Here is a 121990-nt window from a genome sequence, read left to right on the forward strand (position 1 = left end):
GGTGCCTAATAAAAACACAACAACCCCATGTTAGCTCTTGATGAACAAAAGTGCATAGATTAAGCAAAGGCAAAAAAAGTCAAGTGAATTTAACTCTAATAACTATTAATCACTATGAGTTGAACAAAAATTGAATTTGATTGTCACAATTATATTCTAGGTTTGGCGAACAATAGTTTGAGATTCGGTGAACGATATCGCATAGCCCCCTCTCTCGCACATCCTCTCTCTCACACACAAGAGGATGCACAACTTCACCTACACGATACATATACCATATTACAAATGCCAATAAACAAAAAATAAAGATTATTAGACATAGAAGTCCTAATTCTTTTATATTTGAATGAAATTTGATCAGTTTCGGGTGGGAAATTTGCAAAGGGGTGTCAAGGTTAACCTACATGATGAAAAAATAATTCTTATTAATGGAACAAGACAATGTACAAAAGATATGTCAAAATCCATTGTTGTCAAACAAAACAATGTACAAAAGATATGTCAAAATAACCGAACAACAACCCAAAAATGATTGTGCATATCAAAAATTGAAACTTTACACCCATAGAACCAAAACAACCCACAATGATAAAAAGATTAAAAAATTGAGAACAACTCAAAATAACCCAACAACAATAACAAAGCAAAACCAAAACGAATAGCAAGAATTTACAAAACTCAAGTCAATGGTGATTTGGACTTTCAACTATGCTTTGAAACGACGGATGCAGCGAAATGAACGAGGAACGACGAATGAAGAACGATGTTTGCAGGTTCAGTGAACGACAGTTGGAGGTTCGGTGAACGGCTTCACACAACCCTCTCTCTCGCACAACCCCTCAAAACCCACGTCAATGGTGGTTTGGGCCTTCAAAGATGCTTCAAAATGACAGTTGCAACAAAACGAACGACGAACGACAATTGCAGGTTTGGCGAACAATAGTTCGAGATTCAGTGAACGATATCCCACAGTCTCTTTTGCACAGGAAAATGCACAACTTCACCTACACTTCACTTACACATTACATATACCATATTTCAAGTACCAAAGAACAAACAACAAAAACTACTAAACACAGAAGTCCTAATTCTTCTATGTTGAATGACTTTTGGTTAGCTTTGGGTGGGAAATTTTCAAAGGGTGCCAAGTTTCCTATAACCTACATCATGAAAAAAGAACTCTTATTAGTGGAATATTATCAACATGAAAACAGAAAACATGTAATAATATGAATATACATGTTATAAGAAGTGGAAAGTACATTTGAGTTATCGAGAGCCATAGTCGAGGTAGCAACGAAGAAGATTGAAGCAAATAGTAAGAAAACAATGGCCTTCATGTGAAGAATGTTGTGATGTATTTATAATCTCAATTCAACGAAGTGGGAAATTATATACAGTGTTGCATAAAACATTGTCAGTTCTCACCCACACCACTATAGATAAAAATAATTAGGAATTTTTATAAAAATGTATGTATAATGGTTTAGTAGAAAAATGTTCCCAGTCTCGAAAACAAGGTGGTGGAATGGAATCAAATGAAGTATATGTTGACAACTTGTGGTGGCTAAGTGTAGATGTGATATAGACAATGGTTGAAAATATTTTGAGTTTTCTAGATTTAGTTTCAGCTTAATTCCATAAAAATAATATCTAAAAGTGCCTAATAAAAAGACAACAACCCCATGTTAGCCCTTGTTGAACAAAAATGCACAGATTAAGCCAAGGCAAAGAAAAAAAGTCAAGTGAATTTAACTCTAATAACTATTAATCATGATGAGTTGAACAATAATTGAATTTGATTGTCTTAGTTATATTGTAGGTTCGGCGAACAACAGTTTAAGATTCGGTGAACGATATTGCACAACCCTCTCTCGCATAGGAGGATGCACAACTTCACCTGCACTTCACCTACACGATACATATACCATATTACAAATACCAATAAAAAGACAATAAAGACTACTAAGCACAAAAGTCCTAATTCTTTTATGTTCAATGAATTTTGATCAGCTTCAGTTGGGAAATTTGCAAAGGGTGTCAAGTTTCCTATAACCAACATAATGAAAAAATAACTCTAATTAGAGGAATATTATCAACATGAAAACAGAAAACATGTAATAATATGAATATACATGTTATAAGAACTGGAAAGTACCTTTGAGTTGTCGAGAGCCATCGTCGAAGTAGTAAGGAAGAAGTTTGAAGCAAAGAGTAAGAAAATAGTGGCCTTCATGGTTAGCAAGCGTTCTATATATAATGCTTAACTTTTCTATGCATTCATGTGAAGAGTGTTGTGATGTATTATAATCTCGAATCAGCGAAGTTGGAAATTGTATAAGTACTACATAAAACATTGTCAGTTCTCACCCACACCACTAAAGATAAAAAAAATTAGGAATATTTATAAAAATATTTCTACAATAGTCTAATAGAAAAATGTTACCTATCTTAAGAAAAGGTGGTGGAATGGCATCAAATGAAGTATATGTTGACAGCTTGTGGTGGCTAAGTGTAGATGTGATATAGACAATGGTTCAAAATATTTTGAGTTTTCTAGATTTAGTTCAGCTTAATTCCGTATAAACAATATCTGAAAGTGCCTAATAAAAACACAACAACCCATGTTAGCCCTTGATGAACAAAAATGCACAGATTAAGCCAAGGCAAAAAAAAATCAAGTGAATTTAACTCTAATAACTATTAATCATGATGAGTTGAACAATAATTCAATTTGATTGTCTTAGTTATATTGTAGGTTCCGCGAACAATAGTTTAAGATTCGGTAAACGATATCGCACAACCCTCTCTCTCGCATTGGAGGATGCACAACTTCACCTACATGATACATATACCGTATTATAACTACCAATAAACAGACAATAAAGAATAATAAACACATAAGTCCTAATTCTTTTATGTTGAACGAATTTTGATGAGCTTCGGGTGGGAAATTTTTGAAGGGTGTCAAGTTTCCCGTAACCTACATGATGAAAAAAGAACTCTTATTAGTGTAATATTATAAACATGAAAACGGAAAACATGTAATAATATGAATATACATGTTATAAGAACTGGAAAATACCTTTGAGTTGTTGAGAGCCATAGTCGAAGAAGTAAGGAAGAAGATTGAAGCAAAGAGTAAGAAAACAGTGGCCTTCATGGTTGGCAAGCGTTTTATATATAATGCTTAACTTTTCTATGCATTCATGTGAAGAGTGTTGTGATGTATTTATAATCTCGATTCAGTGAAGTGGGAAATTGTATACAGTACTACATAAAACATTTTTAGTTCTTACCTACACTACTAGAGCTAAAAAAAATTAGCAATTTTTATAAAAATGTGTACAATAGTTTAATAGAAAAATGTTACTTATCTCAAGAAAAGGTGGTGGAATGGAATCAAATGAAGTATATGTTGACAGCTTGTGGTGGCTAAGTGTAGATGTGATATAGACAATGGTTGAAAATATTTTGAGTTTTCTAGATTTAGTTTAGCTTAATTACATAGAAACAATATCTGAAAGTGCTTAATAAAAACACAGCAACCCCATGTTAGCCCTTGATGAACAAAAATGGACAGATTAAGCCAAGGCAAAAAGAAAGTCAAGTGAATTTAACTATAATAACTATTAATCCTAATGAGTTGAACAATAATTGAATTTGATTGTCATAGTTATATTGTAGGTTCGGCGAACAATAGTTTAAGATTCGGTGAACGATATCGCACAATCCTCTCTCACATAGGAGGATGTACAAGTTCACCTACACGATACATATACCATATTACAACTACCAATAAACAGACAATAAAGACTAATAAACACATAAGTCCTAATTCTTTTATGTTGAATGAATTTTGATGAGCTTCGGGTGGGAAATTTTCAAAGGGTGCCAAGTTTCCCGTAACCTACATGAAGAAAAAAGAACTCTTCTTAGTGAAATATTATCAAGATGAAAACAGAAAACATGTAATAATATGAATATACATGTTATAAGAACTGGAAAGTACCTTTGAGTTGTCGAGAGCCATAGTTGAAGTAGTAAGGAAGAAGATTGAAGCAAAGAGTAAGAAAATAGTGGCCTTCATGGTTGGCAAGCGTTTTATATATAATGCTTAACTTTTCTATGCATTCATGTGAAGAGTGTTGTGATGTATTTATAATCTCGATTCAATGAAGTGGGAAATTGTATACAGTACTACATAAAACATTTTTAGTTCTTACCTACACTACTAGAGATAAAAAAAATTAGCAATTTTTATAAAAATATTTGTACAATAGTTTAATAGAAAAATGTTACCTATCTCAAAAAAAGGTGGTGAAATGGAATCAAATGAAGTATATGTTGAGAGCTTGTGGTGGCTAAGTGTAGATGTGCTATAGACAATGGTTGAAAATATTTTGAGTTTTCTAGATTTAGTTTAGCTTAATTACATAGAAACAATATCTAAAAGTGCTTAATAAAAACACAACAACCCCATGTTAGCCCTTGATGAACAAAAATGGACAGATTAAGCCAAGGCAAAAAGAAAGTCAAGTGAATTTAACTATAATAACTATTAATCATAATGAGTTGAACAATAATTGAATTTGATTGTCATAGTTATATTGTAGGTTCGGCGAACAATAGTTTAGGTATCGGTGAACGATATCGCACAACCCTCTCTCGCATAGGAGGATGCACAAATTAACCTACACGATACCTATACCATATTACAACAACCAATAAACAGACAATAAAGACTAATAAACACATAAGTCTTAACTTTTTTATGTTGAATGAATTTTGATCAACTTCGGGTGGGAAATTTTCAAAGGGTGCCAAGTTTCACGTAACCTACATGAAGAAAAAAGAACTCTTATTAGTGGAATATTATCAACATGAAAATAGAAAACATGTAATAATATGAATATACATGTTATAAGAACTGGAAAGTACCTTTGAGTTGTCGAGAGCCATAGTCGAAGTTGTAAGGAAGAAGATTGAAGCAAAGAGTAAGAAAACAGTGGCCTTCATGGTTGGCAAGAGTTTTATATATAATGCTTAATTTTTCTATGCATTCATGTGAATAGTGTTGTGCTGTATTTATAATCTTGATTCAGCGAGATTGGAAATTGTATACAATACTACATAAAACATTGTCAGTTCTCATCCACAGCACTAGAGATAAAAAAAAAATTAGGAATTTTTATATATAATAGTTTAATAGAAAAATTTTACCTATCTCAAAATAAGGCGGTGGAATGGAATCAAATGAAATATATGTTTACAACTTGTGGTGGTTAAGTGTAGATGTGACATAGATAATGGTTGAAAATATTTTATGAATTTTTTAGATTTAGTTTCAGCTTAATTTCATAGAAACAATATCTAAAAGAACCTAGTAAAAACACAACAACCCAGGTTAGCATTTGATGAACAAAAATGCACAGATTAAGTCAAGAAAAAAAAGTCAAAGTAAATTTAACTATAGTAACTATTGATCATGATAAGCTGAACAATAATTGAATATGATTGTCTCAGTTATATTCTTAGATTCATTTTCTACTGTCATTATACAACCTTAATCTTTATAAAAAATTAATTTTTATTTAATCACATAATTTTAAAAATAGTACTTTTATAATTTAATTATATATTTAATCATCTAATTTGTTAAAAAAATAATAAATTAAGTACACTATTAATATATTATAACTATATTAGTTAATTATTAGCTTAAATATTAGTAATAATAGAACTTCACATCTTTTATAATTAAAAGAATATCCAACAGTTCTTCTATAATTAGAAAATATGAGTTAATGCAACCATCCAAGAAATCACACTCTCATATAAATTTCCATATTATAATGACAGTGTTTTGAAATTAACAAGAGATAACTAATTCCGTGTGTGGTAGTGGCAATTGAATGGGGGTTGAAATATCAGTATGAACACTACCATAATTTTGTTATTCCATTTATAAGTTAAATCCAATCTAGTGTCATTATTTTCTAGAAAAAAACAAAGCAATTAACATGGTAACAATTTGGTGCAAAATCACTTAGCTATTATTCTTGAAAGATGACTGATTTTAATAGTTTATTCTAAAGATGACTGTTTTTAATCATCTTACGGCAATTATGTGCATGGTTCACCCTTCTTGAAAGCTCTAAAGCCTTTGAGTCATTAGAATATGTAGAACTTAAATTCAAATTTTTCATGTGTTTGAGTTACAATAACAACAATATAAAACAAAGTTAAAAATTTAAAACAAAATTTACGAAGGTCCTTTATCCAGGCTTTTAATTTGTCATTTCTTTTATCTGCTTTCTTTGTCTTTCAATTTTGTAATTTGTTAAATTAAAACAGAATTTTGTAGGATCCCATCGGAGAATAGTTGATGCTTATATGTCGATATATATATTTTATCGTAGGAAACATTTTATTTTCAAAAAATTAAAATTCCATGTTATATTTGAGTCTCATGCTCAATCTCAATTGTTTACTCATTCTTCCTCTCTCATTACTCACATTTTCGATATGGTTTTGATTTTTAGAGTAATTATTTTTATACCTATGTATGTCTATTTGATCAAGTTTTTTTAGGTTGAGTTCTTTTAGGTCAAGCTTTTTTAGATCAATCACTCCAAACTGAACTTCTCTAGACTAGTCATTTTGGACCAATGGTTATTAATAAGATTAACGATGAGTGGCCGACCACTCTGACCAAATAATGTGGCCGACCGGTTACAACATAATCATATTAACAATAATAATAAAGAATCAACCTCTAATTGAAGATTAAGGTATGATTAGACAAAAACAATGTAAAAGTACATAACAATCATTATATATAAATGATGACTTAAGTCTAAACAATGGACCTATATAGAAGAATAACTCAACAAANCATCCACCAAGCAAATCCATCATCATCCATTAAACTCAAAACCCAACCCAAATTCAACAACAGAAAAAAAAAGAGCTTTTTTCCCTAAACCAGACAGTAAAACCAAAAGGGAAAGAACCTTGATTCTGAAATACTGCTTCCATAGTGCTAGTTGCGCTTAATAAGGATGAGGTGGCGAGACAAAGAAGAGAGAAAGAAGGCGAAAAGGAAATTAAAACTAGAAAAAGCGGATGAACAGGTCTGAGTTGGAGGCTTCTTCATTCTTTCAAGAGGAACCAAACAAAAAGAAAAACACAGTTTAATTTGGTGAGTCTTTCTTCAAACATAACGACTGCGTCTTTCATCATCATTAAAAATAAAACCAAATCATTAATACGTCAATTGATGTTCATAAGAATCAGACGAGATGTTGGAGATATATGAAGAGAGAGAGTATCCGTAGATGTGTAGGGCTGTGATGAAACGCCTAGTCATGTGGCAGAGTGCTAGAGAAAGACGAGATGTTGGGATGCATGAGAGAGAGAGTAAATTTTAATTAGTGTCAAATCTCAATTTATTTAAATTTTTTAATTTTATTAAAAATTAATTAAATAAATATTCATTTATCAGTTTTGAAAAAATATTTATAATTGCTAACATTCTAATTTTGTAATTTCATTCTTTAATAAGTAAAAATTTAACGTTACAAATTTTATGTAAAATGAGCTCCGTTTTTCATTTTATTTGCTTATTTATTTATTTATTATGTTGGTTTTAATCTTAAAAAAGTCCCACTTTTAGTCTATATTAACACTTTCTCTCAGCATATGGTTAATAAAACCATATATTAAATGGTAAGCTATATAAAAAACAAACTCTATAAGTCTACATCCATCGTTATTACTAAATTCCACGGTTAACTTTTTTATTATTTAATTATAATCCATATTTACCTTGATAAAAACTAACATAAAATTATTTGATATTTGTTATATGAATTGTAAAATATTGGTTATATACATTTAAAAAAAATTGAAATTTCACCTTAAAACAATAACTTAAGAGACTAAAGTGGGATTTTTTCAAGATTAATAACGACATAATAAATAAATATTTAAGAAAATAAAATGACAAAAAAGAAAACAAATATTAATTAGAAGATGAATAAAGAAATGATGAACTTCATTCAGTAAAGTACTAGTTTCATAGTATGATAGAAACACAAAAAATAAAATTAATGAAAACATGGTGGTCTTATTATGTACGTATTTTGTATCTTTATTTCTTGTAACATAAAAAACCAGCATGGAATGATCTAATCTTCACCACTACATTTCATGATTCTGTGACATACAAAATCTCTGTGGAATGAGTCATGCACTGAGAAAGCATAGTGAGTTTTCCACAAAAAAGAATGCTTTTGTACACACACTATGTTTACACAAATATTCCCTAATCTACCAAGTGGGAAGAAAAATCCATCAACTATGACTCTTGTTCATGCTTTTAAAATGACTCCTAGCCATGACAATCTCATGAACAGATCTTGAACATAAGTTGATGGCTGTTAAGGAACTCTATACAGGTTGTTCTCATGAACACTAATGACAACACTCCGCAACTCAGGAAAGATGGAAATAAGTAGAAGTTCAAGTATTGCATAAGCAAGTTGCTTCACACATATAGAAGACTACAATGAAATAGGATGCAACAATTGTCAGTTCAGAAGAAACATAAATTGTGACTAGAAAAAATGACACAAACAGAAGAAAGAGTCAACACATCAATGGAAAAGAACTTTAACCTGAGTAAAGTAATATATATCACTGGCACAACGTTTGTACTGCTTCTGACCAATTAAGCCAACTAAAGCTGCTGGAGCTCCATCTGAAAAAATGGAGGCAGCTATTATCAAAGTCTAGGTTAAGGAAAATGTTTACTTCAAATTTAAAGGTTACAAGGACCAGTAATAGAAAATAGAAAATAGAGGCATAGCAAATAAAAGTGTAGAGAATAGATGAAAAGACCAATGTTTATATTATGGTATGGCATCTTTCCTACAACCTTTCCTCCCACAGGTTCATAAAGTATGAATACTGCACTAGATAATGAATTTCAACTAATTAGTAATGCTTCACCATTACCTTATTCCTCTTACATATTTTGATGGTTGGAGAAACGGTACTTCTCATTCATCAGTAGCACTTTCAAATGACAAAAAACTATACTAGTGGCCTGAAAACTCTTTTATTATATAAATAAAATGATATATATATATATATATATATATATATATATATATATATATGTGTGTGTGTGTGTGTGTGTGTGTTTATGTTGTAATTAGAGGAAAATCTTCTTAATTAAGAAAATATCGTTAGAATCTTCTAGTTTATTTTTCAGTATATTATTTTTCTTATTTCCTTATTTTTGAAAGAATAGATTGTTACAAATAGGAGTAAGGAAAATGTAATAGGTATGAATGACAATAATAAAATAATTCTCCTTTTCAAGTGTTTACTTCATAGAAATTCAAAATTTTCATTTAATAAATTGGAAGAAAATATTTTGGTCATACCAAGAAGAACTAACAAACCATAATAGAGAAAGAAAATTAACAAATAAGTAAAAGATTAAAACCAAAAGATAGAAAATAAAAACTAAAAGAAAAGATAAAATAATTTTTTGTTTAGAGAAGAGTTCCTAGAATGCTAATATTAGGATTCCAAGTGTAACTTAGTGTCCTACATTAAAGAATACTTTTAAATTCATTCATTGTCTTAAGGTTTTGGATTAGAAGTAATGTCTTGGTCTCTCTTATATGTAACGCTGTTGACGGAATTTTTTTGTTCAAAGACACAGTAAAGTTAATCTCAAATTAACAAAAATGGAATCATAATTTTTGGAAGTTGGTATCTTTTGAGTACTACATAATCAAAGCTTCTAAATTCCTTTAGGATAAAGATATAAAAGAGAGAAATTTAAATAAAGTTCAAAAGAGAAAGAATATTCACCAATCCATTTATATGAACTACTTTACGATGCCAAAGAAAATACAACTAACCAAAGAGAAGTTTCTTCAAATCACTTGCTCTACGAATAGCCTCAAGCTGTAGCTCAAAAGATCCTGACTGTGATTTGGTCATCTTGCTTCCGCCAGATTCACTTATGCTTGGTAAAGGCTTTTGATCATATGCACTGCCACCAATGAACACCTGAGGGGTCTGTATTCTTAAAAAAAATGTACCACCAGGCCAGAGGATCTGCAAACATTTTGCAGACAACAAGAAACATTAGCACAACCTATTGACTACTACTTTATAATTTTTCCTTTTGGTCTGTAAACAAAATAATGGGCCTAGGATACTAAGCTAATAGGTTAGACAGATTTACAGAATTTTCCCCCCTTCTGTTTTTTTTATTTTACTTTTATATCAGAAATTATTGAAATAAAACTATAAAAGGAGGATAAGATTACACAAAAAGTCAAAATTAAAAGAGCACAAAACAAAAACTGCAAAAACAAGAGCAAACAATGACTTTAATCCAAAAAAAGCTTTCCAATCTTGCATGTCTACTAGAAACCACCTATATTCGAAGTAGAAATTGTTTGATGAATATTTGGTTTGCTCTCAACTTGAAGCAGTTTCATTTGATTAGTTTTTAGAACTTTAGAGGGAGTAAATAAAGTATAGCTAGCGTTACGTATCTTATGCACTGCTCTGATTTCTTTAGCTAGGTCCAAATTTCAGAATTTTAAGTGCAACTGTTGTCCTTTTTCTTGTATGGTACAATATTATCTCTATGGCTTCTCGGTCGAGTTGAAGACAAATTTTTGTCAACTATCTATTAACAAACAGCCACTAAAACAATACAGTACTTTAGATGTGCATATCGAATTGAGGATTGCTTGGTTGGGTGTGATCTAGTTATTTTGCATAGAAGCACTCTAGGTAAGCATACAATGTCCCAACAAAGTGTTTAAAAATTTGGATCAATTCTTACATCTTGGACCCACCGAATCCCTTGGGCAATGGTGTCCTCTCTGCGAAGCCAATGAATCTCACTTAGGATCCAATCATCAATAGCATCTTCCATCACCACCTGTAATATCTGTTTTGAAATCCAAAAGACCTGTCTTCTGCATCAACAGAAAGGGCAACTAGAAGTAGTAACCTAGCATCCTGGAAATTAATCAACAGCATCACCGCAGTTCATATATTTCTCAGTAAAATCCAATCAACCAAAATTTGGAATCTAATTACTGGTTATAAGACTTGAAGGAGTACACGTGTTAGGTTTCTTGGTGACAAGGAACCTAAATACTTTTTCAGATTAAGAATCACGACACTGAAATTACACCAGCAAGGTAGTAAATGTTTTATTTGAAATGAAAAACAGAAACATTCAACTACATTCAAGGGAAGAAATTCCCTTATACACAGTACAGAACCTGTCTGAAACAAAATACTCAACACACTCCCTAGACATGTTTTCCCCCCTTAAGAGATAACTCACAGTAGGTGTTATAACTCCCAAAGATCAAGAAGATCTTTGATAGCATCTCAAAATTATAAGAAAATAATTTCTCTCTTATTCAGTTTCATTACATACATATGATATATATGCATAATCGATTGGATAATTTAGGAAACAAGCACAACCTAATCTAGGAAACAAATCCCTAGAGATTGTGGGATTGATATGCTAGTAATAAAATCAAGATATGGTCAATATACAAAGTGAAAACCAATAAGAATAAAATCTAAAACTTCCTAAAATTTCTTGATAGAATGAAGTCTAAAACTCAGTAAACTTTAACTTGAGGGGAGTGTTAGAATATATGAAGATATCCAAAATATCTTGGTCATATGTTAAATTTTTCTTTTGGATTAGTTTCCATATTTTGTTAGATTATTGTTAGTATAAATAAGGATTTGTGCTTGAGGATCATTAAAAGTCTCTATTCTGTCCCTCAATTCTTAAATCTAAGTTCAACATCTCCAAACATGCAAAGTTCCATATCTTAAATAACTCACAAAGTAGAAAAAACACATTAAGCACAAAACCATTCGAAGATTCTACTAATTTCATAAAATTAAAAAAGCTTTTAGGTAATATACAAACAATAACAGTCACCTTGGAAATATAGGAAGACCAGAAAGATTACTATACCTTAACCAGCCTCTTTTCTTAAGCTGAAATACATTGTCAACCAAATTCAAAATAGGGACAGTCACATTAGGTGGGGTCCACTGCAAAAATGGTTAATATTACGAAGGTTAATATTGTCTTCCAAACCAACAAACGGAAAGGTTAAATTGATCCAGTGGCTGTACTTTTTGAAAATATCCAAATGGGTCTCATGAAGTTTGTAATTAGGCCATTATAGTTTCAAAATTTTCTAATTCAGTCCTTATTGCCAGAGCACCCTTATATTGTGTTAGTGAAGGATGAATTCATGAATTCAAATTAAAAGACTGAACTTATGCTAATCTAATAATTTTTCCTCTTTTAACTTATAACAACTATATAAAAACTCTTCATATTCTTCTAATTTCAAAAAACAAATTAATTGGATGCTTCAAGTTGGAAAACTAGTAACCATGGGGCCTTGATTGAAGAATTTTGATATTATAGGGATCAATTAAGCAATCTAAATAATGAGCATTCAAAAACCTTTCAATGTAGGAATGTATCTGCATATTCTCTATAATGAGTATAGGGTCCAATCCGACAAGTTTATTTAACAAAAAGAAAGTAATCATCAAAGAATGGATGTCAAGATCCTGTTTGGCAGAGTCACAAGACTTTTGTCTTGCTTTGTTCTGGTTCACAAAAAACGGTTCCTTCCTTTAGAACAATGTAGGGCTCCCAAATATTTTCTCAGAGCACACAATTGTTTGACCACAGTTATCATCTTTATTTAACAATAAAAAATTATTGGAAATAGCATCCTATATAAAGATTCTATAGGAAAATTGTCTTAATTATGGACATCCCTAACCCACCATATTTACAGCATCTTTAGAGATTACGAAAACTGAAACCTCAATGGTGGGTGGTGGTTTCGTCCCATATCCACTAGGGATGTGGCTTAAACAGAACTTTTAAAGTTTGGGATGTTCTCACTTTAAAAGTTGGTTCGATGGGGTTAAGTTAAATTTTAAAACACTTTCTAAGATGTTATCAAAGTTTATCCTAGGTTCATTGTTGAGTCATTAGCATTTGCCAAATCCACGCTAGGTAACCCTGGTGTCATGAGGAGTGATGGAAAGTTGTTTCAATTGCAAAAACCCCTAACCCACCTTATTTGCAACCTTAAGTTGGCCTAAATAAAGTTTATAAAGCTTGGGAAGTTCTCACCTTAAAAATTGGTTGTGGGATTGAACTAGGCTCCACCACTACTTTCTAAGAGATTCCGTAAAAAAATAGGCTTATTGAAGTTCAAAAACTTGAGAGGGTATGCAAAAACTAAGATGCTAGATAGTGGTTGCTCTTAGGATATAAGGAGAAGGAGAAATTAGTTAAGATAGATGTAATATTAATGGGTTAGTTAGTTAATTAGTTAGTTAGTGGGACAGTTGGTACAAGTAGAGGTAGGAGGATAGGAGAAATTTAAATTGGTTCTCTTTAGAAATTGAGCATTGGCTCTTTGGGTGAAAGGATAAATCCTTAGTGAAGGGGAAACCCTTGGGGGTAAGAATGTTGTACTATTTCTTGTTCTTTTAATTTGTTTCCTTTCTCATTTCAATTATTGGTTCCTAACAAATTGGTATATCCTGCGAATCTTTGGGGAAGAGTCGTTGATACAGATAATTTGGGCAAAGGGGAAGCTGCTAGTGTTTGTGGAGGTAGATCCAATTGGGAGGATTGCTAGGCCAAAAAATTGAGAAACAAGAAATTCATTCATTTCGTAAGTTGTAATATGCATTCCCAAGCATGGAGGATGTGACAATTCGTTGGTTGGTTATTAGTGCCAAGAGAACCCAAATTCCAATCAGGAATCATTTTCCACATATTTGATCAGAAAATCGGGAGATATCTATGGTAGCCACATCTTTGAAAGATTGACTACCTTGAAGCAAGAGCAAGCTGAGATGGAACTTGAATCGAGACTTTGATGGTGTTCTTGAAAGAGAGTACATTTCAAAGCTAAAACACATGTTGCTCAAGACATTGAATGAAGAGGGTGATTAATATTTGACCAAGCAATACAAAAATAGAATGAAGGGAATTGGGTCAAAATGTATTGAAGCAAAGGCTAGTTCTTGGGCAAGAAATGCAGAAGTAACCACCTTTAATAGAAGCATAGAAGGGGGAACTGATTCAAAGATCAGCAGTTTTGAGTATGATGGTGGTTAATTACAATTCTTCAATTCACAAAGTAGAAGTAAAGAAGGTTCAGTAATCAAGAATCACACTCTTGTGGTGGAGAAGAAAGCAAAAACAATGAAGCAAAATTAGCAAGGAAAACAAATATTACGATGAAAGCAAAAACTGATTTTTTTTTCTTCCTCCTGTATTATTGGAAGGAGGAGTCATTCTCCTTCTTTTTCCCTTAAAGGAAGATAAAGACCAACACTAGTACAGTAATGTTGTACAGTTTTCACTATAATCATTAATCTAAAGGTTACCCCCCAACTTTACCATGTAGGCATGACCCCAAAGAGAATAAGCAGCAAATGCATAACTTAAACATGCATCAAAAAGTAACCGCAAACCAAATATCTCAATCAACAAGTGTGATATGCAAAACAAAAAGAAGATCAAATCCAGCTGACTACAGACCTCTGGTGGAACTCCAACTGGATCCTCCATATTATCAGGAATTGGATTGAAAGTTGTAGCTGAAACATCCTTTCCAACCTTAGCTTCCATTGCTACATCATGTTTTCTATCTAGATCCAAGTTAGTACATTCATTACCATGGTTTGTTAGCAGTTGTGAATCTTCCTTTAAGCTAAATTCATTGTCAGAATTCGACTCATTATCTTCTGCTTCTTTATCAATATTTTCATGACCAAAATTAACTTCCTTTTCACCTTCCTCATTATCAGAGCTTAACACGGACTCTGCAGTAGTCTGCCTTGGAACACTTTTATCCATCTCATCCATGCTCCAGGACATGTTTTGATTGGTCGACGTGGAAGAAATTTCAGTAGTAGGGGATGATGAACCAACAACTTTTCGAATTAAACCATCTGAAACACCTTTAAACTGCCGTACAATATCATCCACAGCATCATCTACATTGACTGCCAGTATAAAAAGATTGAGCATTATGGCAGGAACTCATTTACTAATAACAGAAAAAACTGGAATAAAGCTTGTAAGAATATGTAAAATTCCTTAATTAAACAGAAACAGAAAAAAAAGATAGAAACACCAGTAGATCGTTACTGGTTAACTAACCTCCCTTTCCAAAGGGCCAAAAACCTAGAGACATTTTCTTGCTTAATTACTACTAGCTGTTCCTCACATTTACATCACTCCGCAAATCAATTCTTCCCTCTCCTCATTTGCAATTGTAACATAAGCATTCATTTATACAGGACTTGAGTATGTCCCATTTTGTTCTCTTATGTCCTTACCTGCAAGTGCTAATTCTCTATTTCTCATCCTCTAACTAGTAGATAGGGGTGCAATAAATCATGGGGCACAAGAAAAATAAAACAGAACACAGAAGAAAAATCTATACATGGAAAAACCTTTACTAATAACAATTAAGTTCAACAACTTATGCTTAAATGTTGGTGTTAGATATTTCCGATTCAGTTTATTATATTTCTGTTATTAAAGTTATTAGATGTAACTGTCAGAAAATAAGACTTTTTTAGATACTCTAAGATCTTTCTTTTTTCTTGTTTGTTAAGTCTTGTTACCTTGAAATTAATTATGAACCATGTTTTGTGTGAAAGTTGGTTGTTTAGACAGTGGTTAGGAGAGAATGAATGGTAGCATTTATTTCTTGCAAATTTACATCTCTCTTATGAATTAATGAGAAACATTTTGTAACACATAAGCTACTGCACTCAGAATATTGAAAAAGATTCTGTCTCCCTTCTTCCATCGTCTATCTTCACAAGAAAAACTCTTTTCTCTGTTTTCTATCTGGTTTTACAACCTTTATGTTTTTTTTTTCTAATTTCATAACATGGTATCAAGAGCCCATTGATTTTTGATGGGCTGTGCGGGAATGGAAACCCGTGGGAAAGTCGTACACAAACCAGAAAAGAAAAAACACACACGAAAGGATGGCATCAAGCAGCAGTTCTTTACCTCCACATCCTATTTTTGTAGGAGAAAATTATGATTTGAGGGATGCAAAAATGAGAACTTTTTTGAGAGCTCAAACTCACTGGGAAATGGTGGAAAATGGAACTAATCCAGCTCCTTTACCAGACAACCCAACAGTGGCTCAAATAAGATTCCATGGTGAAGTTGCAAATAAGATTCCATGTTTAATTGTGATCCAACTGTGCCTAAGTGACTATAGCTTGTTAAGTTAAATGTACTGAAAAGAAAAAGGATACAGTGAGACCAAGTGTATCTTGGGAGTATACTTAATACTCCCCCACATTATCAGCCATGGTAAGTCTTAGAGTGTATGTGAGAGGAGACCATGCTAATCTATCACTACTTCTACAACTAAAAGAGGTAAAATTAACAATTCTGATTCTTCATTGATAATAGTGGAACGATGCAACATATATATAACAAATGCATACCTTCAAACAGATTCCTAACAAACTTTATTCTACCAAAATGCGATATTACCTATTGAAAGACAGAAGAAAAAGGATATTAATTCTCTCTATTGGGCCTCAAATAGTAGATAATTTGTTACACATTTCAAGGAGAAGAATAAGGATAGACGAAATAAACTTTTCCAAAAACTAAAAGTAACTTATGCAAAAGTTAAAAATGATCTCTTATAAAAGTTAAATCGAGGTAACTTCCATAAATTAACTTATGTAGTGTCAGATTTCATCATAAAACTAATTGACACCAAGCAAGGTTGCTCACTCCAACAAATGAGGTAGCCGATGTGAGATTTCTCAACATGCACAAAATAATTTTAGCCTATAGAGAAACTTATTTCATTTTTCCTTTTTATTTCTCTCCAAGAAGTGTTTATGAAGACCTATTCCAAACAGACCCTTAGTCAAGATATTAGCATATTGGACAAAAGCAGTAGCATGAAATAATATACCTAGCACTTAAACAAATATGTAAAAAGTCCTAAATGTTTTATCGATATATACCTGCCAGGGTCCTCATCATTGAAGAAGATTTCCCAAAGGAGTAGTTCTTCAAGTGAAAAAAAGGAAAGAAAAAGGTGCTTAGATTACCATTTTCCACATCTTTATGGACCATAAGAAAATGATATAATGGTCCTTATCTAATGTTACGATGAGAAATACGAAGCAGATACAAACCTTTGAGGAAACACTCAAAAAGTCCCACACCTCATGTTGTTCAGCAATATTAGCTATTGATAGGAGATCCTGAAGTAAGACAGTATATTTGATGTAAAGATATAGATGTTAAGAAAACACATCAAATAATATTGAGGATTGTAGAAAGTGACTCAAAATACCTGGAGATATTTATCAAACTGAATGCAACGCTGATAGACAAATGCATCGTCTATGCTTGAGGAAAATATCCTTTTAGGAGGCAAATGTAGCAAATAATTGGGAATATCTTTTAGATGTCGATGCAATCGCTCAAAATTCCTGTATCTGAAATCACCTAAAAAATGTTCAGTGATGTTGAAGCACAAATATAAACAAGGAACAAAGCAATTTTGGAACTATCACATGTATTCCCTAATTTAAAAGGTCGGTTTAAACTTCAAAATAGGGAAAGAGATGGTTTAACAAAAAATCATTGAGTGTTCCTAATATACTACTGTATGGTTAAAACATTAAACCCAAACATTACAATTTACAACCAGTATAAACCCAAGTAAATCTGTCTGAAATCATCCAAATTCAAACAAACATAACTTGTGCGCTCCGATAAATGAATGAAAGTAAAACCTCTACCTTCTTCTAACAAACCAAGTTTTCTCTACACCATCAGTCACTGCAATTGAATATACAGCAAAAGAAGTGGATCCTAGTTTCTCAAAATATGCTCCCATAACCTGTAGTGTGCAAGTAGACAACAATCAAACTAAATAAAAGCATCCACAGAAAAATATCCCATCTACCACGGCTTGAATCCCTTCGAATTTGTAAGAGTGAGCGTTATATAGGTTCTGAGTTGACTTACATTTTACATAGCATAAATCAAAAGTTGCAACAATATCGAACAAATGTGCATACCCGGCACCGAAGCTTTGGAAGAAAATGTCCGTCTCTTCTCATAACCATTTCAGAACCACTCTTTCCCCTATATCCCTCACCATGTTTCTCGGATTCAGGGTTGTGGACCTCTGACCTTGGGGAGCTTACCTTAAGAAGAGGTTGATTTCCCAGGAGAGAAGCACTGTTGGATCTCTTTAGATCTTTAAATTTTTTAGAAGGGATATCCCTGATATCCTTCCCCTCATCAACATGATGGTCTACTTCAGAACAGAGTTCCTTGTCAGGATCTGGTGAAGACTCTGACCTATTTGTGCCTACAACATTTAGGTGTGGATCTGAACCCACATAATGCATTGCACACATTCCTTCTGGAATTGCATCAATAGCAGGACACTTCACAGAAGGGTCCTGAGAGCCGGTTTTGGTACTTTTATGCTGTTTTCGTCTATAATTCCTTCCTCTTGCCCACATGTTCTCCAGATTCTCAGGCATAAGAACTTCAGTTCTTCTCTGAGTTGCAGCCTCCAGCATTTGTGCCCAATCAGCAGAGGCTGTCTGATTATCATGTCCACCCCCAGTACCAGAATGGCCATGATTATGAGTTGTATTGGCTGAATGTTCACAGACCCCCATCCAATTTATACCATCATCATTAAGGACAAGTAGAAGGGATTCAATCAGCTCATTGATATACCTGATCATTAAGAGAAATGCATTTTTAATGGAAATTGGAATAAATTAGTTAAATGTCATTGAAATTTCAGTTTTAAATAACCAGTGACAGGTTTTTCTTTTAATCAAAAGAAGTAGTGCTATTGCATCACTATACAGGTTGCAATCCTAGCCAAGATAGCAGTGCAACCTGTACAATCATATGCAGTATTCTTAATACAATAAAAGAAGTGCAAAAGTGAGGAGACAAAACCAAAACCCACTAAGACAATCTGTAATGTGGGAAACCACATCTATCTTTACAAAAATCAGAGACAATACAAAGAGGCACTGTACAATACTTGTGCATTAAAATGTTTTCAATTGATTACACTAGATAGCGCCTAATATCTTTTTTTCTTGGATTAATAGACAATATATTTTAGGCTTTTAATTAGATATTAAACTAGCCAACTTGAGAGTTTAACAAAGGTAACATGTACTTTCATTCACTCTCGGTCTCCCAAACAAACAAAACCACATTTGAAAGGCGGGACATATTTTATTCATCAAAGAGGGCCCTCCAAAATAGTAAATATTAGTTAAAATTTATGTTGTACACAATGGTATTATTAAACATATAAATTTTCCATACATATGATCTGCACATATTATTATCATACTATAGTTGATAATTGATCATAGTTGACTTGTTTTAAGTCAGTTTTTTGTATTCTGTACAGCAGTGTATGCTTTACTATACTTTTCTTTCTTTTATATGTACAGCTGTAAGTTCCTGTTAGTATTAACAGAAACCTGACTTTTATAAATAGCTATCATGTACATATTTCAAACTGTTCAGAAATCAATAAATAGTTTCTTTCATTGCTCATATTCTCTCTTTTCTCTCAGCTCAAGTTATCTAAGGTCACATCCATTTTAATTATGCTATTAGATACTTGCTGTGCTGGTCACTTGTTAAGTTGTATACATGTAAATCCTTGTGTCAACATATCTACATTTGTTAAGTTATTCACATTAATTTAGACATTTCTCTTTGATACAACAATTGTGTAAGATGACTGATAGGACACCCAAATCTATTATTTCAAAAAGGACGCACAATTATTAGATGGGATCATGGGCACAACACATTATATTCTTCTTCTTATGCATACTTAAAGAGCGATTTTTCAACCCAACTCTTACTACCCTATAGTCCATAATATATCCTCTCGGTCATGATCTTCAAATTTTTTGACTAGCTACTGCCAGGACGTACCAATAACACATACTTCGATCTACTCTTTCTTATTTCAACCTTGAAACTTATCAACCGATAGCCAGAACAAAACCATGGTAGGAACTATGAAGGTTTTTCATGTCCCATATATATCAAGTCTGATCAGAAACCTCACCCCTAAAAACAGACAAACTTTAAGAATTTCAGATTAAATATTGGCAAAGGAAACTCTTCAACAGGTTATGAATTGTTAAGGTCCACCTCCCTGACAAGAAAGACTTAAAGGAAGTGAAATTTAAGACAGAATTCAACTTACGCAGGGCTTGCCAAGTTCATGATCGGTTGCAATATCAAACAAGTTAAAAGTTCCCGAGCTATACATCGAATGACAGGACATTGAACTTCTCGTTTTCTCAGTACCGTAGCTAATAATCCACTCGTTAGCCTCTGGAGAACCTAAAGAAAGAAAAATCTCATCAAATGAGGTATGAGATGTAATTTGCGAAAGTAAAAATTAGACAACATCTAGACACTCCACCCACACCTTGTACTCACTCTCTGGAGATATTAGAGCTGGATGAAGCTCCTTAGAATTCAACAGATGAAACTTCAATCTTTCATCCCTCTCCTCAGAAGATAAGGTTAACATGACATCAACACCGATAGCATCTTGATTTCTTCTGAAAAGGTCTATATGATCCCCTACTAAATCAACTATGTCCCTACAATTATAAATGACAAATAACACAACCAGTGATTTTGTTTATTTAAAGAGGGGTAAAGAGGGGACCGAATAATAAAAGAGGGGTAAATCATGTACCTCATGAGCAAGTCAACAAGGTTTATCTCTTTAACCCTCACTGACACTTCAGAAATAGCGTCCATGATTAAGTCTCGTATCAGCTCAGGAAACTCCATATCTGGAGTAAGGTCTGAATACCACATATTTATCACGAAATCCTTCAAAATCAGATCAATGAAATCATTCAAGGCAGCCTCCACAACAGGAGAGTCAATCTTCTTCCATTTGGGAGGGGGAGGTGAAGAAGAGAGTCGTTCATCATTCAGAGGCAGCTGATTTTTCTCCAAATGAGATAAATAAGTTTGTAATCTTGGTGGCTGAACCTTCCAACGGAATTCCACCTTGTTCAAAAGAATGCGCAGAGCAGCAACAAACAGAATGGACATGGGAAGATTCATCCACATAGATTTACTTGTATCTGTGATGAGCAAACAATTACAACAACAAATAAATAAAAACTGGCAGTCTTAAGAACATAACCCCGATAATGAAATAACAAACATAGATAAAACAAGTACCGGATAAGAAAATGACAGGTATCAATCAAAGACTCTAAGTTTGCAGTTTTGAGGTAAAACTTCACTGGAAAAATGACAAAAATTAGATGCAATTCCACGAGTATTTTTAGTGTTGTTCTCTTATCAGAATAGAAGTTTTGCTTAAATAATCCGCATAATAAAAACTTCCCATTGAAGATCAGCATAACTTACCAAGTTCAAACTCAAATTCTGATTGAACTATCACACCAAAAGAACTTAATGGTATGCATGCATCTAAGTTTTTCTCCAAGAAAAATGACAAGTCTGAATCACCGTCTCTACATTTGAAATCTTAAGGCAAAACCCAGATGGGAAATGCCAAGTTTTCAACCGAAGACTCAAAATTTGGGGTCTTGAAGCAAACCATAGATAGAAAAGCAGCAGATACAACATCAAGGAATCATTGTTAATGTAAATAAAAGAACATGATGGAAATAGGAATAACTTACGAGTGAAGAAATAGGAAATGGCGAATATACAAAGAGCCCACCAGAGAAGACGGAGCTTGGCCTCTTCAATGAGATCATTGATGATGTCCATCATGGGTGTGGGCGTTAGAGGACCCATCGTGTTCCTTCTGTAACTAAAAGCGAACACCTTGCCACTTTCAAATATGGCATGGCAATTTCACAGCGACAACCTCGCTATCTTTGTTCGGTTTCAGTTTGTTGGCTATTTCTATATCAGCTTATACTAATAAGCTTGCCATAATAAATTATGGCTTTTTTATTAATTTAAATTTGAATTTAAATTTTGGAATTTATCTAGAGTATAATGAAATTCAATGGATTTCTCATTGTTGTTTTCTACACTATATAAACATCTATATCAGTCCTTTTCATTCCATAAGAAATGTCCTTTAGAAAAAAATCATTGTAATATTTGTTAGTGTAGAAAGAAATTTTAGGGTATACGTATACAAAAAGCAACCAATCTATTATTATCTTCCGTATAAAAAGCTTTCTTATTAATTTTTAATTTAAATCAAAAGTATAGAATTTAACTAAAGTATAATGAAATCGAATGTGTTTCTCATTCTACTTTCTATAAAATTCTATCATTACTCCTTCTTCACTATGAATATTATGAGATGCAAGAAATGCATCACCAAAATCTTTTAAAAAATTTGCAATTGAGGAGGTAAAACCAGGGATTCAGTAGCTGTGATAGTGCATCAGTCTTTTTATTTCATGTTTGTTGGATAAAATATTATATTTTTTTAATGACCTATTATTGGGAATGAACACTAATCTCCCAAACATCTTTTTTAGTTTGAGTTTCTAGTTTTTCTACTCCTTTTAAGTTTGAGTTTATGCTTTTTCTCTTTTTTTTTCCTTTTTCTACTTTTGTTTTCATTTAAATCTGATTCTTTTTCATCAAGGATGATGTGAAAACCTTTTTTCTGGTTGGTGAAAGTTATGTTGTTAATAAGACCGTTATGCATGGATTTCTTATCATGTGATGGTCTTTTGATATGATTTGTTTAGAAAATAGTTAGATTACTTCTAAATTTGAATATCTGAGAATAACGATACGAAACTCAGAAAAAAAAAACTCTAAAAAGAAAGAATTGAATAGAGTTTTTTAAAAAGTTCGTAAATATACGTTAAATACATCAAAGTCTTTAGGAAAATGTATATAAAAAAAATAAAACAAACTTGTTTTTATACGGGTTCACTCAATATGAAATATATCTAATTATTCTCTAAAAATTCTTAATGGATTCCACTAATATTTTCAAAGATTATGAATTTCACCGCTTTTGGTTTATTACTATCAATTTGAATATACGAGTTATTCACTCATGTTTCAACATTAATTAATAAATGTGTTTTGAAAAAACAAGTATAAACCAAAGTTCTCAAGGATAATATGTTTTCAATATAATGAAATATGTAGACTTGTAAAATCTTTTATTAAACAAAGAAAGCGTTAAGATATAAGTTAATGATCAATTCTTCTTCTTATATTCATCTAGTTCTCTTTATATAACCTTCTTTGAGAAAGATTTGTTGCTTAAAGAGAGTTAACTTCGAAGAAAGTATGTATCTTCAAATACGAAGTTAGGTGCTCGATAACATTAGAGCAATAATGTTTTTTACGAAGGTGACGTGTACGACTTCTGCATAGAAAAAAACATTAAAAAAACGTTCTAAGAATGTCTTTCTATCTCTTAACATTTTTTTGATGTTGTATAGACTTTTAAATAAAGTTTGGTGTTGTCATAGTATAAAAAGAGATAAAGTATCCCATATAAACAAGTAGTGTACTAAGTATTTAGGTATAAGTTTGTTATTTTAAGTATAACATAGTTTTTACAAGGTGTATCGTTTAATAAAAGATTAGATATAGGTCAAGCAAAAGTCGTGCCTATTGGGAAGAAGTTTGAAAGATAAAGCAAGTCCAGATGAAAAACAACCAAATGCTACTAAAGCAAATGGAGAGGTGTTCGAAGACCAAGGAAATGTTAAAAATGCTACGGAGAATAGCAACCTTGACAAAGGGAATAACAACATTCAAGCAAATGCAATCAGGGACATTTTTGTCTCCAACCCTGACGTTTACGGCGGCTCAGAAAGGCACAGTGAGACGAAGGCTTGAATAGGAGATACAGTGCTGGCGACGAAGCATGATGGTGAGAGAAACCTTGAAGGAAAAGATTGTGCCGATGTCGTCAACGACACCAATCGTGGCCACTGTTACATGACTATCCGTACCTATTTCGTTTAAAATATATATCCTCTGATTTTGCATTAGTCTTTATATATCTAATAGGGGTTATAGATAAAATGTAAGCTTGATTTTATTGGTAAGTTGGCAAATTTGCAGCGAAAATTAAGAAAGTAGACAAAAAGAGTTTTTTAAAAAAATTACAGCCTATGAGTAAGTTAATAATTAAGAGTAAAAATTAAGTAAACTTTCCTTGAAAGTTTTCATAATTATATTTTATATTTCTCTCTATATGAGTTCGTTAATTACTGTTTCTCTTTTATTTCAACGGTTATGCTACTTTTTAATTGGAATATATTCTTTTTTTCAACTTTGTTGCTAGATACTCTCTGGTTCCCTGAATGAAAATAATTTTAGTCTTCTAACAAAATTTCCAACTGGAAAACATTCTCAAATAAAGTATCATTTTCCCTCTCTAACTTATTCTCAAATTAATTACTTTATTCATAAAGTATTTATAATTTTTTTATAAGTTAATCTATTTATAGAAAAATAAATATGGTATTCTTTAAAACATAAAGTATTTATATTTGTTTATAAACTATATGAATAATAAAAATGTCACTAACAAATATGTTTAGTGAAACCAATACTCCTTGCCAAAGAGTTATACCATATATATACCTACATTTTTCTATAACCCTAATTAGGTATATAAGACAAATGCAACATTAGTATTAGTTTGTTGAAGAAGGACCAATTCAATGAGTTTATTATTATTATCTAAGCATCATCACAACGTACATGCTTTCTAAATATGCATGCAACGTTCAAAATTTGTGGTCATAGTTTAGAGAGAATCCATAGTATTCGGAAATAAAGCTAGAAAGAAGCTATGATTTTTCACAAACCTTGTTTTCTACATCTATATATATAATGCATTCTTCATTGATCTCATCATCAACCTTCAGCCTTGGGCCATCCAAGGGGGTCAGATATGGCTCACCGTTGTTCAAACAAGGCCCTTCTTTTCATTTTTCTTTCTCTTTTTTCAACCTTTTCAAGTGCTCAACTTCTTCCTGAAATCATCCACGTTGAGCCAATTTATTCAACTAATGTTGAAGATGACGCACTACTAGCCCCAGCCCCAGCACCCGAAATAGAATTCCGAAACGATGAACCCCTTACTCCACCACCAACTAGAAAAACAAATGAAAGACTGAAGAAGGCCTATGTTGCTTTTCAGGCATGGAAGAAGGCCATTCACTCCGACCCTTTGAACATCACCGGGAACTGGGTTGGTGAAGATGTTTGCTCTTACAATGGTGTGTATTGTGCTCCTGCCCTTGATGATCCCACCCTGAATGTGGTTGCTGGCATTGATCTGAACAATGCAGACATTGCTGGGAGCCTCCCAGAAGAATTGGGACACTTGGAAGATATTGCACTTTTCCACATTAACTCCAACAGATTCTGCGGTGTTATCCCAGAGAGCTTGCTGAATCTTACACTTGTGCATGAGTATGACATCAGCAACAATCGCTTTGTTGGTCGGTTTCCTTCTGTGGTCCTCACATGGCCGAACTTGAAGTACCTGGACCTCAGATTCAATGACTTTGAAGGACCCTTACCCCCAGAGCTTTTTGAGAAGGATCTTGATGCAATCTTTTTGAACAACAACCGTTTCTCATCCCTCATTCCAGACACCATAGGAAAATCCAACGCCTCGGTCATCACCTTTGCCTACAACAATTTCAAAGGCTGCATTCCGAGCTCTTTCGGAAACATGAAGAACTTGAACGAGATTGTGTTCGTAGGAAACAGCCTCGGAGGATGCTTCCCACAGGATGTTGGAAAGATGGAAAACCTGACGGTTTTGGATTTAAGCGACAATGGGTTTGAAGGGACTCTTCCTAACTTGTCAGGACTGAAGAAGGTCGAGGTGATAGACATTTCGCACAACAAGCTCAGTGGATATGTGTCTAACACTGTGTGCCAACTTCCTTCCTTGAAGAACTTCACATTCTCTCACAACTACTTCAATGGAGAAGCTCAGAGTTGCGTGCCTTCACCCAATTCGTTGGTGGCTATGGATGACTCATACAACTGTTTGTCTGGAAGGAAGGATCAGAAGTCATCCAAGAAGTGCTTGCCAGTGCTAACTCGCCCTGTGGATTGCAACAAGCACTGTGGAGAAGGCAAAGAGAATGGCCATAGCCCTAGCCATAGCCATAGCCATGCACCAAAGCCAACTCCATCTCCTAAACCTGAGACACCAAAGGTTGTACACTCTTCACCACCTGTACATTCACCACCACCACCACCACCAGTTCAATCTCCACCACCTCCAGTACACTCCCCACCACCTCCTCCAGTTCACTCTCCTCCACCTCCCGTTTCCTCACCACCTCCACCGGTACACTCCCCACCACCTCCTCCTGTTTCCTCTCCACCTCCACCGGTTCACTCCCCACCACCTCCTCCCGTCTCCTCTCCACCTCCACCGGTACACTCCCCACCACCTCCTCCTGTCTCCTCTCCACCTCCACCAGTTCACTCCCCACCACCTCCTCCCGTCTCCTCTCCACCTCCACCGGTACACTCCCCACCACCTCCTCCTGTCTCCTCTCCACCTCCACCGGTACACTCCCCACCACCTCCTCTCGTCTCCTCTCCACCTCCACCGGTACATTCCCCTCCACCTCCTCCTGTTCACTCCCCACCACCTCCCGTTTTCTCACCACCTCCTCCTCCCGTCTCCTCTCCACCTCCACCAGTACACTCCCCACCACCACCTCCTGTTTTCTCACCACCTCCTCCAGTTCACTCCCCACCACCACCACCAGTCAACTCTCCACCTCCACCAGTTTATTCCCCACCACCACCAACACCAGTTTCCTCCCCTCCACCACCAGTTGCCTCTCCACCACCACCAGTTCACTCTCCTCCTCCACCAGTTTCCTCCCCACCACCACCAGTGTACTCTCCTCCTCCACCAGTTTTCTCTCCCCCACCACCAGTTTCCTCTCCACCACCACCACCACCAGTGTACTCCCCACCACCACCAGTGTACTCCCCTCCTCCACCAGTTTTCTCTCCCCCACCACCAGTTTCCTCTCCACCCCCACCACCAGTTTCCTCTCCACCACCACCTGTGTACTCTCCACCACCGCCAGTGCACTCTCCTCCTCCACCAGTTTCCTCCCCACCACCACCAACACCAGTGTACTCACCACCACCACCAGTGTACTCCCCACCACCAGTTTACTCTCCTCCTCCTCCAGTCTCCTCACCACCACCACCACCAGTGTATTCCCCACCACCATCAAAATGGGACGATGTTTTCCTTCCACCACACTATGGCTCCTCATACAGTTCACCTCCTCCACCAACAATTGCTGGATACAACTAAAAGAGTTTGCAATGCCATTAACATATTTGTCCTTCTTTTTGCTATGGTTCCCAAGAGTCTTTGGTGAAAAACTGAACTTCTTGTCCTTGGATTCTGTGTAACCACTTAAGGGGTTCATCTCCACGAATTCTAATTCTATGAAATATTATGGGGCTTCATCTAATTCTGATGGCATCTTCTTATTCTTAATCACCTACTATCACAAGATGAATTAGTACTAAAAAAGAAACTTAAGCATTTGTCCCTCATGCAGATATTAAATTTCAAACTTACGTGTTAAAAAATTGGTCGTAAGTTACTTAAAAAGAAGTAAAAGTTAATGAGTAAGGATAGCATTTGAGATTCATTTGACATATTTAAAAAAAAATCTTAAAATAATAAATTTTTATAGTTTCTTTGAAAGAAAAAATAAAAAATTAAGGAAGGATAATATCAAATGTAAAAATTATGTTTGTCAAAAATATCTTTTCTAAACTGAATCGATTATTTATAAACTGTGACTTTCCACCGTAGATTGAAATATTAATAGTTTCTTAACTTTCTAAAAATAGTAATCTATACTATATTAAAATGATAGTTAACTAATATATGTATTTTATTTGATAATTTTACAGTTCTTTTACCTTTTTAGCCAGTTTATCTTTCTGACAAATTTGGTATAATATAATTATAAAAATAGGTAAATTTAAAAAATACAAGAATAGACAAGTGGTGCTGCATAGACAAGTGGTGCTGCTCAGTTTAAATGGAGAAGTTGTGGATCCCCTGACTTTTGTTTTAATCACATTGAAAGTAAAATAAAGTAAAAGTCGTTAAGTCTCTCAACGACTTCAATTTGATGTAATAAATTACAATAAAGTTTTAATCTTAATATAAAGTTATTTCGGAACAAGATGAATTATAATTTTAGCACTGCAGATCAGCCAGACCAGCCCGCCTGACCGAGGTTTGATAAAGTTTGGTGACATAGTTTGACACATGGATAGTAAAGTTCTTGATCAAGTTGTATCTTGATCGAGTTATATTAAACTTTGACTAAGTTGACATTGATTGAGTTGTCTTACATTTTTGCTTGGATCGTCGGACTGTATTAATATGAAGTGTCGCAGCACAAATTTAAATTTTTTTAATGAAACTTTGTTCAAATTCCAAAACTTACGATACTAATCAAAAGGCAACATTCCCATACCACTTGGAAATACAAGGCAACATCCCCCAAACACTCACATATTACAAAAGGAATCATTCAAAACACACATCATTATCCAGATTACACTCATTCCCATCAAACACACATAACCCAACCCTTAACAAAACCCTATTATCATAAGAAACCCCCTAATCATCATCGTCACTAACTCTTCGTCTTGAAACCAACACAACAGTGTGCATCACCTCCTTCCATATTGAGCTTCAAACGGTGTCATCCTGATACTAGAGTGATAATTATTGTTGTAAGCGAACTCAATCAATAGTAGAACCTCATTCCAACTTCCAAGATGATCTAAAACACAAGTCCTTAACAAATCAACCTTCAACCTTTAATTACACATTAAATAATCTAATCTTGCATTAGATGATCTATTCTATATGTAAACATTTTGTCATGCTCTAATTTAATTGTAGAAACAATATCAATCACCAATTGACAAAAGCAAACATATGTCATGATAAAACCTAATTAACAACCGTTAGGATTAGGAGTTGGTAGAGACAAACATGTACTTCTATATAAAAACTTGTGACAAAATCGTAGTCACGTTTAAAAATAGATAATTAAAAAATATATATAAATCTAAAATCTGATATTAAATAAAGAAAAATGGAAGAAAATAAGTGAAAAAAATATAACCTTAAAGATTGTGAATTGGGGTAATATTTTGATCTCTTGTATAATTTTCTTGTGATTCATAATTATTAAATATTATATATTCTTAAAAAATTCTCAACAGAAATTATACGAAGAAGAACACAAAATTGTAATTAACTTTGCAAAAAAAAAAAGAAACTTGCTGTACAGATCCAAAATCTCATTAGTTTGAGTACAATTATATTTAATTATTTTATATAAATTTAAATTAACAAAATAAAATTAAAAAGAAAATTTCCACTAAAAACAATTAGATTGTTCAATATTAGCCATTTTCATGATTATTAAATATTTTACATATTGTAAAAAGTAAAATGAAAAAAGGGATGGGCCAAAAAGTAGAGAACTTTAAAAAAAAAATAGTTAAAATAGATTTCAAATTCATTTTAAAATCATCTTAACTTTTCTGTCAAACATGTTTTGTTTTCTTGAAAATGAAGTTTGAAAAATGAAACTAACATCCTGTCCAAGATAATGAACTTGGTAATTATTCCATTAATTGCGTTTAAATCGGGTCATTATCAAGCTAAAAACATTAAAAAATCCAACGAGTAATTTATAATATTTCTTTATCATGAAACGTGTCCAGAGTTGATCTTTTGTTTCATATTATTTTCACAGCCACAAACATTACTTCATTATTATTTTTTTTCTCTCCGTTGGTTTCGTGCCTAACTTCGCAGTCATTAATCTGCATACCAGATTTTCCTCACTAGCACGACATAACATAAACCATCAAATTATTCGTTAACTATGTTTAATAATAATTGAGCTTATCTTCCAAGGTTTTAAACAGATCATAAATAATCCTTCTAGAATTGGTGATCCGAAGTTTAAACAATTTTAGTTAGATTCAAAATTCATAATTTCTTGTTATTGAAGAAGAAAAAAAATAGTAAAAAAAAGTAGAAGCATATAGCAATTCGAAACCCAATTAACTTTAACTTTAGAATTTAATTTTTTTGTCATTTCTTGCCATTTGGCATTGTACCTTTCCTTATGTTCCCACTAAATGATTCTTTTCATGAACAAACGTTTTATTACTGAAAATACTTAGATTGTAACGAAGTTCGGTCTAATTCATGATAATATAGGATGAAATGTTATATGGAGAAGTTTGTTTATTTTATTCCATAATATATAGAATAAAATATGATAAAATATAAAAAGATTTATCTTAATTTTAATTTTTAAGATTAGAGAATTTTTATCACATGAAAGATATTTTTAAAATGTTTTTTTCTAAAATTTAATTTTAAAAAAATATTAAGTAAATATTTTCAAGTATATTTTATCAAAATATTCTTAGTAATTCACAACTTCTCATCAATTTGTAATGCATAATCCGTGTTTTCTTTTACTGAACTATGATATAAAAGTTAGTTTAAATAAAATATTAAATATGTTTGTTCACAAATTATTTTTATAAATTATCTTCTGTCTCTAAATTAAATATATACTTATTTCCTGTTTACATTTTATAAAAATTTAAGTAAAGTATTATTTTTAAAAAACTACATGTAAGTGATAAGTTTTTATTGTTGAAAAAGTATCTCTCTTTATTAATTAACTCACCGATACAAATATATATTATATAATGTCTAAAAATATGATTATAATTATGTTTATAAATAAATTAAAAATATATCTTCTAATTAATAATATAATAAATATTAAATAATCATGATAATATCATAATATTAATTATATAATAAACTGAGTTTCACAATGAATTATACTTTAACATATTCACTTTAATAAGGGAAATATTTTACGTTACTTTCAATAAGTGCAAACATGATATAGGTATATAAATTAGTTTATGTTAATAAATAATTTATTAATTAGCTAAATAAATTAATAATTAATTTATTGAAATTGCTAAATACTTTAATGGAATAAAAATTGACAAAATATTGTTACTAGGAAGTGACCACTCACATCACCAACCAACTTATCTTGAAAGTGCTACTAATTCCACATGCATTTACAGTGAAATTTCAACTTCCCATGACAACTATGAATCATCTGCAGCAACCCATCAAACGTTGTATTTCGAACCTTTCACACAGTTTCGTCGTCTCTTTCCACCCAACGACCACCAGACCATTGCATAGTCAAAACGTGAAAAATTCAAAACGTTGTATCAACTTTGCCAAACATTTCTGTGCTTTAAATTCATCAAAAGCTTTTTTCAATGATTTCACTAACAAGGAGATCTTGAAGAGTTTTTATTCAAAAGTCGAAATGTGAAAGATTTTGATAGAGATAAAACATCTTGAAATCTTCACTTAACAGCTAAAATTTATTAAATTAATTAATTAGCTTAAAAATGTTTGATAAAAGTTGATAATGTAAAATTAAATGAGTATATTTAATGATAAAAAAAAAGTGGGATAAACATTCTTGAAGAAGATTACCTTATACCTTTGATTTTAAGTTAATTAAATGAAGAAACCTCTAAAATAAAATTTTATTTTATGTTTAAGAAAAACTAGATTATAAAAATATTCAATAATTAATAAACTAGTTTATTAAAATTTCTATTATTTTAGTTTGTTACAATATTTACTTATTAATACTCAAACACAATACTATACATATGTTTCATTCTTATGTTAGAAATATATTTAAGTTTTGTTTTTAATTAATCTGAAGTTATATTTTTAAGAAATTGATAATTAATTAAAGTGGTTCAGAAAAAGACAACCAAGCTAGAAAGTGAAATGAGTGTTTGATTTAATTATATGAACTGACTGGACATGTTTCGTCCACCAAGATCACAACGATTCATGATTACTTAAATAAATTATTTATCTTAATATTTTAATCTAGTGATATTATTATATAAAATGTAAGCACACAAAATAAATTATTCCAATTCTAAAATATTAAATTTAATGTTCATTTTAATTTTAAAGATTCTTCCATTATTTCAGTATTATACATCAAATATTTTCTCCATTAATTAATGTCCCTTTTTATAAATCATTTTAAGTAACATTTGCATAAACATTACATGTAATTGGTAAATTTTATAACATACAACCTAAGAAAACACAACAAAAGTCAAGAGGAAAAAAAACACAGAAATCAAGAAGAGTTTTGGTCACATTCCATATGGTTAAACATTTTTCTTTCTCTCATAAAAATATATCATTTTCTTTAACTTTCCATAAGAAAACACATTCCTCCTTTTTCAATTCCTCTTGTATATATAATCAATCTTCCATCTTCAGTTCAACATGAAGATATCCTTTTTCTCTTTAACCTCACAACCCAATTCATCATCTCTTCTCTCTTAGACATAAACCCTAATTTTCTCTACCTTGGAAACTTTTTTCTTCTCTAGTTTTGGTTAATTTATAATTTCTTGTGATGGGCAATTACATCTCTTGCACTTTGGCTCCTCCATTGATGAAGAACACAGGGTCAACACGTGTGATCTTTCCCACGGGTGAAGTGAAGCAATACAAGGAGCAAGTGAATGTAGCTGAGCTTATGATAGAGTGTCCCACAAACTTCTTAACCAATTCAAAGTCTCTACACATTGGACGAAGGTTTTCACCTCTTGGTGCCGATGAAGAGTTGGAGTTTGGCAACCTCTACATCTTCTACCCTATGAGAAGGCTCAATTCCGTCGTCACCGCCGCCGACGTGGCGGCGCTCTTCAACATGACGGCCAAGCGGATATATGGAATCAAAGATTCAATATCATGTGATCATTCGGTTGATGGAGTTGAAGTTAAAGATTTAGGATCATGTGACTCTACCTATGATGTTGGAGTAAATAATGATATCTCGAGGTTGAGTTTGGAAGGGTTTGAAATTGAATTAGGGTTTCGGAATAGGTTAAGTTATTGTAGGTCAAAGAAGCCTGTCTTGGAAACCATCAATGAGGAACCCATTTGGTTAAGGGTGAAAAAAAGTGAAAGTAAATAATGAGAGGACTAACACAATATGTATAGATTGTACGTAGTTGTTTTTCTCTTTTCTTTTTGTGATATTACACTTGTTGATTTATCAGGAATTAAGCAAAAAATAAGTTAATTTAATTTAATTTTTTTATAATATAATTGAACTAAATATAGGTTTATTAGTTAAGTGGATCGATTCACTTAAACAGGCTATAAAACTCCTTAATATCAAGCTGGTTTATTACAATGAAAGGAATAATTTGTGTGTGTACTAAGAGTTAATTAGATCTGCCTGTATTATATTGAACAACGTATAGGAATTGTAAAAGGTATTTATATTTATAAATGTAGTAGAGTAAAGAAAAAAAAATTATAGAGATAATATAGAAAAGTGAAAAGTTTATGAAAATAATAATAGTAAAAAATGCGAGTATCACGAAATTAAAATCAACATTAATTATAATTAAAACATCACTTAAATATTTACCATCTTTAAAATTTGAAGTCATTGAAGCAGGTATTTAAGAGGTCTAATATACATATAGTGAATAGGTTACCGATACCCTTGATACGAACATCGAAGTTTTTATTTTCAACACTTAATTAACGCATACCCCATATAGCACGTATTAAATTATTAATATTGTGGGTTGAAATTTGCTTTCCGTAATTTCAACGAGAATGTTATTGCCGTGTGAATCGTTGAACCATTTTTTGTGGCTTGAATTAATGGGGGTTTTGGTAGAAAAGTGATGATTCAGTGTAAGTGGGAAAAGAACTAATCACAAGTTGCAACGCACAATAGACCAGCGGAAATGACAAGTTTACCCCTTGAGAATAATCTTCTTGCAATCCTTAAACATGTAAATAAGTGATAATTTAGGTTTTAAAAAGATTAGATTTTCAACTTTTATATAATCCAAAGACATCAAGTATTTGGAACAATGGGTTGAGACATGCCCGTAAGTATGAATAATACATTTTATGAGATATATTAATTATACTTTTGTTAATTACATATTTATTGTTTGTTGACATAAGAGGTTAACTTGAGTATCAAAATTTTTTCTGCATACACACACCTACCAAGTATAAGGAGAACAAGTATTCAAAAGGAGAACAAGTAAAAGTTGAAAGCATTTGGAGAGTTTGTGAAAGTCTTTACAAGGTGCTTACTCAACACTGTAAGAACAATTGGCATCCATCGTGGGGTTGACTTGTATTTTATGAAGAAAAACATTTATGGTTTCCACAAGAAGGATGATAGTTTGAGAAAAGAGAAGCAATCCTCGAAGCCTATGCTAAGATGCAGCCAAATTTTGCTGAGTTTAATAAAAAAAGTGATGAGGAAATGGATGCCCTAATGAAGGAAACTACAAGGCTGAAAAGGAAGGCCGAGAATGAGATAATGGCTAGCATAGGAAAGGAGAAATAAACCCTTGATAACACAGTTTTGGTGTAGAAAACTCCAACTCACACCGACCTTATTCGTGGAAATGAAAAGGAAAGCGAGTACAATCCACCTCCAAGACAAAACCCTCCTCAGTAGTAGGAGGGAACATCCAACATCCCTTCATAAACGATATCACTGATACCTCGTTCATAAGTAGTGGAAGGTTCTTACCTTAAACCGGTATGATGGTAGCACTAATCTAGATGAGCATATTGTCGTCTACACTACCCAGGTTAGTTTGTACTTGACTAACAATGTTGTCATGTACAAAGCTTTTGCCAGCATTTTGAAGGTGACATCCTTGGAATGGTTCACTCGTCTTTTCTCTTATTCCATCGACTATTTCGACACACTAGTGTCATCCTTTACAACATAGTTCACCACAAGTCATCATCATCACCTTACATCTCTTACACTCTTCAATGTTAACCAAGAAAAAAAAGGAGTCTTTACAAACATTAATTAAAAGGTTTAATAAAGTGGCTTTGAAGATTAGAAACCTCAACCCCAAGGTGGTTCTTTACTATATGATCACGACACTTAGGCTAAGTCCTTTTGCGAACGACTTATACATGACATTGCTTACAAGCATGGATGAACTAAGGTAGCGAGCTGCCAAGTTCATGCAATTGAAGAAAGTAAGGAGAATCAAAACAGAATAAGAGCTAAGAAGAAAGGTGTTGAACCTCCACTACACAACACGAATTCATCACATTTTCATTACCTCCATCACCAAAAAACCATCCTAAAGCAAATTAAACACTCCTCCGAACCAATTCACCACGACATCATCCATTACTCTTCACTCATACAACACTCTTCTTACCACTCTTTTCTATTTTCTTTTCACTCTTGCTCATCACTCTTCTTATTCTTTCTTGCTAGAGCATGCTTTCATCCATTTTCTCATATCTCCATCATATTTTTCTCTTTTAAAAGATCTCTTTATATAAGCCTTCTTGAGAGATGATTGTTGAATACAGAGTTGAGTTCTATATAGTCTTCATAGCCTTTTTCGATACCTTGACTAGACTCAAATCTACGTTGTAGAATATTTGTGCTCTTTCACGCAAACAATTTGTGTGGTCCTTCTAAGCTAGTAACTTTGAGAAAAACATTTAAATATTATCTTCTTATCTTTCAACATTTTTTTTTCAAAGCTTTTGGATAAAAATCTTTTTGTGCAAAGATTTTTTTTGAAAATAGGAACGAAAAAATATATTTAAACCAAAAATATTAAAAAATGAAAAAACTACAAATTAACATATAGTGCTTTAAACATCTCAGTAAAATACTAACAGAAAAATCCTAATTAAATATCTTTTAAAAAATTAGACTTAATTAAAAACCTATTTAAAAAATTTCAATTAAAATTGAAACCAAATAACTAAAAGTGGAGATATGATCTTAGTTAAAAATCTTCAACAAATATTTCGAAGTGTCTCATAAGCTTTATATAATATTTATTCTTTTTAATGTCAAATATAATATATATATATATAAAATTAGGGGGCAAGCCACTTCTAAGATTTATCGATAGTATTACTTATACAAATTATTTAAATTTAAAATTAAATATATTTTTAGTCTTGTTTAAATTTGACTTGTCAAAACTTTTGATATATTTTACTTTTTAAACTTTAAAAATAAATTGATATAGTTTTTTAAACTAATTATATTAAGTTTTTTTATGTGTTGGAGTTTCATACTGATGAGACATTTTTGTTTCAATATCAATTTTAAAATGCGTAAAAGGTAAAAAACAAATTAAGGTAATTGATAATTGAGTAAAAAAAATAAATCTGTGAACAAATTCAAGTTCGTTTGACCATATTCTCACCACTACAAACACAACCTTAGTTTCCTGAGTGCTTCTTTCTTGGTGGAGTCAATAATCACTTTTGGACGGAGGTCGCGTTTTTCACGTTGCTTGTACGAAATTGGTAAGGCATTTCCAATCCGCCGACCCACATGTGATGCACAAAAATCATTTTTAAATAAATAAAATTAACTTTAAAAAGGTAAATATAATTTATAAACTTAGTTTCTATTAAAAATCCATTATTTTTTAAATTAAGATACACGATAAATTGATTTAAATTTACTAAAGAATTTAATATATTTTATGTTCTTACTTGAAAAAGAAAATATTTAAGAGAGAATTTTCTAATAATCTTTTAAGATAGAATTTTCTAAGAAAGATAACATTCTTCAAGTCAATTTCTCCCTTCTTTATCCCGCCCGCATTACTGAAACTTTATTGTACTTTCTAGAATTATATAATTGTTATGTGCAATTGTTTCTCAGGCCATTCAGTACCCAACAAACACAAGATAGTACAGTTGGCCAAATATGGAGAAAGCAATTCAAAGACAGAGGGTACTACTTGAGCATCTTCAACCCAGTTCTTCAAGTTTGATTTTTTCGCGCCAAGCCCATCAATCTACGGATCTCTCAGTAAGTGGGTGTTTCGTTTTTTCTTTCAAATTTCCCTGTTTTTCAAGTGGTTACTATTTTGTTTTGTCAGGTGAATTGAAATCATAACTTCTCTTACTTTCTTTTCAAACTCACTAAATTTACCTTATATCTTCAAATGCTAGTGGAAAAGTTGAACTCATCTTCTCTTCTTCCTTTCCCTTCCACTTTACATTAAGCTACCTTATTACTCCATTTGTTAATGTATTGTTACTGCATAAATTTGATCTCTTGCTCGCTGAATGCTGTTCAGTTTGGTTGTGACTTTTGAAGGTTTAACTGAAGATCTTAGGATAATTTTTATATGTGGGACCACCGACAAAAGTTTGTAATATTCGATAAATTCTAACATAAAAGATAGTGTATTAGTGTTAGTATTTTAAGGTTGTGAAAGGAGTAGTTGATGTGGTAGAGAAAATGTAGAGATATAAAGAAATAATCAAGAAAATTCTACATTTCTACATAAGTTGTAGCTAGAATTTTTTAGAATAGTCATGAAATAGAGATGAGGTCTATAAATACACATGTGTACTATCATTTGAGGGAGAAACCAACATCTACTACAACTAAAGACAACTACAACACTTCCTTAAAAAAAAAAAAACTTTTTTTTAAATATTTTTTTTTTTTGAAAGAAGTGTTGTAGTTGTCTTTAGTTGTAGTAGATGTTGGCTTCATCTTACAAATGGTAGAGTTTATGGGTATTTATAGACCCATAGATTATTCTAGAACATTTTAGCCACAACTTACGTGGAATGTTCTAGTTTTTTACCTATGTAGAATATTCTTGATTTTTCTTTCTATCTTAGACTTTTCTACAATATTCTAGAATTTATATTACATTTCAATTCCTCTATCTTAGGAGCTTTCTACATTCTTCTAGAAATTGCATTATACTTTAATAATTAGAAACAAAAATGTTAGAGAGTAGTAGATTTGTGAAGTTTTTTTTATGCTGGATTTGTTGAACCAACTTTTACTCTCTGAAGTATATGTGGAAATGCTTTACATTGTTGAAGTCTCTTTTCCATTTCTTGTTAGGCTTCATCATGTTTTGCTGGGAATTCTTCACATGGGCAAAGGGGTGGATCAGAAGATGATGTGGTGATTGTAGCGTAAGTTTGCCTATATAAATTCTATTTGTGTGATTTCTAATTCTCTATTTTGTGGTAGTAATCCAATTAGTCCTTCAAATGTATGTGTGAATGACTATTCTCGTATTGTTAAATGTTAGAGCTAGTGTTGCTAGTTTTTGGTTAAAGTTGATTTTGAAGTGACTTGTTTTATGTTTGGATGTTTTTATTGTAAAACCAATTTAGCAGTATAACTCAGGATACATTTGTGATTTTCCTACTATCATTCAAAGACTTGGACTAGGTTGATCAATGATATATCGTTGAGGGATAAAATTGAGTATTTACTCTATGATTTTATTGATGAGATTGTTGAACCTTTTAGCTTTAATTTCTCTGCAATAACCAGGGCATATCGAACTGCCATTTGCAAAGCAAAACGTGGAAGCTTTAAGGATACTCTTCCAGATGATCTTCTTGCCTCAGTTCTGAAGGTAATTCTTTGAATAATTCAAGAATTGGAAATAATATTAGTAAGGATAAAAAATGCTTTAGTGAACATTCATAATGGTTTATGATTGGAACATGGCAACCTTGAAATATTTTGAGCTACTTTTGTTGATCATTGGTTTATTTATTTTACTTCACTTTTGTTCTGTGGTTCCTAAACTGAGTTTTCCTATAGGCTGTGATAGAGAAAACAAAAGTAGACCCAGCAGAAGTTGGAGACATTGTTGTGGGTACAGTACTCGCCCCTGGATCAGATAGAGGAATTGAGTGCAGAATGGCTGCCTTTTATGCAGGTTTCCCAGGTACATTTTACAGTCTTCATTGATATGCTGTACGAAATCATTGATTTTCCTGAATGTAGAAGTCCTCTTGAGGTGGCTTCATATGATTATTCTTGTGGCTCGTATTTATTTTAGCACGATTTCTAATATATTATGGATCTCATTCAATTTTCAACCAGATACTGTGCCTCTTCGAACTGTCAATAGGCAATGTTCATCTGGACTGCAGGCAGTTGCCGATGTAGCTGCTTATATAAAAGCTGGTTTCTATGACATTGGTCAGAATGAATTGATCTAAACTTTATATTAAAATTCCATGGCCTGGTTATTTCTTTAGCCTAATCTTCCTAATATATCATGCAGGTATTGCGGCTGGATTGGAGTCTATGTCACATGACACTGTGAATAGGCTTAGAAACATTAACCCGAAGGTATGGAGAAGTTGTATATTTTGAATTCCACTTTTTCCTTTGAGACATGTTTGGCTTGACTTTTCATTATATTAACTTGATTTTTCATTATATTAATTAACAGGTAGAAACCTTTGCACAAGCCCGGGATTGTCTTCTTCCTATGGGAATAACTTCTGAGAATGTAGCACAGCGCTATGGTGTGACAAGGCTAGAGCAAGATCAAGCTGCTGTGAGTATGACACAATTATTTAATATGTTAAGGGTTTGTTATGGAAAATTTTTCTGTAAGCATTTTAAAAGAAGAAAAAGGTAAAATGAGTGTCTGCATAAAAGCTAAAACTAGCTTATGCAAGCATGAGCTGAAAATCTGTTGTAGAAACTAAATGAGTTTCTTTAAATTAGTTTTTTGCATAAGCAGTTTTAGCTTATGGAGCAACTTATTTTATTTTTCTATCTTAAGTGTTTGTAGGGAAGTTTATCCAAACAGATCCTACATATGTATGAAAAGATTATTAGGATGCTTGAACTTTTAGTTTGTATAATTAGGTTGAGTCTCACAAGCGTGCTGCAGCTGCAACAGCATCCGGTAAATTCAAAGAAGAAATCATTCCAGTTTCTACAAAGGTAAGCATCAACGGCCAAAATGATCATTCCTGTAGTATTAAATATATTATACTACTAATGATATTTGTTTTCGAAGTTTGTGGACCCTAAAACTAGAGTGGAGAAGAAAATTACTGTTTCTGTTGATGATGGTATCCGGCCAAACACAAATATAGTGGATTTGGCAAAGTTGAAGCCTGCATTCCAGAAAGATGGATCGACAACAGCTGGTATTCAAGAACTATCTTTTGTTAATTTTGTTACTCTCGGGGAAATCTTCTACCTTGTGAATATATTTGTTTTCAATCTTTCTTTTTATTTCAATTTCAGGGAATGCTAGCCAAATCAGTGATGGTGCAGGAGCTGTGCTCCTCATGAAGAGAAGAGTGGCTGTACAAAAGGGGCTTCCTATTCTTGGAATCTTCAGGTAAACAATAACAATGATCTGCATGTATCCTATAATGTGCACACCACCTGCATTTAGCGGTGAAAAACATGTTTTCTTTTATCCAAACTCGATGTCTCTATGGAAGCTGCACTTTGAACTATTAATTTGATTAATTTAACACCAACTACAATAGAGTCTTGGAAGTCAATTCACTTCCTGAAAAAGTAAACATAAACTATGAAAAAACAAGTATAGGAAATAAGGTTGTGAAAGAAAGTTTATGTAAATTAAAAAAAAAAAAAAAAAAAACTCTACTCGTAGACTCTACATGTAAACTCGTAAAGTTTACTTGGATAAAAAAATTAAATAAATAATATTTTAATTTAAGTATACAAAATTATACAACTCAAAAATACTTAAAATAAATAAATTCAAATTGTAAAGTATAATTACAACTATTCCTAGACATTATGTTCTAATTATATTAGTTTTTCACTACAAAATTAAAATATGTTATAATTTATAAATATGCAAAAATTGCTTTTAAAATTAAAAGCTAACTAACAGGGACTAAAAGGGGGCCGAATAAGTCACTGGTTTAAAAATGGTTATAATATAAAGTAAAACTTATACAGTGTAGAAGGAGGAAAAGAGAGACGAGTGGGAACAATGTGCGAGTCAAGGATGACCCAGCCAACGATGTTCGAGGCGACGGCGACTGAGCGCGACAGCGACGACGACTGAGTGTGACGGCGAAGACGACTGAGTGTGACGGCGATGACGACTTAGGCGACAACGATGGCAACCACGTTGTTGACGGCGAGCGCGAGACACTTCGTGAGAGAGTGTGAATCGAAAGACTCGAACCCTAATCTGATGTGGGAGGAAGATGAGAGAGGGTGATGCACGAGAAAAAGGGGTTTAAACACAAGGGAGCCCTAATCTAGTTCGTCCTCTCTATATGACTTAGTTTTGATTAAAAAAATTCGTCCATCGAACTCGCACAAACGCTTCTAAACTCGCAAGCTCATACGATTCTGTCGATTCTGCAACCGAGTCCACTTATTCCACACTGTGAAGCTTAATTCAGTTCCTGATTGTTTGTTTCGAAATTTCTGAAACTCATCCGGATGCATTCCGTATTATATCGTGCTATTATTGTTGGTGATTCCCGTTGCATATGTTATGCATATAGGCATTTGTGTTCTTCTCTAGGAACTAGATATTTTTCTCATAAAGAACAATGTGAAGAAGAGCTTATCAGGTACCTGGCTATTCTCACTGTGAAACTTGGCAAAGGAAGCAGTGAGGAAGAAGCTCTTCACACCCTCTTGAATGATGAAACTTGTGATGCCATACCCCTCTCCCAAAACCTTGTTCACCTATTGCTCCAGCGATACAGGGATGATTGGCAATCTGCACTGGGTGTATTTAGATGGGCTGGTTCACAGTCGAGCTTTAGACATTCGCCGGAGTCATACGATATGATGGTCGATATATTGGGTAGAATGAAGGTTATGAAAAAGTTGAGGGATTTGTTAGATGAAATGCGTAAGAGTGGTCTGGTCACTATAAATACTGTGGCTAAGGTAATGAGACGGTTTGTTGGGGCAGGGCAGTGGGTAGATGCAGTTAAGATATTTGATGATTTGCAAGCTCTTGGGTTGGAGAAGAACATAGAATCCATGAACTTGTTGCTTGATACCCTGTGCAAAGAGAAATTTGTGGAGCAAGCTCGTGAAATTTTCTTGGAGCTGAAGCAGCACATTGCTCCTAATGCTCACACCTTCAACATATTCATTCATGGATGGTGCAAAATCTGCCGTGTGGACGAGGCACATTGGACAATTGAAGAGATGAAAGGATATGGTTGTCGCCCTTGTGTTATAAGTTATTCCACAATCATTCGGTGTTACTGTCAAGAAGGGAATTTCATCAAGGTGTATGAGCTTCTTGATGAAATGCAGGCTGAAGGGTGCCCTGCTAATGTGATAACTTATACTACTATCATGAGTGCACTGGCAAAGGCTGAAAAGTTTGAGGAAGCTTTGAAAGTACCTGAGAGAATGAGGTCTTCTGGATGTAGGGCTGATACACTTTTCTTCAATTCTTTCTTATATACATTGGGGAGAGCAGGTAGATTAGATGATGCTGCCTATGTATTCAACGTGGAAATGCCCAAGGCTGGTGTTTCTCCAAATACATCCACCTATAATTCATTGATTTCTATGTTTTGTTATCATGCCCAAGAAAAGAGAGCTTTTGAAATACTGAAGGAGATGGAAAATTCAGACTATTGTAAGCCTGATGCTCAGACTTACCACCCATTGATCAAGTCTTGCTTTAGAACTGGAAAAATAGATAGTGTGTTGAATGATATATTAAATGACATGATTAATAAATATCATCTCAGTCTTGATCTTTCAACCTATACGCTGCTAATTCACGGGCTTTGTAGAGGAGATAGATGCAATTGGGCGTTCTCTCTGTTTGAGGAGATGATTGATCAAGATATAATTCCTAGATTCAGAACTTGCCAATTGCTGTTGGATGAAGTCAAGCAGAAAAATATGTTTCAAGCTGCTGAGAAAATTGAGGATCTTATGAAAAAATTGTAAAAGCATGAGCCTCTTATTTGTGTGCGCACACTGCATTGTTACACATTATTTTAACCATTTGATACAAAACCAGGACAAATAAAGAGAGTGGCATGGGATTTTTTTGAATAGTAAATCAATGGCTTGAATGCTCAGACATTTCTTATCTGTTAGCCTTTTAGTTGTTTCCCTGGATTAATGTAAGTTTTTGAGATCCTTGTTCAATAAATACTCTCATTTGGCTTCCTGCAGGCGAAGCTATTGAAAAATATTCATATATATATATATATATATATATATATATACTTATTGGGTAAATTTGTCTGAAAAAGTGACCGTAATATAGGATACTCAAGGGTTGAAGCCATGTGCTTCACATTTTTTATATTAGAATATTATATGCTGAAAGGATATGTGAAATCAGTAACTCAAATTTTACTTGAAACCTATTCAGACATGGACAGATAACTAAATCAGGTTTCTGACAGAACCTAATTCATTTTTTTTTCTATTTAAAATTTGTAAAATTGAAATTTGTCTCACAATTGAATTTAATTTTCAGGAGTTTCGCAGCTGTTGGAGTAGATCCTGCAGTCATGGGTGTTGGCCCAGCAGCTGCCATCCCAGCCGCTGTGAAATCTGCTGGTCTTGAACTTGGCAACATTGACCTATATGAAATCAATGAGGTAAAAGTTTTAAGAGTTGTCATTACAGACATTGTTTTGGACAAACTTTTCTATGAACATTTTAAGAGTTCTACGAGAAGAAATAAGGAAGTAAAATGCATTTAACTCCTTATAAACTGAAGTCAACTTATACATCTTACCTGTGGGAGAAGTTAAATGACAGTTTTTATAAAAGTTCACTACTTGATTTTCACTTATGGAAGAAGGTAAATTTATTTTACTCTCTGATTTTCTTCTTCTAAAAGTGTTCAGAAGAAAAGTTTATTCAAATAGGGTCTTAATTAATAACTACTCTTCTTGTACATGTTTTCATAGCCAAGTCACTTCAATTAATGTTGTACTAAGTATTTATCAATATAATGGCTTTGTAGGCCTTTGCATCACAGTATGTTTATTGCTGCAAGAAATTGGGACTTGATCCCAGAAAGGTCAATGTTAATGGTGGTGCCATTGCTCTTGGACATCCTTTGGGCGCCACAGGTGATGTTGAGATGTTTTCATCAGAAATTTATCTTCCTTTTGCCCCTTATTAAATGGAAGAAGATGCTAAAATCTCCATAAAGAAGATGCTAAAATCTCCATGGAGGCACATCTTTTCATTACTGTAACATGTTTACTCATGTATATTTCATCTTACAATCAAAACAAGCCATCTTACACATACAGTTGAACAGATAAATTCTGTTCATCTATATCATGAACCTAGTGCCGACATTGTTGGTGAATTTTCATGCTGCCATTTTCTGACAGGTGCACGATGTGTTGCAACTTTGTTGAATGAGATGAAACGCCGTGGCAGGGATTGTCGCTATGGTGTAATCTCCATGTGCATAGGTAGGTGATTTCTTCTTTATGGCCTCTCCATCTTATAAATACAAGTCAAAACAATTGTATATTTTGAGAACTTAGTTTTGTGACTGATTCATATCACTCAAAAATTGGGAGATTAATTTTGTAAATCATTTCAAGGTTTGTTGGACACAATGGAAAATTTGTTTCAGATTTTCTTGTAAGTTAATGTTCGTAACCTGGCAAATGTATAGCTAGTTGTGTAGAAGTTTATCTAAACAACACCTGTCTGGTTTAATATTAGTTTTTGGAGAACCTAAATGAAATAGGTTTCTTCCATAATTCAAAAATTAGCTTGAGAGAAAATTATTTCATTTTCTTTCTTATTTGCTTCTATTGTAATGTTATTCCTATCCATGTAACATTATTGAAATGTGCATAATTTCAGGTTCTGGTATGGGAGCTGCTGCTGTATTTGAAAGGGGAGACTATTGAAGATTTGTGCAAGTTTTTATGGTTAGAATAAATAAAGATCTTTGTTGTTGAACACTAGTTAAAATAATGTATTGCGTGTTCACTTTTTTTCTAATAATAAAAAATAATAAAATTATAATTATAATAATAAATATTATTATTTTTATAATTTTATTATAAATTATTTTTGTTTATTTTGTTAGTAATATTTTATTATAAATAGTTATATTAATTTAAAAATAGTTAAATTTTAAAAAAACAGTTAAATTTAAAAAAATCACTTGATAAAGTTGGTACATAGTTATTTATTGAAGAGTAAACAAAAAAAAATTGTGTATACCAAACAATAGATTCTCATAATATGAACTATTTAAAAATCCGTCTAGTTTGAATTCAGTTATGATGGGAATGTCACAAAATAGTGGCGGACAAGATATGTTATTACCATCATTATTAAATAATAAATTGCACTTTCAATTCTCATTAAGATTTAGGTAGATTTTTTAGATTATAGACTAGACACAGTGAATAAATTAGAGAATTTGAACGAATGGAAGAAGAGATTTGAAAATAAACTTCATAAGAACTTGTGAATGATGTGAAGAGTATTATAGATTAAAAATATATTTTAATTAATAAAAATATATGATTATTAATTTGTCTTTGTGTTAAAATTTAATATAAATTTAAATTTAAATAATAGAAATTATATTAAAATAAAATTAAAATTATTAATGATAAAAAAATTAAAATTATATAAATAAAAAGACGTTCTCTAACGGAAGAAGTTGTGTTTGAGATTTGATAGACTTTGTTTTATTGGTCAATAAGAGAAGGTGATCAAGTGTGAGAACAGAGGATAAGATCAACAAATTTGATTTAGCTCGGGCAAAATATAATGCAATTAAACATTTTAAAAGTTTATTAAAACAATTTAATAAAATTATAGTATTTCAAACTTCACCTAAAAATAGTGAGTACGTTTTTATCGATGTCATCTAAGTTCTATTTTCATGAATTTCGGTTTGATACTTTGATATTCTCACGATTATGTCGATACAAATTTGATATTATACATGGAAAAACAAACACGATGATTATCATATTAGTTATGTGTTTGCATTGTTACATTTGTCTATGTTTAAATGAAATCTTAAACATTTTGAAAACTCTTTAATATTTATATTTTTACTAATTTTATATTTAGGTGACATTTTTTAAAATTTATTAGTTTTTCTTTTTAAATTTAATTATTTTAAAAATGAATAAAAATGTCTACAAAATAAATAAAAATGATATATAATCAAATTATAAAAAATATTATATTTATTTTTATAATTATAATTTTTTACTATTTTATTATTATAAAAATAATAACACACACGCATACTATATAAGAAAGTAAATTTTTTATTTAAAAAATAAACAAACCAGTCTATTATATATTCTCTGAACTTGTCCATATCATGTCCACACAGTAATTCTAAAGTTGATTATTATTTAATTAATTATTAATTAATTATACACACCAAAAAACTCACTTAACAAAACAGTGAGCATAACGTAAAAACGACGTGCTCTTGTTTGGTCGTTCACACGCTTAAAAGATCGAAAACGACATCTGGCATTGCTCTGCTAACACAGTCTCATCTTCCACCCAAATCCAAAAAGACAGAACACACAACAGATCGAAATACCATAGCGTAAGGAACAACAATCCCACAACTCAGTTCACATTCTTTCACCAATTCCCGAAAATCTCTCATTGGAATCTCCACCAAAGAAAAAAAATATGGACGACAAAACTCAGTCCGAGAGTAAGCAAAACGACGACAAGGAGGTTGCGCCAGAATCACAACCGCCAAAACCGGCGTCGGGAGGGTGGGGCTTTATGCAGTTCTCGTTTCTCTCCGATCTTCAGAAAGCTGCCGCTGTTGCCGCCGAAGAGATCTCTCGCAATGTGCGTTTTCAAACGCCATAAAAGAGATGTGCCATTTTGTTTAATATTTTTGGTGTCAACCAACGCATTTGTTTCAATCTCTGAATTTGTTGTTGATTTCTGTTATTTAGTGTGGTTTTTCCTTTTTGTTATTGTTTTAATTTATGGAATAAGTTTATTATGCAACTGGGCCTTAATACGTTGCATTTGCTGTTCTTGGTTGACAGTTTTTTTCTTACTAATTTAGGTAGTGATTTTAACAGTGTCGAATTCTCAAGTTCAACATTTGGCTTTCACAGCGTTTAGATTTTATTATATTCGAAGGGGGACAATAAAAGGATTTTTGTTGGTTGGAGTAAAACATGGGTACGTGGAAAAGGGGTTGATGTTATGTTTCCAATAAATTCTGTCTTAATAGATTATATTGAATGAAGAAGTGGATGTATTGATGTCTTGGAAATTATTTATTTGTTGTGGATTATTAGGAAAGAATGATTGAAGAAGACTATGTAAGAGTGATGTTCAATTGGAGCCCATATGGTTGTGCGTGGGAATGATATTAATGCTTTATTCTTCTAATAAATCATATCTTATTTACTTAAAATTGATAATATTGAATGAAAAAGTAGAGGCATTAATATTTTCGAAATTATTTGGATTTGGCAGATTATTAGGAATAATCATTAGAAAGGTATCAAATTATTTGTTATGAATCAATGTGGTTTTGAAATGCAGGCTGCTGTAGTTGCACAGACAGCATCTAAGGGCATTGCAGAGTTGCAAAATGAAGCTGAAGATTCAGAATCTTCCAAAGAGGATGAAGGGACTGAAGATTCTGCAGCTGAGAAGGAAAGTGACAATGAGGATACCAAACTGCGAAAATCTGCTCTGGACAGATTGGAGAAAGCTAGTGAAGATTCACTACTTAGCCAGGCAAGCACATAAAGATAAACTTCCTTGGGGGGTTAGGGTGGGTTAATTTGCAATTTGGATGCTATAATTGTTGGATTTGACCATTTAGGTCTTTTGCATATTATGCTAATTTATTCATATGTCTTTGCCTCGGCAAATATGCAGATTTCCTATTCATTGTTCACTATCCTTTTGCTCATCTTTTACACGGATATTTCTCTGCTGTTTGTTTGTTGAAACTAGTACTATCTAGCTTCTAGAATATGCTTCTATGGGTCTTGCCTATAGGTTTGATTTGGTCTCATTATTGTTATGTGTTTTGAGTAACAGTGAGTAATATTTTTAATGGGGATAGTTGACTACCTAGGAATAATAATTCTGTGCTTTTGGATGCAAATTTTATGCTTTTCGGTTGTCTGTACTCATACATTAAGCACTCATACCCAAGCTACTTAATGAGTATAGGGTTTGAAAGCTTTTGATAGCTCTGTGGAGAATTTTGCATCTGGAGCTTGGAGTGCTTTAGGAAATGCTTGGAGAGGGAGCACTGATTTTGTTCAGCGGTATAATTCATTGCTATATTTGTTTATTTAATTTTTTATTCTAGCATTGACCCACGTAGAGGTTGTTTTGTATGTCTAGTAACTGGTCATCGTTCTGGTGGTGATATGTTGATATTTTGATGGAAATAAGCATGTATGCTACTTGTGAGTATGCGACTAGTGTTGGTATGGTATTATGCAATTTTCTTAAACATGAATTAAGAAGTGAACCAATATATTCTTCACTGTGGACAAAACAACCTGCAAACTGCTACCGTTGTTAATCCTAGTATGCAGTAGTTAATAAAATTGGTTCTGTTCACCTCAATTATACCATCTTTTTCCAATAGATTCCACCTCTACTCTCTCTCTAATATATTTCCTATCTTATGATTACTCATCCATCATGTTACCTTATCTACAATACTGCCTTGTTTGTTGATAAACTCATAATTGTGAATGGTAGTTTTTCCAGTGACCTTTATAGCATTTAGTGGTGCACTGGCCCTTGTGCTTGGCTATTAATTGCTTGAGGCATTTTGATAGCGAGTAGAGATTGCTGCAATCGTTACCATGCCTTGCTGAAATATCTCTGCTGTCATTTCTATGGGGAAAATGACCGTCAAATCTTTACTAAATAAAAAATCTCACCTCATCATCCTTCATTTGCTCTTTCTGTTTTCATTTCTTTGGTCTGGGTTTTGCTGGTAGAGGATTTCTCTGCGTGCTACTTGACCTGCTTGCTATCTTCTCTTCTATGTCATTTTTATCTTCATCTTCTTTGGGTGACTTGGACTGAAATATTTATATATGCCTTGGCTGTATGTTCTTTATGCCATACTTCTTTTTGCATTTTTGTTTTTGGATGTGGGTTCTACTAGTTACCCTTTTTTTTTGAGTGAATAGTCAAGGCTCTAAAAGTGTAATGTTTTTACATTGTCATCTAATCACAAATTGTCATGCATGATAAGTTTATTGACTTCTACTTTGATTATATTAAAAGTTGCATACAAACATTTATTTCTGGTTGGTTGAAAATGTAAATATTTTATACTGATAATGCATATAAATTATTTTTTTTTTGTTTTCTTTGGGCTGGATATTCTTCCATGATGTTTTTGGAATTTAGATATTGGCTGTTATTATATTAAGAGGCACTACACATGTTCATTTTATGCTGGACCCACTTTCTTATTTATGTTTTAAATGCAACCTCCTGTTTGTGTATATATGTTTATTTTTCTTATTGTCATTTTGAATGGAATGATGTATTATGCTTTTAACAATATATAAGCTAATTTTCAAATGGATATTCTACAATATGCTCATTCACACTCTGCTTTGGGAGATTACGTTTTGGTGGATCTTTGCAAGAGCTTAGGCTCTCTCTACTTTCATTAATAATATTTTTATTTTACCACGTCCTATCAATACACTGTTTTGATAATACAGGTTTTCAGCGTTCCTCAAATATCTGGTACAGATATATCTGTATTGTAATTGCATAAAACTACTCCACTACCTTTGCTTGATTCAAATATACTATATTTTTAATTTCTGTTCTTTTCTTCCTGTCTGGTTTATATTTAATTTATGACTGACATTGTTGACTAAGAAAAATGTTTAATTTTTTATTATAATCCTGCAAGTTACCTATCATGGTCTAATTTTAGAATGCTTCACTATTTGCATAAAATATGAGGTGGCTTCTTGTCATATACAGACTTTCTGTTTAAATGTCTTTATGTTCTGTAGGCTCGAAAGTTCTGCTGCAAACCTTTCAGGGTCTTCACAGCATGATGGGCCAGGAGCTGCAGGTTCTAATGCATCTTCTCTGTTAGAGGTTTGGAAAATTTTCTCATCATTTGATATTTGTTATGAATAATTACAGATATACATGCATATTTTTGTTCATTGTGATACAGACAGGAAGAGCTTTTACTGCAAAGGGAATGCAAGTGCTTGAATATGTTAGTAAGGAGACAATGGACCTATTAATCAATGAAACTGGAATTGAGGTTGAGAAGGATAAAAAACCAGGTGAAGAACAAAATGACGATGATCAATTATCAGAGGAAGTGACTTTTGATCGATGCTTTTACATTTATGGAGGTCCAGAGCAATTGGAGGTATTATTGTTAAAAGATATAGAAATTTTCTCATAATATAATTTCTGCGTCTTTAAGAGTATTCTGGAGTTTCAACTCATGAATGAGTGAAATATGTTCTAGGAGAGGTCTTTGCTTTCTTAATTGAGTCCATCCCTTGAATTAGTCAGGGGGCTCAAAGTGGTTTCTGGATGAGAGCTCCTGATTGGAAAAAAATCCCATAGAAGTGGTTTCATATTTCATGATTTGTTTCCTTGTTTTGTTATAGAATTAGAAATCTAATATTAGTATGAAGAGGGTTGGTGGACTGTTTTTGTAACCATATCACTGCATACCATTAATAATTTGTTCTCTTTTTCCCTCCTCCTTCTTAATTCCTATAATTTCAACACTTGATGATGTGTTAAATTGTGTTGTTTTAGATTGTGGTTTAAAAATGTTTTCTTTTGCCTTACTCAGGAACTGGAGGCTTTGTCTAGTCATTATGCCATGCTATTTAACCGAAGAAAAGTTAAGTTGTCAGCTGAACATAAGTCTATATATGATGGGAAGCTTAAAGAGGTCCAACAAATTTTTAATTTGAGTGCTGAAATTGATAGCAATAATAGTGATTCAAACAAAGGCAAGACGATAAAGAGAGGAAATGAAGGAAGCAGTGATGAGATGAAGAACTTACACGATTCAAGTGTTGGCAAGGCTGCTGAAATGGCCGCAGGGTAATTTAACATCCCACATAATTGTTGACATTTTATTCACCTACCACTGTTGCCATAAAATCGAGTTTAAAGTGGTCTATTCATCATATACTAAAATATTACATATCTACGATCCTAAGGAAAATTTGTTAAAGTTCTATCTGCAAGTGTGTCAATGTACGAATTTAGAAAGTCTACGTGATGTGGTTAATTTGGATGTTTGTATGCAGGATAAGACAGATAACATATACATACGGTCATATGTAAAAGCAAACAAAGTTTGAAATTTGTTTGTCTATCACTTTACTACAAGTGTGATGAACCAACTATACCAAAAGCTTAAGCCATTAGATGAAGACCCATGAATGGTTCTACTTACATCCAATTCATCCCCTTATATCCAAGAGCCCCTTGGATGATAATGCACTGCTACACTTCATCTATAATTTTGTTATTGGAATGGAGGGTGGTAAGCAAGGACAGAGTCCAAACCACTTGGCCATAGAAGGCTCTCATGAATAAACTATTCCAAAAGCTTAAATGGTTTTATATAGTATTACATCTCGCAATATCTTAACCCCTTACAGTTTATGATCCTGGTTATTTTCGGCAGTCTGATCATTATGCTTGTTCACCATTGGCATATATAGATTAAGGAAGCCCTCCTTACTTCATTATATTATATGCTATATTTGATGTTTCTTGTTGCAGTTTCACTAATACCTTAACTGGTCTAGCTGCTAATGATGTAGTTCTGAGAACTACTGCAAGATTGGAATCACTTCATTCTGAGGGAGTTCATGTACGGTACATAATATAGAAAAAAATTATTCTTATCACATGAGGTTCTCGTAAAAGTTAATAATATGGGGCTTCTTTTCTTTGCAGAGACTGTCTGAAATGTGCTGTTTTGCTGTGTCCCAACTTCTAGTGTTTGGAAAATCCATCATTTCTCGTGCCAATAAGACTGAGGATGAAGCAGATGATGATAAGGCACACATTGAGTGGCCGGAAGACGTTACTGCAAAAGCGAATATCATAAGAGTAAATGCCCAAACAATGATAGGATATGTGGAAGCAGTTTCTAACAGTTTTATTACAGGTTGGTTGTTTACTGATTCCACCATTATAATCAAACTAAAGTATTCTGCTATATTTGTATGCCTTGAATTTCCATTATTCTCTGCTCATAGCCGTTTATCATTTGACATTTGGCATGCTTGTATCAGGCATATCTGATGTAGCGGAGGCCTATCAAGCTGCCATTAAAGCTGTTACTTCTGAGTCTCAGTCAGTTGTTCCCCACGCATCATCAGTTCAGGAAAAAGCCAATGCCTTCTCTGAGAACCTTCGAGCTGATCAAACCACAGCGGTATGCAAAATCCAGGAAGGAATGCAATTTTTAGCTCACGTTCTCATTTCAACCTCAATGAATGCTGCTTGAACACTTATATACGTTCCTATTTGTAAATAGTCACAGTATAATTATAAAAATGGTACTCCACTCAACTATGCTATAGTTTAAGTCGGTTTTAGACTTAGTGACTGGGGCAAGTTTGTCCTGATAAATTGATTCTTGCAACCGATTTATTCTTTAATTCCTCAATTCAGTCTATCATATATGAAGAGATTTTAGATATGCACTCGTGTTACACATTTTTAATCAATTATTCGTCGTCATTTGCAGTAGTCCAAGTTGGAATGAATTGTTGATGTGTACATGTTTAGTGGTGTGGTAGCCCTTTTGCGTTCTGTTTACAAGAAAAATTGATCACTCTGTTGAAAGTAGATTTTGGATCTCAATTCAAGGAAGTTCAGTGAATTCTTCAATATTAGGTAACTAACTGTCTAAATTATGTTTGGCTGATGCAAAGATTTTGAAAGCTTCGCCTGCCATGGTCTAACCCATTTTACAATCCAAACACTAATTACAGGATTAGGCCTTTTAAATAATAATTTCTAATGACTTGTTCTTCTCAAGACAGCTTTAGTACCTATTCTTGATTACATCTATGCGTGTTAGTAGAACCGGAACAGATACCAATTCACCCGAAATGTTGTAATGATGACTTCAAGGTGTAATAGGGTGATCATTAATTAAATTGTATGAATTGAAATATCTTCTAAAAGAATTTGATCTTGACAAAGAACTCTGACGTCGAAAACAAGGTTTTAAGCCTCAAACAAGAAAATAAAATCAAGAGAAGCAAATGTTTGGTGTATCATGTTTTGTTACAAATAATAGTACAAAAAGTTGTTTTTGGTGATAACGGTGGTATACATCGTATGACTTATGATGGTGAGATCTTTACAAGACTGGGTGAAATTATTATTAGTATACAAATGTCACAATTTCGAAACTAATTTATAATATGCATTTTTTATTTTCATGAAATAAATAAAAACCTTTTCATTGTTTCCTAGCGTTATTTGAAGATAGAAAAGATTTATAAGTTTGAGAAACTTTCAAAGCTCAACTGAAAATCAAATGTTTTACCTTGGATTTCATGAACAAGAATTATGTTGCAGTTCATTACTAGTAAGAGATTAGGACATTCTCATCACTATGTTCAAATATTTATGAAGAAAAACAATCTCGCTAAAAGTTTTTCTCAATTAAAAGAATTCTTTGAATAAGTTACATGCCAATATAAAGCAAATAAGGATATCTTTTCCAAAAAAATTCGACTTGGAGGGTTCCACAAATATAGTTAATATATATGTTGGAGGGTCTACACCAATTTTTAATGTTAGTGTTAGATTGTTTTCATCAATGATCACACAAGAATACGTTGAGTTTATCTTATGAAGTTTAAATCTAAAGTTGTCAACAACTTTTGGAAACCCAAAGCTTGGCCGGAAACTCAAAGAAAGCACAAAATGCAAATGATCAAACGTGACACTAGAACACTGAATAAGTCTTTGCAAATTTTAACATGTTCTTATGAAGAAGCAAATATAAAACACCAATAGCCAGCACCCAACATGCCTCAATTGAATAACATTGTTGAAAGGAAGAATAGCGTAACTAAGTGTTTTTTACATGATAAAGATTTGCCGAAAGCATTTCGGGCGAAGTTATAAACATAATTTATTTGCTAAATCAGTTGCTAGAAACAGGCTTTGCAAAAAAGACATAAGTTGAAGTTGGTTGTGGTTTTACATTCCTCGTATTAATTCAAAGACAAACGGGAAAAGAAATTAGAAGTTGGATTTTTTTTTAACTTAGAGACTTGATCTTAAAAGATTATAGAATTTATTTGTTGTTAGATTGAGTGCTTATTACTATACCACATTAGACCAAAAGTTATTATTAATAATTAAAATGAAACTTTTTTACTATGACTTGGTTCATTTAGCTTACTCAATGAGATGCATCATATAACAAATGATCTTTAATCAATTAAAACCATTTAAAACTCAAAATTTTCGATTTAAATATGTTTTAATATTAAAACAATTTTTAAATAAATTAAAATAGCTTAAAAGTGATTTTAGCATAATAATTATTGTTTTGGTAATAAGGTTGATGTCAATTATCTTGTATGCTAAACTCTTTCCAAACTTTAAATTCCTTTGTAATCTAAGTCTTCGTTCCTTTTCTCCTTTAAATCGTATAGTGAGATTATCCACAAAAGGTATTATGATGCTTAAGTCAATTGATGATTGTTTGGTAAACAGAGTTAGTTATTAATAACACCATAAATGCAATCATCTACCTTCTTACCTTAAACTTGTATTTATATGTTTTGGAGTGAGCTTTTAATTAGCATCAGCCTAATTATGTCCAATAGTTAAGAAACATATTGAACCTATAATTTTGATTGTTATTAAGGAAATTACCAAAATTACTGCTCGATATGTTTCCTTTTATTAATGGTCGTTGTGTTTTTGGCGAACTGCTTTAGAAGGTTTGACAGGTTATTATCGGAAGTTCGTGGAAGGATTCTCCAAGATAATGGGACCATTAACATAGTTGACCCATAAGGATCAACCGTTTGTTTGGAAGGATAAGTGTGAGGCAAGTTTCGAGGAAATGAAGAGGAGGTTGACATCTGCTCTAATCTTGGTGATCCTAGACACCGAGAAAACTTTTAAGGTGTACTGTGATGCATCATATCAAGGGTTGAGATGTGTGTTAATGCAAGATAGGAGACCAGTGGCATATGCAACTCGTTAGTTGAAGGTGCATGAGAATAATAACAGTTTCAGATTCGGTGAACGATATCGCACAACCCTTTCTCTCGCGTAGGAGGATGCACAACTTCACCTACACTTCACCTACACTATACATATACCATATTAATAATACCAATAAACAAACAATAAAGACTATTAAACACAGAAGTCCTAATTATTTTATGTTTGAACGAATTTTGATCAGTTTCAGGTGGGAAATTTGCAAAGGGTGTCAAGTTTCCTGTAACCTACATGATGAAAAGAGAACTCTTATTAGTGGAACAAAACATTGTACAAAAGATATGTCAAAATCCATTGTTGTCAAACAAAATAATGTACAAAAGATATGTCAAAATAACCGAACAACAACCCAAAAATGATTGTGCATGTCAAAATTGAAACTTTACACCCAAAGAACCAAAACAACCCAAAATGATAAAAAAAAATTGAAAACCACTCAAAATAACCCAACAACAATAACAAAGAAAAACCGAAACAAACAACAAGAACTTACAAAACTCACGTCAATGGTGGTTTGGACTTTCAACTATGCTTTGAAACGACGGTTGCAGCAAAATGAATGGGGACGAGGAACGAAGAACGACAGTTGCAGGTTAAGTGAACGACTTTTGGAGGTTCGGTGAATGACATCGCACAACCCCCTCAAAACCCACGTCAATGGTGGTTTGGGCCTTCAACGATGCTTCAAAATGGTGGTTGCAACAAAATGAATGACAAACGACGATTTTAGGCTCGGCGAACAATAGTTCGAGATTCAGTGAACGATATCCCACAACACTCTCTTTTGCACAGGAGGATGCACAACTTCACCTGCACTTCACCTACACGATACATATACCATATTACAAATACCAATAAAAAGACAATAAAGACTACTAAGCACAGAAGTCCTAATTCTTTTATGTTGAATGAATTTTGATCAGCTTCAGGTGGGAAATTTGCAAAGGGTGTCAAGTTTCCTATAACCTACATAATGAAAAAAGAACTCTAATTAGTGGAATATTATCAACATGAAAACATGTAATAATATGAATATGCATGTTATAAAAACTGGAAAGTACCTTTGAGTTGTTGAGAGCCATAGTTGAAGTAGCAAGGAAGAAGATTGAAGCAAAGAGTAAGAAAACAATGGCCTTCATGGTTGGCAAACGTTTGATATATAATGCTTAAATTTTCTATGCATTCATGTGAAGAGTGTTGTGATGTATTTATAATCTTAGTTTAGCGAAGAGGGAAATTGTATAGAGTGTTGCATAAAACATTGTCAGTTCTCACCCACACCACTAGAGATAAAAAAATTAGGCATTTTTATAAAAATATTTGTACAATGGTTTAATAGAAAAATGTTACCTATTTTGAAAAAAAAAGGGTGGTGGAATGGAATCAAATGAAGTATATATTGACAGGTTGTGGTGGTTAAGTGTACATGTGATATAGGCAATGGTTGAAAATATTTTGAGTTTTTTAGATTTAGTTTCAGCTTAATTCAATAGAAACAACATCTGAAGGTTCCTAATAAAAACACAACAACCCCATGTTAGCTCTTGATGAACAAAAGTGCATAGATTAAGGAAAGGCAAAAAAAAGTCAAGTGAATTTAACTCTAATAACTATTAATCACAATGAGTTGAACAAAAATTGAATTTGATTGTCACAATTATATTCTAGGTTTGGCGAACAATAGTTTGAGATTAGGTGAACGATATCGCATAGCCCCCTCTCTCTCGCACATCCCCCTCTCTCTCGCATAGGAGGATGCACAACTTCACCTACACGATACATATACCATATTATACATGATGAAAAAAGAATTCTTATTAATGGAACAAAACATTGTACAAAAGATATGTCAAAATCCATTGTTGTCAAACAAAACAATGTACAAAAGATATGTCAAAATAACCGAACAACAACCCAAAAATGATTGTGCATATCAAAAATTGAAACTTTACACCCATAGAACCAAAACAACCCACAATGATAAAAAGATTAAAAAATTGAGAACAACTCAAAATAACCCAACAACAATAACAAAGCAAAACCAAAACGAATAGCAAGAACTTACAAAACTCAAGTCAATGGTGATTTGGACTTTCAACTATGCTTTGAAACGACGGATGCAGCGAAATGAACGAGGAACGACAAATGAAGAACGATGTTTGTAGGTTCAGTGAACGACGATTGGAGGTTCGGTGAACGGCTTCGCACAACCCTTTCTCTCGCACAACCCCCTCAAAACCCACGTCAATGGTGGTTTGGGCCTTCAAAAAAGCTTCAAAATGACAATTGCAACAAAAAGAACGACAAACGATGATTGCAGGTTTGGCGAACAATAGTTCGAGATTCAGTGAACGATATCCCACAACAGTCTCTTTTGCACAGGAAAATGCACAACTTCACCTACACTTCACTTACACGATACATATACCATATTATAAGTACCAAAGAACAAACAATAAAGACTACTAAACACAGAAGTCCTAATTCTTCTATGTTGAATGACTTTTGATTAGCTTTGGGTGGGAAATTTGTAATGGGTGCCAAGTTTCCTATAACCTACATCATGAAAAAAGAACTCTTATTAGTGGAATATTATCAACATGAAAACAGAAAACATGTAATAATATGAATATACATGTTATAAGAAGTGGAAAGTACATTTGAGTTGTCGAGAGCCATAATCGAAGTAGCAACGAAGAAGATTGAAGCAAAGAGTAAGAAAACAATGACCTTCATGTGAAGAATGTTGTGATGTATTTATAATCTCAATTCAACGAAGTGGGAAATTATATACAGTGTTGCATAAAACATTGTCAGTTCTCACCCACACCACTATAGATAAAAATAATTAGGAATTTTTATAAAAATATATGTACAATGGTTTAGTAGAAAAATGTTACATGTCTCGAAAACAAGGTGGTGGAATGGAATCAAATGAAGTATATGTTGACAGCTTGTGGTGGCTAAGTGTAGATGTGATATAGACAATGGTTGAAAATATTTTGAGTTTTCTAGATTTAGTTTCAGCTTAATTCCATAAAAACAGTATCTGAAAATGCCTAATAAAAAGACAACAACCCCATGTTAGTCCTTATTGAACAAAAATGCACAGATTAAGCCAAGGCAAAAAACAAGTCAAGTGAATTTAACTCTAATAACTATTAATCATGATGAGTTGAACAATAATTGAATTTGATTGTCTTAGTTATATTGTAGGTTCGACGAACAATAGTTTAAGATTCGGTGAACGATTTTGCACAACCCTCTCTCGCATAGGAGGATGCACAACTTCACCTACACGATACATATACCATATTACAACTACCAATAAACAGAATATAAAGACTAATAAACACATAAGTCCTAATTCTTTTATGTTGAATGAATTTTGATGACCTTCGGGCGGGAAATTTTCAAAGGGTGCCAAGTTTCCCGTAACCTACATGAAGAAAAAAGAACTCTTATTAGTGAAATATTATCAACATGAAAACAGAAAACATGTAATAATATGAATATACATGTTATAAGAACTTGAAAGAACCTTTGAGTTGTCGAGAGCCATAGTCGAAGTAGTAAGGAAGAAGATTGAAGCAAAGAGTAAGAAAACAGTGGCCTTCATGGTTGGCAAGCGTTTTATATATAATGCTTAACTTTTCTATGCATTCATGTGAAGAGTGTTGTGATGTATTTATAATCTCGATTCAGCGAAGTTGGAAATTGTATACAGTACTACATAAAACATTGTAAGTTCTCACCCACACCAATAGAAATAAAAAAAAATTAGGAATTTTTATAAAAATAATTGTACAATAGTTTAATAGAAAAATGTTACCTATCTCAAAAATAATTGGTGGAATGGAATCAAATGAAGTATATGTTGACAGCTTGTGGTGGCTAAGTGCAAATGTGATATAGACAATGGTTGAAAATATTTTGAGTTTTTTAGATTTAGTTCAGTTAATTCGATAGAAACAATATCTGAAAGTGCCTAATAAAAACACAACAACTACATGTTAGCCCTTGATGAACAAAAATGCACAGATTAAGCCAAGGCCAAAAGAAAGTCAAGTGAATTTAACTCTAATAAATATTAATCATGATGAGTTGAACAATAATATAATTTGATTGTCTTAGTTATATTGTAAGTTCGGCGAACAATAGTTTAAGATTCGGTGAACGATATCGCACAACCCTCTCTCTCGCGTTGGAGGATGCACAACTTCACCTGCACTTCACCTACACGATACATATACCATATTTCAAATACCAATAAAAAGACAATAAAGACTACTAAGCACAGAAGTCCTAATTCTTTCATGTTCAATGAATTTTGATCAGCTTCAGGTGGGAAATTTGCAAAGGGTGTCAAGTTTCCTATAACCTACATAATGAAAAAAGAACTCTAATTAGTGGAATATTATCAACATGAAAACAGAAAACATGTAATAATATGAATATACATGTTATAAGAACTGGAAAGTACCTTTGAGTTGTCGAGAGCCATAGTCGAAGTAGTAAGGAAGAAGTTTGAAGCAAAGAGTAAGAAAACAGTGGTCTTCATGGTTGGCAAACGTTTGATATATAATGCTTAACTTTTCTATGCATTCATGTGAAGAGTGTTGTGATGTATTTATAATCTCGATTCAGCGAAGCTCAAAATTGTATAAGTACTACATAAAACATTGTCAGTTCTCACCCACACCACTAAAGATAAAAAAAATTAGGAATATTTATAAAAATATTTCTACAATAGTCTAATAGAAAAATGTTACCTATCTCAAGAAAAGTTGGTGGAATGGCATCAAATGAAGTATATGTTAGACAACTTGTGGTGGCTAAGTGTAGATGTGATATAGACAATGGTTCAAAATATTGAGTTTTCTAGATTTAGTTCAGCTTAATTCCATATAAACAATATCTGAAAGTGCCTAATAAAAACACAACAACCCATGTTAGCCCTTGATGAACAAAAATGCACAGATTAAGCCAAGGCAAAAAAAAAGTCAAGTGAATTTAACTCTAATAACTATTAATCATGATGAGTTGAACAATAATTCAATTTGATTGTCTTAGTTATATTGTAGGTTCAGCGAACAATAGTTTAAGATTCGGTAAACGATATCGCACAACCCTCTCTCTCGCATTGGAGGATGCACAACTTCATATACAGTATATAACTACCAATAAACACACAATAAAGAATAATAAACACATAAGTCCTAATTCTTTTATGTTGAATGAATTTTGATGAGCTTCGGGTGGGAAATTTTCGAAGGGTGCCAAGTTTCCCGTAACCTACATGATGAAAAAATAACTCTTATTAGTGGAATATTATCAACATGAAAACAGAAAACATGTAATAATATGAATATACATGTTATAAGAACTGGAAAATACCTTTGAGTTGTCGAGAGCCATAGTCGAAGAAGTAAGGAAGAAGATTGAAGCAAACAGTAAGAAAACAGTGGCCTTCATGGTTGGAAAGCGTTTTATATATAATGCTTAACTTTTCTATGCATTCATGTGAAGAGTGTTGTGATCTATTTATAATCTCGATTAAGTGAAGTGGGAAATTGTATACAGTTCTACATAAAACATTTTCAATTCTTACCCACACCACTAGAGATAAAAAAAATTAGCAATTTTTATAAAAATATTTGTACAATAGTTTAATAGAAAAATGTTACCTATCTCAAAAAAAAGTGGTGAAATGGAATCAAATGAAGTATATGTTGACAGCTTGTCGTGGCTAAGTGTAGATGTGATATAGACAATGGTTGAAAATATTTTGAGTTTTCTAGATTTAGTTTAGCTTAATTACATAGAAACAATATCTGAAAGTGCTTAATAAAAACACAACAACCTCATGTTAGCCCTTGATGAACAAAAATGGACAGATTAAGCCAACGCAAAAAGAAAGTCAAGTGAATTTAACTATAATAACTATTAATCATAATGAGTTGGACAATTATTGAATTTGATTGTCTTAGTTATATTGTAGGTTCGGCGAACAATAGTTTAAGATTCGGTGAACGATATCGCACAACCCTCTCTCGCATAGGAGGATGTACAAGTTCACCTACACGATACATATACCATATTACAACTACCAATAAACAGACAATAAAGATTAATAAACACATAAGTCCTAATTCTTTTATGTTGAATGAATTTTGATGAGCTTCGGGTGGGAAATTTTCAAAGGGTGCCAAGTTTCCCGTAACCTACATGAAGAAAAAAGAACTCTTTTTAGTGGAATATTATCAAGATGAAAACAGAAAACATGTAATAAAATGAATATACATGTTATAAGAACTGGAAAGTACCTTTGAGTTGTCGAGAGCCATAGTCGAAGTAGTAAGGAAGAAGATTGAAGCAAAGAGTAAGAAAACAGTGGCCTTCATGGTTGGCAAGCGTTTTATATACAATGCTTAATTTTTCTATGCATTCATGTGAAGAGTGTTGTGATGTATTATAATCTCGATTCAGCGAAGTTGGAAATTGTATACAGTACTACAGAAAACATGGTCAGTTCTCACCCACACCACTAGAGATGGAAAAAATTAGGAATTTTTATAACAATATTTGTACAATAGTTTAATAGAAAAATTTTACCTATCTCAAAAAAAGGCGGTGGAATGGAATCAAATGAAGTATATGTTGACCGTTTGCAGTGGTTAAGTGTAGATGTGATATAGACAATGGTTGAAAATATTTTTAGTTTTCTAGATTTAGTTTCAGCTTAATTCCATAAAAACAATATCTGGGCCTAATAAAAACACAACATCCCCATGTTAGCCCTTGATGAACAAAAATGCACAGATTAAGACAAGGCCAAAAAAAGTCAAGTGAATTTAACTCTAATAACTATTAATCATAATGAGTTGAACAATAATTCAATCTGATTGTCTTAGTTATATTGTAGGTTCGGCGAACAATAGTTTAAGATTCGGTGAACGATATCACACAACCCTCTCTCGCATAGGAGGATGCACAACTTAACCTACACGATACATATACCATATTACAACAGCCAATAAACAGACAATAAAGACTAATAAACACATAAGTCTTAATTCTTTTATGTTGAATGAATTTTGATCAGCTTCGGGTGGGAAATTTTCAAAGGGTGCCAAGTTTCACGAAAAAAGAACTCTTATTAGTGGAATATTATCAACATGAAAATAGAAAACATGTAATAATATGAATATACATGTTATAAAAACTGGAAAGTACCTTTGAGTTGTCGAGAGTCATAGTCGAAGTTGTAAGGAAGAAGATTGAAGCAAAGAATAAGAAAACAGTGGCTTTCATGGTTGGCAAGCGTTTTATATATAATGCTTAATTTTTCTATGCATTCATGTGAATAGTGTTGTGATGTATTTATAATCTTGATTCAGCGAGGTTGGAAATTGTATATAGTACTACATAAAATATTGTCAGTTCTCACCCACACCACTAGAGATAAAAAAAATTAGGAATTTTTATAAAAATATTTGTATAATAGTTTAATAGAAAAATTTTACCTATCTCAAAATAAGGCGGTGGAATGGAATCAAATGAAGTATATGTTTACAACTTTTGGTGGTTAAGTGTAGATGTGATATAGGCAATGGTTGAAAATATTTTATGAATTTTTTAGATTTAGTTTCAGCTTAATTTCATAAAAACAATATCTAAAAGAGCCTAGTAAAAACACAACAACCCAGGTTAGCATTTGATGAACAAAAATGCACATATTAAGTCAAGAAAAAAAAAGTCAAAGTAAATTTAACTATCATAACTATTAATCATGATAAGCTGAACAATAATTGAATATGATTGTCTCAGTTATATTCTGGGTGGCTTAGATTCATTTTCTACTGTCATTATACAGCCTTAATCTTTATAAAAAATTAATTTTTATTTAATCACATAATTTTAAAAATAGTACTTTTATAATTTAATTATATATTTAATCATCTAATTTGTTAAAAAAATAATAAATTAAGTACACTATTAATATATTATAACTATATTAGTTAATTATTAGCTTAAATATTAGTAATAATAGAACTTCACATCTTTTATAATTAAAAGAATATCCAACCGTTCTTCTATAATTAGAAAATATGAGTTAATGCAACCATCCAAGAAATCACACTCTCATATAAATTTCCATATTATAATGACAGTGTTTTGAAATTAACAAGAGATAACTAATTAATCTGTGTGTTTTTCTGCGTGTGTGGTAGTGGCAATTTAATGGGGGTTGAAATATCAGTATGAACACTACCATGATTTTGTTATTCCATTTATAAGTTAAATCCAATCTAGTGTCATTATTTTCTAGAAAAAAACAAAGCAATTAACATGGTAACAATTTGGTGCAAAATCACTTAGCTATTATTCTTGAAAGATGACTGATTTTAATAGTTTATTCTAAAGATGACTGTTTTTAATCATCTTACGGCAATTATGTGCATGGTTCACCCTTCTTGAAAGCTCTAAAGCATTTGAGTCATTAGAATATGTAGAACTTAAATTCAAATTTTTCATGTGTTTGAGTTACAATAACAACAATATAAAACAAAGTTAAAAATTTAAAACAAAATTTACGAAGGTCCTTTATCCAGGCTTTTAATTTGTCATTTCTTTTATCTGCTTTCTTTGTCTTTCAATTTTGTAATTTGTTAAATTAAAAGAGAATTTTGTAGGATCCCGTCGGAGAATAATTGATGCTTATATGTCCATATATATATATATATATATATATATATATATATATATATATATATATATATATATATATATATATATATATATATTATTGTAAGAAACATTTTATTTTCAAAAAATTAAAATTCCATGTTATATTTGAGTCTCATGCTCAATCTCAATTGTTTACTCATTCTTCCTCTCTCATTACTCACATTTTCGATATGGTTTTGATTTTTAGAGTAATTATTTTTATACCTATGTATGTCTATTTGATCAAGTTTTTTTAGGTTGAGTTCTTTTAGGTCAAGCTTTTTTAGATCAATCACTCCAAACTGAACTTCTCTAGACTAGTCATTTTGGACCAATGGTTATTAATAAGATTAACGATGAGTGGCCGACCACTCTGACCAAATAATGTGGCCGACCGGTTACAACATAATCATATTAACAATAATAATAAAGAATCAACCTCTAATTGAAGATTAAGGTATGATTAGACAAAAACAATGTAAAAGTACATAACAATCATTATATATAAATGATGACTTAAGTCTAAACAATGGACCTATATAGAAGAATAACTCAACAAAGATCACATAAAGTTGTGAAGACCTATCAACAAGCAGCATGGTTGCAAAAACCTATCAGTAAGGAGCAAGTAAGCTCAAAACCAACCCACCAAGGTTATCTATAGTCACCTAGTAACCTGGCCACGTTGCTAGGAGGGGCCGCTTAGCGGAAACCCCAGGCCGCCCAGCGTTGATGTGCCAGGAGCTTTCTGAATCCAGCTTCACATACAGGCACTCAGCGAACCATTTACTTGCCCAGCACTGCCTCGTCTGCCAACACATAGCTTGTTGCACTTACCACATTTTGAGCATGTTTTTCTTGAGTTTCACATGTAGCTTGCCACTTGGTTTTCTATAAATGCCATGCTATAGCACTTGGTTTCCTATAAATGCCATGCTCCTTTCTTAGATCAAACACTTTTGAGATAAATGACTTGAATCCCTATTGAGATTACTCCACGTCACTATTATTCATATTCATTACACATGAAAGGATAATCGATTATCATCCCAATAATCGATTGTTTCTAAGACAAAACTCAAAGTCATATCCTAATGATAATCGATTATTGTCGAATCGAAACATATCATATACAAAACTCAAGTGTTCAAAACACACATACATCATAGATCACAAGGAAACATGACCAATACATATTTTGAAAAGTAAAATGTAAATATTTTTTCGAAGGTAAATTAGAAAATTGTACTTTATTTTTTAGTTGAATAATTATACAATCAATTTTATTAAAAAGTTATTTGATCAAAATAATAAAAATATTTCAATTTAATTGAATATAAAGTTTAGTAATAAAACATAATAAAAAATAATTAATCAAGTTATATAAATTTACATAATGATATTTTTAAGTTTTATTATTATACAAAAGTAAACAATGTTCATTAATAAAAAATAATAGTGATAATAAAAATAATAATACACAAGTATAAATAAATAATAAATTTAATATTAATCAATAATAATATCATTTTACAATTAAATAATTTTTTCTTATTTTCATATATTATTATTAAATTAAATACTTATTCTTTTCACTTTAAAATTTTTTTCTTTTTCTTTCAGTTAATACACATTCCTAGGTGCGTGGAATAATGTGACAGTATGCAACGAGAATGTGAGTCTGCTGCTATGTATTGACACCTCTGGACCATTTATACTTTCCATACTATTTCTAATTTCGCTTTCCAATAACTCATTTCTCCAATAACTTTTACTTTTATTAAATATTTATCGTTCATAATATTAAATAATTTTATCCTTTTGTAAATATATATTATTTTAATTAATAATAAAAAAGAAAATGAATGTTATTAAAATCAGATAAAAAAAGATTTTGTTTATTATTCTGTTCTTGATTTTAAATTGTTCTTTCTCTTTTTTAACATTTATTACTTTTTTTCTGTTACCCTTATAATAACTTTATTTATATAATTTAGACATGTATTTAATTTATTAGAAGAAGAAAAATGTGTAAGAGAAAAAATTATACTAGTATTTTATTAGAGTGATTTTTTATTATATTTATATAAACAACCTTGAATTACACTTAGAATAAGTTGGTAAAATATTACTTAATAATGAAGTCATAAAAAATAATACTAATGGTTATAAATAAAATTAATTTTGATTATTTAAGTCTTCCTTAAATAATGTAAATTCAATTTTTCAAATATGAAATTAAATGATGAATTCTAACTTCAACTTATATTAATTTTGAAAAAAAATATTTTTTCTTTCAAAACATTTAATAGCATTAATTAACTTAAGTCAAACCTCTCCTAAATATTATTTCATTTAATATATATTTGTGTGGTCCCATAGATTCGTAAGAGAAGAAAAAACAGTACAAGAATGATTATTTGCAATTCAGATCTTAGTATTTTATAGCCATAAAAAATTCTTCATCTTCTAATTAGAAGGAAAAAATTAAATTTCTCAGAAAATGTTACAATCATGGTTTTTAGGCTTAAAATAAAATTAAAATAATAAGTGAAATGATGAAAATAAAGATGAAACATATATTAATAGTTTTACAATCAAATCCTATAATTTACTCAATTTTGTATACTCACGAGTCTCACTGTTTTATGTGTCTGTTTGTGAAAACCTTTATTCAGTCACATTGTGGTCCATTTCAAATTCTTTAACATATTCTTCTTTTGGCTTTACGCAACAGAACTATATTATTCAACTATTTCTCTAAACAAAATTCCAAAAAGATCACAATAGGCCTTGTTGTCTTTTATACAATAAAATTTAAGTCTAACAATAAATTGTAATGTGATCTTAAAAAATACAGTAAGAAAATGTATTATAAACTTAAATATTACTTAAAAAATATATATACAATTAATATAGAAAAAAAATAAGAGTAAAAATGTTTTCAAGTTAATTACATATTTATTAACCACTGAAAAACTAAACACTCATTGAGTTGTTGTCATGAAGTTAAAACAACATTAACTAAATTATTTTGTATTATTCTAAAATTAAACACTTATTATAAACTCATTAATTACCCAACAGAAATTAATAAAATATTCAATGAATCATGTTTTATACCTATATTATTACAAAATAATAAATTATCCTTAAGCTATATAAACAAACATATATAATATTATAAATTATTATAAAAAAAAAACATTTCTAAACTAAGATACAGAAAACTAGGAAAAAAGATTAATATTATGCAAATTATTCAATGAATTATTTGACAAGTGCGAATGTGATAAAAAAAATATGGAAAATTTTATATAATACAAACTATTTTGCTAATAACATTTATCAAAATTTGAAATGCAGTAAGTAATGTGGTATAAACCATAGAAAAAAATAATTATACAAATTGAATGATTAAATATTTAAAATATACTTTTAATCTCTCAATTTGATATAATTATCTAATTTGAATTTAATCCTTTTCTCCTTTGTTTACGTTACAAACAAACAAACAAACAAACGTTGTAGAAGTAACGGTCCTATAATGTTAAATGTACAGACTATAAGATAAGATCATGTAATTGGGTATGTCAGTTTTTTTTGTTTTAACCTACTCTTATAAAATCTTTTAAATTTCCAATGTTAATAGAGAGAAGAAAGAAAAAGGTCATATGTTTTATTGATTGAGTGACAATAAAAATAATATTTTATTGTGGATGCCTGAGTTACTTAAATAAATATATATTTTTTATTTTAAAGAATCATGTGAGCTAAATCAAAATATTATTTTTATTAATAGAAAACCAATGTAATTACTTTTATAAAAAATATTCATGAACATGAAAAAAAATTCTTAAACATATAATATAATATAAAAAAAGAGTAAAAATAACAAATTTATAAGTTATATGTCATAAAAAAAATTATACAAAATGTAGATAAAGTAGATAAAATAAAGGTATATATATATATATATATATATATATATATATATATATATATCATTGTTCATATTCTTATTAAAGATAAATATATGTTTAAAATGTTAAAAAATGATTATTATGACTAAGTATAATAGAAAAAATGTTATTATAATTCTAAAAATATGAAGGAAACTGTTTTTTTTTAAATAAACAAACATGATAAAAAGAAAAAAAATAACAGAGAGTAATCTACAAATTGTTTAATGAATTATTTTATTGCAATGACTGTTCCACCAGATCATATAATTTTGTCCACACCCTGTAATTGAATGCTACAAAACATATGTCCACATTCATTGTATTTGTAGATTAAACCAAAAAGCAAAGCAAAATCAAATTTGTGTTTTTTTCTTACAAACGGACCAACTCCATGGTTAGTCACAAGGTCTATATATATATTGGATGTGTTTGATGAGAAAAGTAGCATCAAGGAGAGAAAAAGTAGAGTCATGGGAAACATTGATCTTGATCCAGCTTTCATACAATCCACAGAACACCGTCCCGTACCGAAGGTGGTGGAAGTGAGTGAGATTCCAGTGATTGATCTCTCAGGAAGCAGAGATGAATCGTTGATCATCTCAGAGATTGGGAAGGCCTGTGAGGAGTGGGGGTTCTTTCAAACTGTTAATCATGGTGTTCGTTCTGAATTATACAAAGAGGTTGAGATTGAGGCCAAAAAGTTCTTTGGGTTGGAATCAGAGGAGAAAAGAAAAGCGAAAAGAGATGAGGTTAATGCAATGGGATACCATGATGGAGAACACACCAAGAACGTTAGAGACTGGAAAGAGGTCTTCGATTACCTTGTTGAAGACAATGCACAGGTTCCATCCTCTTACGAACCAGATGACAAAGATCTCAGAACACTCACCAACCAGTGGCCCCAGCACTCCCCCCAGTTCAGGTAATGTTAATTCATGTTCTTTTATGTGTTAATCTTGTAAATGATCATGAAAAGAAGAAAATGTTAACTATGGTATGTGTTTGATCAGGAAAACAATGGAAGAGTATGCTAGAGAAGTGGAAAAGCTATCATACAAGTTGTTGGGGTGGATCTTATCAAGCTTGGGTTTGGCTGCTGACAAATTCCACGGCTGCTTCAAGAAGCAACTCAGCATGGTGAGACTGAATTACTACCCTCCATGCCCTTTTCCTGATCTGGCACTTGGTGTTGGTCACCACAAGGATTCCAGTGCTTTGACTGTGCTTGCACAAGATGAGGTTGGAGGGTTGCAAGTCAAGAGAAAATCAGATGGAGAATGGATTCCAGTTAGACCCTGCCCAAATGCATACATCATCAATGTTGGAGACATACTTCAGGTATGTTAATCATTGTTACATGGTTTGGCTTTGATTATCAATTGAAGATGAAATGTTTTGGAGAATTTGTTCAATCATATGGTTTTTGACCAATGGTTTGAGGTGGATTTTGAAGGTTTGGAGCAATGACAGGTATGAGAGTGTGGAACACAGGGTGGTGGTGAACACGACCAGAGAAAGATTCTCAGTTCCGTTCTTCTTTTTCCCAGCTCACCATGTGAATGTGAGTCCTGCTGAGGAGCTTGTTAGTGAGGAAAATCCAGCAAAGTTCAAAGAATACAACTATGGCAAGTTCTTTGCTAACAGAAACCGCAGTGATTTCAAGAAGCGTGATGTGGAGAATATCCAAATTCAGCACTTCAGGATCATGAATTAGCCTTTTCGAATGGCCTTCTCAACATGTGTTTAAGTTCTTGTATTTTCATCTTTCCAAATAAAAGCATGTGCATGCAAGAAGTGGATGTGAATTATGTCACAGTGTTCTAGTACTGTGTTCCCACTTCTAAACTGTAATGAGACTATGTAATTTGCATTTGCATGTCCATGAATTTCATGGAAATTTTACTATTTCCAACCAATTCTTGTTTTCTCAGTTTTTCTTTTTCCAATCTATTAAATTTTAAAAAAAAAGATAATGATAACGAGTAGTTTGGAGATGATAAGTTTTATGGGATGCAGGAAGATAAAAGGGGTGCAGAAAGTAAAATCTTATGTTTTAGTGGCAAAACCAGGTGCGATTCAGTTTGGCTAAACATTTCATTAGATTACAAGTCAGAGATCAACTTCATCAAAGGACCAATTATTATTATTTTTTTAATTTGTTACTTTCAAAATTTATATATATATATATATATATATATATATATATATATATACCATATATTAACCATATTAAATTATTCTATTATAAATAATAATTAAAATTAAATGAATATTATTATATATTTATATCTTTAAATAAATATAACATATAAAAATTTAAATTTTTAGATTATTTTTTATTCTAGAATAGAATTAAAAATGAGTGTTTCATCCTGCACCTCCAAGTGTTTCATCCTGCACCTCCAAAGTTTTTTAAAATACTCACATTACCCATCATTAATACTCATAATTAAGAGGATTTAATATTTTAAAAGAAAAAATTAAAAGTTAAAGATTCTGGCAGAGATATTATTCCCACTTTCTCTCTCGTCTCATTCTCAATCTTCTATTTCATTTCTCCATAGTGCCACACAGGATCAGACTATAATCACCTATAATCAAATAAAAAAAATAATATAAAAAATTCAAAATTTATATTATAAAATAAAAAACTAATACAATACATTACACAGTTATAAATTTATTAACAATATAATCAACTAAAAAAAGAACGCCAAATTAAACTTAAAACTAAATAAAAATTTATTAAAATTTTTCATATACATTTTTTTATCTAAAAAATTATAAAAATTAAATATTTAAAATTCATTTTTTATATTAACAAAAATTAATAATTATAGAAATGAAGTTAACTAGTTTTATAAAAAAATTTATACAACAAACCTAGTTAAATAATATTAATAAAATTACATGAAAAAATAATTATAAACTAATAAAATACTAATAAAATAATTCAAACAGTAATATAATTAAAGTTTTACATATAACATATATTAAACATTCATCATATTATGATATTTCACCATCGGATCTCTGATTTCTATAAATCCAGTTTTTTATATTCGATAGGTATTAAGGTTGTCTTTCTTTCAAATAATTTTTATTAATTTTAATAAATTTATTGAAATTATTTTATATTTTTATATAATTACATTATAAACTTAGTAAATAATTTTAAAAATAATTACAAACTAATAAAATAAATAAATAATAAATATTATTAAACTTTTATATAAATTAGTAAATAGTAGGCGGACTTCCACGTCCGAGTAGGTTACAATCGGCTATCCAAATCCGATTACGTTGCTTTCGGATATCCACATCCGATTAGTACTTTCATTTTCAGGTTTTTTATTAAAAATTAGTTTTATTTATTTTAATACATTCATAAAATTATTTTATATTAATTAGAAATTATATAAAATCATAAAAAAATATTAAACTAATATAAGAAGTATTAAAAAAATTAAAACTAATATAATAAGTATACAATGTTTGGAGGCATGAATAAAAGTCGGATATCTAAATCCGAAGCTTCCTAATCGGATGTCCACATCCGACACCCCTACATTGTCTCCAGTTCAATTTCAGTTTTTTCATGCAACCAGATTAACAAAAATAAAATACTCTCTGTATGCAACCAAACAAGTATATGCACACAAATTAAAAAACAACACTAACCTCTCTTCAGCAGGAACGCAGAGAAAAATGAGCTAACACGCTGCAAGTGCACCACCACAGCAACTAAACCACTTTAAGTTGTACTCGGACAATCTTTCTAGACAACACTCACTCACAAATACAAGCTGCAAAATAAAAAACTCTAGGAAAAATATTATGAAAGAGGTTCAAAGGTACACTGCTGTAGTGTTTTTTTATAGAGATGAAACGGGGTGGAGGGATGCTCGGGTGTAGGGGGTGCAGGAGTGAAGGGATGCACAGGTGTAGCAGGAATGCATGTTTGGTGATTGGAGGAAAATGGAGGTAGAGTCAATGGGGCACAAAAATTCTTACTAATCAAAAAATTAAACTTTTAAATCACTTATTAATTAGGGGTATTTTAGGAAATTGGAGGTGCAGGATGAAATGTTTGGAGGTACAGGATGAAACACTCATTAAAATTTTGTACCCGATCCGTTTCATTTTGGACTGGTTGGCATATTGGCTCCTGGACTTTATCGTTCCTACAATATGCAGTGGTACTACACATGTAAATTTCGGAACTCAAACACTTTCTGTGATGTATTTATAGATTGAAAAATAAAACAAGAAATTAATTTTAAATATATTTTTACATTATAAAATTTAGAAAGAAAAAATAATTATGTATTTAAATTATATTTCTACTTTATAAAGGTCTAGAAGTAAAAAAATGAATTCATGTTATACAATTCAAAAAATTTGACCATTCTGAAAGTAAAACTTAATTAATTTTAAATTAAAAAAATTTAAATATATTTTTGATTATATAATTTGAAAATATGTCTTAAATTATATGATACATAATTAATGTATTTTATTTATAAAATCTACAGTACAATATACCTAACTTTTCAATTTTTTAATCATACAATTCAAAAAATATTAATCCAAAATCTTTGTAATAAACTATGGAGATTTTGAATATTTTTTCTCAGTGTATGGAAGTCTAGTAAGAAAATGAAAGAAGAAATTGCCTCCGAATTATGTAGATTCTTTCAATAAATCTTTATTGTCGTTTTTATTTGACGGTTTAAATATAGTTTATATGTGTAAACCAATTTATTTAGAAGAATTACATTATTCTTGTATGTACACACTAAATGATAATAGGAAAAATTGTTATACACTTTAAATAGATAATATTATATACATATCAAATATGTTGAGATAATCTTAAAAAGAAAAATAATACTTTTAACACATATAATTTTTACATTCATTTAATATTATTCTTTTTTATTTAAAAAATATATATATAAAAGTTTACTTCTTTATAATTATTTTATCATGAATATAAAAGTGTTACCTGCCATTACTCTTAAAAAAATCATATTTCATAGGTCATGAATCTGGACTAGTTCTTAGGCCTGGTGAAATAATTTATGTTATCTCATTCAACCACCAGATACAAACAAAAAAACAAGTCAAACATTGTCGGAAATGTATATTTATAAATAACCCGAACAGATATAGATTCGATATTTCGAACTCCTCTTCCACACCTTTCAATTGCAATAACTGATATTCTCAGCGAAAGGGCATGGGAGAGATAGACGAAGCTTTCATTCAAACAGAAGAGAACAGGCCAAAGGTTTGTATGATTGAAGAGGGAATCCCTGTGATAGACCTCTCCCCTTTGGTGTGCGGATCTTCTTCTGAGCCTTGTTTTGAAGAGGTTGTGAGGCAAATAGGCAGTGCATGCAGAGAGTGGGGATTCTTCCAAGTGATCAACCATGGAAGCTCAGTTGAGAGCAGGCAGAAGATGGAAGAAGAAGCAAGGAAGTTCTTTCAGCAGAGCAAGGAGCAGAAGAATGAAGTGAGAAGAGATGCTGTGCATGTTATAGGCTACTTTGACTCTGAGCTTACCAGAAATGTTAGAGATTGGAAAGAAGTATTTGATTACACTGTAGAAGAACCTACCTTGGTTCCTGCTTCACCTGATCCTCATGATCTCACAATCACTCATTGGTATAACAGGTGGCCCCAATACCCACCACATTTAAGGTATTTTAATCTTCCTAATCACTTATAGTTTATGCAAGGTATCTTTCTAATATATTAATTGATTTTTAATTATATCTATTAAAAATGTTTTTAATATATTTTAAAATATTAAAATTAATTACTATCTTTTGAGAACATAACATAAAGATAATACTGAAAATTTATATTTAAAAAGTTTAAAGGATGAGTTAAAACCTATAGTTCTGTTTAGGTGATCAAAGTTTAAAGCCTCATATAATCTTTCATGATCAACTTTCATCTGTGGTGAGAAAAGAAAGCAAATTTATTGTTGTATGAAAATCATATATTCGATAGATTTAATAGGCTTTTTCTTTTTATATATTTTGAGGAATTTATTAAATGCGATCTCTCAATTTTTTTTTGTCTTAAATTTAGTTTCTGTTTTATTCAAAAGGAGTCAACATAGTATTATGCCTGAATCACTTTACAATTTTGTGTGGTGAATACAAATAGAAAAAATAAATGACATATGATTTATCTTTCAAACGAAATCTGTTAATTTATCAAAAGTGATTTAAATAAAATAAAAATTAAATTAAAGACAAAAATAAAATTGAGACATTACATTGAATAAATTCATTAAATATTAGATAAAACCTATCAAAAGCCTATTCTATAATATATGAACAGGACTGTTGAAAGGGGTAAAAAAGTATTATAATGTGAAATTGTCATAATTTAGATAAATTTTGATTCGATATATAGTTAGATATTATTTGTTATGAGTGAAAATTTAAAAGAAAAAAAAAACAGTGAGAATCGCATTAAAGGAAAGAGTGGATACTATTTCTCAATAATATCAAACACACCTACGTTTTCAAAATATAGCAAAGTTTATTTTAAGTGAGATATCTAAAACAAATAGGATTAAGCTCATTTATGTCATTTTGGACTCACCTTTCGTATGAAATTACTTTTATTCCTTTTTAAGAAGTAAGAAGTTTTGGAAATTCTGAATATCAATTTGTTAAGACTCCAAATGTAATAAACTAATGCATTATGTATATATAATTTTATACAATGCTACGAAAAAGAAAATACTAAAATTAGAGTATCGACAAGTGTTTATTTAATTATTTATCGTGCATGTTACTCTCCCTTGCGTATGTATAATTATATTAATTAGAAGATTTAAAATAGACAGTGTATAGTCAAATTTATTTTTAAAATTTATTGATAAAAAAATTATGATTACAAACAAAAAATTCATCAGTAATTAAGTATCACATAGTAATACTGGTGTGACAAATATGAGTTTTTAGAGAAGATATTTGAAATAACAAAACCCAAACCATTGTATATATTAGAAGTTGTAGTAAGATGGTAAGGTTTTTGTTGTGCAGAGAGGCATTGGAAGAGTATGGTAAGGAGATGGAAGAGCTGGCGCTGAAGCTCATGGAGCTTATTGCATTGAGCTTAGGTTTGGCACCGAAACGTTTTCATGGTTTCTTCAAAGACCAGACAAGTTGGATAAGGTTGAATTTTTATCCACCTTGTCCTTCACCTCACCTTGTTTTGGGATGTGGTCGTCACAAGGATAGTGGTGCTTTGACAGTGCTTGCTCAAGATGATGTTTGTGGCTTGGAAGTAAAGAGAAAATCTGATGGCCAATGGGTTAGGGTCATACCAGCCCCTAATGCTTATATCATCAATGTTGGAGCTGTAATCGAGGTACTCTCCTTTCTAGTTTTAATCCCAATAACACATATTTTAAAATTGAAACTAAATATTTGTAGATAAATTAATAATGCTTGAGTTCATTTTTTTTCTTGAAATTATTTTGTAAAATTATTTTTCATTAGATCGAGAATTAGTTTTGTTTCGGATGTGTAAAGTTGAGGATTTCTACAAAACATGTCTTTACACGTTATTTTAGATAATTTTGATTGTCTTAATCCAAATCTTTCATTATTTGCGTTTCAAACTGTCCGGGACCGGTTAAAGGCACTCTGACGCTCAAGTCAGTTATAATAAAGTTTTAAATTCATAATAAATGAATCTACCTATTTTCTTACCTTTGACTTCTATTTATAGCTTTTGAGACAAGCCTCTTGTAAAACCTTAATCACGACTTATGGTCCAAAACTTACTAAGCAACATTTATCTCGTAATTTTGATTTGAAATTATATTTAAGGATGATAAGGCACGTCCACTCAGCTTTCTCTCCTTCTCGGCCGCTCAGTTGATGGACGGCTTATCTTTTGACTTGCAGCTTATAGACTGCTTAGTTGATCGGGTCCTCTGGTGATTTTGTTTTGTCAGTTTTATCATATAACCGTCTGATCATACGGTACAAGTTTTGACATGTTGATGAAAATTATATATTAATTATAATTATTATTTTGCAGGTTTGGAGCAATGAAACTTATGAGAGTGTTGAGCATAGAGTTATATTGAATAGTGAGAAGGAAAGGCTCTCATATCCATTCTTTCTCACCCCTGCACATTACACCATGGTGCAGCCTTTGGAAGAGCTGCTAAATAACCAAAACCCTCCCAAATATAGGCCCTACAATTGGGGCAAGTTCTTTCTTACAAGGAAACGTAGTAATTTCGTCAATCTTAATGTAGAAAACATTCAAATATACGATTTCAAGATTAATTAGATATTTTTCAATAATGTTGTAATCAGGATCCTAAAGGAACTTTGTCCATCGATTGTGACAATGTATTGTTTTTATAAGCAGCATAAATTCAATTTCAGAAGCCAAAGTTCATCTACTCTTTTTTTTTTTTCATTTTTCCTTACTGATGAACAAATCAAATTTTAACGAAATTTATCAAAAAATATTAAGTGGTACATTTAGTCTTCGACTTAAAAGAGTTTTTCATACAAGAAAGAATTCCTTCATGTTAAGAATACAAATTAATAACATTAAACAAATTTTTAAATAACAATTATTTAAAAACACAATATAATATAACATATATATATATAATTGTGAGTTGATCAAAGTTTTTGTAAAATTCTTTATTGTTAAAATTGAATATGTGTTTCTTATAAATAATGTGACACTCCAACGGCTACGAATAATATTGCCAACAAACAAATATTTTGAATATTTTGATTTATTTTATACAAATCAAATTTTATAACAAATAAATATTCGTAAAAATTATAAGACATTATAATAGAAAATATTTTGAATATTATAATCATAATAAATAACTTGTATTATTATATAAGATTACTCTTAAGTGTTAATAATTTTCTTTAAAAATATTAAAAGAAAAAGAAATTATAGTTGTTTGACATTTATTAATGGTGAACTATAGGTCGTGTGTGCAAAATGATGGTTGTTTAGAAAATGTATGGATTATAGGGAATTTGACATTTTCTCAATCATAAGAAGCTGGATTGCTATCTTTGTTTTATGTGCATGGTATCAATCTTATGAACGAAGTTGATAGAAGCAAACGTTGTAAAAGTTGGAATGTTGTGAAAAACATGGGTTTGGACTATGTTGGTATTACTTGAGCTTAGGAAAGGACCAAATAATATGCTATTATTATACTAATTAATTACCTTAAGTTGTTCAAGTTATTGGTAATTGTTTGGTGTATATTTCAAGTGATGATTTGTAATGTGAGAAAGAAAGAGATTAACATGATTTTCTCATCTTAGGATGTGTTTACTCAAGGGAGATGATGTGAGAAAGAGGAAATAAATGGATTTGAGAGAATTTGAAAGTAAATTGTATATTGTTTTTTTAAAGGGATTAGAGGTGATTTAAAGTAGATTTAAAAATAAAGTTCGTGAAAGTTTTTGTAAGATTTGACTGATGTGATAGATTAAAAAAATATTTTAATGAATAGAAATTAAAGATTATCAAATTACTCTTAGTGATAAAAGTAATATAAAATGATATTTATGAATAACACAATTTTTTTGTTAAAAATAATTTTAAATAATATAATAAAAAATTAATTAAAAAACTAATGCAATATTTTTTTTAGGAAACTGAATTTTTTTTGTTTAAATAATACAACATTTTACTTGTGTTATCTCTTCTAATCTTATCAACTTGTGTTAATTATTTGTTATTCTTCATCACCAAATCATTATTTGCTTCAGATTAACAAATAACTAATAACATGAGAGGAAAAAATATTTAAAATGTTCAAAGTGTCCCAACATTTATTCAAATAACAATTAATTGAGCCTTGTGGAATCGGTTACAGTCTCAACATAATCGGTTATGTAGTCCAACAAAGCCTTATGGAATTGATTCCACCTCGTTCAACTTGTACCATGGAATCGATTACAAGGAGTTCATAGTTCGTCTGGTCCTCTCCATTTTCCTGAGTTCTTAATTCATCTTCAAGATCAAGTTCATGGGTTCCTAATTCGACTTCAAACTCTGATTCACGAAACAAAAGAGAGAAATTGATTCCCTATTCAATTTAATTATTATGACATTTTGGTTTTCTTTTAGGACAAATAGGATTTTTGCACTTATATAGCCTCAAATCTGAACTTATCTACGAGGAATGAAAAATCAACCAATCCCTTAAATTATTGCCTCGCTTCGCTTCTAAATTTATCAATGCGAACACAATAACCACTACAAATCTGTTTATGCAAATACTCTTCAAGAATGTATTAATCTCAAGCGAACATAGTGTAAGTGTTGAACAAGACACTAAGTGATATGATTTGTAGCTCAAAGAATATGTTAAATGTCTAAGAGGAGTGACAAAAGTGGCGTACATATATCCTAAACTTGTGACAATGTATAACATATGATTATGCTAGTGTGGGATGAGTGATCACGCCTCCAAAAACAACTTATTTTATTATTTTTCACTAATGGTTGTCATTCAAGCATTGGCTAGAAAGCTTAAACAATTAATATTCAATTTATGAGCTTAAGTAAGAAACACTCAATGAGAATAAGATAATTAATATGTATGATTACTAGTGGTATGTTGATATATAATGATTTGTAATATGCATTTTTATCCATGTTATATTAATAGTATGTTGTATAAAGGATATTATCCACGTCTAATTTCGTTCCGATAAATAAATTCATTTAAAAAAAACTAAAAAATACATGTTTTCAATTAATGGTAACTAAAAAATAAATAAAAAATGAAATAAATTTTCTTACTTTATTATTTTATATGCCCTTTACATATGGTTATATTATGATGAGAAATAAACTAATAAATACATTCACATTGTAATAATTGACTATTTAAATAATTTATTAGATTGTGATAAAAAATTTATAAACTAGTGAAACATGTTCTTTTAAATGATTTATTGACGTAACAGGTATAAAGAATACTTCATAAAAGCTATTTATTTTAAGTTTATAATTTTATTTATTTTCCGTTCTTTAAATTTTTATAATATTGAAGCAATAAAGTTTTAAAAGAATAATTATTCTTAAATAAACACCAAAATAAAATCCAATTCAATTTGATTAGAATTCTTTTCACTAGATGTTGTCAGTTTTGCGTACTTTAAGCTCTACTGCATAGTAAAGTTAAACCCAAGGCTGTATTCGGCCCGACCCGAATGTAAGAAGAAGGAAGAAATTCGCAGTTTCACAAATTGTGAACACCCAATTCTCTGATCCCGCACCCTTGTTAGGTTCTTGGCTGTCTAGAGAAAATGAGCGCAGTCTCTTCCAGTTCCCTTTGTTTTTACACTGGCCATTCTTGGAACAGCCCCAAGGTACCCTTTTTATTTTATTTTTGTTTTTTGTTCTGTAAAATGTTGTCTTTGTTACCGTACAATGTTTAGTTTGTATTTATTAGAATGCGGAGTACAATTTTCTTTTGATTCTGTCACTTTTTCTTTCGTGGGTAAATGTGTTTGATTCTCTGAGTTTATGTTGTTACTGTTGTGGGTAAATGTGTTTGATTCTCAGTGTTAATGTTGTTGGTGCTGTTCAGGAGTTTGGAAGGGGCAGAAAGCAACAAGATAAGAAGCTACTTGTGAAGTGTTCCAGCAAGAGTGGGAATCCATCTTCACAAAATGCGGCTCGTGTTGGTGTTCTTGGAGCTAGTGGCTACACTGGTTCTGAGGTGAGCCTGCATGACACAAAGTGGTTCGAAGTGTGTTTGGTTTAGTGTGAGGAGAGGTTGAAACATGGAAAATTAATAAATATAAATAAAACAAGTAACAGTGATTTTCAACAGAAGTTATGGCTTAGAGTGAGATGGGTATAATCAAGGATTTAAAAAAATGATTTTTTTCACAATGTCAAGGTTTCTCAGATCACTGCAACAACAATTGCTACTACATCAGCTGCATTGTGGTGGCAATTTCCCGCAATATCAATGATCTGGACGTAACTGTGATCACAATTTTTAACCTCAGTGATAATTAATTTATTCTGTTTTTTCTGCTTGTGCTTAGTATGTGCAACTTAGTGTAAACTGTGAAGTGACTTTCGTTCCAAATTGCTGCACTACCACTTTACATGTACTCAACAAAGCAAGTTGATGTCAGTGTCAGTTTTGATCTGGTGTTATTCTTTTGTGAGATTGTGAAGATTTTTTTGGTCAGGTTTTGCGACTCTTGGCAAATCATCCACAATTTGGGATTGCACTGATGACTGCCGATAGGAAAGCTGGGCAGCCAATCTCTTCTGTATTCCCACATCTGAGCACTCGGGTATGGCTGGTGGTTTTAGGAATGATGATATCTTTAAAGAGATATTTTTTTGTTATTTTTTATGGAAGGTGTTGTGAGCTATCTGTTTTTCTTCTTCTAAGTGAGATTAGCATACCTTTTTTATGATGATCATGGAGGTTGTTGTTATTCATAATCATCATTTTCTTGAACAATCCTCTGGGCGTGATTTGAAATATGCATGTTGATGTATTGTTATATAAATTACATAATTTGAACTTAACCCATGTTTACAGGACTTGCCAGATTTGATTGCAGTAAAGGATGCGGACTTTTCTGATGTGGATGCTGTATTCTGTTGTTTGCCTCATGGGACTACTCAGGTTCTTTATTATGTCTTTTGACATTGTAATTTCCGTATTGGCCAAAAGAGCACTGGATAAAGTATATCATTGTTTAAAATTATTCCTTAGGTTATCTTCTTGTTAACAGGAAATAATTAAAGGCCTGCCCAATCACTTGAAGATTGTTGATCTTTCAGCAGTATGTTTTAAATTACTGTTCTCTCTGGTTTTTTTAGAAAAACAAAGCATTATGAACAAAGCTTTGCTTAATATCAAACTTGTAAACGAGAGGGATTTTGTAGGATTTTCGACTAAAAGATCTTTCTGAATATGAAGAGTGGTATGGTCAGCCACACAGAGCACCAGATTTACAGGTGGAACTCTTGTCCTTTTTTATTACAAAAGGGTCTAAACTATCTAGTTCTACCATCTGTTTTCTATATGTATAGCAGATTATCAACTTATACTATAGGCTTCTATGCTGTCTTTCATTTCATTGAACTTGGCTTAGCAAACTGTTGAACCCCTTATAAGTTATAATTTCAAAATGAATATATTTTATGAAGTACAATGCCTTCTATTTATGAATTTGACCTGTCAACATTTATTTCTTTCCAAGTGTTCATATATATAATATATGAGAAGATTGAGTCTCAGGTTGAAACCTCTTTCTTGTTTTGTAATTTGGTTTTAATGCCTGAATTAATCTAGTTATTTCTATCCAGAAAGAAGCTGTATATGGATTGACAGAGGTTTTAAGGCAGGAAATAAAGAATGCACGTCTAGTTGCGAATCCTGGATGTTATCCAACTTCTGTTCAACTTCCCGTTGTCCCACTGATAAAGGTCAGGATGTTTACTTTACAGTGTACAATGCATATTTTGAATAAGTGAATTTTCCTTTCAAGAAAAGACTGTCTCATTAAAATGCAAATAATAGTATAAATTTGTGCTCTAAGGATTTTCTTTTGAGATGTATCTACTAGTCTTTTCTTCCTTGTGGCTTGAAATTTATGGTCTAGGATGTTAAGCTTGATAGGTACCGTTCACTTTAAGAATATTTCTATGGTGCTTAGTTCATGGTCTTTTTAAGCTATTTTTCAGATATGCGGAGGAACTGGATGGCTCTCTTATAATGACTAGATTTTAGGAGCTCTTTTTTTTTTCTTTTACCCCTTTTATTTTTCCTCTTGGTGGATTTCTTATCCTTCAACCTTTTGTACTTATATCCCTTTCTCTGAATAAATTTATTGTTTTATCAATTAAAAAAATGTGCATATTGACATTTATTCAATAGCATGAATTATATACACCATTAATATATATGAATTCTTCTTTTGGACGTCCACTTGTCGTGTATCAAGTTTTTCTACTTTGACTTGATTGGACTACTCAAGATGTCAACTCAAGAGGTAGTATATTCAGGGGTGGAAGCATTTTAGGCTCAGCTTAATGCTTCCTATTTTAAAAACTGATTTTTCTGTATTTATTGATTTTTATCATGCTTGAAGTATTTCAAAACCCCTTTAACTTTAAGTTTATTCTTTCTTTCTGAGTTTTCTTTGTTTTTCAGGCTGGTCTAGTTGAGATTAAAAATATTATCGTTGATGCTAAATCTGGTGTCAGTGGAGCAGGTTAGAGTTTTGATGCATCTCTTTTGTATTTTATTGCAATTATTCCACAAAAATATTCTCAGCCGTAACTTCTCATTTATTTGTGGTTCTATTACTTGATTCTTGTTGCAGGGCGTAGTGCCAAAGAAAATTTATTGTTCACTGAAGTAACTGAAGGTCTCAATTCTTATGGTGTTACCCGTCATCGCCATGGTGAGTTTAGTTTGCTTGTTATAATTAGATTTGCGTATTTCTAATCCTACAACTCCAGCCTAACTAATAAAAACCCTTTGTTATCTTGTTAAACTTTTGTCTGTGACAATGAAGTATTGAGTGATTAGTTTATTGTAAGAGGTATGCAATAGTACAATAACCAGTAAAGGCAGAACCAATAATACAGTTTACCTATAAAGCTCAAACATGTCTCTTCAATTGTGTGTCCCTGTATCCTGCGTGTATCTAACACTAACATGTGTACGACACTTGTACAACACAAATTAGTCAATATTTTCATCTTCAGAAAACATTTTTTCGTCTCTGACACAAGTCTAACACGGCTGCATCACTGCACTAATGAGGGAAGATATGTTAATTTATTTTAGAAGTTAGAAACTTATGGTATAAGTTTCTATTGTAATTATAGAAATAAGTAGTAGATCATATATAATTAGGATTATCTAGATTATATATGTATTGTTGAGATTATTTTCATTTATTCTCGTATCTTATATTGTAGAATTTTTTGAAGTTGTTAATTTGTCTTTCGATAAACCTCAGTTAGAGTGTCATTTTCAATGATGATGCCCAGGGGGTGAAATGTCTTAAATAAATTAATTCCTCTTTTCACTTTGGACTTAGATGAACGGATTAGATTTATTTTTGTATTCGACAACAATATGTTCAGATAGCTATATTTGAATAGCTTTTTTTATAGATGATTTTGAATATATAAATTTAGATTGCCAATTTAAATAATTCACAATGAGCCCCCTCCAGTTAGTACACCAGTGTCAAGAAGAGCCGAGAGTGATTTCTGCTAATTAGCCTGGTTCTCTCCATTAGGAAAAGGGAGATGTGGTGATTGGCTAGTTGGGGTCTTACAGGGCATCATAACGAAAATTAATCATAATTTGATTGTGGGCTACTAAGCTCTTACCCTATTTTGGTTATATATGGCTACTTAGTAAATTTATCTAGTAGCAACAAATGGCATCTGAATTTGAATAGATCTAATAATCATATTTTATTGTATGCAGTTCCTGAAATAGAACAAGGACTTGCTGATGCTGCAGGTTCAAAAGTAACCGTTAGTTTTACACCACACCTAATTCCAATGGTAGGTAGCGCTTAGAGTCGTGATATATTTTCTTGCTTTTTAAGTAAATTAACAAAATTCTACTTTGCCATTTATCAGAGTCGTGGAATGCAATCAACTATTTATGTGGAAATGGCTCAAGGAGTGAGAACTGAGGACCTGCACCGACAGCTGAAGCTCTCATATGAGGTTTAAACTTTTGTCAATGCTTGTCACCTCCTCACTATAGATTCCATTACCACTACTTTACAAAATTGTAATGTATGAATTGTATATATGCCAATAAATACGAAGAACGCAGGTCTGAAAATGGTACTTAATGGTCATTCTTCGTTGTTGTGGAAAATGTTTTCATCATTCTACTCTCTTCATCATAGAAGAGTCTCTTTAACCTTCAAGGCTTTATCCTGCCTTGGTTTGTGGGTCTGTGGAAAGGGCTATCTTGATTCGTAGTTCATAGCTTTTTTAGTCTACTTTGGTTCATGTTTGAATTTCACGTTTTGTCCCTTTCTCAACTTCTCTTTTATTTGGTGATTCAGGAAGAAGAATTTGTTGTGGTGTTGGAAAATGGAGCCATTCCTCGAACTCACAGTGTGAAGGGGACTAATTACTGTTTAATCAATGTCTTTCCGGATCGAATTCCTGGAAGAGCAATAATTATATCTGTTGTATGTTATAAGCTTTTTTCCCTTTTATATACACTTTACTTTTGCTAACATTTTATACATTTAACGGTATTAAGATATTATAGTTGGCATGACTATTTTGATGTGTTGTTGCAGATTGATAATTTAGTGAAGGGAGCTTCAGGTCAAGCTTTACAAAACCTTAACTTGATAATGGGATTTCCAGAAAATCTGGGACTTCATTACCTGCCTCTGTTTCCTTAGAGTACTTCTTTTGTCTAGCTAGAGCTCCAACACTAGTTACAGTTTCACCTCATTTTTTTTTGTTGTTGTTGCTTTGTAATCTTAAAATAAGCCATTGAGTTTTGAGGTGATTTGGTTTTTCAAGCATGAATTTTGGCCTTTTTGTAATGCCAATGTTTAAGTGGACTATGAAATCTCCATCTCAAGTTTTTTTTGAGATATTTGTTTTATTTTGACTCAGCCTTTCTGGTTTTCTCTAAAATCACAGGTGCAGGACTGTGGACTGGCTGCTACAGTTCCTGTGTTTGGATTATATTCTTGCATTGAATGAAATTGATGTAAAAATAGGGTAAATTATTCTCTTGGTATGTAGTTAAACAGAATTTACCTTTTCAGTCTTTATATGCAAAAGTCATTCTTCAGTTTTTATACATATTATTTTCAATTTTATTTGTTTTAGTTTGAGTAATTAAAACCAAATGTTTAGTATTTGATTTGGTTCAGTGTTCTTAAAAAATCTTAACCAAATGGACTCTGATGGTTGGTAGGGTATTTCCAAGATGTTCACAGAATATATATATATATTATTCCTTGACAAAACACCAATTATTAAACACCTAAAAAGTGCTTCTTTTTTTCATTTCAAGAGTTTTTAAAATCATTTTCAAGTTATCATTTCAACTGTAGATTGCCCCAACTTATTTCTTTGGAAATCGATTTTTCTTTAACATTAATTTTACCGTAGTCTAACTTTTATGCAGTAATGAAAATTATTTCGTGATGAAAATGCAATTAATTTAAGTTTACTGTATAATGTGATTATCTTCTTTATGTTACATTCTGAAAGTAATTTTACCTTGAAAGTAATACAATCTTACAAATATTGTTTATATAATTGAAAACTAATGGAAAGGAGTATTTAAACATGAGCAATAGTAGCGAAGCAATGAGTACTTATTTAACAATAACTTATCATTACACCAAAATATTTACCAATTAATTATCATAAACGAAATATGACAACAATTTTTTTCTTAAGCATATATGTTTTATACAATTAAGTTAATAATTTTATTTTATTATAAACTCAGTAAAATAATTACTTCAAAACAATATTTGATTTTTTATTTTTATTACTAAATAAGTTTATAAATTTATTATAGTTACAAAATATATTAACAAAATGTTGATATTAATTGTATTTAACAATTTATTCAAATCCTTAAAAATAATTTTAATTTCTCCAAAGATATAAATATTAACTATTTTAATTAATTCATATCTTTTGTTCATAATTTTTCTATTTTTGTGTAGGTTAGTGTCCATAAGAAATTATTTATTTTGTAATCTTTTTTCGTTTATAGCATATAAACATGATGCATAATTTTAATAGTTTTATTTTTATGAAATTAAATTAGAGGAAATAGTAAATTTTATAAATTTATTTTTTAAAATAAGTAAAATTTCTATTTTTTTAAGTATAAATATGTTAAAAATTTCATATGAAATATCTATAATTAGAATAACAAAAAAGAAAAATTTTAAGTAACTAAATTTGATTAAATGATGAAAGATGCTACCAAATTAAGATAGCACATGCAGCTCAACAATATAGGTTTTTAGGGGTTGAATGCGTTATAAAATAGTAAGGATAAAATTTTAAAGAAAGTGCTGCCGTCGATGTATATTTTTCGGGCATGACGCTATGCTGGTCAAAATATTTAACAGTTTGATAAAGATAAAATTAAATAATTGAACTAAAAGAAAAATACTTTATACAATAAACCAGTTAATAAAGTATAAATTAATAAAAATCAACATTGTTTTACATATTTTTAATCTTTTTCACACTTTTCTAAAAATTATTTTTTCTAAATACAGCATGAATGATGTTATCTCTAGTTTTTAGTTTTCACTAGAACAGACCTAGAAATGTTCCTTGTATGGTTACTCCACTATGCTGCTATTATCGTAGTTGACACCACAGCAAAACCCACTTGTTGAATTGCAATCCCCTTTCAAAAGGGTATTCGGATTTGGTTTCAAATTTTCATCTTTCAACTACGCAAACATGTCTCTCCCCTCTTCCTCTCACCTTCTATCTACTACTGCTTCTTCTCGTTTCCAACCCTTGATCCTCAACAGCACCGTCTCTATCGAACCTTCCTTTCTGGGTTTCAAGGTACTCTTTTCAACATTTTTTCTTACAATATATTCTCGCTTTCTCTTGGGCAATTGTTCGTATTCTGTTGTTATCTGAAACCAAAATGTTGTCAAGGATACTTTAAGTTAATATAATAGTAATTTTTGCAACGTGACAAATCAAATGCGCAATGTAAGATGTATTATTCATTTATTAAATGATTACAGTTTCTAGGCCACGGAATTTTGGATTTTGCTACTTATGGATAATGCATCGCTCAATCTGTAAATTGCCTGTTATCATTTGTTTTTCGAGATTTTTAGTAGAATGAGTGCGTGTTTGGGTAAATAGCTTAATTAAGGCATTATTGAAGGAGTGTTTATCGTTGGAGCATGTGTGTATAAGTTGTTCCTACAATTAAAAATGAAATTAGATTGAAATATTTTATATAAACCGTAAGCTGTTTTCACAAGTTATCTTAGAAATCTTATTGGAATAAGTTGGAAATATCATAAGCACTTCCAAATGTTTGCACAAGTTCTTATACCTTTAGATAGTTCAAATAAGTTGTGATCAAGATATTCCAAATGGACCCTAAATAAATCGTGTACTATCTCAGTGTAAATGTCTTTTTACACTATCATCCAATTACAGACCACCATGTATGGCAAATTCATTGACTATTGTAATACCTGCTTCAAAAGGGATTCAATAGATAACTTTTTATTGTTTGATAGTGTAAAAACATCTCTATTGGTAGTGCTTGCCTGTTAAACACTTTTGAATCTTTGACTAAGGTCTGGTTACTGGCTTCATAAGTTAAAATTTCCCCTATCTGCTGTTGCACAGGGTACACCATGTTTTGATGAGAAGCACAATTGCTGCTTAAGTGTTAAACCATTTGGTGTATCTCAGAAGAGAGTTACCACGATCTCCTGTTCTATGAATATGTCTGCACAACAATCAGATGATCATGGGAAAATGAAGCTTGAGCAGTTAATAGACAAAGCACGAAAGCTTTGGGACAGTTCTCCTGAGCCAGTGAAGATTTTCCCCTGGAACAAAGCTCTGGACAACTTCATTCAACTTATTCTTGATCTTATTTTGGTTGTTGTCAAATACCTAGCCGTGCCTGTATTCGCAGTTACCTCACTGAGTGAAATGTCCTACTGTGCACATGAAAGGAAGCTATTTCTGGTTCCTATTCCAGTTCTCTTTGGAGTTGCTGTTGCTGGGATTCTTAAAGCCACTGCCCTTGAGTTATCTCCACATCTAAAGGTATGGTCATTGGTTATTCACCATTTTATAATCTAGATATCCGAGAGATTTGTTGGGTGTAGTATTAAGCTGTGTATTAAGCATTCCTAACAGTTGTGATGCTTGAGCTCCATAGGCTCTTTATTTTCTTCTATTCACTCTGTAAAACATTTTCAATTGCCTCATTATCTCTCTATTTTGAATTTCTAACAACAGGGCATGATCCTTTTGGATTAGTTAATCTCACTGCACTTGATGACTTTTCTTTGGGGATTTATCAGTGTACAAAATGGTGACTACCGTAGACGTTTACTAATTTTAAAATTCCAGCTTGCAAAAAGAATTCAGGATGAATACGATGATATATTTCAAAACTAGATGCCTTGTTTTCCAGACGTTTTCCATGATTTCTAGGAGCCAATCTGTTACGGACTTTTCTGTTATTTATATTTTGAGATGATTTTTATTGGTCATAACAGAGCAAGATATGTGAAACTTAGTCTGGTGGTCTACCCTTCCTATTTACTGTATTGCAGTCTATGTCTTGTTTGATTTCACCCTTTTACCATAGCTTATTACTAGTCTTGTTTTCAGGATGCAGAAGTTCCATGGCATTTAATTGCTATTGCAATTTTGTTCACATTAATCAAATTGCCAGGGCCATATTACCCTTACTGGGGACGTATAATCATTCCTCATTTTGCAAATGGGGTTCTTTTGAGGACTCTATGGTTTGCAATATTGTGGTATAGAAGACCAAAAGCAATGAAAATGCCGGGTTCTAGTTAGTTATCCTCGAGTTATGGTACTAGCTCGCAGAGTTACTCAGTTTTTGTAAGTATTATTAAATCCTACAACTTACTAAATCCAATACATATGTGAAATGTGATTCTTGGGAATTCGAATGAGGTGTAATGTGTTTCTTTGCTTTATGAGTAAATGCTATATTATGGGAATTTAACCATGTGGAAATGCTCGGGTCAAATTCAAGTTTAGTTTTATCAAGCTACAGCTCCATTTTAATAACTATTTTAAGTTTTGCTCTCTTTTTTGTTGGTTAAATCAATTTTTAAGTTCCTATAGTTTCACTGATTTTTTAAACTGGTTATTATAATTTAAAATTATGTAATTGGCCCCCATACCACCATATTTTCAAATAAGTCTTCACCTCACCAGCAGTTATTATCTTGTTCTAAACTACAATGATCTATTTGAAAGCATTTAGATAATTCAATTTGTATTTGTCAAATAGTTTTTTGAGTTTTCAAATGTGTCCCTAGTTCAGCAAAAGTTAGCAGCTTTTACTGAGGACTGACTACTTTGAAAAAAACTTGAAAATATAGGACCCTAGATATGACTTAGTTCAAATTTAATGTAACTACAGGGATTATTATTGAGTGAGTTGATCTTTTTCTTCCCTTTACAACTTTTAAGTGTTAACCTATGTTATGAGAGTTGCCATAACTTTATAAGCATTTTGGTACCACTTTGACATCAAATTAATAGTCCAAAAGATTCGCCGAAAAACAAAAGTAGTCCAAAGGCTTCTGTGTACCAGAACATGTCAGCCAATGGATGAATTAATTAAGGAACGATCTTGTGCTGCTAATGTTTCCAAAAATCTTTTATTGAGCAATATATAAAATTTTAATTTATGTATTTATATAAATAGTCCCCAATCAGATTGTAGTTTGCAGTTGTTTCATTTCGCTTGCTTTACTTGGGATCTAACCATTCAACATTTGTAACATTATCTTTCAAGAGTAAAACTGATTTCCCAGAACATGTTACTGTTAGAAGATTGTTTGGTGAATCAGACCCCGTGAGAATGTTGTGTGATAATAGTCCTTGTAACAATTAACCAATATATTCAAGTTTGCTTATATGAGTCCTGCAATTCAAAATGGAAGTACTTTGATTGTCTAACATCTTGTACAGGCTGACTTTAGTTGTTAATTCAACAGTATTTTGTATCAAAATGCTCTTATTGATGAATGGATCATTGACTTTTGCTTACTCTTATACAGGATACCAGATTTTTGCTAGTGAAGACGCCTGTGGCATTAAGCAATGCATTTAGATTTTTACTAAATTTAGATTTCACTTTGTTGAGAAATAATGTAAGTGCTGTAGTTAGTGACTATAGTTTGTCTTGGAATGATAGATATGGTTGTGTTGGATACCCCCATATTAATAGTTGTAGCTGATACATATCAAGAAAATAGATGGCAATGGTGGCTTCACTTTTGGTATAAGAAAAAAAATTCTTAACCTTTGCAAGAGAAATATCAAAAGGATTGGTTGAGTGGAATGACACATCGTTGTATTTGATGGGGATTTCTTGTAGGTGACATGGTCTACATGTCTTTCTGGAGTACATAAATGTTGGTCTCCAAATATTAGAACTGAATTCGTGCATAAATTAGTGAACAAATTGTGTTCTTAAACATTTTTATTGGATGAAATTTATAAGAAATTGATGAAATTTGAAGGTTTCATATCTTTTTTAACGGTCTTTTCCTGGTTTTGTAATTTTTAATAAATTTTAATCAATAAAAAAGAAGTATTTAAGTAATTTATTATGTATTATAGAATGTGCTTTAGCACTTCTCATATTTTATTTTTGGTTATATCAGTAATGAAAATCCAATTTTCATCCATCCTTTTTCAGACAAAAAAGATGGATCATTTAACAATCTACTTGGTAAAATAATAATTTAAAAAAGTAAACTTTTGTATTTGTAAATAAAAATAGATTTTGAAAGATAAAGCTAAGTAGGTGTAAAAAATATTAAAAGTATCAAAATATAATTGTTCTTTTCAAATACACATTATCATTAATTAAAAGATAAATATTATATAGCTGAAATAATCTTTTTGAAGAGTTTCTTTCTTACTATTACCTCAACGGGCATGGTTAATAATTAGTTTCGGATATGCATTATCATTTCTATAATAAATCTTAAATGATAATAGAGGTTTAAAAATTAAATCAACCTTTTAAATACTGATAGTAATAATGAGATATTTAAGCTATTTATTGCTAGCATTACAACGGTAGAAAGAATGGAAAACATCGAAAGAATATGTACAGCCATATACCACCATAAAAACGTTCATTTATATAAAAGAAAAAGTATAACATATTATTTTTTACTGTATATTTCAAAATGAAAAATAAAAAACTATGAATTGAACATAAGTAGATATACACAATTCACAGAAATTACTATTTTGGTCTTATTAACACTTTTTTTATATACTTCCATTTACATATGACACCCATAAATATTATTATTTATTTCAATATTTTGTTTACCTTTATTTTTATTTATTAAATATAATATTTTATTAATAAAAGGAAGAGTGAAATGAAAGTAAGAGAACAGTTGAGTTTGAAAATAGAATTTTCATAACAGAAGGCTATTCATTAGCCTTGGGATTTAAATGCTTAATTCCAGACATGAATGAAGTTACAAGAAAAGGAATATTGGTATTTTAATATCACAATTTTTTTTATTATCATTTGTTTGACATTATCCCGCACTATTATTTATTCTCTTTTTTTTTATATATATAAATACAAAAGTTATTTTTTGCAAACATCATTTTATTTCCATAAAAGTTGTAAAATGATAATTAAATAACTATTTTTTTAAAAAAAATTCTACCCCATTTTGTTGGATCATAATTTTCCAATTATACCTAATAAATATTAGAAGGAAAATTTAACGAGACAAGCTAGTCAGTTATTATCACAGAAAAGCTTTCAGTCTTTTGGTTTTCCAAATTCCATACATAGTTTAAGTATAAATATTAAACACTAACATTCATCAAAGTGTTTGAATTGAGTTTTTGAGTTCTGTACTCTTCATTCAGCTGATAGAATATGGGCAAAGAAGATAAGAAATTTGCCGTAGGAATCGACCTTGGTACAACGTATTCCTGCGTTGCAGTTTGGCTGGAGCAACACAGCAGAGTGGAGATAATCCACAATCAGCAAGGCGATAAAACCACACCTTCTTTTGTTGCCTTCACTGACAAACATAGATTCATTGGTGAAGTTGCTCGGATTCAGTCTGTCACCAATCCAGAAAACACTGTTTTTGGTATGATTTCATTCTCTCCAGCATTGAGTTGCTTATTCTTTAAGTGAGTTTTTGGAATGTCCTTTACATCAAATCATACATATGAACTTTAACTTTTGTTTTTCTCCAACACGATAGAGTTGTTTAAATGAATACAATTGCAATTATTTGTTGTTATTATGATTTCTCTACTGACTTTTACATACGGGATGTCTTTCCACTTTTGCAGATGCGAAGAGGTTGATTGGTAGGAAATTCAGTGATCCCTTTATTCAAAAAGAGAAAATGTTATGGCCATTCAAGGTTGGTGCAGGTGCTAACGACAAGCCTATAATCGTGGTTAAATACAAGGGTCAGGAGAAGTTCCTCTGTGCCGAAGAAATCTCATCTATGGTTCTCATGCAGATGCGGGAGATTGCCGAGGCGTACTTGGAAACACCTGTGAAGAATGTTGTTGTCACAGTGCCTGCTTATTTCAATGACTCTCAACGTAAAGCCACCAAAGATGCCGGTACCATTGCTGGTCTCAATGTTATGAGGATAATCAATGAGCCAACTGCTGCAGCTATTGCATATGGCCTTGACAAGAAGACTAACTGTGTTGGGGAGCGAAATGTTTTCATTTTTGATCTTGGCGGTGGTACTTTTGATGTGTCTCTCGTCACAATTCAGAACAAGGTCTTCCAAGTTCGGGCGACCGCTGGAAACACTCATCTGGGAGGAGAAGATTTTGACAATCGAATGGTGAACTACTTTGTGAAGGAGTTCAACAGTAAGAACAAGGTAGATATTAGTGGGAACCCGAGAGCCCTAAGGAGGTTGAGAACTGCATGTGAGAGGGCAAAAAGGATACTGTCATATGATATCACCACAGACATTGAGTTAGATGCGTTATTTAAGGGCATTGACTTCTGCTTTTCAATCACTCGTGCAAAGTTTGAGGAAATTAATATGGAGCTCTTTGAAGAATGTGTGGAGACAGTTGATAGATGTCTTAGGTATGCTAAGATGGACAAGAGCAGTGTAGACGATGTTGTGCTTGTTGGTGGTTCTTCCAGGATTCCAAAAGTGCAGGAACTACTGCGTGACTTCTTTGATGGAAAGGATCTGTGCAAGAGCATCAACCCTGATGAGGCTGTTGCTCATGGTGCAGCTGTTCAGGCTGCTTTGCTGAATGAAGGCATGAAGAATGTTCCAATCTTGGAGCTACTGGATGTTACACCTCTATCCCTTGGTGTAAGCACACATCCAGATGTCATGGGTGTGGTCATTCCCAGGAACACTACCATTCCCGTGAGCAAGATAGAAGTATTCCGCACAACAAACGATAACCAATATAGAGTGCGGATTGAAGTTTACGAGGGTGAGAGAGCAAGAGCCAGTGATAACAATTTGTTAGGTTCTTTTGTTCTTTCTGGATTTCCTCCTGCTCCTCGTGGTCATCCTTTGGATGTATGCTTTGCCATAGATTCAAATGGTATGTTAACTGTTTCAGCTGAGGAAAAAACCACTGGAAATAAGAATGAGATTATCATAACCAATGATAAAGAGAGACTGTCTCCTGAAGAAATTATGAAACTGATTCAAGAAGCTGAGAATTTTCAGGCGGAAGATAAGAAATTCCTTAGAAAGTCCAAAGCAATTAATTCTTTGGATGAATACGTTTACAAGATGAATAAGGCTTTGGAAAAGAAAGATATGATTTCTAAACTTAGCTCATCGACAAGGGAGAGGATTAGTTTGGCAATTAAGAAGGGTACAGAATTGCTGGATGGTAAAAATCAGCATGAGGAAGCATATGTATTTGAGGATTATCTGAAGAAGCTTGAGAGCCTCTATGAAGAAACAATAGGCAAGAATGGGTAGAAGCTTTTCCAATCTAGATTTTTGCTGTGCTGATTTGCCTCCTGCTATGTGATGAAAACAATCTTTTATGATTTATTTGGTATCTCAACATTGTTCAAGTTTCACTGTTTTGTAGTCGATATATAACCTTAATTAACATAGCTTTTGTTGATTTTGCTCAATCTGCGTCTGATTGACCCTTTGACTCATACCGATTGCTTATTTTTCCATCATGTGTGTTGCCATCGGTGCATCTCTTCTGTTGTTCATTTGCTATACTTACGTGAAAATAGAAAACAATTTTCTGTTGTAATTTTTTTAATTTGTTCAGTTAGAAAAATAATATTTTCCCCATGACAATAATTAAGCTTCCATTTTAACATTGATCTAAATAGGATCCTTTTAAGTAACTCGGCCGGATTTAAGTCTTACAAATTAAAAAAGATATGATTGAAAAGACCTTATCAAAATTAGTTAATCAAGTATTTTTCAATAAAGAATAATTACTGACCAAAATTAATAAATAATTTCCACTGGACTTAACTTCAATGACTCCAATCAATTGGCAATTCTACACAAGAAAGCTGTTTATGCGTCCATCTCTGTCTATGAACAAATTAAGCACAAATTCATCAAATTTTTCCAACCATAAACATCGAATAAAATTTTACTATTTTACAACATGATCCCATTAATGAAGTATAGTAATATAGTGATAAAGTTTACTGAGAACTTTAGAAGAGTGGAACCGAAACCTGTATAGATACCAGAAATGAAAGATAAGATTGGATCATTAAAGATCATAAAATACAAGCAGAGTGGATCCTGAGAATATAAGATTTTAATCATAGAATCCTTCCCCTTCATATGTGAAATATTTTTCTTATACACACTCTTACAATCTCACTGAACAATCCACTGTATCTGTTATAAATTGATGAGAGAATTCAGTTTACAGTGTGTCTGGTAGCAACTTACATTGCATAAACTATTTCTCCACTGCTATCAATATCAAGATCAGAATCTGTCTCTGGGTCCTCGTCCATGTCATCATCATCCATGTCCAAGCTACCAGTGAGATACTGGTTGAGAGACTGAGTTTTGGCTCCAGGAATTGTAGCCTCTCTAATTATCTGCATGATCTCTTCAACGCTCTGCATTGGCTGATGAGGCTCCTCAAACTGGTTGCTCATTGTGCTGTCCACCATCAGATCTGCCGGAAGGTTCGTCAAAAACCACTCGTGGCTTCGAATATCAGGAATAGTTATTCTCTGCATGAAACAATACCAGTCTTAAGGATAGATAAAAAAACAAACAAACAAGAGGGGCTTAACTTGAAATGGAATATTAATTTGAAGATTCATCTGTACTAGCTAGTAGCTGATGAAGCTACAGCTTTTCTTTCTTATCCGTTGTAAGAAACTCATGTCTAGATACATATTCCTGTCTTGCTCCCTTCTAGATATATAACATTCAATAGTATATACGAAGCACACAATTTTCAGATCGAAAAATTAATTAAAATTATAAGCTGACCTGTGCAGGATCTGCAACGAAGATCCTTGAGATTAGATGACGACATTCGGGAGATATATGAACATAATCAGGAATTGAGTACTGGACTTTCAAAATCCTCTGCAAACAAAATCCAACAGTTTAAACAAAATCAAACTGCAGTGACCTAAACACGGGTGCAGTAACCTACCTGAATTGTCTTTCGGAAATTTGCAGGTTCCTCTGGATCCTCAAAAGGATATGCACCTACCAACATGACGTATAAGGTCACCCCACAGGACCACACATCTGCAATCTGAGTCACAATTGAATGACAATGTCAGTGCAATGTATTAGTGAATAATTATTCAAGAAAATGCATAGCTGTCCTGAAAATAGTGCTTTCAGATTATAATCTAAAATTTTGTTTCATCTGTAGGAGATAAAGCATAACATTAGTCACAATCCTTTCTAACCATAAATGAAAAGCAAACATACTTCAAACATGATTATATAATAGTCTCACATTAATCAAACTTTTCTTCATGTTCCACAACCATCGATAAGAATCATTCACAGAGAAAGTGATGAGAAAACAAGGGAGGGCCGTTATGATATCCAGTTTGGAGAAAGATATTGACACCATACTCAAAAAAGAGGAAAATATGAGTGATAAGTCATGAGATTAATCGCCTCAGCGATAAGATCAAATTGGGATTCTTGTTACTTAGAACTCCACAAAGCTCTCACAGGTAAAAGTCCATTTTCTGACAGAACTCACAATTCACACCGGGGAACCATGAAAGAGATTGCAATGAGCCTTAAATAGAAAAAAGAAATATTTTTCATTTCTCACTCTTGGTTATGTTCTATTCTTCAGGAAAAAGAGCTCAATATTCTAGTTAAGGTTAAAAGTATTACACTATCGTCCTTGTAAGTTGTAGGTCATGTCTGCTGTTGACACCCAAACATAGCAACTTCAGTTATCAACCAAAGTCTACTACTCACTGGATTAGATTCAACAAATAGGATGATGCTAAAACAGTGACAATCCAATTAAACCCCTAGTGGTTACAGAACATATCATTATATGTTTTTCCATGCAACACCTAGAAATTACAATTGATAGTGTCTTTACTGACATTAAGACGGTAGATTCTACTCTGCATGGAATCAATCAACAGGTGGTTGTGGTGACCAACGTATAATTGCAAAGTATAAGAACCAAATACACTAATACAACAGTTCTATGAATATTCTTTGGGAGATGGAAGTTACATAATACCTTGCCATCATATTCTTTCTTAAGCAAAACTTCAGGAGCAATGTATGCAGGGGTACCGACTGTAGATTTTGGTTGTGAATGTAGTACAGAGGACTGCAAAAGTAACACAATCAAGATTTATGTCACAGATAGTACAAACTGATCCATAAATGCAAATAACAGATGAAGAAATTTCTTGATCTTGGGGTACAATAAAATTGCAATGAACTTCCCAAACAGTACCCAGTGCAAATATCAATCTGGAATTCATGTATTGTAAATGCAAAGAAAGAAAAGTACCTTCGAATACCCAAAATCACAAATCTTCAAACGAGGAGCTGGACTACCATCCAACAATGTGTTCTCCAACTTTAAGTCACGATGGCATACTTGCTTTATTAAAGAAGATAAATAGAGACATTCAAGTATGACAATTTACTGTATCTTTCAGCTGAAAATGCACTAATGAGAAAGTAAAAACTAAAATTGCCAAACTTACGTACCATTGCATGACAGAAGCTAACCCCTGATATAAGTTGTTGGAAGAAGAAGCGTGCCTGCAGCAAAACATAATAGGCATTAAGGGTAAATGGTAACTGCAACAACACTGGAAAGAATGCTTGATTGGAAAAGATTAGAACCTCATCTTCACCAAATCTTCCTGCTTTGCAAATCCGTTCAAATAATTCTCCTCCAGAGGCATATTCCATCACAATAGCCAAATGTGTAGGGGTTAGTATGACCTATACTTTCGGAGCATGAGAACTGATTAAAATACGCCTTAGGTACAATTAGGAAGAAATAGGCCAAGACTTTGGACGTGTACAGAGTTAAGAGAACAAACCTCCTTGAACCTGACAATATTGGGATGCCTCAATGATCTATGATTTATAATTTCCCTTCGTACATTTTCATCTATCTGTTAAGAAAAAAACATGATTAAGCTTAATGTAATGCAGGGAAAACCACATGCATGCAACACTATCCCTTTCAAACTTTATTTAACTCTACTGCATAACTTAGATTGACACAAACTCTAGATAAGCTTCATCTTAGGTGGGAATGCTGTTGTACTTGTGGCTTGTCAAACAAACAAGTGTCGAGGGTTTAAGGCAGCTATAACATTAGTTAAGAAAGTCTGCTATCAAGCACACTGTAGCATTTGCACTTTCAATTGAACCACTGCAGCCAACATTTAGAACCAAAAACAACACTTATAATGTGCGTTTGAAAACAGTAAGAGTTAATTGCCAAAAGAGACATGGGGGCACCACTAAGCTTAACTTTTATAGGTAGAAGATGAAAGCAAAATCTTGGTTCATATTTCCAAAGGCTGCAAATTCCATCCAAACACAAGAACAGCAAAACCTGCATACAATTAGATTAGGCAGCACGTACACATCCCAATTCTGAACAGACTGAAATCCAGATGTACACCCCTATCAATCCCCAACATCTCTTTTAGCACCATCCAACTGAAAACCAAAGCACCCACCACCACCAGTAGCACCATTTCCAACAAAGAACCCAATCAATCAAATCATAACCTACAGACTTCAGTTGCCAAAATCCCCCACCCAAACCAAAACTTTACAAGCACAATAAAGAGAAAAGGAAAGCTTAATTCACGAAAAAAGAACAAAAAAAGAAAAAATTTAGCTATAATGGAAAACAAACCTTTTCACCTCTCTCAATATACTTCACAGCAACAAGCTCCTCAGTGTGCTTGTCCCTCATGAGCCTAGCCACCCCAAAATTCCCCGACCCAATATCACGGACCAGCTCATACCTATCACTGTCATGCATGATTGGCATATCCATTCCTGGCCCAACAGTCATCGCAGAACGATCCATCTCCACCCCTTTACAAATCCCACCTTTACTTTTTCTATCACTATGCACCAAAACAACAACACCCCAACAGCAAAATCTTAGCTCTCACATTGAAACATCCAAAACCCAGATCAGATCTTTGAAAAACAAAACCAGGGTAGTGGCTGACAAAAATAAAACAAGGCAAAGCTGCTACTTGAGCCCGTGAAAAGGTTTCAACTTTCACCAACCAAACTAAATGGGGATATTTTATTCTTTCTTTCAGAGTTGGCAGTGGTTTAAGTAGGAAGTTGCAGGAGCAGAGGGTCGGTGATAGGCTCGTGAAAGTGAAACTGAACCTGAACGTGAAACCTCTCTGCTTTTCTTTTTTTCTCTCCCTCTCTTCTCTTCTCTTTTTGTGTGCCTTCTTTCACCAAAGTTTATCTTTTTGATTTTATCCAAAAAACTGAGAATCTGAGATGCATGAGGCTAGCAGGTTTCTAATTTCTTAATTTTTCTTTTTTTTCCTATGGATTTTCTATTTTGTGCTTTCAGCAACTCCAATGATGATCTGATCAGTTTCCATTTGTTTGTCACTAAATCAGTGAAACGTGTCAACCACAGACTGAGAAATTAAGGAACATTTTTACCATTTTTCTAGTTCAACTAAGTTTGCAACCTCTTTGGTTGGGTGAAAAAAAAAATAATGATATTTAACACCATTTTTTTTACCAATATTTTAATATTATTTGTGTTATTATATGATTCATCCAAAATTACTTTACCATCAATAATAATAATAATAACAATCATAAACACAAAAATCAATCGTACAATGTTAAAATATGGTCAAAGTATCATTATCTAATAATAAATAATCATTTAATTCTTAAAATCATTTTATTGTTATTGGATTGTAATTACTTTATAATTTTATCATCATAACTGGTTAAGAGCTTTATTTTTTATTTTATAGTTTCAAATTTGTTGACTTAATGTTTTTAGCATTAATTATTGTATTTAAAACAAGAGTTAAATATAATTTTAATTTCAAAATTTTAATGTAAAATTAAAATTTCAAAATTTTAATTATAATGTTTTTATGTGTCAAATTATGATTCATAACGTATCGTTTGATACATTTTAATTTAAATATTAATATAAAACGTTATTTAATATATAAAACATTATTTTTAATTAAATTAAAATTTTATATTTATTAATTTTTTAAATTTGATAATAAAAATATATTAATGTTTTAAAAAAGATTTTAGTTTAGCTTTTAACATCAGAAACTAAAAAATTAATTTTTAATTATTTGTTTTAAAATTTGAAGTTTTATCATCTCTTAAAATATTAAAATATAAATATATATTTAAACTATTTTTAACTTCAATTTCTAAATGATATTATTAAATATGATACTATTAAGTACATGATAATAATAACTCTTTTGATCAATAACTAGAAAATTTTATTTCTACATACAATAATATTTCAATCTTAAATTTGTTATTAATAATATTATTAGATCCATTTCCAATTGGCTGGAACTTAGACCAATCATAATTTTCCTCTTAGTATAGTTTTGTATTTCTACAATTGGCAGGAGTTACTTTATGAGTCAGAGTTATACATATATAGAAGGGAGCACCCATTATTGAGCAAGATAATGATAAAAGTGACAGAATGGTGTCAGTAACAGCAGCAACAAAGAATATTTAAAAATTGGAACAATAATGTATGCAAATAAAAAAGAAATAGGCACTAGAAGACAAATAAAAGTAGATGGATAAGTTAGCAGAAATGCAGAATGTGCATCCTCTTTCTTTGGTTCGTAGTACAGGCAGTATATTAAAGTTGTCGAAACTTCATGTCGAAGCAAATGGTATTGGACAAATAAATAAATATATATGTATATATATATATATATATATATATATATATATATATATATATATGTATATATTTTGAAAATGCATATAAAGTTTTATTTAGATAAATAACTTGATAAAAAAATTTATTTAAAAATTATTGGACAATGGCTTGAATCATAAAATTAATGATATTTTCAATAGGTTTAATCTTTTCGAACATTCTTATTTTTGTAGGATCGTCTCAAGTAGGTTCTCGTATTGTAAATGTTCTCGATTAGGTCCCTTATTATGAAAAATTGAATCAGTCTTACCGTTAGTTCCATACTAACACCGTTAAAAGGGATTACACGTGTCAGTTCGTGGTTTTTTTGAATTTTTAATTATATTTTTATTATTTTTATTTTTTATTTTTTATTTTTTTAAAAGTAAAATTTAAAAATGCCACGTGTCAAACTGATAGTGTGTCACGTGGCAATGGCAGTGTGACATGGCACTGACAGTGCTACATGTCATTGTCAGGCCACATGTCATTGCATTAGTTTCAATTTGGTCCCTGTATTTTTATTATGTTGCAATTTGATTCCTGTATTTTTATTTTGTGTCAATTTAGTCTTAATTTTCTCCTAAATAATGACTCTATTTATTTATAGATATTTTCTTTTATAGAGAAAGAAATAAGGAGAAGTAAAATTAATTTTTTTCACGAGTTAAATATAGTTTAACATATAAAAGTTATTTCCCATTAATTTTTCCAAAATTTAGTTTTTTATTGCTGTATTATTTAAATTTAGTTTTAATGGGAACTAATTTTATTTTCTACTTTTTTCTCTCTCTCTTTTAAATCTTATAAAGAATTTTCCTCCAAACAAACATAAAACTTTCTAACAAATTTTTTAGTACTTTTCATAACATTGTTTATATTAATATGATCTATAAAAAAAAGAGTATAATGTTTTTTTTTCTATTTTGAAAACATTGAGAATGCATTGTTGCTTTATTTTGCTAGAAAATCTCATAAATAAAGTATTTTTCTAAGCTAATATTACACGGTCTTCTCTAAGTTAATTAAGACTTTCTATTATTCCATTATAGTTGTTAGCTTAGGTCAATAGTAGCCTATATATAGTGTGCTCTTTTTAATACGTTAGAGGTTTAAAAAGAGGAAAAATTAAACTTAGAAAAAAAAAATCAAATGTTAGAATGCGTTTGTGTTAGAAGAATAAAAACTAATTATCAAGAATATAAATTGGGAATGTAGCATTTTCATCTCGAGAATGAGAAAAGTGATTTTTTAACCACTTGTACTTTAATTTAACTATAATTATTATTTTAATTATTTTATAATTTAAAAATATCCTTAAAAATGTTAAAATTTATCCAAATATTGTTTTCAAATTTTCTATGAAATAACATTAATAAAAATGAGGTGCGTATTGTTAGAATTACTCGCACACTTTCTGGGAAAACTTCCCAGAAGGTCACCCATCCCAGAATTACTCTGGGCTAAGCACGCTTAACCATGGAGTTCTTATGAGTCAGGCTACCGAAAAGCAAATGCATTTTGGTGATATGAGTAGCCAAATCAATCCCTTTTAAGCTATCCTTCAACTGTATAGTCCCATACCTACACAGTCTCCAGATCCCTCTCATTCCGGTGTATGTTCGATTCATCCATGTGTCCCTTCCACCGGAAGCCTTGCCAGGAGCCGCTCCTTGTCTGTGCCCCCTGCACCATGCTCCCTGCACCGGCGTCACTCCCCGCCCTTTTATCAGTGCCCGGGTGTCACACGTATTATTTTTAAACTGAGAGTTACTTCCTCGACCACTACCAAACGTTCCATGCACCACCACATACCTAATTTGTCCTTCTATAAAATGGATGTCAACGTCCATTTCACCTTCAATGGATGTTGACATCCGTTTATATATTTTATATTTTAGTTTATTGTTTTTATTAAAAAAAAAACTTCAACCGATGTGGCCACATCCATTAACGGATGTGCCACATCCATTTAATAGATTTTTACAAAGTATTTTATTTATTATTTAAATAATAATATATAAATTAAATTAATAATAATTATTTTAAAAAATTAAGTAATAAATAATTAAGTAATAATTTTAAAAAAATTAAATAATATTTATATATTAATTTAAAATAGAAAAAATTAAAAAACTGAAAACTAAAAAAAAAATTAATTCAACGTCACATAACACATCCATTTAGTAGATTTATAACAAAATTTTTAATTATTATTTGAATAATAATACATAAATTAAAATTAATAATAATTATTTTATTAAATAAAATAAAATTAATTTATAAATAATTAAATAATAATTTTAAAATAATTAAATAATATTTATATATTAATTTAAAATACAAAAATTAAAAAACTAAAAACTAAAATAAAAATTCCGTTTTAATATATTTATAAAAAATATTTTAATTATTATTTAAATAATAATACATAAATTAAATTAATAATAATTATTTTATTAAATAAAATAAAATTAATTTATAAATAATTAAGTAATAATTTTAAAAAAATTAAAAAATATTTATATATTATTTTAAAATACAATAAATTAAAAAACTAAAAATAAAAAAAAATCTTAACGGACGTGGTAATCTGTTGAAGAATAAAATTAAAATTCTTCGACGGATGTTGATATTCATTAAAGAAAATAGGTAAAAGTGTAGGATATTTTAAAATATAAAGGATAGTTTTAAAATTAAAAAAAAATATGATGATAGAAGAAGGAAAGTGAGGTGGTACAGGGAGTAACCCTCTTTTACACTTTATCCAGCCCAAACAAATGGGAAAGCCATGTTCATAATCAGGATATTTCTTCCTGCACCTCCATAGACAAATTTTTGCCCTTACCTTCTTCCCCACTACCACCGCAGCCCTCTCTCCCTTTTTCTTTCTCCACCTCCGTTGGCACCGATTTTTCTTTTTCACCACCACCAACATTCGTTCCTCCACCTCCATGGATGCTCCCATCTTCTTCCAACAGCTCTACCGAAGACACATTAGAAGGAACATCACCGTCCACGGCGGGGATGGCGGCGGCGAGGCAAAAGAGGGGGTCAGGGGGAAGGGCGCGAGGAAGAACGAGAGGGCGCTCATCACAGGCGAGGGTTCCGAGACTGCGACGACAAGGTAGGCGGCATTGCAGGAGTGGGATTTGGCGGCGAAGGAGGTGGAGAGGCTGAGGAACATTGTGAGGAGGCGGAGGAAGGATTTCAGCCATCACGTTATATCCTTAAAAAATACATTCTGGATTTTCCGAGTTGGAATACAAATTTTGTATTATAAATTATACAAATATATTTTCTATTTTATATTTTGAGCTATATAATTTAAAATATAAAATAAAGTATATATTTTGAATTATACAATTTAAAATAAAATAAAATAAATACATTATAAATTATATAGTTCAAAATATAATTTTACTTTACATTTTTATTATATAATCGAAAATATAATTTTTACATTTCAAATAATGTTTAAAATGAGAATTTTAAAATCTATAAAGATACAGGAAGAAACTATAGAAGTTTAGGAAGAAATGTCCTAAAAGAAGTCAAATTGTGATACATCAACAACATTATATATATATATATATATATATATATATATATATATATATATATATACACACACACACACACATTAACCTCAAGATAAAAGTGATCCATCCACACAAATGAAAGATTTTCATACCAAATTCTTACCGAAGTGTTATTCATTTTATTTTTGTTATTAGATTTTCAAGTAAATGAACTATCATGCTAAGAATGCATGGCATCAACATGTTGAAAATAAGATGAGTTAGGCTTAATTGATCTTTTAAATCTATTAACACACTCCTTTATTTTCAAGTAAATGAACCATCATGTTATCATTGCATGATATCAACATGTTCAAAATAAGATGGGTTAGACTTAATTGCTCTTGTAAACTTATTAACACACCACTTTTTTTTCATCCTTTGTTCTGACCTTGTGCACAAAATGATGTCATATATAGATAGATATACAATGTCAAACTCTTTAAATTTAATCAACATGATATCAAATTCTTGTTTTATATATATATATATATATATATGAATGTCTCATATGAAATATAGAAAAGTTTAATTATAGACATTTCAATGAATGTAAAGTCAATTCACAGTCACAAGGAAGACTATGAATAGTTGTAAGTGTACAACTACAACTTGTCTAACTCACCATATTTCAGCTTACTTTAATACATGTTTAAAGCAACTAAAATAAATGAATATGTATTTTCAAGATAAACTTTGTTTTCTTTAAAAGATTAAAATGAACCTATTATCTAATCAATATGATAAACTTTAGTTCTGCTAAAAAATAAGTAACTACATGCATGTGTTTCTTTCTATCACAAAACTCATTATTTTTCATAATAAAAAAAATGTTAAGGTATAAAAGAAGATTAACAAAAGTAAACACAAGTTTAACACACTATGATTTTGATTATAATAAAATAATATTTATCGTGCAATTTACAAAGTTTACATAATATTGGATGATCACATAAGTATTTGATGTGGTTTAAAGAAATATCCCATGCAAATACAAATTAAACAAAGACTTTGCAAATATTAATAAATGTTTTTTTATTTGAAGAGTGGACAAGGTATACTAAGAAATGTTAGATGTACATGGACTATATATAAGTTTGTTGAAGTTAGAGTTGTAAACTTGATCCATTATTTATGGGTCAACCCTAACCCATTCTTGAAAAATATTTCCTTTTAAGAAGTCCTCTCAAGCGCGAAAAAAAGAAGTTTTAGTTCGAAAGTTTCTTCTTAAATGGATTAACATTAGGTATAATGGAGATTTAACCCTACTACAACACTTTAATTAACTCTTAAAAACAATATCATTTATATATAAAATTATATATTTTATTAAATAGTCTAATATGATATAATTTTATTATATTTAAATCAATATTTTTATATCATAGTTATAATTTTGTCACTAAATAAAATATATAATATATAGTTTAATACAATACTAGAATCTATTTTTAAAGAAATACTACTATATCAAATGATGTCTTCTTGTAAAATATTTTTATATGCACATATTAATCCTCAGCACACAAATAATTAGTTTGAGTAATTTATTCTAAAAACTAAGTGAATATTTCACACAGTTAACTATTGTATGTAATGGAATTTGCAAATAAAAGTTACCCTTAAATAAGTTACAGGTCCCTAAGTATTACTCGTTATTGATTTGAGTACCAATAAATTATTTTTTCAAATTGAGCTTTTAGTTATAATTATAAAATTTTAGTTTAAGTATCAAAAAAAGAATTTATTTATATTTTTTCTATTGTTTCCTTTAACTTATCCTGAAATATTTTTAAATTTTTATTTTAGTCTCTCTACTTGGTTTTTATCAAACAACATATACCTTTTTTCATCATATAACGGAAATAGAAATTAGTTAACGGGTATCATTCTTTTAGACTTTAGATTATGTGATACATGTTTTACTTAATTAACATATACAAGTAGCTAAAATGACTTATATAAAAGTTTTTAATTTATCTAATATCCAATTTAAAAAATATATTAGATATTCAAAATAAAAATGAATCATATGTTAAAGATATGAAACTTATTTAAATAAGTTATTTGATAATATAAAGTATTGAGAAAATAAAATGTTGTTCATTCTAAAGATTCTATCCTTTACAATGCCTTCACGAGGAGGGAGGTGGTGAAGGAGTGACACAAATGCCTTGTAAGCATGAACAAGAGCAGGTCTTCACGTGAAGGAATTTTCTTTAATCTTTCATCTAAAGCTTAGATAAGGTATCTTATGTTCTTTGGTTTCAATCAACTTTCGTCTTGTAACTTTTCTGAAAGTGAGAGAAAATCATGTTCACTTGATCACATGCAATTTTAGTGCTATCTGTCAGACTCCATCAAAACACAACAAAAAAAACCCAAGTAGTGGGATCCATGTGTCAAGAAGAGAGTGAGCGTCTCAGTTAGTGGAAAGCAGGTGGCTGCAGGAGAGTGACATTCGTTTTGGGGTGACGACAGTATTTAAGGCCAAATTTCAAATGTCGTGCCACTTCTCTGTGTGCCTTTCTTCTTCTCCAAACTGCTAAACACATTTTTCTCCTCCTTCTCTCTAAGAAAACCTTACCTTTTCTTCTTCAGATCACCTCTCTGGCACCGTGTGAACACTCCCGGCGTTAAGAGCTTCCGTTTGAATCGATCGGTTTGTAATTCTGAGCTGGTGAGTTTCCTTCTCTTTAGTACGTTCGTTTAATCTCACATGCAACTCTCTATTTCTGGTCGCCTGAGGGGATAGTATAATTCTGAGTGTCCTGGTTTCTCTGTTTGGTCCAGTACTCCTAAAACGGGATTGTCGAACGTTAGGTCATTGGTAGTGGGGAGCTACATTCTGCCTCGTTGAGCGTTCGGTTACATATAGAGGTAAGAGGAACTTATATAATTTGATTAAATTCTTGTTTGAACGTTGGTATGTTTGCATGATACGTTGTTTGATTATTTGATGAGTATGAGATATGTGTGTACTGCTTGTTTGGACGTGTGGATGGAGGAATGATGCATGTGGTAAATTGATTTGAGATATAGATTGATCGTCAACTGTAGTAATCTGAGTAAAGGTGGTAATATGGTTGAGCGTCCGTCTATATTAGGTTCTTCTTATATAAGGAATTTCGGTAATAACGACTGTGTTATAATATTAGATATGTATGAATGAATGTTCAGCCTAAGTGTAGTTCTTCTTTAGACTTCCTAAACAGTTTAATTAATGCGTTATATACTACTTAAGGTCGTAGACATTATCGTTCTTTTTCATTCAGAATAAGTGGTGGCTCAATTGTGTGTGTGTGTGTGTGTGTGTGTGTATATATATATATATATATATATTCATTCATTTTATGTGAGTTTATTAGTGATCGGTTTTGGACCAAGCCTTCAGTCTCAGTAGCGCTCGTTCCTGATAAGCACTTGGTCTTGGACCAGCGCTCGTTCGATAGTGTTCGGTTTCTACAGGGCTCGGTCTTAAACCAAGCGCTGGGTCTTGTTTTCTATAATATATTATTATTGCTTTTAGAATAGGAGTCTTCATTCAAACTCGATAGCGTTTGTTACTCATAGTTTCTCATCAGTATTAGTATTGTGTGTCAAACAATGTTGGTTCGTAAAAGGTGTCGGCCTAGAGTCTTAGTACTCGGCCTAGGCTGCGTGGCGTCCGGTTTGAACTCTTAGGGGTCTGCTTATTGAAGTGGATAAGTAGCACTCAGTTATGTTAATTTCTAAGAAATGTTATGCTAGTCGTACTTACACTATGATGAGAGTATGAGATCGTATTTCAGTTGAATGTATTAAGGATGAGGTATGAGAAAATTTGAAATGTGATGTGAATGAACTAGTTTGATTATGAACGAGTATTCCAGGGAGGAATATCTCAGAAAGTGGTTATTGATTGGTAAAGTATGAATGTGGGCAAAGCTTAGAAGGCGTTCATCTTGATATTCCATGATTACTCGTTCTCATGTAGAGAGGAGTAAATCATGTGTGGGAATGGCAGGATGTCCTAGTCCATAAGGTTAACTTGGACGGAACGGATCAACCTCGGGTGTCAACTGTTGAGGGTATCTCAGTTACTACATCACCCGAGTGCACGAACGTCGTAGCTACACAGGATTCATACAGTCTGGACAGTCAGAGTCAAGTGGTCGTATTTGCATGCCTTGATGTATGAATGATAAATTGGGTGTTGTTGATTTAGTTATGAATGTTGTACGTTGTTATTGAAGAAATTAAATTACATAAGCTTACCCTGTTTATCATTTTTGTCCGTGTGTTGTGCGTTCTGTCGTTATCCTGTTGCAATGATCATTCGTGTAGATGTGAGCAGAAGTAGAAGAGCTGCTGGAAGAAGTATTGGAAGACGCGACGGAAGTGAAGGCCGAACCTTAGGGACGTTCGGTCTGTTGTTAGCTTTATATTTTGTAAGACCGTTCGGTATGAGTTATTTTGTTCACCGTTCGGTCTAGTAGTAGCTAGCGTACGTTTTTAAATCCTCTGTTTTTATTAAGGCCGTTCGGCCATAATCGTATCTCGTTCTATGTAGAACTGATCTGTAATATTATTAATATGAGATGATTCTCGTATATGGTTTTACACTGTATTTTTAGAATATTACACTACATCTTTCTAGAACAAGAACCAATCTTTCAAAAATCAAATAGATGAATAAATGATGAAAAAAACCTTATTTAAATTTGAGTTTATGTCCCATTAGTGATAAAGAAAGTTGAATACATTATAAAACAAAAACATAAATTTATTATTTTTAGGTTTTGAATGGAAAATAATGTTATTTTTTAGATAATTTATTATGCATAGAAAATTTAAATGTAAGTCTATATTTTATATTGAATGAAAATAGAAAAGTTGAATATTTTATAAAAAAATTCATAAATCTATTATTTTAAAGATTTTATATTGAAGATAGTGTATTTTTTTTATAATAGTTCGAATTTAATTAGTATTATGTGTTTTAACAATTTTTTTATCCAAAAACCCAAAATTATTTTTTATTTTTATATAATTCTAGTTTGAATTCCATTAGTATTATGTCTTTTTAATCATCTTTTCTCCAAAAACCTATCACTAAAAAAATTCAAAGTTAAATTTTTCAATAAATTATACTATAATAAAAATAAAATAAAATAAATAAAAATGAAAAAATGATTTTTTTATTAGTATGGTGATGCACCTAACCTCCATTCTTTTTATTTGGTCATCAAAATTTAGAGGATTTGTTGGCAACTAACAAACCATTTGGTCAAGTTACACACCACTTTGTCTTTGTCAAACGAACTAAAATTCTATGCCTCCCACTTCTGCTTTTGTGTTTTCTTCTTCTTCTTTTAATTTAGTCAATAATATTCTGTTTTGATTATACGAGACAATGGCCCATATCCTGCTTCTTTCAATTCAATGCTATAATTTCTTCCATGGAAAGAAACGCCTTTGCATTTCTTCAAAAAAAAGTCCTCAACTGTGATCTTATTATTATTATAAGCTAAAATAAAGACGCTTCTTTTATTTATTTATTTTTTATAAATTTTTAAGACGTGATGTACATCTAAAAATAATTTATATAATATTGTTATTATTATTTAGTGTATCTGCTTGTCATTATTGTGGACACTAGATGGTGTATAAGATATAATAAATCATTTTGTAAAATATTTTTGTAATCTGTTCCTAACATGGTACACATTCCTAGAAGCATTAATACTGAAGAATATTGGCAGTCCATTCCAATTTTGTGTTTGATGGAAAGAACTTTCATCTACTTTTTAGCCAACCTTCATTTATTTTGCATATATCTAAGTCAAATCAAATACAAATTTATAGGCTGCACTATATACTTTTATCTTTGTTAAGATATATTATCTAAATTCCTGTAATTTTAGTCATATTCAGTTTTTAATTCTGAAAAAATGAACTCTTTGACTTTTTATAAACACTAGATTTTCAAAATAATTTCCTTCTTCAAGGATGTAACAAGTATTTAGTATCATATATATTGAACTAATGCATCAAGTATTTATATAACTAAAGGTGATTTAATCTATATATATATAATTGATTAAATACACACATCTATAATTTTAATAAGAAGATTAAAATAAAAACAGAGACAACAGTATATTAATAACCATATAACAATTAATGTAAATATAAAAACAATTAAAGAATTATTATAATAGAATTATTAGTCTTGAAATCTGAGCAAACCTACACATTTTTCTTTGCTTTAAATAGCAGTTGATTCCTGACTTATTAAAGTGGCTTATAGACTTTGAATATTAGAATAACGTAATTTATCATTATTTGACTCCTTCCTCCTTTTCTATACTTTTTAATAGCAACAAAAAATAGCAATAGATTTGGCACTTATTTTATAGGCGTTGGTAAATCTTGAAAGAAATGGCAATCTTAATTTATGTATAAAATTATTTCAAACTTATCCAAGTGACAACATTTATTACAAATATATTGGAGACTCTAAACAATAGTTAAATCATATAAGAATCCCATCAAAAAGATTACGACGCATGATAATGTAACATAAATAAATAAAAATCACATTAAATATCTAAATAAAAAATTAACTAATGAGAAAAACCATCGTTGATTGTGTCATTTTTTCAAATTGCATAATGCAGTGGTATCTAGAGTTGTTTATCGTCATTTTCACGTGCTAAATTTTTTATTGATTTAATATTTCAATTCTAATTGTTTTTTTTAAATCGTATTGATTATGCTCTAAAAATTTATCAGATTATAATATAATATATTATTTACTATATGATTGGATAATAGGCCAACACGGTTCAAAACAATGTTTTAAAATTGACTATAATATCGTACTCAAATATTTTAAGAATTTAAAAAATATAGTATTAGAGTTTATTGATGTTTTAAGATAACGATATCAAATATTTTAATGATAAATAATTTGATAATATAAATAAAAATTTATAAACACGTTTCATTATCTAAAACACTCACCATTTTTTTAGAATTCTTTCTCTGACTTTTTTTTTTTATTTCTACAAATTCTAACTTCTAGATCATTTATTTGAGAATCAGGAAACGTCTAAGAGATCACAATATTGTATTCTCCATATTCATCCTATCAGTTTCATTGTAGAGCAAGTAAGTTTATGTTTCTTTTTTCTTTCATTTTTAGTTAAGGTCATGCGTAGGAGTTCTTCGCATGTGTCATGTGAGTTCCTTTTCTAACCTTTCGTTGATAAGAAGTTATAAGGACTTGTTATGATCATATTTTTGTGGTTTATAGACGTTTTTAGAAGTTCCTTGAGCTTGAAGCAAGGGTAGTGCATATATAGAGTAGTGCCGTCAAAATGGGTTGCAACCCGTAAACCAATCCGGTCCACCACAGGTTTGAGCTGGGTTGGGTTGCAAAAAAATGTAATTTTTTTAATGCAGGTTAGTTTTCAACCCGACTCACTTAGAACCTGGCTTACCCGGGTTGAATCCATGGTGAGTCGGGTTGATGCCTAATTTAATTTAATTATTTATTATTTTATGTTTAATTACTATTAGTTAATATTTTTTTATTATATTGTAGATGAGATAAAAAAAAAGATTTTCTAGGAGAGAAAAATATTATAGATTTATCTATTCAAGACTCTAATATTATAGATGGACAAGTGATACAAAAATTATCAATATTCAAAACTTATTTATTCGTCTTTTGTGCTTGTTTTTGGATTATGCTTGGATTGTATGATATTTTTATTTTATTTTGAATTGTCTTTGGAGTTTAATATCATTTTAGAATGAAATTTATTTAGATTTGAATTTAAAAATATATAATTTTTTATTTAAAAACACTTATAATTAAGTGAGTCAATTAGTCAACCCGTTTAACCCACCAACCCGTCATGGTGAGTCGGGTCAGGTTCAAATTTTTTCAGCTCGCTAATAAATGAGCCGGGTTGAGTTGGCTCACTAAGTGACCAACCCGTGGTAGGTCGGGCCGGGTTACCCATTTTGACAGTTCTAATATAGAGCTTGGTAGCATTCTCCTTAAAGTAAGAGAAACTAATGACCTTTCTTAATGTTATTTAATTGAGGATTATAGTTAGGTTATGTTGAATTTGGTTGAAATTATAATTTTATTTGTCTTAGTATAAATTGTGATTTGAACAATTTTAAAATAGTTAATTGATGCTTGGTGTTGTGATTGATACTTTAGACTTTGATGAATCTGTTTCGAATAGATCTTGATTGTGAATTTTCTGTGGTTGTGAAGTTGGTGATGTTATTTGATTGAAATATTGGGAAGAAAAGGTTCAACTTGGTTGTAGGTCAATTTTAGTCTAACAATAGAGGTCTTAATAGGTGAGTTTTAGAAAATTGGTTTTAGTGGAAAAATAATGTTTTAGGTTCAGACTAAAGATCATGACAAACTTAAATATTTCTTAGGTATTGAGGTGACACAATCCAATGGTATTGTTATATTTCAAAGGAAGTATGTATTGAATATTTTGAAGGAAACTAGGTTTATAAATTCAAAATCTATTGACACACCCATGGATTCTAATACTAAACTTATATCAAAACAAGGGAGCTTATGTCAGACCTCAAGCAGTATAGAAGACTAGTAGGAGAATTGAATTATCTTACCATTACCTGTCCTTGCATTTCCTTTGCAATTAGTATGGTAAACCAACTTCTTAATTCCTTATGTGAATATAATTGGAATGCAATTATTCATATATTAAAGTACATTAAAGGATCTTCTAGTGATTGGATAGGATCTCCTTTTGATATAAGGTTTACATTCGAATATTGTGTCTCCATTGGTGGTAACTTGATATCTTAGAAAAGCAAGAAATAGAGTGTTATGACAAGATCTAGTATATAGAAGCAAAATAGAGAGTTATGGCCTTAGTCACTTGTAAACTTGTTTGGTTTAAGCAATTGCTTAGAGAGTCACAATTGAAGATGTCACTCAAATGACACTTATATGTGACAATTAGACTGCTCTTCATATTAGTTCTAATATTGTCTTTCATGAAAGGACCAACCGATTGAGATTGGTCGTCATTTCATTTGAGAGAATATTGTATTTGAAGATATCAAGACTATGCTCGTAAATTCAAGTAATCCGTTAGCAGTTATTTTCACTAAGTCTTTATGTGATCAATAATTGATTATATTTGTAACAAACTTGATACGATTTATATGTATAAGTATGAAGGAAAGTGTTAAGTATATTAAATTTTTAAATATCTTAAGTAGTTATTTTTATCTTTTATCTTTAGTTAGTTTGTTATTTTGGGTTTTAACTCATTTTTTTTTATTATAAACACAATAACTTATTATATATTTAACAGAAAGATAGATTAATCATACTTAAACTTTTTTATTATATTGAACAATGTTTTCTAAATATTTACCTGTAGAACGGATTCTAGTTTAAGAATTCTTGATTTTACGTGAAAAACAACAAACAAAAGAGTGAGAGAAAAAAGTATAATCTATGAAGCTTATAAAGTAATTAAGAACTCAGACCATAAAACTTGTTTTATCGCTTTGGTTTTAGTTTAAAAGGTTTTGTTACATCCGCTCAGATCTTTTGTTAAACAGGTTATGATATTGGTTTATATTATACATCAATAGGTTAACAAAAGTAGATATATTATTGATTAATGTAAATTTAAAAAATGTATAACAAAATATTATGATGAAGACCCTTAAGTATTTTTTTATTAATCATTTAATCAAATTTAAGAGTGAAATACTTCATTTGAGCCACAGCTACGCAGAGGCTACTTTTTTATAAAACAAAAAAGTTACATTAATATTATAATTTCACTAAATTACACAATATCTTCTATTAAATGCTTATAATATGGGAAAAAAATAGAAATACTTGCATAATTTAAAAAACGCCAAGATAATTAATATAACTTACACAAAAAGTATAAGTTTTCTCTTCTATTTTTCAATTATATATTTAATAAGACTGAATTTCCGTTGATTTTTTCAATAATTAATATCTCAGTTCGTTATTTTCAGTATATTTTTCCGCGCTAATTATTTTCTTTAACAATATTTAAACTCCGGCTGTTACTTAAAAAAAAGTCAAATTGAATCCAATATTTCAAGGAACAATACTTTTAAAATTAAAATTTGAAAAAAAAATATAATATCAGTAGGAATTATTCACTAATAATAATAAACAAAATTTGACTTTAATGAAAAAAAAACCTTATATATATATATATGCATATATATTATTCTTATTTTACTACTGCAAATTCCATTGTTATTAATTTTAACTTTCCTAATCACTAAGATATTTCATCGTCACATCATAATCTTAATAGTAATTATATAACAATAAAACATTATTATTTATTATATAATCATATTTTAATTTTTTTTACTGATGTATTATTATTATTTGATTTGAAATTCGTCTTTCAGACTTATCTGATTTGCAAATCACAATCAAAGTCTCTTCAAATATTCCAATTCGAAAGTCGAATCCCACCAATTCTGCAACTATAAATTCTCCGTTTTTTAATTCTTCTTTCATCTCTTCACTATTTCACTTCTCTCTCTTTCTTCTTCTTTCATTCCTTTCTCACTTTTTTGACTGCAAAATCAAATGACAAAAACAGAAGAATAATCTCGTAGCCACTGCAACTCACAAAACAAGAGAGAAAGAACAACCTTTTTTTATCATAAGAAGTTGCACTGTGACACCACCACCATCATCATCTTCATCATCATGATTCCCGTTCCTCAAGAAGAACCAAGCTTAGATTTCAGACCCTCTTTTGTTAACAATATCGTCACTGATTTTCTCTCCCATCTTTCCTCCATCCCAAATGCCTGCAACAGGATGTCCTTGCTCCAGGAATTTCTCACCAGATTGGAACTTGAATTGGTCAAGATCCAAGCGTTCAAACGCGAGCTTCCTCTCTGCATGTTCCTCTTAAACGATGGTTCGTTTTTTTCTTGAAATAAAAACCACTTTTTGGACGTCTAACCAATGTTGGTTTCGACTAGTTCGTGAAGATAACACTCATATCTCACACGAACGTGATTTTCAGTTCTGTTTTCGATGACGGGCTCTGTTAGTGAGAAATCATTAAGTGTTTTTTTGAATGAACTATTGTACCTGTGACGATGCTGTGCGTATTCGGAACATTACTAACTCGCTGAAACTTTTCTTTTACGTTGATAAAGATTATGTTTTGATGGTTTTTGGCAGATGGGTTGTGTTTATATTCTCTTCATCTTTCCATGGACTAATATTAGTACTGTTCTTGCTTTTATGGTTGCAGCTATTTCAGCTTTGAAGGAGGAGCTAGCGAAATGCAGAGCTTTCAAGGCTGAGCCTGTTTTGGAGGAGTTCATTCCTCTGAAGAGAGAGTATGAGGAGAAGGAGGATAATGAGAAGGAAGAGGAATGCAGAAACAAGAATGATTGGGTGAGTTCTTTCCAGCTTTGGAACACAGAAGATGAAGCTTATCATAGGAGCAAGGCATGTAGATTGGAGCAGAAACAAAAGAAGGTAGTATTACAGAGATTGTTATATGTGTGTGGGTTCTGTAAAGTTGATGAATTTAATTTTGTTTGTTTTCTGTTATTTGGCCATGGCAGAGTAAAGGAGAAGAAAGAAAATCTATGGAAAAGGACTATTTCCGACATGATAGTAATAGAAATGTAGAGAGAGGATTTGTTATGCCTTTGTCCACTTACCTTGCAACAGAGGAAGAATGTGTTGTGGATGGACTTTCTCTCAAGACACCTGCAACTGCAGTGAAAAACACAAGAGAGGGACGTGGTTCCAGAATCAGCTCTTGCAGGGTGGTTTCCTCCGCTCCTTCGCCCATGCTGCTGCCGCAAAGTGGCCGGAAACAAAGGAGGTGCTGGTCGCCGGAGTTGCATCACCGATTTGTTAAGGCATTAGAGGAGCTTGGAGGCTCTCAAGGTAGGAGATTAAAACTAACATAACTTCAATCTTATCCAGGCACCTAACTAGTACAATACAACTATTTTTCTTCTTTGAATAGCAGTTAGCATTTTGAATCATGGAAACTGTGGTTGGGTTATTAAATGGATGAATTAGGTATTTGATGCTTGAATTGTGTGGATATGAAAATCGTCACTTCTTTTTCAGTTTGGATCAGCCAAGATTACATAGGAAACTGTACATATTGCATTGCATATGTATGTTATATGGTCACAGTGAAAGTTCTTTACAAACAGATTTAAGTTTGGAAAGTCATAATCATGTGAAATCTTAGTTCATAATTGTCTAATCTTTTTGTTATTTCATTGTAGCAGCTACACCAAAGCAAATTAGGGAACTCATGAGGGTTGATGGCCTGACCAACGACGAAGTAAAGAGTCATTTACAAGTGCGTTCGTGTTGTTCATTTCTCCCTGTGCCTCCTAATGTTTGACTTGAGATTAAAGCTTAGTAGATTGTTATTGCAGAAATACAGACTTCATACAAGGAGAGTTCCAGCTGCTACAGCTGCAAATTGTAGTATCTCTGGTGCAGATCTTGGAGGCTTGTGGATGCACAAAGAATCATTGAAGGGTACAAGTTCTTGTTCTCCTCAAGGGCCTCTCCAATTCGCTACAAAATCTGGGGAAACGACATCCACAACAGAAGGTGACAACATGATAGATGATGATGTAAAATCGGACTTATAACTCTGGAATGTCACATTCAAAACAAAAACATGGAAAAGGTGATGTCTAGATGTTTTCTCACCGTGAATTTTGCAGATAAAATTAGAGGAGTTTCACATCTACTCAAGAACAACACATGATTACATAAAAGAGGATGGATCTTCGGAGAGAGGCTTTTGAAAATTTGAAGGACCAGTTTTCCTTCCATCCCATGAGTTTTGATATGATACTCTGAGGAAAGAATAAGCCTTTTCACATTAAGAAGCAGGAGCAGTTTATTTTTCCAATATCACAATGATCATTCATTTCTTCTTTTTCCACGAAATCATTATTATAGAGCTGAAGGAGAAAACTCCGACACGTCTTTGAAGGGATTTCTGCAGTTATAGGTGGATTTTGGAGTTTCATGATTTCATGGATGACTTAATTAGCTTAGATTATCCATGTCTGAGAACGTGTACTGATTGTAGCAGAGTCAAAATAAGTTTATGATGTAACTCCCAGTTTTGTTCTCTATCTTGTGTATTGTAATAATAGTGGTGAAGGATTGTTCAGCTTTTAACATGGAATACCTTGATTGATGCTCTATCAGTGTTGGAGGCAAAGTAGGTTATGAAAGTTGTAAATTTGTCATAATAGCTAGGGAGTGAGAGATAAAGAAAAAAAGAAGCTTGATACAATTTTGTATACAAAGTTCACAAGACTGTCAGAAAACTTGTTAAAATATGATTTTGATAAAAGGAAAAGAAATATTGTTAAAGTCTACATATGGAATAGTTGTGAACCACTCATATTTAGTGTTTGATTCAACTTATTTTAAAAGAAATAATTGCTATCTTTTGCAGTTTTGTGAAACAGAATTGAAAAATATGGAATGGTAATATTATTATGTCTTGTTGAGAATTTAAATGTAATTTTAAGTCTTTCATGTAAAAGTGAGAAAGTTGGAAGAAGTTAGTAAATTTATCATATTTTCATTTGAAAATGGTGTCAATTGATTGGATTTATGTCTATTGATATTGTATTTTTTTAAAAGTAATTTTTCTCTCAAAAGACCTATTATGTATATAGGGAATGTTATGAGTTTTTGTTTGATTGAGTTAGCAAAATATGCCCATCAACCAATTATATTGTCTTTGCCTCTAAGATACTCTTTCATAATCAAGAATGAGGATTGCTCTCTATGTTTAATTTAACAATAATAATAATTTGACATTGTTTTAGTTTTTAACATTTATTTGACATAGTGTAAGATACATTTTTGTTGAATTTTCAGACAGTATATAATTTTAAAATTTAATGACACCTCACTTGTTAAATGAATATATTTGTCACGTTGACATACATTGACATATTAAGGTATTGTCACTCTTAATTTAATAATATATTTAATTAAAATTCTTGTGCAGGTTAGGGAAAGAGAAATTTATTGGGGGAAAATCTATCTATTTGTATTTATATTTGGAGTACAATTTTAATCTAATAAGTTATTATAAGAAATAGAAGTCACATGAGAGAATAATATTCTTATGCTCTTTGTGCATTTTTTTTATCTTCAATTTGCATCATCAATGTGGACCTTAGACATTGGCATCCAATGAATTTAATTGGTTTAATTCAATGGCATATTAAAAGTTAAAAGTTTTAGTAAAAGGAAGAAATTTATTAATTCAATGGCATATTAAATTGTTAACATTTATTATTTTTATTCATTAAGAGTGGGTCAAATTTAGGGTTAGAATACCACCAAAATAGAAAAAAAGTTACGAAGACGGTTGTAAGAAACCGCCACCAAAGTCATCTCTTACAATATCAACTCAAAATTATGAAGCAAATTTTCAACCAAACTCCACTGACCAGACACCAACTTATTCCAATCTTTGAATCTACTCACTCAAATTTTTATCATTGATAACAATTTTAATTCTTTTTGTTTGTATGGGTTCTTTATTCTTTTTATAATTAAAAATATGATATTAAGTGTGTTTTTGCGTACACATTTTAATAATTATTAAAAGTTATTTTTATTATCAATTTTCACAACAATATTTAAAGCATTAGATGATCATTGTGGTATGATAGTTTAGTTGTATGTAAGTTATTAGAAACATTTTTCTTTTTTAATGGTAAATTACTTAAATTAAACGATCATTTAAATCAATTAGGACTTCAAGTGTTACTATAATCTTAAGATAAAATATTATTTTTTACTCACAAGTTGTTATCTGGTGTAACAAAACTACCCTTTTTCTGTTTTCTTAAGAAATAAATGCACTTGGTTTCAACTTTCCATGTTTATCTTGAAGGTGCATGACAAAACGGTCTCTTTCAGATAAAATAATAGAGAAGAATCTTGTAGAGCAAAGGAGTCTACTTGCTCATACCTCCAAACTTATACACAATATAATATTCTATAATGATCAATTCTAATATTAACTACAACCCTTTAAGATGATTATTTAGAAAATATTATATACTTACATTTTGAGTTAAAAATTATTTTAAAAATTTATTATTATTATTATTATTATTATTATTATTATTAACAGAAACCATACTATATATAGGAAGTTTTTGTTTTCTTCTCAAACAATTGAAGAAATGAAGTTTTTCAAAGATGTCAATAAATTTATGGCATGCAATTCTTGATAACATAATTTATACTTTTGAGAAGGCTTAAAAAAATCTATCAAATGCTCAATCATAACACAATTGAAATGCTGAGAATAAAATTATTACATTAACATTAAATAACCAAATCGCATGACTAATGAATAAAACAAATGTGTGTAGGTTTAAAAAAATAAGGTAGGTCCCACCCTAGAAGAAGTCATTTCCTTGAAAGATTCTCATACCAGCCAATTCATACTTATCTATCGTAGCAGGTTTCTTATTTTCATCATATTATTATGATTAATGATTAATTTGTAAAAGAAAAAAAAACTTAAATCATTAATAATTATTTTTCATAAAATTTGATCTTAAAATTGGATGGGAATCTCAATGCAGTTATCGATAAGACAGATTTAAAGCTTACTTTAATTAATATTAAAGTCATTTAAATCTGTCATAATCATTATTTGTTGATCTATTTTGCTATCTACTATTAATTTATTTTTATATATTTATCAATATCTAGTTTCGTAGATATCTCGACATGAGATGTTATGTTAACAGAAACAAATTTACATTATATTACTTTACAAAAGCAATTTTATAAAGTTAAATTAAACTAAAGTTTTTTTTTTAAATCTTACTTTAATAGAGCAATTAAATTTTACCTATGGTAAAGTATGTTAATATTTTCAATGTTATGACATGATAAGAAAGAAAACATAATATATTGTACACGCAATACCATGAGTATGAACAAGGAAATAGCACCAAAAAGTGTACATCTTTAGATGCGTTTGGCAGAAAAAGCCAACTACCACCAACCAATACTCAACCCAACTTCAAATATATATATATATATATATATATATATATATATATATATATATATATATATATATATATATATTGATTTCTATACCTAACTTGTACATATCTTATCTTAACTTGTCTCAAAATCTATGTGAAATTTGATTGTGTTTAACGTGTTTTCAGAATCTTTGCGATGGAACATTCAGTGCCACTTCAATTTACTTTAGTTCTTAATTAGATTATTGTTCAATTTTTTTTCCTAAAGGACAAAAAGAGCCCTTGTCTTTTGTAATGGTACGATATTGCTTTGAAAATGTGTATAAACTATTTTTTTTATTTGTTATATAAATTTTTAAAATAATCATTTGGATTGAAAATAATTTCAAATTTTATTTTAATTGGAAGTTATTTGAACTTGTGGTTGAATAAAAATGGGTGGATATTTGTTATAAAGATGTAACTCGTGAAAATATTACTATTTTTTTTGTTAATATGATTTTTTTGTTAAATCTCTAAATTATTTTGCACCATGACTACTTACTTTTTAATCTTCATAAACAATACTATAAAATAAAATAAATTATTATATAAACTTACATTAAACGATAGATTAATCTGTAAAAAATCTCTCATTTACCTAAACTAATTTCAACTAGTGCATAATTTAATTGAAATACATAAAATATTCTTTCTTATAAATATTTTACCCTAATAATTGTTTCTGAAACAGGTTGTAAAGCACATCTTTTATTCCTCTGCAAGCTGGAAAGTTTGGCTTATTAGATGCAGTCAGCCAGGATAACTTTTATTTGAGAATATATATATATATATATATATATATAGATAGATAAATGTGTTACATAAAGTTTTAGAAAAAAATTAATTTGGTACTCAATAATTTAAATTCTAGTATAATTATATTCTAAGGAATTAATATTTAAAAGTTATAACTTTTGTCCATAATAAACTTGTGTGTGTATATATATTCCCTTTTATAAGTGGATTAATGACTCACTAACTACTTAATTAATATATATACACTCCATTTATATCATATCTCTAATAAGTTTGAATTGGTTAATTATAAGAAACTTTGTTAAAATATATATGTTATTTGTTTATTGGTATTACAATATTTTAACTCCATTTTTTTTTTGTTAACATGATTCCTTAGAAAGTAAAATTTTTATTTAAAAATGTTTGTTTATTCCATCATCAATAGTTGAGTGGGCATTATGTTCAGTTCTAATAACAAGTCCATTTGAAACTCATCAAAAGGGAGACGAACAAGCATAGCATTGAAAAGACAAGCATAAATGTAGAAGAGGTCTACAAGACAACTTTTCCTCACATGAAAAACCTACTCGTTCCCTTTGCATAGATACAAGCTTATCATGTTAGCACTCTGACCAGCTTCAATAAGGTGCTTCTGCTCGACCCACCTAATCAACCATTGCCCCTAATAAAAACAAGTTACGTACTAAAACACATCGTGGGACACCCAATCATAGTTGGGGGACGATTGGGAGGTTGTATTCATCCCTTCTTGTCACTCATCCTTAGCCATCCGATCAAGCTGCATATAATGGCTCATAGGATATCAACTATGTGTATTCTAGATGGTATAGAATTCGAGGCATTACATTTTCCCTCCAACATTAACATTTTCAAACGTAAGTTCGAAGTATAGGTGGCCTAGACATTGCATGGTTAGATCATGTTTCCCAAACAATTAGCTTAAATGTAACTCCAATATGTTCACCGATCAGTATCGATCGAAGCGATAATTAAATGACCAACTTAAAACCCCTACGCCCAGCGGCAAACAACAATGTTAGCAGCAAGCAACAATGTCATCATGATTTGACAAGGAAAAAGAGTTATGTT

At 31.3% G+C, this 121990-nt stretch overlaps 12 protein-coding genes across 20 annotated transcripts; 10 read left to right on the forward strand and 2 right to left on the reverse strand.

Moving 5' to 3' along the window:
• Positions 1–8185: 8185 nt before the first annotated feature.
• LOC124821186 (uncharacterized) lies at positions 8186–21298 on the reverse strand. Of its 3 annotated transcripts, XM_088110766.1 has the most exons (14): positions 20910–21298; positions 20634–20811; positions 20406–20545; positions 18214–18889; positions 17932–18032; positions 17481–17625; positions 17320–17388; positions 17146–17191; positions 14669–15135; positions 12053–12132; positions 10883–11018; positions 9942–10140; positions 8682–8764; positions 8186–8567 (listed from the first exon to the last, which is right to left on the reverse strand). In XM_088110766.1, exons 1-14 carry the CDS (start codon positions 21293–21295, stop codon positions 8445–8447), a joined length of 2829 nt encoding a protein of 942 aa, XP_087966892.1. In that variant the 5' UTR covers positions 21296–21298; the 3' UTR covers positions 8186–8444. The 3 variants fall into 3 exon arrangements, with proteins under 3 accessions (XP_087966892.1, XP_087966893.1, XP_087966894.1); XM_088110767.1 differs by lacking the exon at positions 20910–21298 and having other exon boundaries at positions 20645–20784; XM_088110768.1 differs by lacking the exon at positions 20910–21298 and having other exon boundaries at positions 20632–20765.
• Positions 21299–25081: 3783 nt separating this feature from the next.
• Positions 25082–27669, forward strand: LOC148202794 (uncharacterized). The gene has a single exon (XM_088110130.1). It carries the CDS (start codon positions 25098–25100, stop codon positions 27510–27512), a length of 2415 nt encoding a protein of 804 aa, XP_087966256.1. The 5' UTR covers positions 25082–25097; the 3' UTR covers positions 27513–27669.
• Positions 27670–32594: 4925 nt separating this feature from the next.
• Positions 32595–33327, forward strand: LOC124821171 (uncharacterized). The gene has a single exon (XM_047293032.2). The coding sequence runs from the start codon at positions 32761–32763 to the stop codon at positions 33322–33324; it is 564 nt and encodes a 187-aa protein (XP_047148988.2). The 5' UTR covers positions 32595–32760; the 3' UTR covers positions 33325–33327.
• A 3710-nt stretch (positions 33328–37037) lies between these two features.
• On the forward strand, positions 37038–45235 carry LOC124821194 (3-ketoacyl CoA thiolase 1, peroxisomal-like). Of its 2 annotated transcripts, XM_088110770.1 has the most exons (14): positions 37038–37209; positions 38269–38342; positions 38710–38794; positions 38986–39112; positions 39271–39369; positions 39455–39522; positions 39626–39733; positions 40051–40128; positions 40205–40337; positions 40438–40534; positions 43655–43778; positions 44150–44258; positions 44529–44612; positions 45016–45235. In XM_088110770.1, the coding sequence occupies exons 1-14, from the start codon at positions 37105–37107 to the stop codon at positions 45060–45062; spliced, it is 1338 nt and encodes a 445-aa protein (XP_087966896.1). In that variant the 5' UTR covers positions 37038–37104; the 3' UTR covers positions 45063–45235. The 2 variants fall into 2 exon arrangements, with proteins under 2 accessions (XP_087966896.1, XP_087966895.1); XM_088110769.1 differs by lacking the exons at positions 37038–37209; positions 38269–38342; positions 38710–38794; ... (5 more) ...; positions 40205–40337; positions 40438–40534 and adding an exon at positions 40553–43109.
• Positions 45236–46676: 1441 nt separating this feature from the next.
• On the forward strand, positions 46677–52876 carry LOC124827746 (uncharacterized). Its single transcript, XM_088110771.1, has 9 exons — positions 46677–47001; positions 47716–47913; positions 48358–48455; positions 50190–50277; positions 50360–50563; positions 51002–51258; positions 51949–52039; positions 52126–52339; positions 52467–52876. The coding sequence occupies exons 1-9, from the start codon at positions 46834–46836 to the stop codon at positions 52679–52681; spliced, it is 1533 nt and encodes a 510-aa protein (XP_087966897.1). The 5' UTR covers positions 46677–46833; the 3' UTR covers positions 52682–52876.
• A 15609-nt stretch (positions 52877–68485) lies between these two features.
• LOC124847009 (protein LATERAL BRANCHING OXIDOREDUCTASE 1-like) lies at positions 68486–70037 on the forward strand. Its single transcript, XM_047324391.2, has 3 exons — positions 68486–69054; positions 69143–69470; positions 69586–70037. The coding sequence occupies exons 1-3, from the start codon at positions 68603–68605 to the stop codon at positions 69844–69846; spliced, it is 1041 nt and encodes a 346-aa protein (XP_047180347.2). The 5' UTR covers positions 68486–68602; the 3' UTR covers positions 69847–70037.
• Positions 70038–73221: 3184 nt separating this feature from the next.
• Positions 73222–76581, forward strand: LOC148202795 (protein LATERAL BRANCHING OXIDOREDUCTASE 1-like). The gene is made up of 3 exons (XM_088110775.1): positions 73222–73838; positions 75203–75530; positions 76209–76581. The coding sequence occupies exons 1-3, from the start codon at positions 73375–73377 to the stop codon at positions 76464–76466; spliced, it is 1050 nt and encodes a 349-aa protein (XP_087966901.1). The 5' UTR covers positions 73222–73374; the 3' UTR covers positions 76467–76581.
• Positions 76582–79320: 2739 nt separating this feature from the next.
• Positions 79321–84819, forward strand: LOC124847006 (putative N-acetyl-gamma-glutamyl-phosphate reductase, chloroplastic). The gene is made up of 13 exons (XM_047324388.2): positions 79321–79546; positions 79768–79899; positions 80384–80491; positions 80746–80832; positions 80942–80992; positions 81096–81167; positions 81519–81638; positions 82366–82426; positions 82538–82618; positions 83662–83741; positions 83820–83909; positions 84260–84388; positions 84503–84819. The coding sequence occupies exons 1-13, from the start codon at positions 79484–79486 to the stop codon at positions 84608–84610; spliced, it is 1182 nt and encodes a 393-aa protein (XP_047180344.2). The 5' UTR covers positions 79321–79483; the 3' UTR covers positions 84611–84819.
• A 1674-nt stretch (positions 84820–86493) lies between these two features.
• On the forward strand, positions 86494–90487 carry LOC124847010 (uncharacterized). Its single transcript, XM_047324392.2, has 4 exons — positions 86494–86771; positions 87582–88010; positions 88584–88823; positions 90017–90487. The coding sequence occupies exons 1-3, from the start codon at positions 86661–86663 to the stop codon at positions 88776–88778; spliced, it is 735 nt and encodes a 244-aa protein (XP_047180348.1). The 5' UTR covers positions 86494–86660; the 3' UTR covers positions 88779–88823; positions 90017–90487.
• Positions 90488–91855: 1368 nt separating this feature from the next.
• LOC124847005 (heat shock 70 kDa protein 4-like) lies at positions 91856–94098 on the forward strand. Its single transcript, XM_047324386.2, has 2 exons — positions 91856–92098; positions 92307–94098. Exons 1-2 carry the CDS (start codon positions 91879–91881, stop codon positions 93941–93943), a joined length of 1857 nt encoding a protein of 618 aa, XP_047180342.2. The 5' UTR covers positions 91856–91878; the 3' UTR covers positions 93944–94098.
• Positions 94099–94684: 586 nt separating this feature from the next.
• On the reverse strand, positions 94685–99066 carry LOC124847007 (serine/threonine-protein kinase SRK2E-like). 2 transcript variants are annotated; one of them, XM_047324389.2, is made up of 9 exons: positions 98358–99062; positions 97525–97599; positions 97322–97423; positions 97184–97237; positions 96981–97073; positions 96702–96794; positions 95628–95732; positions 95459–95557; positions 94685–95193 (listed from the first exon to the last, which is right to left on the reverse strand). In XM_047324389.2, the coding sequence occupies exons 1-9, from the start codon at positions 98532–98534 to the stop codon at positions 94897–94899; spliced, it is 1095 nt and encodes a 364-aa protein (XP_047180345.1). In that variant the 5' UTR covers positions 98535–99062; the 3' UTR covers positions 94685–94896. The 2 variants fall into 2 exon arrangements, with proteins under 2 accessions (XP_047180345.1, XP_087966902.1); XM_088110776.1 differs by having other exon boundaries at positions 97184–97423; positions 98358–99066.
• A 15482-nt stretch (positions 99067–114548) lies between these two features.
• On the forward strand, positions 114549–117265 carry LOC124845933 (myb family transcription factor EFM-like). Of its 5 annotated transcripts, none has more exons than XR_015784718.1 (6): positions 114549–114975; positions 115318–115547; positions 115637–115967; positions 116321–116397; positions 116464–116657; positions 116774–117265. XR_015784718.1 is itself a non-coding variant. In XM_088108483.1 (6 exons), the coding sequence occupies exons 1-6, from the start codon at positions 114759–114761 to the stop codon at positions 116815–116817; spliced, it is 1080 nt and encodes a 359-aa protein (XP_087964609.1). In that variant the 5' UTR covers positions 114549–114758; the 3' UTR covers positions 116818–117265. The 5 variants fall into 5 exon arrangements, 3 of the variants coding, with proteins under 3 accessions (XP_087964609.1, XP_087964611.1, XP_087964610.1); XM_088108483.1 differs by having other exon boundaries at positions 116477–116657; XR_015784719.1 differs by having other exon boundaries at positions 114550–114975; positions 116324–116397.
• The last annotated feature ends 4725 nt before the right edge of the window (positions 117266–121990 follow it).

The sequence above is a fragment of the Vigna umbellata genome, chromosome 3 (assembly GCF_029865625.1).
Source record: "Vigna umbellata cultivar VRB3 chromosome 3, Vumbellata_1.0, whole genome shotgun sequence".
In the NCBI taxonomy this organism is placed as follows: Eukaryota; Viridiplantae; Streptophyta; class Magnoliopsida; order Fabales; family Fabaceae; genus Vigna; species Vigna umbellata.

Bases quoted from the DNA above. Each gene is read 5' to 3' on its own strand.
- LOC124821186 (XM_088110766.1), bottom strand. From the start codon at position 21,295: ATGTGGATGAATCTTCCCATGTCCATTCTGTTTGTTGCTGCTCTGCGC. The intron at 17,626-17,931 runs GTAGAGGTTTTA...AGGTGATTTCAG, and splicing joins ACTTGGTTTGTTAGAAGAAG to ATACAGGAATTTTGAGCGAT. The intron at 8,568-8,681 runs GTTAAAGTTCTT...ATTTCATTGTAG, and splicing joins ATATATATTACTTTACTCAG to TCTTCTATATGTGTGAAGCA.
- LOC148202794 (XM_088110130.1), top strand. From the start codon at position 25,098: ATGGCTCACCGTTGTTCAAACAAGGCCCTTCTTTTCATTTTTCTTTCT.
- LOC124821171 (XM_047293032.2), top strand. From the start codon at position 32,761: ATGGGCAATTACATCTCTTGCACTTTGGCTCCTCCATTGATGAAGAAC.
- LOC124821194 (XM_088110769.1), top strand. From the start codon at position 41,626: ATGCATTCCGTATTATATCGTGCTATTATTGTTGGTGATTCCCGTTGC. The intron at 43,779-44,149 runs GTAAAAGTTTTA...ATGGCTTTGTAG, and splicing joins ACCTATATGAAATCAATGAG to GCCTTTGCATCACAGTATGT. The intron at 44,613-45,015 runs GTAGGTGATTTC...GCATAATTTCAG, and splicing joins TGTAATCTCCATGTGCATAG to GTTCTGGTATGGGAGCTGCT.
- LOC124827746 (XM_088110771.1), top strand. From the start codon at position 46,834: ATGGACGACAAAACTCAGTCCGAGAGTAAGCAAAACGACGACAAGGAG. The intron at 47,002-47,715 runs GTGCGTTTTCAA...TTTGAAATGCAG, and splicing joins CCGAAGAGATCTCTCGCAAT to GCTGCTGTAGTTGCACAGAC. The intron at 50,278-50,359 runs GTTTGGAAAATT...ATTGTGATACAG, and splicing joins ATGCATCTTCTCTGTTAGAG to ACAGGAAGAGCTTTTACTGC.
- LOC124847009 (XM_047324391.2), top strand. From the start codon at position 68,603: ATGGGAAACATTGATCTTGATCCAGCTTTCATACAATCCACAGAACAC. The intron at 69,055-69,142 runs GTAATGTTAATT...GTGTTTGATCAG, and splicing joins CAGCACTCCCCCCAGTTCAG to GAAAACAATGGAAGAGTATG. The intron at 69,471-69,585 runs GTATGTTAATCA...TGGATTTTGAAG, and splicing joins ATGTTGGAGACATACTTCAG to GTTTGGAGCAATGACAGGTA.
- LOC148202795 (XM_088110775.1), top strand. From the start codon at position 73,375: ATGGGAGAGATAGACGAAGCTTTCATTCAAACAGAAGAGAACAGGCCA. The intron at 73,839-75,202 runs GTATTTTAATCT...TTTGTTGTGCAG, and splicing joins CAATACCCACCACATTTAAG to AGAGGCATTGGAAGAGTATG. The intron at 75,531-76,208 runs GTACTCTCCTTT...ATTATTTTGCAG, and splicing joins ATGTTGGAGCTGTAATCGAG to GTTTGGAGCAATGAAACTTA.
- LOC124847006 (XM_047324388.2), top strand. From the start codon at position 79,484: ATGAGCGCAGTCTCTTCCAGTTCCCTTTGTTTTTACACTGGCCATTCT. The intron at 79,900-80,383 runs GTGAGCCTGCAT...TTTTTTGGTCAG, and splicing joins GTGGCTACACTGGTTCTGAG to GTTTTGCGACTCTTGGCAAA. The intron at 83,910-84,259 runs GTTTAAACTTTT...TTGGTGATTCAG, and splicing joins AGCTGAAGCTCTCATATGAG to GAAGAAGAATTTGTTGTGGT.
- LOC124847010 (XM_047324392.2), top strand. From the start codon at position 86,661: ATGTCTCTCCCCTCTTCCTCTCACCTTCTATCTACTACTGCTTCTTCT. The intron at 86,772-87,581 runs GTACTCTTTTCA...GCTGTTGCACAG, and splicing joins CTTCCTTTCTGGGTTTCAAG to GGTACACCATGTTTTGATGA. The intron at 88,011-88,583 runs GTATGGTCATTG...TCTTGTTTTCAG, and splicing joins AGTTATCTCCACATCTAAAG to GATGCAGAAGTTCCATGGCA.
- LOC124847005 (XM_047324386.2), top strand. From the start codon at position 91,879: ATGGGCAAAGAAGATAAGAAATTTGCCGTAGGAATCGACCTTGGTACA. The intron at 92,099-92,306 runs GTATGATTTCAT...CCACTTTTGCAG, and splicing joins TCCAGAAAACACTGTTTTTG to ATGCGAAGAGGTTGATTGGT.
- LOC124847007 (XM_088110776.1), bottom strand. From the start codon at position 98,534: ATGGATCGTTCTGCGATGACTGTTGGGCCAGGAATGGATATGCCAATC. The intron at 96,795-96,980 runs GTACTTTTCTTT...TTACTTTTGCAG, and splicing joins GTGATTTTGGGTATTCGAAG to TCCTCTGTACTACATTCACA. The intron at 95,733-96,701 runs GTATTATGTAAC...ATTGTGACTCAG, and splicing joins AGAAAGAATATGATGGCAAG to ATTGCAGATGTGTGGTCCTG.
- LOC124845933 (XM_088108483.1), top strand. From the start codon at position 114,759: ATGATTCCCGTTCCTCAAGAAGAACCAAGCTTAGATTTCAGACCCTCT. The intron at 115,968-116,320 runs GTAGGAGATTAA...ATTTCATTGTAG, and splicing joins GGAGCTTGGAGGCTCTCAAG to CAGCTACACCAAAGCAAATT. The intron at 116,658-116,773 runs GTGACAACATGA...TGAATTTTGCAG, and splicing joins AACGACATCCACAACAGAAG to ATAAAATTAGAGGAGTTTCA.